Source organism: Gordionus sp. m RMFG-2023, chromosome 2 (genome assembly GCF_954871325.1).
Source record: "Gordionus sp. m RMFG-2023 chromosome 2, tfGorSpeb1-WG-v2, whole genome shotgun sequence".
In the NCBI taxonomy this organism is placed as follows: Eukaryota; Metazoa; Nematomorpha; class Gordioida; order Chordodea; family Parachordodidae; genus Gordionus; species Gordionus sp. m RMFG-2023.
Window position 1 is genome coordinate 46895746 of NC_088776.1, and position 101345 is coordinate 46997090.

Consider the following 101345-nt stretch of genomic DNA (forward strand, 5'->3'; position numbering starts at 1 on the left):
TGGTTGAATTGTATTATAATAATAAAAGTATTAATTTTTACAGCAATAAATTTTGTCCTATTTGATCTCAAAATTTAATAGACCCCCAAAAAATTTATTTTACCCCCATTAAAGCTGCCTTACACGTAACCCCCTCAAAAAAATAGGATGCAAGATGTTCCTACCCCCCCCCCCCCTCTCCGTTTATGTAGACTCTGAGAATAGAGCTAGAGAGATCGAAGTGATACGAAAATTAAAATTCACATGTTCAAAGAGAATTAATGACCACTATGCTTAAATGAATGACCAAAGAGTTATAGATAACGAAAAGCGAGAAAAATTATAGACAGGATTGTTGTAAATGGGTAATATACTGTATTAGGTTTGATTATTACTACTTTTCTAAAAAAAATTATTTAAAAAAAATATATATTTATAAATTGGGTAAAGTTAAACTATCGATCAATTTAGTATAAAATCACTTATTTTATTATATTAGAGATATCAAAAAATCAACTCATTTGTAGTCATTCATATCTTCTTTTCTTAATTATTTTAACATGGGAAGATGAGGTGATACGTATTCCTTAGTTGTAGCAATATTTTTAAAATGAAAAAAAAAACAAGTGGAAACTTTTCGGATATAAATTGATATTAAATTAGATTATATTAAAAGATCAAATAAAAAAAATTAAATTTCATTTTTTTTAGTTTAATTTTTTTTTGTTTTACCCCTTAATATGATATCATAATGTATTTTATATTAAATTTATCCTTTCAGGGTATTTAATTTAATTATGATTAATATCTTTTAAAAAAGCGTGTTAATAAGGGTCACATTGATCATTTAATTTTTTTTTGACTTATTCTGGGTATTATCTCTAAAAATGAGATTGAATATCAATATGATTATGAATAATACGCAGAGCTCTCTATTAAGTCAATGATGAGGCCTCTTTGACGACTAAAATTAAAATATTTCAATTTTTATATGAATACCAAGTGGGTATCTCTCTGAACCCACCCCCTCTCCGAGATTTAAATGACTTAATTGATTCATACTATCTCCGTGTCAGAGGGCTCAATAATACAAATATATAATTCCAAGGTCATTTTTCTGAAACTCATTTAAACATGATCTTATGTGAATACTTTAAAAAAATAGATTATACATTAACCAGCAAAAATACTTTGAAATGCCTTAGATGCTCTTTAATAATCTATTAATCATCAATTTAAATATTAATATAATTAAATATATTTAGCAATGTTTTTTAAATGTAGCACCTTATTCGAATGCCCTATTATTGAAAAAAATCATACCCAGGCACTTTGCACCCACTTAGGTTAGTGATGATATTTTCCTCTTCCCCAATTTCCCTACAACTTATTTCCTACTTACCTAGTTTATCCTTCCTTCTATTACCTATTACCTCCTCCGGTCTTACATCATACCTCTTCCCCCATGTTGTAAGTGCCCTAGCTACCATTTTAAATATGATTTTTTATTTAAAAAATGCCATTTTATTGAATATACCAAATACATGTTAATAAAATATAGAATCCCATTAAGAATTCGTACCCTATTTGTTTTTAATTTGAAACAACCAAACTATGTTTGGACTATATCATTCCCATCTATTTGGGTTTAAATTTTTAGGGAATGTCATTAGAAAAGACCACCCACAGTTTTTGGGGAGGCGACAGTTACCTGTACGTGCATTAAGACTAATTTCAGGCTATAAAACTCACACGGGAAATAATTAAATAGATGTAAAAATGCGTGTAACTTTTATCATTAAAAAGGGTTTTCAGGGATGGGTTTGGTTAAGTTAATTTTGATTTTATTTAAGAATATGATGTTGAGTACCTGGAAAATAAATATAAGAAATAAAAATAACAAACCAAAGCAGACATCCAATAAAAAATAGATGTTTTCTATCTAATTATGGATTTTATTTATAGAATTATTTTTCCATATCATAAAGTAGAGTTTTTAATAAAATTTGTGACCATTTGAAAGTTGTAATCTCTTGTTATTTCATCATCGGAATTGCTATTCAAAATGAATAGATTCCCTAGATTATAATAGTGTATTCTACGTTATCATCTCAAAGTAGTAGTTCGGCCATCAATCAGTCTACTTCCTTATTAAACCATATTCTCAACACTATAAGTGGGTTATTAATTTTTTAAATAAAGATAAATTAAATATATGGAAAATGTTTGAAAATATTCCATTTATTATTATATCATCAAATTAAGGGGCCTTTCTTATCGAATCAATTCTTTTTTAAAAACAGCATTGTTTATTTATATCGTAACCAGGCCTATGAAAATATTAATCAAAAATTTACTATGTAAGAAAAAAATTTTAGATTCGAAGAATTTAAGGTTTTCAAAATCGAAAAAATAATTTTTATTTTTTATTAAGTGATATAATATAAATATATGTGATAATATAATATGCCCAATTCAAGTAAAATAATTGAATTAGAGTTCGTATTCAAATGATAAGTTTATTGAATTAAAAATATTTTCTATAAAAGATTACAAAATTTGAAAATTATTGTTAAATTAGTTAAAAGTATTTTTTTTTAAAAACCATATCAACGCTCTTTCACCCTGTTTCAAAAAGCCTACGATTCGTTGGCATCGCCCAATGTGAACAATAAATTGTAGGTTGTTGTCGGGAACAAAAATACCTCACTTCATACCTTAAACAAAAATTAGAATTAGTTTTCCAAATTTATTAAGACGAATAATAAATGTAGGAAAAATTTTTTTTAGGGATTTTAAGAGGATTGAGTTAGACAAGAATTAAATATATTAATTTAAGTAGTAATAAAATAATAATGGTCATCACAATTTATCAGTATATATATATTTATATAAAGGTTGGTTAATTACATATAAAAAAACATTTGAATATAATTTAAACAAGAATAAATTTTATTAAACTAATTTTTATCTATTATTATTTAATAAAAAGAAAGTTAACATAAAAATTTTCCCTTATATTAATTTATAGTCGCAAAACAATAAACAAAAAGATAAATATATAATGTTAAGTTTTTAAGAACATTTTAAAAAAAATTTGGCTTAGGGCACACAATTGAACGCTGATATTAGTAACAAATTTAGCTTGTGGACAGCAAAATTAAATTGCGGTTGCAAATAGTCGCGAAAGATGGTATCACAATTACGCCATTGTAGGAATGCCACACACGTCCCTATTAAAAGGTTTTTATAAAAGTATATTTATTAGTTAAGATGAATTAGTATCACTTCACCTGAACTGTTTTCTTTGACATTAATGCAAATACAAATTTCCTCATATGAACTGATATCACAAGTATCACCACCATTAACTGCGTGTAAACAGGCGTTAATCAGTGAAGTTTTAAAATTAGAAATTATATTCTCATCTTTGATTATCATGTGATTTTATTGATAAATAACGAATATTGCCAGGGACACTTTATTAAAAAGGGTCACTTCTTTTAAACATGATAATATTTCTTAATAATCAATTTTTTTTTAAAGTTTTTAGGTAGGTATATCCGGTAAAATCTAACATTAATCAAATGAAAGAATCATGATTAATTATATTAGTGTAGGAATTATTCAGAAGATTCTGATTTGTAATTGCAATGGGATCTGGAAGCTTATATCATTATTTGCTGATTTAATTTGAAATATTTACAAATTAAAATTAACTCGTTTTAGTTTTTTTTTCCTTGAGGTAGTTTTGAATAATTGGCAGAGAAAACATTTATGTGTTAAATTATTTTCAAACTCACCTAATAGAATTCTTTTTTAAAATTTTATTTTGCAATTAAATTATTAATTGGATAAAAAAGATTCTAAAACCCTTTTTTTAGTTGGGTGGGGGTGGGTGGGTTCTAAAAAATCAGAAAGATTTATATTTTTCATATTTTTGAACGAAGTTCTCTCTATGACCCTTCCCTCCCCTAGTATCGCCATTGGAAAGGGTCGTATAATTTGTAAATTTTTTATAATAGTAAAAAAACGTTTTGCTACATCAAAAAAAAGAAAATATTTTATATATTTACTATAATATTAGTATAATAGGTACCTAAATTTCTAAATAACTACCATAATTTTTAATAGGATAGGAAGGCAAATTAATATCATGGGGTCAATTTAGTTCGTTGATAAATTCACTTTAATTTATATTTAATATTTTAATATTTCTTAAATAACAAAAATATTTCTAAAAAAATTAATCATATCACGAAAATTATTTTATTATTGATAGTATATCTTTTGAAAAAAATATTTTTCCAAAAATAAGCATTTTAATAAATTGAATATGGTCGTTTAATAATTATAACTTATTTTATTTGGTAAGTTTATTTCACGATATAAATTTCTCGGCTCCAATTCCCAAAATAACTACCCTCCCCCCCCCCCCCATTTCCGTTCGTCCCCAACAAAATTTGTGATTTAAAAAAATTATTTAATTTATCTAGATATTTACAAAAAAAGTAATAAATTATTTATCTAATCATCATATTGGTATAATGTTATCATATTATTTATCTAAGGATTATGAGGTGAAGTGAAAAAGTTGATTTTATTTCATTAATAATTTTAACACAAATATTATTCAAAAAAAACAAAATGATAATTTTGATATTATTTTAAAGTAAACTTGAGATATATTTTGCTATGGAACCTAATATATAATATATCGTGGAGATGGATTAAGAGAGATTAGTTTAAATTTATGGAATAAAAAATTAAAAAATTATTTGCTAAATAGAGAAAAGAATAACTAAATCTTTGAATAAAAAAATATAATTAACCAAATTCGGAATCTAAAAATCAATCACGAAATATCATCAGCTATTTTTACCATTTCTCGTAGTTTAAATTATATATTCTCTTTGCATTTATGCCAATTCAACATATAAATGTTTATATTCCTATGGATTACATGCTACCATTTTAGTTTCGATTCTTGCAGCCTTTCCTTTTCTCTGAATTAGGTATTTCCCAACCATTTTTTCAACGTAATCACTTCGTCTTGGACTATTTGTCAATATGTGGGTTCCTAATGGTAGAGTTGCACACGTTACTTAAGAAAGTTAACGGTTAAAGATACTTATAGAATAAAGATAACGGGTAAGTTACCACCGATGTCTCAAAAAAAAATTAATGATCAGGCTATTGATATTTGGAGCATGTAAAAATGCGATAAAAATTTTTATTGTTTGATTTCTCTGCAAAGTCTAAAAAAACAGCATATAAGGCAATTTCCAGACAGAACTAGTGTTGTTAAATTACCTAACTTTGACCATCTCTATTGTGGCTTAGTCAAGCTTTTAACCTAAAAAAATAAATTAAGCTTCTAAGTTGAGTCTCAACTTGAAGATTGATTGGAAGATTTTTGATTCAATACATGGTTTTATAGTTGACAAAAGTTAGGTAGTTTAACTACACTAGACAGAATGTTATTTCAAAGAGATTTTCTAGGCATGTTTCCAGCTAATTTACTTATTTCCAAACAAAGGATAATAATTTGTCAAATTAATCTTGTTGCATAATAAATTTTAAAAAAGTTGATCGAAATTCTCCCAGACACCATTTGATAAAAAAACTAATGATTTTGATTTTTTCTCCTGTTTGAAGGATAGTAAAAGTTGAAGGACGAGTTATAAGGGAAAAAACGTGATTTAAGCAATTTAAACAGGAGTTCACTTTGTTCTAAAATACTCCAAAGAGTACGGAGAATCTTCAGAAATAGCAAGATGCACTATATGTGTGTGAAAACTTCTCCGCCAAAATTGGATTTAAATTATCCTTTGAATCTTTAAATTTTATTGTTTATTTTGAAATGAAAAAAATAAATAATTTTTTAAAAAATTTTTAAATCTATTTAATATATTGAATCAAAACAATCACCTAATAAATGTGTGTAAATAAATTAAGCCATATTATTTTAATGAAAAAAGTAATAATATTAATAAATTTAAATAAAAGAAGAATAGCCGTTTTTATTTTAGGATATGAATCCATCAAATCTCAAAATCCCGAATCTTCAGAAACCCTATGATCTATAATATTGAGTTTATCTTCTTTCATGATATTGTCGTCTTCTTCTGTATGGTTACCATAATTTAAGAAAATAGTAAACAAAATCATTAAATCCTGGAATCCATGTTTCCCGTCAACCATTATAATCAGGCATTTTTATGTTAAAATATTATTTTTATTTTTAAAAAATTGTAAAAATGCTTAAAAAAGTAACGAAAAATAAACCTTACGTTACACAATTATAGCTGTTGTAGATGCTTCATTGTATTATTAAAATGGGAAAATTAATTACATAATGCTACATGTAACTTTACCCATCTATGCCTAATGAAATACAAGATTTTGAATACTCTAGCATCATAAACAAAATCCTCATTGTAGCTCACACTATCCACTTTATAATTGTCATAGTGAGACTCAAACTTTGTTTCTCTTTATTTCAGAACTCAGGTATTTGAATGTCTCTGATTTATAGAGACTAGTATATAATATTTGTTATTATACAAAACTATCAGTAAACATCTAAATTTTATATTTTAATTTGACTCTAACCATTAATTTTTTTAATAACCTAACCCTTACTTAAAATTAGCTTTAAAAAATTTTTCTTGAGAGATATTCTGTCGAACCATTCAAGTTATTAACGAACTTAAATTTAAAAATATTTATTATATCATATTTTTATATCATTTTAATCTTTTTTATATTAAAAAATTTTTTTATATATATATACTTGTAATTTTTTTATCGTTTTCAATTTAATTACCAATTCATACATATAAATTGATTTTGATAATATAATTAAAAAAAATTTGACAAAAATTATTTTTCCACACTTTATTTAAAAATAATTGCTTAAAAAATAATATTTTTTCAATTTTTTCGTAATAATATTTTCTTATAGCAAAAATATAACCATTCTCATAAAAAAAATTGTGAATGTGTTATATATTCCTGTTAATTCTTATATTATTAAATATTCAATTTTATTCATTCAATATTCCGTACAAGATTCCTATAGGTAACACATTAATAATCCATAAAAATCATTGTGCTGAATATATTCCTTGAATTTAACTTTTGAGAAAATGTTTCATCAAACATTCCTTAATGATATATATATCTTATCAATCTTAAAAAAACAGTCAATTTTGATTATTAAATCCCTATTACTTGCTTTTATAAATTATTTAAATAATGGATATTATAAAATGAACTATCAATACCTTTAAAAATAGACTTATAATATTTCCCAATTTACGATTTCAAAAAGTGTGCACTAGAACAGAAGACTTAAATTATAAAATAACTGTATGAATGAAATAAGAAATTCAGACTTTGTGGTAATATTTACTAAAATATTCAACATTGCATTTATTCATAGCTGCAGACTTATAGGTTTTTGAAAAAAAAACTTCCTGAGATCTAGTGTTAAGAAGTCCGATTCGGGTCGATTTTTAAAAACGACTCGATTAAGATTATTCCAAAATAATGTAGGCCTGGTAATTTTGCTTATAAGTAGCAGAAAGGTTTGGACTTTCTCTGCCAAATCTCGAGGTTTGCATAATATATTATTTTAACTGTAATCTGGTCGTTTTTAAAAATCAACCCGAATCGGGCTTTTTAACAACCCTTAGGGCAAGGTAATAATTCAAGGCAACTATGAGGTTGAACTATGTGGCAACTAAGTCTATTGCTTAGGGTAACTTTTAGTTGTTCATTAGTTAAGAAGTTTCCTAAGATTTTAATAGGCAAATCTTTCAACCAATCATGTCTGCCTATTTTATCATTATTTTGAGAGTTGGATGTCTTTAAGGGGAGAAGATGTGGATAAAATAAAAAGAATTTTGAAATTAAGAGTAAAAAAATATTTTATGATTTATTCTATAGGGAAATTTATCTGTTAAAATATTTTCCAACAATGCAATGGCCTGATCTAGCATGCTATCATTAGGGGAATTAAGCTGGATATTAACGAGTTGTTCAATAGTGGGGAAGAAACAAGATGAGAATGACAGGGTATAAGGAGATATTAGGTCTATTAGGAAGTTGGGCTAATCTTAAAATTAAAAAATTTCCCCAAAAAGACTTTAAAGAAGAACTCCAAACGTTCGATAAATTCTTTAATTAAAAAAAAGAAGATGCACGAAAGATGTAATATTTTAGGAACATGTAAGAATTTATGAATTATATAGATAATCTGATATGATCTAAGCTCAATATATTGTCAGTAATTTTTTTTTTATTTAAATATATTTTTTTTGCGATATCAATTTAAATTTATTTTTCATAAATTTTTTTTTAAAATACATGTTAAAACAAAAAAACGTAATTATATTTTATAGAGATTCTTCGAATAGAGAAATGTTAGATAAAGATGAGCCCAACAGTTTAGATTATTAAGTTCGACGATTTTGCTGCCAGATAAAGCCTTTTTATTATTATCTAGAAAACATATTTCTGTCATATATTGATTATGTGATAACTAACATTAACCGGCTTAAGATTCATATAGGAATTTAAAGCAATTTGCCAATTGAAAACAAAGCCTGATAGCTACATTCATAAATTATGCTAATTTTATAAAAAATTATTTCAATATTTTTTTTAAAGATTTCGCTCTTTAAAATTCATACGGTATACAACTATATAATACCAAACCAATACTCTTCTAATTCGGCAAACCTTCAAAAAACTTTCATATAATTAAATTATATTTTATTATATATTTTGTATATTATATTCCTAATCTTTTGATAATAGAGATAATAATTTTTAAATAACACTTATGATTATTAGAGAAGGAGGGGGGAGGTGGGTATTATCATTTTTTAGTACTATCATCAGATATCCAGATTATTTATATTATAATAGCAAGTTTTTTTAAAATGATAATATTAATAAAGCTAGGCTGTTGATGCCTCAAAAATCCTTAATCCTTCTTAACATTTTTTTTTCATTCTATAAAATTTCTAGAATTTTTTTTGTATTTTATCTATTATCTACTTTTGAGATAAGTTTTAAAACACATTTAATATTTTGACTTTTTTATCTAATAATTTCGTTAAAACAAAATAGCATGAAGAACAAACAATACATTAGATGTTTTAAAGCCGTATCAAAAATATTTGGTGTTATTTTTTTAATAATAAATAAAATATTATATTAACGATTATTCTTCTATAATCATATTAATGTCAACTAACAAAATAATGTTTTTTTTACATTTTAGCCAAAACAGGATTTATTGCTTTCCCCTATTATACTGATCAAATACGAATTTTGGGATAAATTATTATGTTTAGGTAGCTTTGTAGTTTTAGATTTAATTTGCTAAAAACATTATAAAATAAGTTATACTCATGGAGTCAAATTTGAATTAATGTTATTGAATTAATGTTATTGAATTAATGTTATTGAATCAATGCACGAAAAGTACCTACGATTTACGAAAGGAGCACACTATTACGCTATCCACCAAAAGAGGGAAAAATTTGGGACTAATAATATATATCACCTGAATCTTAAATTATCTCAAAAAAAAATAGGAATATTAATTTGGGCAAAAAATAGTTGAAAAACAATTTATTTAATTAAAATGGATCTCTACAATAAAAGATTAAATAAAGATATGAAATATTTGTCAAAGCTATTTTTCCTCACATATTTTGTAATAACTATTTTTTTAAAAATTTGTTGATGTTATCAGTTCTACGATAGGGAAGAATTCCACTGAATGAGAAGAGGTATCATTGTTAGACTTGAAATATATTTTAAAATATGTATTTCATATCAGTCATGATACGATTTTATTTAGATAAAGCTGTCCTTACTAAAATAAATTGTGGAAGTCTGCCTAGATATTTATTGTTAATCAATATGTTCCCATCTGTCATCTCACTTTATGAGAGATTGATATTGAGATTTAACCTGAAACAAAATCCTTTAATTTTTCCTAAATAAAGAATATGATAAAATAATAAAATAAATTAACAACCTATTAATCTTATCTTTCAATATATAAATACAAATCTTTGTCCCCCTAGCTTCCGGTGAAAGTTTTTTCAATATGGGCCAGATCGGACAACTTATGCAAAAACTCCTAAAGGGCCTAGGCTCGCCGAACTGGACTTTGCAAACTTCTAGTCTAGAATGCAGAATACGCCCTATATTAAAACCGTTGAACTCTTGAAATTGTTAAGAGACTCAATGTTTACAAATAGACAATTAAATTTTACAAGATAATGAGCAGTAGTAAAATAAATTTGTTTTTTATAAAAGGTTGGAGGATTAGATATTTATATATATATATAAATAAATTACCCCTTAAACATATTTTATAAATAATGAATAAAAGCATTATCATCAAATCAAATCTTTTAAAAATATCATTATCCTTTATTAAACTTTCGTTAATTCAAATCCAAAGGGTGTAAAGAAGATATGGCTTTTAGCAATATTTACATACAAGCGAATTTAATTAAAATCCGAAATATCTATGATGTATTAAATAATAAACTTATGTTTCTTTCTATAACAAAAAAAATATCAGAGCACAGGTTTCATTATAAAATGTGTGAAAAAAAAGCTTTTTTAGAGAAGTCACTTCAAAGAATATTTTATTGGCGTAATTTTGATAAATTATTAAATTTAATTTTCTATTCTTGTTCCATATAACACTAATGAATAGTGCTGTAAACGTATCTAAAAAATCGAAGGCGTTCACGTTCAAGTTCATCTTCAAAAAAAGGAATTATGTAATTTTTTTTTTAAATAAATTTAATTTGATATTTAATTTAGTATAAATAAATACCATTAATATATAAAAACTTTAATATATTATATAAAATTTAATTATTTATAAAATATATAAATTCATAATGTTTAAATCAGGGTTGGCAAATCGGTATTGATCGGGTCAAATACTCTAAGAAGAAAAAAATGAAAATATATTTGAAAAAGGAAAAAACGATATAAACACAAATGATCAAAATGCTTCTTATTTATTGGGTCCTTAATATCAAGGGTAAACATCTTACTAGTCATGAATTCAATTAAGTATGTGATATAATACAAGAATTAGGCATCTTACAAGGTGTTGTCAAAATATTTTAAGTGATATCATAAATTTCAGAACTAAAAGGGGAATGTTTAATAGCAAATTATGTGGAATGCATTAACTGCCATAAGAAATAATCAGATTCAGGCCTCAAGTTAATGGAATTGGAATGGGCTTGCCCACCTTGCTCTTTAAGAGAAATGACATTTTGCTAACAATTTCTAGTTTTAATTGTCGATTTGGGGTAATATTTTTACTTAAACAGAAATCGATTGAAGATCTCGAAATAGGAAAATTGATTAAAAATGATTAAAGAAAACGATATCGTATTTGAGCAGAAAAATACATATCTCTGCTATAAATTGTGTTCTATTAAAATATGAAACCCTTGATAAAAACTTTAAAATAATAGAGAAATTTCAAATAATTACACTAAATATAAATAAATTCTAATTCTTCCACTGAAAGAATTAAATTAATTTTTTTAACGAAATTAAGGTTAAATTTTATAAATTTTTATTTCAAGTTCGTCTAAGATCCAAGAGATAGACTATTATAAATTAAAGTCATTAATTTTCCCACACATGACAATCTAGGCACGGATTTTTTTAAATCGTGGGTAATTGGCAGACAAAATTTTTTATATGGATAAAGCCCTATAGCGTTGTCATGTATTAGGAGTATCTGTAATTGGCCAATAAGGGCAAATTAAGTGATTGATATAAACAACAGAATTTATTCCTTTGCGAATTAAAGAAAACATAATTTATCAGTATAAGATCTTCTTTTGATAACATTTTAATTAATAAAATTACTGTTTGATTTTGTTAGGTTTTAATTAAAAGATTTATGATCAGATTTGTTTAATAACCAAAATATTTTGTGTTATAATTTATTTAAGGTAAAATGTTGAAAACACGTCTAGACTGTTTTTTAAGAAAAATATTTAGGTCTCTTTTTAATTTTTGTCACATTTAGGATTTTTTATCTCAATTTTATAAAACACCACTTAAATTCACAAAAAAAATTGAGTATTTTAAAAGTTTCATATATTTTATAATATACCAAATTTTATTTTTAAAAAAAACTAGTGACGTTTTTAGTGTTATAAAGATTTCAAAACCCGACTTTTTGAGTTACCCGGAATAATGACAGATATATCTTGTATCATAAATTTAAACTAAAAATTATGGCTGATCTTGGGGCATCTTAATGAATTGATAAAAAAAAATATATATCATCGAAGGATTTCATTTGGATATGGAAATATGAGGTAAATCCATATATTCGGAAGGAACAAATTAGAAACCTTCATGGGCCGGACCAGCCCGCGGCTCATTTTATATTTCAGGCATGGGTTTATTTTAATGGGCTGGTTACCTAAATTTTTTTTATTTAAATTTAGTTTATTTAAAACAGTAGTTGTTAACTTAAAAATATATTGCAATTATTTTCTTCTTCTAATTTATGAATTTCAGCTTTGCAAAAATAGGATTGTTAAATGCACTGAAATGTTGTTTATTTTCATTGTATTTTCGGATATTGGCTTGGGCAAATCTTTTGGAATTTATTCTGGGCCGATCTTGGGGAATCTGTTTAAAAAATTCAATATAGGCCGGGCAGAGCCTTATTTACTGCAAGCCTGGCCCGGGCTTGATCAAAAACTCTACACATTATGATCTCTGGCCTTTTTCAGAGACATAGTGTTTTTGATAAAACCTACAATTCTTTTTCAAATATACGAGTAGAAGTGTCTTTAAAAGATTGGGAACCACAAGTCTAGGTACTTCCCATTCTTAAAGTATGTTTTTCCTTACTCCCCACTGAAAAATAATTAGGGTATGTGGCTTTAATCATGTAGACACTGGCTAGAAAATACAAAATTTTTACTATGCTCAAATTTGAAGGCTGATATAGTTTGGGATTATTTTACATCGGATGAAATTTTCAAATTTTAACCCTGTAACATATATAGGGTTGTATTAGAAATAGGCCAAAAAGATATTTATATAAATCAGGTGATTATAACGGCTTTTTCTAGTTTTGAATTTACAATATGGGGAAAATAATTATGTACTACCTATCAATTCAGAATCTCCTATAAAAATATGAGTGCCTGAACCCCATACTTAAAATCTTATTTATAATCTGCATATTTAACTAATCTAATATTTAATATAATATGGTCTAAAAGTATAGATACAAATAATATAATATATTTTATTTTACATAATATTAGTTTGCTTTATTATTTTTTTATTGTTCTCTCATAAAAACTATAAAAAATTAAGCCCTAACTTAAAATTCATTAAAAAACATATTTTATTTTATAGATTTCATTAAATAGTGTCCGTAAAGAATTAATTTTATCAATATATATGTTAATGCAATCACACACAAAAGAAAGGAAATCTTATCATAAAAGATTAACTATAAAACTATCATGATAAACATCATCTTTTAATTTAATATACATGTGGAATTATTTAGAGTTGGGGGTTTATCAACACAAATATCATGTGATCAAATATAAACATGTTTTTTAAGACAATATTAACTTTTTGATATTATAGATAGAGGTAATAATCATATTTATAATATTTGAAAAATCGTTTCTCTTTACATATTGTTGTGAATAGAGTTAGGAAATATCCTTTTCCTTGAATTTTTTTTATTAATATAATGTTATAGAAAACCGATATCCATTTTCATGCTGTTGAGATTTTCAATAGATTTTTAATTGTTCAACCACTATTTTAAAATGAGAATGGGTAAAACTTATTCATCAATTGCTGCCCGAATTTGATTAACCTTTATGAAATTAATACCGCGTATTTGTTAAATATATTCCCCTTACTTTGAATTTTATTCTATTAATTAAAATATAGTGTTGTGATGATTTAATGAAACATATTGACGATTAAATTAAAACCCATCCATATAAAATTATTTTCTTAGAAAAATAATTAAAATAATGACAAAGCATTATTGAAAATTCTTTTATTACTCCTTTTGTTATTTTAATTTTTTTGGCAAAGAGAATATATATGGATGAGTTTTAATTTAATCGTCAATATGTTTCATTAAATCATCACAACACTGTATAAGTTCCATTATCTTTTCTATACATTTAAAAAATTCTTATTTCTATAATATTATGTTTTAGATATCTTGTTATTCATAATTATTATTTATTATACTAAATATATATATTTTAATTCGTGTGCAAATTTTTTTTTATAAATAGCAATTATTTAAAATATATTATGTAATAAATAATTGGATTAAATGAAGAGTTATATTTATAATATATTATTGAGTAACTGTAAAGGTAATTAAATGCTCCTCAAACGGGTTGCAAGGAAGAAGAGAAAGATGACTTTAGAGCTATCCTTGATGAAGCTGTAATGGAAATACCTAAGGATGACCTAGTCATAATTGGTGGTGACTTAAATGCGCATGTGGGAAAAGCAAGAGATAGCTACAAAAGGCATCATGGTGGTTTTGGATATGGAGAAAGAAATGATGAAGGAGAGCACGTACTTCGACCTTGCCTTGACCAACCTACTATAGGAAAAAACACAGTCATTTAATAACATACGAAAGTGGTACAAGGAAAACACAGATAGATTGCATGCTAATCTCTCGCAGAAAATTAAAAGATGTAATAGACTGCAAAGTCATCCCAGGAGAAGATATTGCCGCGCAACACAAGCTACTAGTCATGGATTTACACATCTCAAATAAATCCACTCAAAATAAGATAAAACTTGAACCATGCATCAAATGGGGTAAATTAAAAACAATGACAGAGGCCTTTGCAATCAATACAAACATTGATACAATAGATTCCTCACAAGTCAGTGGAAAAATGTGGACAGACCTTTCATCCAGATTAATAGACACTGCCAAATCGACACTAGGCTTGACAAGGAGAGGCAACAAATCATAGAAAGAACTATGGTGGTGGAATGAAGAGGTACAAACCACTATAAAGGAGAAAAAAATTCCTATATAAAATATGGTACAAGTCCAAAAACCCAGATGACAAGACAAATTACAAAAAATTCAAGAGAATAGCTACAAAAGCGGTGGCTAGGGCCAAAGCTATGGCATACGATGACATGTATAAAGAACTACATACAAAAGAAGGGCAAAATAACATATACAGATTAGCCAAACAGCGAGAAAAGAATTCTAGATATAAACGGAGCTCCGAAAGTAATCAAAAATAAAGATGGGAAATTAATAATAAAGGAAAAAGAAATAATGAATAGATGTAAAGAATATTTTCAGCTTCTCAACTTTAATCCCCACATACTACATCTAGACGAACACTCCCCATGTCAAAACTTAATACAACCAATAACAGAACAAGAAAAAATCACATGCCTCAAGCATATGAAAAACAACAAAACTAGGGGTCCCGATGATATTTCAATAGAGAGCCTTAAAGCACTAGGAGATTATGGAATACATCTCACAAATCTGTACAATAAAATACTGGGAAATGAAGAGATCCCTCAAAAATGGAGGCAGAGCTATCTAGTCCCTATCTTCAAAACAACTGTCAAAATTACAGGGGCATAAAACTAATGTCACACTGTCTTAAACTCTACGAAAAAATAATAGAAATAAGGTTAAGAGACATAATCGAAATAGAAGAGACTCAGTTTGGCTTTATGCCTGGAAGATCAACAACTGATGCTATCCACGCAATTAGGCAAATGAGTAAAAAATACAGGAAAAAGAACAGAAAGCTACACATGGTCTTTCTCGATCTAGAAAAGGCCTTCGATAGAATCCCAAGAAAACTTATCTGGTGGGCGCTACGCCACAAAAAGGTTCCCGAAAAATATATAAGAATAATACAGGATATGCATATGGGCCATACAACAATACTTCAACAGGTTTCACAATAGCCAAGGGAGTTCATCAAGGGTCAACTCTCAGCCCACTTCTCTTCATAACAGTAATAGATGTATTAGCACAGTCTATACCACAAACAGTCCCGTAGAATATGATATTTACAGATGATATTGTGATACTTGCCGAATCCAAGGTTGAAATAAAAGAAAGATTAGTAAGCTGGATAAATATCCTAGAAAAGTACGGACTAAAAGTAAATAGAGAAAAGACGGAATATATGGTGATAGGAGGAGATGAAACAGAGAGCATTGATATGAATGGCAGATATCGGCAATGGAAAGCTGCAAATATTTGGGCTCCACTATACAAACAAACGGCACAATAGAGAAAGAGATAAAGAGTAAAATTAATCAAGGATGGTTAAAGTGGAAATCTTTATCTGGAGTGCTCTTTGACAAAAGAATCCCACACAAATTGAAGGGAAAAATTTACAGTTCCATAGTACAACCAACTATTCTATATAGTTCGGAAACATGGCCAACCAAAGAATCAGACAAAAGAAGTCTACAAACTATGGAGATGAGAATGCTGAGGATGATTGCTGGGGTAACAAGAAAGGATAAGGTGCGAAGTACAAGAATACTAGAAAGTTTAAAGGTAGTGCCCATTAAGACCAAGATAATGGTAAACAGACTTAGGTGGTATGGGCATACAATGAGAAGGCCTATGAACTACATAAAAAATAAGGTTGAGAGTTTGGAAGTGATGAGTAAACGTAAAAGAGGAAGGCCAAAACTTCAATGGGGCCATAAAGTTAGAGCCAATATGAAGAAGTATATATTAGATAAACGAGATAGTATGAATAACATAAAGTGGAGAGAGATATTGAAGGAGCTTACCACCAGAAAAGGTGAAAGCTAAAGAGAAAAAAAAATGGAATACTTTCTTTTTAATATGAATTCTTTAAAGGGTTATTAAAATATTCATAAATCACCTTCTATTTTTACTAGAGAATTTTGCTCTAGGTTAAAGCATGGTTTTAAACTTAGTCTTTACTCAAAATATTACTTATTTTAGTACTATTCCAATTCTCTAGAACAATTATAACATATACTCTTAAATAAGACTTTTCAAAAACGAATCAAATAGTATGTTATTTATATTCAACACGAATTGCATAATTTAATATTTGTATTCGTAAGAAAAATAAAAAGGATTATTTATAATCGATATATTCTAAAAATTGGATTTTTATAAATTTAAAAAAAATAAATATTATATTAATTAAATTATGGTTGAAAAATGTAAAATATAACAATGTTTTTTTTTATGATAATATAACGATATTCATAATAATTGACTATACACCAATCATTAAATATAATATATTTAAAATAAGCTTATTATATAATATCGGAATTGGGACTACAAGTTCCCAAAAAATAGGAATAATTAAAGAATATTAAAAAAATATATAGAATATAACTTAGACTAAAATAGTTTCTAGTTCTGGTAAATAAATATATTATTCCATTTATATTTATTTCTTGAATAGGCACTCTGTTAATAAGCTATAAAAATGTTTTCTGAAAATTTTAAACAATAAACCTTCATAGATGAATCACACAACATTTAACCATGGCATATAAATTAGTTACATTTTTGTTAGAATCAAGTCATTTCCAGAAAATATATTTAAAAAAAAAAATTATATAAAATATTTCAAATGCAGGAGCTATTTTGGATCAAGAGACCTACAGAAATGATGTGAACGCTTTGAAACATGGTTTGACCATACACAATATGAAAAAGATCCCTTATAAATTTGTGGCTAAAATACGCATCATAAACTCTCATGATCCCTATAATTTGACTGTATCAAGTTATCAAAGATAAATAATTATATATTTGAATTTAAACTTTAGAATAAAATTCTCATAATTAAAACCTTGGTTTAAATGAGCAAGACTGCAGATGAGGTAAGTGTATTTGATCAAAATCTCTTTCAAGGAAAGCAGGACTTTTACACCATCTCCCCCATGCCAAAGATATTAACCTCCCCCCCCCCCCTCCCTTCCCCCAAAATATAAAAAAATTCTAATCAAAATTAGCAAAAAGGGAAATTCAAACTCATATTATCCAAAAAGGGAAATCCATCAAAGTAGAAATTCCTAGATGAAGGTATTTGTTTTCGTCAGATGGATACCTATTATTAGTTATGAGATAAGAAAATATCTTCTTTCATATTTTATGCGAATAAAAGAAGATATAATATAATTTTTTTTTTTAAATAAATTTTATTTTAAGTAATCTTAAGTAAGAGAAGGAAAAAAATTAATCTTTGTTACAATTTTTTCACCAGATATTTTATGACAAAATAATACTTATTCAAAATAAATTAAAGTAAAAAATTCCCATTTATAAGCCGATTCTTGGATATAGTGCAGATTAGAGGTCTGCAATGGGCTGCTAAGATATTTTTTATTTTATTATTTCTTTAAATCTTAAGACACTTAAGATTACATTAAAAATTTAATTAAATATCTATACTAGAGGTTTGAACTGGACGGATTTTTAGCAACCCTTCCATTTTTAAAAATTTTTTTAAACATCGGGAGGATGGCGGGCAGGTTAAAAGATATTTTTAAAACAATGGGCGGGAGATAGACGGACGCATTTTGAATATTTTTCGGGCAAAATGAGTAGAACAGGCTCTTTTTTTTTATTTCATAATATATTGCATATTTTATATGATAGTTATAAATATACATTAAAATAAATAAAGAGCCAAACTAACCAATAAAATAATTTTTAACATTGGGTGGGCAGACGGGTTAAGCAAAATTATTAGATAAATGGGCGGGCGGGCAAATTTAAAAAAACTGGGTGGGGGAAGGTGGGTAAAAAAACTTAAAATTAAACGTTTTGAAATCAATACCTTAAAATGTAATATGATCATTTTACAAAAAAGTATGCCAATTACTCAAAGATGGAGTATTCAGTGTGCATATAGGTCTCCTGAAATCTCAAAACGCGCTCCAGATATTAAGATCGTTTCATTCTCATCTTCACATACCATCATTTGAATCCAAACTTGAAATTAGTGGGAGCGAAGACGATATTGTAGACAAAGAGGAAAAAACTACCATCGACAATACAAATAATTTTACCTTTTATTTGCACCCATTTTTGTTACCCGCGATAGCAGACTTGATTAGATATTACAGATGGGAGCGCTTCATATATTTTTATGATGATGATGAAGGTAAATATCTTAATAAAATTTTATATTAGTATAAGTATATTTCCTAATCTCATACATTATCTAAATCTTTGTAATTTAAGATCATATAAGACCATAAATGGTAAAATACATTTATAGTATGTTTATGAATTATGAATTTAGAGGCTGGTTAGTAAGTTGGACTAATGATATTCTTGACTGTCAACATTTTAAAATGTCGAGCACCATACTAGGTGATAAAGAGAGAAAAAAAAATCTGCGATATTATTAAATTATTCTTCTAATACTTTAACCTAAAATATTGTTGTTTAAAATAATATAACACCTTTTAACATTTTCAAAATGACCTTTTTAAAGGTATTTTTAAAATAATTCAAAATGTTCAGGGCGCTTTTAAAATTTTTTATGGGGCTAGAGCCCTTGTGCTTCCACCCACTAACGCTACCGGTCTATATTAGATTATAATTCAGATCAATTTTACCATAGATATGATTAATAAGATATTTTAATTTTTTCTAAATATACTTCGTTTATTATTTAACTAGCTAATATCCCATCAAGAATGACGGGTTTGAGGGTTAATTAGTTTGCTTGTGTATATGGTACTAAATAAACTTTATTAATATATTTTATAAAAATATTAAAATTTAAGAGAAAAAGAGGCATATTTGTTAATCAAACCTCATAAGATCGTCTTAATTTTTTATTCATATATCACAGAGAGAAAAATATGATGATCGATGGGCAAAAAAGGGAATTATTTATATTTTTAAGCGTCGTTATTAAAGGAATTTTAGAAGTAAAAGTGTGTTTAAACTTTTGACGAAAACGGTTGGTGCATGCACGAATCATACCAGTATTATTTGATAAATCAGTGGGAAAGGATTGATTTAAATTAGCATTTTGAGGTGTAGACAGGCGCGTACGCAGCGGAATGGGGGGGGGAGGTGTGGCGAAGGGACAAATTCCCCCCCCCCCAAGCCAAAAATGCAGATGCCTGATATATTTTTCAAAAATATTATTGTTTATATTAATTTATATGTGTTAATATTTATTCCTACCTCATATTAAATATATATTTAATTATACATTTATTTATCACATTCATTTATTAAGTTATTTTATCAATTAATTTTGATTTCAAGTTTTCCTTGGAGTAATATTTACCTATCATTTTCAAATTTCTAGTGGCGTAATATTTATCCTCCATTTTCAAATTTCTAGCAAATAATAATTATTTCTGATCTCCTTGTCCAACAGAGAGAAAGAAATCGCAAGCTTGTTCAACGAGATGGAGTCTCCACCATCAAGCAGTAACAGCTTCTATGGAGTTAGATGAGTCGATTATTAATGCTATTACTGAAATATCACAATGGCCTGAAAGAAATATTTTCTCAGAAGCAAGAAAATTATTGTCATACTTATTCTAAATTTTTTTTCTCATTAGAATGTATTATTTAATTATACAACTATTTTATGTAATACTTTTCAAAAACATGACATTGACTTGATTAGGAATGTGAGAATAGCGGAGAGCATTAGAATTCAAGGAAATTAGAGCTAATGTTGATGAAGAATTTCATATTTTATATGTTATTGTTGAGTCAAAAGCAGAGCTATACTTGTTTAATATTTGTCTCCCTCGACTTGCAGCAAAAGCTCATCGTCAAAACATTAATTTAGGATCAGCAGAAGAGTATTATAAAATAAATTTCCCCTCTCTTAGATACATTTATAACCCAAATAGATGAATGGTTTTTAATTCATCATGCCTTACCAATCTGCAGATATTACTTCCACAAAAGCCTTCCCAACCTTTTTTCCAGATGGTGATAGGAAAAAAAATATTTGATAGATTTTTATCATGAAAATGTTAAAGTATCTTATGATGCCTTATTAGCTGAATAACTATGTTTAAAAGATTAACTATAGTTGATATAGTCCCAAAAAATGCTATGGATGCTTTGCATTATTTCAAGCACATTTAGATTATATTCCCAGTGTATTAAAATGGTTATATACATATTAGCAACTCTTCCCATTAGTAAACTATTGAGAGAACTTTCTCTTTTTAAAAAAGAATAACAGCGCTCTGCAGAGGTACAATTTGCAGGGCACGGCCCGGATTTTTTTTAAATAAAATTTTCAGGCCCGGCCAGAACTTAAAATAAATTATATTTATTTTTGATTTTTATAGCAATAATGACAACTTCAAATATTTGTTTTAATATATAGCCCGGCCCGAATATTTTTTTTAAAATAAACCCGGCCCGGGTGTTTTTTAAAAAATTTAGGCCCGGCCAGGGTGTTTTTTAAAAAAATTTCGGGCCAGGCCCGGATATATTTAAAAATATTAAATACGGTTTGGCCAGGGGGCCGGGCATGCAGGTCTTTGAAAAACATACCAAAGAAGTACAACTTCTGAAAGTAGATTGAATGGTTTGGATCTTTTGAATATTCATAGGCATTTCCAAGCAAGGATGAGATAATTGGAAAATTGGCTCAATCCCAACGAAGATTGGATTTTACATTGTAAATATATAACAAATTTTATTTCCCCCCCCCCTCCCCCTTCCAGACTAAATTCCTTCGTACACGCCTTGGTATAGATAATGAAACTAATAGAAGTTTGATATTTTGGGATTTTACATGACTATGCAATTTACGAACATTTTCATTTTTATAAAACTTAATAAATAAATAAACTTTTGTTTGTTTGGAATTATATATTTCTATCTTTCGTGATAACGATTTAATATATAATTGGCATACAACCAAAATCGTATCGGTCAATTCAGCGAAACCTTTATCGCGAAACACTTTTTCGCGGACTTTTATTGCGAATGTCGTTTATCGCGAAAAGTTTTTATAGCGAAGATAAAATCGCGAAACCAATTCTTCGAATTTTTCTCCGCGAACCCTTAATCGCGAATTATTAGAGCGAATACATTTTAGCCAAACACTTTACAACGAATATTTTACCACGAATATGATTGCGCGAAGTCATTATCGCGAGCTCATTACCGCGAAACAATAAATATATTGCGAATGCATTTATTTAAAGTAAAACAAACATATTATTTATTATTTGATGTTTTTTTAATAAAAAATGATATGCTACTATTAATATTATTTTTGTTACAATTTATTAATGATTTTTACGCCCAAGATTTTAAGTAAAAAATATTTCTTGAAGTTCAAAAAGGATTTTGAACAAATTTTGATAAATAATTTATATCTTCTTTGTAAATATATCTTTTTTGAGGAATTCTTTTGTGAATTTTATTATAAATAAACAATCTTTTAGGTGAAATCTTTATAGTTTCTTTTATCATTTTTGAAAAATTATCTATTTTTTAAGTATATTAAAATAGGTGGGTTTTCTAAATAATTTTTTTTTTAAATATTTATATTTAAGTTATTTTATATGATCTTTTTAAGGAAAATAATTTAATCTGACAATTTTTATATTCTTTATTGAAAATATTCCTTGGAAAAATGACAATTATCATAATCGGTATTTTCAAACATATTAGATTTTTTTTACGGTAAAATATGTATTTTAACTTAAATTAAAATTCCAATTAAGATGCACCATAAAAGTGACATTAATAATAATCGTTATTTTTAAAGTTTTTTGACGTAAATGGGCTAAAATAAGTATTGTTAACATGTATTAATAGAACTTCAAGTGAAGATGTACCCTAGATAAGTGACAATTGTCATAATCTGTCATAATCTTTATTTTTAAAGTTATTTGAATTTTTTTGACGCAAATGGGGAAAAAATAGATTGTAAACATCTTAAATTAAAATTTCATGAAGATGTACCATTGAAAAGTGACAGTGACAATTGTCATAATCGTTATTTCTAAAGTTTTTTGAATTTTTACGCAAATGGGTAAAAATATAAATTGTAAACATGTTAAATTAAAATTTCATGAGGATGTACCATAGAAAAGTGACAATTGTTATAATCGTTATTTTTAAAGCATTTAAATTTTTTTGACGCAAACGGGCAAAAATATAAATTAAATTTCAGTGAAGATGCACTATAGATAAGTTACAATTGTCATAATCGTTGTTTATAAAGTTTTTTGTATTTTTTTGTTGTAAATGGGTACAATTATAGATTGTTAACATGCTAAATTAAAATGTCATGAAGATGTACCATTGAAAAGTGACAATTGTTATAATCGTTATTTTTAAAATTTTTTGAATTTTTTTGTGTAAATGAATTAAAATGTAGATTGTAATCTATTTTAACCATATATTTATAATAATAAACTCTTAACATTAAATTTATAGGATGTTGATTGTATCATATTACTAAATAATATTCATATGGTTTTAAAGTAATTTTTATAAAAATCCTACAATGAATTCACACTCAGCACTATTTTACCACGTGTATACAAATATTTTTGCTAACTGTGAATGCAGGATTCAGCGTCTACATGACAGGATTTTCACTGGATGCAAACCCCCTTCAAAAACCTTTGCCTACCCCCCTAAAAAATAGTCGCCTTCGGCGGCGGTGTCACTTTATCATTATTTTTACCTATTTATTTATTGATACTTTTTTCAAAGAATTTATAAAGGATAACCTAAATTAATCTATATCTACTACCAACTATCTATACTTTGTGATTATAAATAATTTATTTTTTAGATAATAAATTCAATTAAAACCTCCATTATTTACAATTAGTTATCATGGCATTATGAGCTTGCTAAAATATCTAAACCTTTTAAATTACATTAAAAATCATAGTTTATTGGAAAACAATGTGTATGATTGTTTGCAATATATAGATTTGGTCGATGAATTGTATTATAATAATACTATAATAAAAGTATAATTTTTACAGCAATAAATTTTGTCTTATTTCATCTCAAAATTTAATAGATAACCCTTAAAAAAATTTTATCCTATTCCCAATAAAGCAGCTTACCTCCTACCCTCTCAAAAAAATAGGATGCAAACTGTTCCTACCCCTCCCGCTCCTGTAGACGCTGGCAGGATTATACATTTTTATAATCTAGAGTTAAAACTTATTAATTTGTGAATCCATAACTTAAAAGTTTAGCACTCTGCAAATTTTTATCAAATTTTAAGCAGGATAAAAGGAACAACGACTATGAGCATGAAAATATCGGTTATTTTGTTACAATTGGAATTTTATTTTAACATGTTAGCAATTTATATTTTTGTCAAGTCAAAAATAATTCCAAAAACTTTAAAAATAACGATTATGACTATTATCACTTATCTAGGGTACATCTTCACTGAAATTTTATTTTAAAATGTTAGCAATTTATATTTTTACCTATTTGCGTCATAAAAATACAAAAAACTTTAAAAATAACGATTATGACAATTGTCACTTACCTAGGGTACATCTTCACTGAAATTTTATTTTAACATGTTAGCAATTTATATTTTTGCCCATTTGCGCATAAAAATACAAAAACTTTAAAAATAACGATTATGACAATTGTCACTTATCTATAGTACATCTTCACTGATATTTTATTTTAACATGTTTGCAATTTATATTTTTGCCCATTTGCGTCATAAAAATACAATAAACTTTAAAAATAACGATGATGACAATTGTCACTTATCTAGTGTACTTCTTCACTTAAGTTTTATTTAAACATGTTATCAATACTTATTTTGGCCCATTTACATCAAAAATAAATAATGATTATGATAATTGTCACTTATCTGAGGTACATCTTCACTGAAATTTTATTTAAACATGCTAGCAATACTTATTTTAACCCATTTTGGTCATAATTATTCATAAAACTTTAAAAATAACGATTATGACAATTGTCACTTATCTATGGTACATCTTCACCGATATATTATTTTAATATGTTGGCAATTTATATTTTTGCCCATTTGCGTCAAAAAAATTCAAAAAGCTTTAAAAATAAAGATTATGACAATTGTCACTTTTCTATGGTATATCTTCATGAAATTATTTAACAAGTTTTCAATTACCCATTTGCGTCAAAAAAATTTAAAAAACTTTAAAAATAAGGATTATGACAATTGTCATTTATCTTGGGTACATCTTCACTGAAGTTTTATTTAAACATGTTATCATTACTTATTTTGGCCCATTTACGTCAATAAAAGTTTAAAAATAACGATTATGACATTTGTCACTTTTCTATGGTATATCTTCATGAAATTATTTAACAAGTTTATAATCTATATTTTTACCCATTTGCGTCAAAAAAATTCAAAAAACTTTAAAAATAAAGATTATGACAATTGTCACTCTTGGGTACATCTTCACTGAAGTTTTATTAATACATATTAACAATACTTATTTTAGCCTATTTACGTCAAAAAACTTTAAAAATAACGATTATTATTAATGTCACTTTTATTGTGCATCTTAATTGGAATTTTAATTTAACATGTTAAAATACATGTTTTACCGTAAAAAAATCTAAAATGTTTAAAAATACCGATTATGATAATTGTCATTTTTCCAAGGAACATCTTCAATAAAGATGTCAGATTAAATTATTTTCCTTAAAAAGATCATATAAAATAACTTAAATAAGTTAAATATTTAAAAAAATTATTTAGAAAATCCACCTATTTTAATATACTTAAAAAATAGATAATTTTTCAAAAATGATAAAGGAAACTATAGAGATTTCACCTAAAAGATTGTTTATTTATAATAAAATTCACAAAATAATTCCTCAAAAAATGATTTATTTTTAAAAAAGATTTAAAATTTTTATCAAAATATGTTCAAAAATCTTTTTAAACTTCATAAAATATATTTTGTTTAAAATTTTGGTGGTGAAAATCACTAATAAATTGTAACAAAAATAATACTACAATATTTCTTTTATTTAAAAAAATCAAATAAAAGAAATCCATTTTCATATTATAATAATCATATTTCATTTCATTATAATATAAATGAAAAATATAAATAATATCATATGTTTATTTGTTGATAAATAAAATATTAACATTAACATTAAATATAAATAAAATAAATTATTTTAATAAAAATAAATATATAATAATAGGGCGCGATTTATTTCGCGAAATAGTTTTCGCTAATTGTTTTCGCGATTTAAGCTTCGCAATAATGACTTCGCTATAAAATTTTCGCGATTATTGATTGGCGATAAAAATTTCGCTCTAATGCATTAGCTTTAAATGTTTCGCTTTAAAGGTTTCACGATATGAGTTTCGCTATAAAAAATTCGCGATATTTGTTATACTATATTGTCTTCGCGGAAAAGTATTCGCTAATGTGGATTCGCGATGAAAGTTTCGCTATAAAATTTATTCGCGATTAACGACATTCGCGATAAAAGTTTCGCTGAATTGACATGGAACCGGCAAGTGGATAGAAGAAATTATAACATCAAGATGATAGGAAAGCTGATAGAAAAAATAAAATTTAACATTAAGATTATACGAAAACGTTCATTTCTTGATTACGGAGATTATATATATAGATTGTTAGTGTGGGATAAAATCACGCGTTAAAGAACGTCTTCTTTTTAATGTTTTATTCTAAAACAGCCTACTTACAACATTTGTTACAGAGAAAGACAAATCTTTGTATTTCTATTTATAAGATTATCTGAAATTAAAACGGAAAATTGGGGAAAACATTATTTGTATATATTATGAATAAGATTTTAATTTTCTAATAAAACAACTTCGAAAATATTATTTTAGTAATTTTTATCCAATTTTAATATTTTATCAATGTAATTATTTATAGGATTTGATCGTTTTCAAATTCTTACTGAACATTACCTGCCAAGCAAATATTTGGATCTATTTCCCGATCGAATTTTGGCCTTTAACAAATCAAATTTTATTCTCAAACGGTTATCGCCAAGCAATCAACAACAGATTAAGTTGATTTTAAGAGATATTATTATGGAAAGTTCAACTAAACAGTTTATAATTTTGGATTACCCGTACCATTCGTTAAAGATTATTCTGCACAAATTTATGCAAATGGGCATGACCAAAGGAAGATATCATTATATCCTGATGAACATGGTCTATATAATATATTTCACATTTATATAATAATTAATATTTTTTATAGTTGATGTATTTTTGGGGTTATTTCATATGATTTTGATATAAACACGATATAAGAATTGATAATTATTTCAGCCCTAACACCGAACTTATTAGATCACCAACATTTTATTTTGTTACAATAAGTATATATAACTTTCATAAATTTTAAGAAATAATTATTTATTAAACCCTTTTATAATTTTACAAATTGAAACCATAGGAGAAAAAAAACATGAATTAAGGAAAGAACAAGTTAAGTTTAATTAATTTTTAATTAAATAATTATTTCTATTTATCTTATAATAATTTTTTATAAAATTGTCCAAAGGAATTATAAAAAAACAAATATTATGAACCTATCCTTTCTCAATACTTGTTTGCAAATTAAGAAACTTTTCTACATCTAAATGGTAGATTAATGAATAATTAACAATAATTCCTATAGCTATTTTAAAAAGATTCCAATATAAATGAAAACAAGGACATCGAAGTGTTAGATTTGTCCGAATTTATAGGAGCGGGAGCAAACATTTCTGGCTTTACGTATTATGTTGACAATAAAAACGTAAAAAAAGACGATATCTCAACAAGTGCCGAAGTATTTAAAATATTGGACAAAAGGAAACCCAAAAATTATACGATGACCGTAAAAAATAATTTTTATAGATAAAAGCTTTACACTTTAATATAGGCATACTATTCCTCTCTAAATTTATTGATATAAAATAAAAAAAATTTATATATATTAATTTGTAAAAATATCAGGGACAAGCTGCTGCATTAATCGATGGGGTGTTCACATTATCGGGGGGTATCAAACGATTACTCCATAAGAGTCCCAATATTTTTGGAGATGTCTTTAAAAGAGGACAAATTTTCAACAATGGTTCAAGAGGGGTAGTATGTTTGGATGTCAATGACTGGAGCAATAGCCACATTCATAATATCATAAATCCTTGGTTGTACGGCTCAATGATATCCGAGGAAATCAAGAAAGTTTTTCTCTTAAATATGGCGGATTAAAAAAAATATGTATAATTTCATGCTTCCAGCCATTCATAACCACTAGTCAAGTCAGCATTTTGTAATAGTTCAGGGGTTAGATGAGAATATTTCAAAATTTTTTAATTAAAGGTTCGAAAATTGATTGATGGGTTAAAATTGTGGGTAAAACATCTTCAGGTAGAGCTAAAGATATCAATGTCAAGGCCGAATTTAAAGGTTATTCTTAGGAGTGATAAAAGAAGCTATCATAGCATTGTTCGTCAAACGCGATGCTAAAAATGAAGAAAGTGATATAAGATTTAATAGAAATAAGAAACCACCCATTTTCGAGGGTAATTGTGAGAAACCCCAGAGAATACTATGAGTTTGAAAAGAGTTAAAATTTGTGATTAAAGATATAATTCTAACTTTATTCAATATTCCCCTTCCTTTTACTTCTTAAAAAATATTTAATAAAAACGAACTGAACCACACTCTAAAGTAAAAAAGAATGAAATTAATCACTTTTTGAAAGTTTAATATTTGAACTGTACCAGTTTCCTGACTATTTATCCGTGTAAATGGAAACTTTTTAACCCTAATTAATATTTGATTATATTAACAAACAAGCTAAATATTCATGGTATCTCAGGAAATATATCTTTGGATCAAAACGGAAGAAGAAATAAATATCAACTGAGTCTTATCGAAATGACAATCAACAGAGGTCTAACAAAAGTTAAAATAGTCAATATTTTATTTACTCATATTATTTCAACATATTATATCTATAAAATAAAATATCATTATATAAGTATCTTAACCTAGTAAAAAGTATCATTTCAAACATAAGTCAATAATTAAAACCCTGTAAAGTATTGTATCATTTAAAACTTTAAACTTATTCTGTAAAACACATAAAGTTTAACTTGAAAACTTATAGATTAGTATTTTTAAAAAATATAAAAATTATAATTAGATATTACAAAATTAATGTTTTTTTTATTAAATAAAAGGTTGGAACTTGGAATGCCATAGATGGAATAAAATTTCAATATCCTAAATTTAATCGATACACTGGTAACGTCACATATAACAATCGCACTAGGATTATCACCTCTATATTTGTAAATAAAAATTATTCAGTGGAAGTTTATTTTTAACATTTGGTTTTATGTAGATTTATGCGCCGAAGTCTAAATTTTCGGTGGCTTATTTTTATTTTTTATTGGCCTTCATCAGCACGTCAAGGTAGCGGCGACGGCCTCAATAGCGCTACATATTTTTAAATGTTATTTTTTTAATAATTTACTTAGTTCCACCATTGTTAATAGTTTAATTCTTTAATTATTTCCCATCCCTACATAAATTTATTCTCATTTTCCAAAATTGACTAAAAAAATTTATTTTCCTGTTGCACAATTACATGAGTAATATCCTATCGATTTTTATTAAACCAATATATAAAAATTTGGAAATACAAACAAAATATAAAGAAATATAAATATTTTGTCAGGATTGTTGGAACATAAAGTTATGGAAATCTTGCCCCATGCTTAAATAATGCTCATAATCCCCAATCTGATGCTCTTTTGTCATTTTTCCCACCATTCGTTACCATCCATATTATTTTGTTTTTTAAATGAAATTTCTCTTCTATTCGATCGTTCTCAGATAATATCGTCTCACTAGTATGCTCTTGCGCCACGTTTCTAGTTTAAAGGGTAGAATGTTTTAAATCAAATTTTTCATCTAGTGAATGAAGACTAAATGTGATACAATTTCGTGGTTTTCAATGATCTGTCCATAAATCAAAAGTGATAGAACATAATTTTGATTTAAAATATATAGCCTCTATAGATGAATATCATCCAGCATCCCGATTAATATTTGTCCTATCTAGTAATTATGACGATTAATCAATTATGTGATATTTATATTTTTTTAAAATTAATTAATTTTTTCATGTTATTTATATGTTTATATAATCAAATGGCATTAAATTTAAACAGCATATTAAAATATAATTTCGTCCTATTAGATTTTATACTTATTTTATACATTAAAAAACATCAAATAAAATATAAATTATATATAAATATAATAGTTTAAAATTAAATAAATTATTAGGAAAATAAATAATGTTTATCCCAATTTTAAGCAAGGTCTACAATAATAATCATTTCTTATTTTTATTCTTCTAAATTAGATTTTTTAAGTAATTTCAGTCATAACTAGTTTTACTATTATTAGAGAAAGCGGTTATTTCATCCACTAAAAAAAAGATAATAATAAAATGTAATGTGTTTATATAATTGAAATATAAATTATAATAAATGAATGAATGATTTTGTGAATGATATGTATCTATTCAAAACTTCATATTTTAGTATTTAATTAATTTTGTTTTAATATTCAAATTAAAATATAATAATTTAATATATAAAAATGATTTAATTGCATTTTAACAATTTTACCGGGCCGCCGACATAAAAAAATTAACTGTGAGTCTGGCGGGGCGGCTCATCTCAATCTGCAGCTTTTCTGGTATGAAGAAAATTGTAGGCGGCCGCTGCGTGAGACAGCGGCGTTCTGGTCTAGTTTTATGATGGCCATTGTTTAAAAATAGAAATATTATGATCCATAATAATTTGACTAAGATGATTAACAAGATACAACATAGTACATCAAAAACTTTGATCATTTACTTTATTTTTAACTATGATGGATCCAATTGGATAGTTTATATATGCAATCCTAACAGAATAAATTCTTATTCCTTTAATATTTGTCATATTTTTTTAATATAGCCAAACTAGTTAGCTTAGCGGACAACAAAAAATTGAGTTCATTATTGTAACAAATTTTTCTATATCCATTATTTTGAGATTCTTTCCCAATTTGTAGTTAATTTGGACAGGCAGATTCTAATGGTTTTGACAATTTTTATTTAATGGTCAGAAATATATCATATTAAATATTCAAGAGTTACTTTATCTATTTTATAAAAAAATGTTCTGTTTATATAATTTACAAAAATGAAATAAAAAAAAAATTAGAATAAGTATTATATAAAAATAAAAAATGCTAGAGTTGAAAAAGGTAAAATTGAATAATAAATATATTAAGTTAAGTATTCAAATAAGTTAATTTATAAATTTTTTAAAATAATAAAATGTTTCTTCGTTAAGAATTGTTTAATGAAATTATTCATATATCATATCTAACACTATTTCTGCATATATTATTTAACTCTTATTCCAAATTTCTGCGAAATTTATAATTAAGATCGTTTTTTGATAAAAGTGCATTTTTCTATTTTATCCGTAAGTAAGAAATGAACTGGAATTTTAGAAAGAGATTGGATTATTTTTAAGCATGCATGTTGCATAGTATATTTGAGGGTGGGTATCTATTTAACTTTTTCAAACTATCATAATTTTGTCATAGATATAAAATCTTATATTGCATGCATTAAAGACTTATATTCTGTTTATTATATATACAGGAAGATCCATATTTTATGACAAAAGTTCCCAGGAAAGGAGAAATATTGAGAGGTAACGATAAATACGAAGGTTTCTGTTTGGAATTAGCAGATATGATCGCAAAAATGGTGGGCTTTGATTATATTATAAGACCGGTCAAAGACGGAAAATATGGGGCCATCGATGAAAACAATCAATGGAACGGAGTTGTCGGAGAATTAATTAGACAAGTAAATTGTCATAAGTATATCCACCTTTTTTAAATTTATAAATTTAAATTATTAATTTGGTATAAATTATTTAATAACCAGGAAGCCGACTTAGCAGTGGCACCCTTGACAATTACCTCCGCCAGAGAGAGGGTCATAGATTTTTCAAAACCCTTTATGGATTTGGGCATTAGTATAATGGTAAAAAAGCCAACTCAACATGTGACAGGAATATTTTCGTTTTTGAATCCTTTATCCAACTCGATATGGACTTGTATAATACTTGGTTATGTTAGTGTAAGCGTAGTCATGTATTTGGTAAGTCGATTTAATCCCGACGAATGGAAATTGCAAGACAATGTGTTTACAAACGATTTTACATTATCCAACTGTTTTTGGTTCGTGCTAGGTGCTTTCATGCAACAAGGTTGTGATATCAATCCAAGGTATGCACAATTTTATCTATACAGTGTTTAAATATTAACATTTTGACATTCATGCTACAATTTAAAATATTAGGAATTCATTAAAACAAATATTATCATTATTCAGAATATTTAAACCATCGAAAGATGGAAATTATATTTAGTAAATAAAAGAAAAATCAGAAAGAAAAATATTTAGGAGCAGCCTTAACATATAAATTTTTAACAGAATTTTGTTAAAAAAATATTAATCTAAGATCATTATCAGGAAGATCCACGGCCAGCGTGTGGTGGTTTTTTACCTTAATTATGATATCGAGTTACACCGCGAACCTAGCTGCGTTTTTAACAGTAGAAAGGATGAACTCACCCATCAATAACGTCGATGATTTATCTAAACAAACAGAAATAAAATATGGAACTTTGGATGCGGGATCGACTAAAGCTTTTTTCCATGTTTTACAGAATTCTTAAACAACAATAAAAAAATTTAAAACATAAATTTATTTTTATTCCAATATAAATAGTGGCCATCTTAAATTATCATTTTTTTGAAAAAATTAACTTTATACGAATATCAGACTTCTAAAGTTTCGGTATATGAAAAAATGTGGCAATTCATGAGTACCCAAAAACCTTCCGTATTTGTTAAAATTACTCAAGAAGGGATAGATAAAGTGAGAAAGTCCAAAGGTAAATATGCCTATCTATTGGAATCAACTACGAACGATTACACAAACAACAGAAAACCATGTGACACTATAAAAGTCGGAGATAACTTAGACTCCAAAGGTTATGGAGTTGCTACACCTTTGGATTCCGATTTGAGGTTTAATAGCAAAATATGATAAATGGGTAAAATAAGGAGGCATGTGACTATTAATAAAAACGCTTCCTTTCACGTTTAAGCAGCTCTTAATAGTAGTGTATTGCTTAAAAATTGGGCGGGGTGATACATTGAAAATCAATTTTTTTTTTTTTACAATTATGAATAAATATATTTATATTATATCCTATAAAATTTATTACCACCGATATCTATATAAATTAAAAAATATATATATATGAATTACAAATATTTCCATAAATCCTTCAATTTTTCTATTTCTTTGAGCTGTATTATTCTTTGAAAAGATTTCATTCGCCCGCGATGATTCCTTTTCCACATTTTGATACATGGACTGGAATCCGTCCGATATCGAAGGTCCGTTAATATATATGAGCAAATTTGATAAATTATTTACTCTTAAACTCATTCGTTTATCTGTCAGCTACCATGATCAAATTCATAAAATGAAAGTCCCTTTCACAGACGGAAGTATTGTAGTATAAAGTGTCCACACAATTAAGTAATTGTTTATATTTTTTATTTGGAGTATCTTCATCGATATAGAGTCCAACAATCGTTTCATATTCATTTAATCTCACTCTATGATTTAAATAATGCAGAAGCGGCGACTACTTATAAAATTTTCCATAAAAATAATGAATTCTAATTTTTATAATAATAATAAAAGTAAGGGATTCAAATTTAACATTTTAAAAAATATATTAATATTTGGTGCGAGCGGGGGGGGGGGGGCTACCATTCTCAAAATTTGGAAAGGGGGCTAATAATCAAAAAATTAACAAGGGAGTGTTGGAGCTTAGCCTCCCATAGCCCTCTCGCAATACACTCGCGCTCGTAAACATGTATGGTAAGGGGCGCCTAGCGACATTTTATCACACGACACTTTATCATGCGACACTTTATCACGACGACACTTTATCACGACGACACTTTATCACGACGACACTTTATCACGACGACACTTTATCACGACGACACTTTATCACGACGACACTTTATCACGACGACACTTTATCATGACGACACTTTATCACGACGACAATCACGACGACACTTTATCACTCAGTCATTTGATAACGCGACACTTTATCACGCGACATTTTATCATGATATACTTAAAACTTAATTTATTATAATTGAAAAGTTAAATTTTGATAATATCTCGTTTTTTGACTTTCATCATGATATACTTAAAACTTAATTTTATATATTTGAAAAGTTAAATTTTGATAATATCTCATTTTTTGACTTTTCCGTCTAAATTCCAATATTTAGAAAATATAAATTAATTTTTTATGTTAACGCGACACTTTATCATGATATACTTAAAACTTAATTTTTTATAATTGAAAAGTTAAATTTTGATAATATCTTATTTTTTGACTTTTCCGTCTAAATTTCAATATTTAAAAAATTTAAATTAATTTTTTTTTATTTTTTTTATTGAGAAAAACTCATATTTTAATTTACATAAATATAATTTTTTTTAACTTAATTATCATCTTATATAGGGAAACAGGAGATATAAGCAATAATTTTCTATTTATACTTTTTATTAATAAGTAACTATAAATCAATAAAACACCACACTTAAATTAATGTGTTTATCTATTGATATTATTTAAGCTAATCGTTTTTTCACAAAGATTTATAATTTTTACAAATTAAGGTTTTGTATTTACCCATAAATATAATAATTTAATTTTTTTCTATATATACCTCAATTTTCTATATTATTATATATTAAAGAATATTTTTTTTATTAATTATAATGTTTGAATTAGGATTTACATCGAAAAATAAACCTACTCTTTTATATCAAAATTACGAATATACTAAATTTAGGACAAATAAAAATGAATCAATATGCTGGAGATGCGCCAAATATAAATCTCTAAAATGCCATTCTTTTATTACAACAAAATTGAATGATATCTTAAAAGGTCCCCTTGATCATACTCATGAGGGTAACATTTCAAAATCTTATGCCCGAAAAGCAATATCAGAAATGAAATCCAAATTAAGTGAATATTCTAGTCCTTCTTTGGTCCATGCAACAACATTGTTAAATTATGATAATATGACCTTGATGGTTATGCCAAATAAGTCTGCCCTTTATCGATCCTTACAAAGGCATAAAAAATCGATCTCTACCATTATATTGCCTCTTATCCTTAAGGATCTCACTTTCTTATATCCGGAATGTTACAGGGATATGCTCAAATACGATTCTGGGCCAGATGATAATTTAAGATATATAATGTTGAGCACGGACGAACTACTCGAAGGATTATCAAGATCGGATATATGGATATGTGATGGTAACTTTAAAATTGTACCTGAAATATTCTTCCAACTTTATACCATCCACTTTCAAATTGCACCGGGCGCGAATCCTGTTGGTATATATTGCTTATTACCAAATAAAACGGCGCATACATATGCAAGGATGATAAAAGTAATCATATTATATATTTTAAGAGATGTCTATGGAATAAACACAATTGCACGTTAGAAGGTGTCGCCCGAACAACAAATTATGTTGAAGGGTGGCACTATGGAATTCAATCCTTATACCAATGTTCTCATCCAACACTATGGAAATTTTTAGATGGAATACAAAAAGATATGCAGAAACATAAAGCTCTATATCTTCAAGTCGTGATGGGAACAACACCGTACTTATCAAAGAAATATGAAGATATAAAAAGACGAATTCAGATTTGTGTTTCAAATTACGGATTGTCGGATTCTTTAATATTTTTAAAAGCTATTGCCCATATTTCGTGCAATTAAATATATTATAAATAATTTATATTTTTTACTCGTGATATATTGATTTATAGTTACTTATTAATAAAAAGTATAAATAGAAAATTATTGCTTGTCTCCTGTTTCCCTATATAAGATGATAATTAAGTTAAAAAAAATTATATTTATGTAAATTAAAATATGAGTATTTCTCAATAAAAAAAATTAAATTAAATTTTTTAAATATTGGAATTTAGACGGAAAAGTCAAAAAATGAGATATTATCAAAATTTAATTTTTTCAAATATATTAAATTAAGTTTTAAGTATATCATGATAAAGTGTGGCGTTAACAAAAAAAATTAATTTAAATTTTTTAAATATTGAAATTTAGACGGAAAAGTCAAAAAATGAGATATTATCAAAATTTTATTTTTTCAAATATATTCAATTAAGTTTTAAGTATATCATGATAAAATGTCGCGTTAACATAAAAAATTAATTTAAATTTTTTAAATATTGGAATTTAGACGGAAAAGTCAAAAAATGATATATTATCAAAATTTAATTTTTTCAAATATATAAAATTAAGTTTTAAGTATATCATGATGAAAGTCAAAAAATGAGATATTATCAAAATTTAACTTTTCAGTTATATTAAATTAAGTTTTAAGTATATCATGATAAAATGTCGCGTGATAAAGTGTCGCGTTATCAAATGACTAAGTGATAAAGTGTCGTCGTGATAAAGTGTCGTCGTGATAAAGTGTCGTCGTGATAAAGTGTCGTCGTGATAAAGTGTCGTCGTGATAAAGTGACGTCATGATAAAGTATCGTCGTGATAAAGTGTCGTCGTGATAAAGTGTCGTCGTGATATAGTGTCGTCGTGATAAAGTGTCGCATGATAAAGTGTCGCGTGATAAAGTGTCGCGTGATAAAGTGTCGCGTGATAAAGTGTCGCGTGATAAAGTGTCGCGTGATAAAGTGACTCCAAATCGGTAAGGGGCTAGAGATGGAATATGTTAAGTCTATATGAGGGGAAGATTAGGATTATATTATGTCGCCATTTTAATAATGATAGTCACAATTGCCATCTTATTTTACCCACTGACCGGAAATAATATAAGCATCGAAAAGTCAAATTAATCTGAAATTATCATAATAAAATTAGTATTCATTTCATAACATTATGGATTATATATAATGATACTTTGTTTTATTTTTACTGGAGAGGCTAATTTTTACTTATATTACTTTTAAGAGGTATTATAATTTTATATTAACATTGGAAAATAAAATTGTAACCCACACATGAGAGATGTAGTAAAATCTAAAATATTTTCCTAAGACTGTTTTAAAAGTTATTTTATATCTCACACGTGATTTTATAATTCGGCTGCTTAATATCTTATGTCGTTTTCCTTAACGTTGGTACGATGTAATTTATAAAACCGCCTAAATTTCTAACATTTTACCAATAAAGAATTAGAAAATTTATATTTAATTTTTTTGTCAAAAGATTATTTTACTCTTTTCGGTAAATTTGATTATAAAACAACTTAATGACTCTCATATTTATTAGTATTTTACTTTGATTCAAAAATTAACATATAAACATAATTTTTAAAAAATTGCTCTAAAAATAGGAGAATATAAGAATTCCAAATTTTACCTAATATTTAAACAGGGAGGCGATAACATTTGCAGTCCTGAAACTTAGGGAGGATGGTGACCTTCAAAAATTAAAAAATAAATGGTGGTATGACAAAGGAGAGTGCGGACCTAACACAGGAACATCAGTTTAAAAATATCAATTTATAATAATATTATTTATTTTTTAAAGGATATAGCTAAAAATGAATTGACTCTAAGTAATGTGGCAGGAATTTTTTACATATTAATAGGAGGATTATGCATATCTTTGATAATGGCAATTTTGGAATTTGTGTTCCGTTCCAGGTCCCTTATAAAACAAAACGAGGTATTTAATTATTATAATTTATATTATAATGCATGTTAGGCTAAAAGACCGATGATGAAAGATCTGGTGGGAAAAATGGATCCCTCATTTACTTCTACAGAAGCGAGCAGTACAAAAAGTAATAAAAAAAATTGGTTCAAGATCCAAGTTTAAATTGGTCATCCGTTAATAGAAATCTATGATGCAAAATTCAATTCTTTAGTTTTTATTATTATTAATATATTATTTGCAAGTCACTTTTTATATCTAAAAGATTTGACTTTTACTCCTTGTTTTAACTCTTGAGTAAGGATAAATATATCTAACGAGAGTGGTTGAATGAATCATAGCTCGCTCTCATTTTAAAAATATTATATCTCGCTCAAATTTTTATACTGCGCTTTGATATTATAGACATTTTTACTAATGTTAACCTTAAATTAATCATAAGTATAAAAATTTTGAAGATTTAATATTAAATAAAAAAAAATTATGAGAATTTTTGTAAAAAGTGTCGAAAATTTATTTATATTTCATATTTTTAAAATAAAAATCTATTTAAAATATGCAATAATATTTTTTTTTTAATAAATATTATTATTAAACTTGCTTTTATTTCAAATGATAAAGTATTATTTAAAAAAAAAAGAATTAATTTGTCGTTTAGACATCCAAAAAAAAAGTTTATTTCTTAAAAATCAATCCATATAAAAAAATATATGATACTTTGCTTAAAGATAGTTTAGCATAAAATTTAAACTATATTTAGCAGAAATTTTGATAGCAGGAATTTATTCGAAACAGATTTTCTAAAAAAGGTCCGTACCCGCGCTGGGTCTATTTTACCCCGAGTTTGACTTGTCCATAAATCGGTTTCTGTTTAGTCTATGATCTCAAAATGCCCAACCAAACAATTTTAAATTTCTGTACTTCGAGTTCACACTTCACAGTCCTGGTCATAAGATTAGATTTAAATTTATTAATTTATGGATTAAATAAAATGAAATTTAATTTTAAGGATTTTTAGAAATTTTTGTAAAAAAAATTAAAATAATTTATTAAATATTATATAATGTTGTAAATGAAGTTCAAGTTTGTTTTTTTTTAAAATGAATAAAGGCGTTCCTTTTATTTTTGACGAACTTTGGATATAACTCGTTACTTTTTTTGACGAAAGCGCTTTTCAATTTAAAATCTTATATTTTTATTCATTTGTAAATAAAAAATATTAATTTAATATTCCGAATTTTTTAAGAAAAAGGGTTTTTTTTATTACATATGAATTTTTTTTTAACCCGCTACACTTTCTGTCCTATAGTATAGGTTTAATTTGAATATTATTATTCATATTTTATAGATTAGCATAAGCATGGATTGTTATTTTATCATCTCATTCGGAATTTTCAGAATCAGATGAATTAACATTACCATAACACAAATATAATAGATACTTTACAATAACATTCTACCTTCAAAGGACTAATTCTATCCTAATCAAATGTAAAATGTGTCCAAAAAGTTAGCTTATTAATAAAGTATTTTAGATTGTTGCATTTCATAAGTTTATTAAATTATTAATAGATAAAGTAAATCATTAAATATTATATGCATAGATTTAAAATAGTTAATATCTTTTAGAATTTATTTATTTTTAGTGTAAATTCTATAAATTATAATCTAATCTCTATATTTTTAAATTTTTATCAAATTTTTTTTAAATATGCCCGGGCCGGGCCTAAGAAATATTTTTTAAAAATACCAGGGCCGGGCCAAATATTTTGAATTATTTGCTATAAAAATTAAAAATATATTTAAAAATTGTGTATCATAGAACAATATATTACATTCACTCACTTACCATATTTCCTATTTCCATTTTTTGATTCTTGGAAAATATTATAGTATGGTAATTCACTCATTCTTTTTACGATAAATGGGGAGATAAGATAATTTGAAAAGTTATTATATATGGATTTCATATTCGATGAAGTAAAATACCGAATAGGTGTTTTTTAATTTTTTAAGCCATGGAAAAAATTTATACATCCTGATCAGGGAGGAAATTTTTTTTTAAATATCCGAGCAGGGTTTGGAAATATAAAACCGGGCCCGGTCAAGCAAATGGTATATCTGCCGATCTCTGATAAAAATGTTAAGAATGAAAAATATTTTATAATTGTGTCTAGATTTGTTAGATATCTGATCTGCATAATTTTTTGATATTATAATAAAGACTAATGGCATAGATAGCCCTTATTATTTAGACCTGTTCACAGAGCATTTTGCTAATTTTATATTTCTGTTATATTTTTGATATATTTTACATAGTATATATATTATATATATATCCATTAAAATTTAGTGGAGCACAAAACAAAACTAATGATAGATTAATTATACATAATGACTACAATTATAAATAATTGTCATAATTGTTCAACGCACAAAATAAAAGAAACGATGCCTTTTTATCAATAAATTATTATGTTAAAAGTATATGTATTACTACTTATATTTACACACCATGATAATTTTTTGCATTTCGAAATTAAAATTAGATTGAAAACAATTATGTCCTTTTGGTTAAAAATAAAATTCTTTCTTGTTGATCCACATGTTCAAATATATGAGGGGCATCAATAATGATGCCTAAAGTACCCCCCAGAGTCACAATGATAAAGATATATAACAAAATTCGGTCAATAACGATGGCTATATATTTCCAATCTTCTCTTTCCTAAAAATTTTTTAAAATTATAATTGTTAGTGTTATAAAGAAAAAACATTTAATATTAATATGTACCTCTATCTCATTCTCCCCTCTCCCACTCCCCTTGATAAAAAACAATATATATTCGGGTTCTAAATCGAACCCGATATTTTGGTTTATGATCCTGGACCCAATTGTTTTTAAGTTTTAATTCTGATTGATTTCTTCAAAACTAAAGTTCAAAATAATGTTAGGATAGGGTAAACTTGATTTTTTTGTTTTTACTCTTAATACATTAAGAAACAGTTCTATCTTGATTATCGTTTTTCAAATTTTTTTTTTTACTAGTTAAATTTTTATATATAATAAAAATAGCTTTTTTTAAAAAAACTACTATTTTTGCAAATAAGTTTTACATACCTCATTCTATCAATTTCAATCAATAGTTTCGGTTATTTACTAGTAATTTTTATTTAAACTAAACCTGGGTTAGACCTGTCTGAATCGGGCTACCCGAATTCCATTTTTTTAAAATAACTTCGAGCCTGGATCTACGTCGAACCCGGCAATATTTTATGCTTATTTTATTGTATGGAGCTAATCAGATTTAAAAAAAATTATGATCATAAACTTACTATGTTATTTTCGTCTTGAATTTTTAAATGTTTAGCAATGAATATCACATCTTTGGCAGTTCCATTCATTATTCTGGGCGGAAAACTAGCATGCCTATTTGATTGTTTCGACTGGTAAAATTGGCTGAACTTGTTAGAATCTTTAAGTTGTTTTGTAACACTTTTGATATTGTTAGAATGCATATCATGATTTGATAGGCGACTAGTTGTTGGTTGATTTTGAGCTTTATTCGGATTTTTTTGAACATATAATTTTTTATCAGACTTATGAATTGTTGTATCCCCAAATTTACCATAATTGTTGGCATTCAATATTTTGCTGGGAGCGGCATTTTTATGTTTGGATTTGGTTAGGTATGATTGATATTCAGTTGGGGTTAGTTTTAAACGTTGTTGGTTGGATGAAAATGTAACAAATGTGTTATTCATATGAACATTGTTATCTATAGGAAAATGGTCATTTCTGTACCCCCATTCCTTATTTAATTCGTCATTTTTATTTTCTAAATCTTGATTGTTATTATTATTTTTGTTGGCTGAAAAATATATGTGATCGCCTGAACCATCTGAATTATTTTTATATTGATCACCCACGGATATATAACTTATATTAGGAAGAAGAATTTTATCGTTTTTAATTTTGTAATTTTCCTCATCTTCCGTTTCTATATCTATGCTATTCTGTCTTATAATAATACCTTTAGTTAATGATGAGTTACAATATTGTCTTCTTGGTGAAATATGTTTAATAACTTTAGTTCTACTATATGAGGAAGCATGCTTAGATGCTGGTTTCTGAAAACTATCAGACTTTGTAAATACATTGAGGTCAATAGACGAGGAATTCATTTGGTAATTGTGATTATTCGAATCCTTAAAAGTCATATTACTATCATTCTCCTCTTCCTCTATTTTGGCTATTTCTTCTATTTCTTTAAGGTCTCTATCGGTTAAAAAATGTTGCTGATTTTGGATTCTCAAATTTTCATAATTGAGATGTTTGGACACTCCTGTATCTATTTCTTGTTTAATAAGTTGTCCATTGGCTCCGGTTGCAAATCGGTAATTCAACACATTTTTATGGAAATCTGATAGTTCTAACGAAGAATCTCTTGATTTGAGCAAATTAATTTTGGCCATATTATTAAATTTTTTTTTTGAAGTTGGAAAATTTATTGATTTTAACGGATGCTTATGTTTATTAATTGAAGTTAATTTGCTGGACAAAGATTTATCAACATTTTGGGGAGATGATCGACCAGTTTTTTTTACGGTTGTATAGAGATGTTTATGAATATGGTCACATTCACTATTATTGTACATGTCTGCCTTTATCTGCGTTTTATAATAATCGGAAACCTTATATTTTAGATCAGGTGTGTGAACATGATATATAGGAAACTTTTTATCTATTACATTTGATTTAATTTGAAATTGGGATGTATCATCGATCGTATAATATTTATTTTCATGACTTTTCCCTTCTAAATTAGTTGTAACATATATATTAGATATGCTTTTGCAAGTTTGGTATCTTTTCCGTTTATCTTTATTCGAAATGTTTGAATCATTTTTGATTAGGTCACACTTATCGTAATTAGAAGATATATATGATCGATAATTAGAACTTGTGGGACTAAATTTTTCTTTATGTGAAGATATGTCAGAAGAATCGAAAGAGTAAGTGCCCGATTTCGATGGTCTTAAAAGTACTGGTCTTTTCATAAACACAAATTTAGGCAATACATCAACGAAAATAATTCGCAACCAGTTAGGTAGCTGATGAGTTTTAGCAGCTCTGAAATTCCAATTAACTATTATCACAGTCAATAAAACGCATATGAGATTCATAACGAATGTGAATAACAAGTATTTGGCTATCAAAGGGATAGTTAACGAAGTTGGTGGCAATAATCTCGAAACGACAAGTTGAAACAGCACTATAGCCAGTAGGATAGATATGCCTAACGTTATTTTTTCGTTACCGTCGGGTGGCAAATAAAACACTAATACGCTTAGCATAGACATCATAATACATGGCGCTAAGAGATTCATGGTGTAAAATAAGGTTTTCCTACGTATGTACAGATAGAAAGTTATATCGGTTACTGTAGGTTTAGTACGGTTATTAACATTCAAGTAGCCCGGAACGTTGATAACGTCCCAAGTACCGCTGATAGAAAAGTCAGTGAGATCTATGTAATCTTTTGAATCGAAAAATGAGATTCCTACCTCGTCCCCATTAAAGGTCCAAGATCCAAATTTCATTTTGCATTGCTGTTCGTCGAAAGGAAAATATTTGACGTCGATTATACATCCACTTTTGTAAATGGATGGAGGCACCCATAAAACTTCTCCTTCGTTGTTAAGGACTACATTGCATTTAGTGCTGACTTCATATTTGCCATCGGCGCTATTTTAAAAGTGTGAATTTTTAATATAATTACATGCTACATGCTGATATTATACCAAGCGAGAAATGGTAAGTAAGCACCGACCTTTAATATAATAACAATTGTAAATGTTGTTGATGAATAGAATTATTTGATCAAAAAAATACCGTAAGCTTTTAAATATAGACATGTATGTTTTAATTTATAGCTTTGTTGGATAACGCTAGAGATTTGCCAAAGCAATTAAAGGGAAAGGATTAATTAGTATCACATAATTTTTCTAGATTTATTTTTTGAATTTGAATAATTTATTAAAATTGATAAAGTTACATATACTTTAGCAATTTAAAAATGGCAAATTAATATAGTTATCAGAACCGCAAAGTTGTAATTTAGAAAATAATAAACTAATCTGATTATTATTTGAATAAAATTATTGGCTGTGAATCATAAATGACGAAGAATTAGATATTCCCCCCCCCCCTTTATCCATTAAAAAAAATAATTTAAAAAATATATAGTCGGTGTAAATAGGAAAATTAAAGAATTTAATAAAATAACAAATATATCGTTTTCTAGTCATTCAAAATCTTTGTAGCCTTTTTCATAAACAGAGTGCGCCATTTCTGCCTAAAAAAACTTATATTAAAATGAATTAATACATATCCATAATATTCCTTATGGATCCAAAAATATTTATAGGAGTTTGTGGGATGCTTCATTTTCCTAAACCACCTTTAGCGTTTTGCCTTATTTTTGGTCAAATTATGAAACTCGACCTTAGCTTTGCGGATTACCATTTTGTATGATTTAGCAATATGACATAATAAATAAAAGTACTAGAAGAGGGTAAGCAAAAACAGATTTTTTTAAGGTTAAATAAGATACTATGAGTCTTAATAAATTTAGATAGAACTGGAGGGATATTAGTTAAACAAAAAATATTTAGCTTAGAAGAATCTCTTATAAATAAAATAAAATATTGGGAATTCTATACTTTTATTTTAAAATCCTTTGTACTACAAAGTCGTGGAATAAATAGGATTAAAATATAGAAATTAAAAAGTAATTAATTTTAAAAAATTACAAAAATTACATTACCTAAAAAAAATATGTCTACCAAGATATTTTATTATTTGAGATTAAACAATTCAACATTTTCCTTAAATGGACATCTTTAAGTCAAATTGAGATATTTCTCAGCATCTCAAAGGCTAAATATATTTCAAACATAGTCCTTGAGAAAAGTGTAAAACTATAATAGAAAAAAATCAAGGATTTTAATATATATATTTTCTTTTAACAAAGTTAAAATTTTTTAAAATTATAAATACATTTCTTCGCAAAAGTGAAAGGAAAATATATCATTAATTCACTTGTTTAACAAAACGATATCCGGAGTCCATATCATAGAATACGGTATTTGAATATTCTTGATGTTACCATAATCTGTTGTCGACCATGCTAGTTGATAATCTTTCCATTTCTAATATAAGTAATGGGAGAGGATTTTACTTAGCTATAAAAAGAAATTATCAATTTAAAATTCATAAATAATTTTCGTTTAAAATAACTCATCTATTGCTTGAAATTTACTAAATTCGATTATAAAACTTACTTTTTTGCATTATAGTTAATCATAGTAAGCTTATTCAATTTTATATAAGAAAAAAAATAATTTTACAAGCTGAAGCCAAACATTGGTTTTCATAATTTGTTCACGTTCATTCTGAAAAAATAATAGTTTTAAATAATAAATAAAATTTTTAAAAACAACAATATAAAAATATGTAATATATAAGTAAGATCTCTTTATATATATTAGAGGCCTGCAGGCCCAGGCCCGACGTTTTTAATTTTTTAAATATATTATTTTTAAATCTGGGCCGGACCGGGCTGTGCAAATGGTATATTTCTGCAAGTCTCTGATGTATATATATAAGGCTTATCCCAAAATCTTTTTTAGAAAATTTGAAAAGGAAGTTTTAAAATTTTATAATTTTCTAGAATTATATTTTGGATAAGTTTTAATTTTTATATTATTAATAAAAATTATTTCTATTTTGGACAAAGCTAAATATAAAATTGTGTAAAATTCACATGATAACACTCCTTACATCTTTTAATACTGTTCCGGCAAAATTAAGTCTTTAAAAGTTAAAAAAAACACGGGCTATAAATGTTTTAAGTTTTAAAATTTTTTTATAAAACTAAATACTCAGATTTGATAAATCCCTTAGACAAGGCATAGTCTAAAAAAAATTTTTTGAAGATTTTTTTCGTCCAAAATTTTGAGCAAAAAATCTTTGAAGACCACAAAATTGAAATTTTTTTAAAGAAGATCAAGATATTCTTAAAAAAATTTGTGATTCCTGAAGGATTTTATTAGCATAGAAAATGTGTTTTATGAAGGATTTATTTACAACAAATATTTGTAATTTTAAAAATTTGATCAAAAATCCTACTGAGTATTCTTCTTTATATTTTTTTATCTTCAGAGACCAAATATTTTTCAAGATTTTTTTGTAAATTATAAACCATGTATGTACAACGGTTAAAGTCAGAGCGAGAAAAAAAACTTATACAGCCTTAATAAACTTTTTTCTGGAATTAGATCCTAAAAATAAATACTTGATGAATGGTTATTCATATAAAAACTCTGAAACGGCCTTAAAAATTGGAAAAATGGGATCCGAATTATTTAAAAAATCTAAAGGATCATGAGTAGGTTTAGCTTAGTAGACCTTAAAATTTGGATTTTTTTGATAGTTTAATCAAAAATGTCGAATCAATATTCGAGGTCAATCCCATATTTTGACTAAAACCTCGAGGAGTCAAAAAAGTCTTACATTACCTAATCCCTTTTGGAGTCAGCACATTGGTTATTTTTGGCAACATTACTCGAGATTAAGAGTAAAAACCAGATTAATATAGAGGCTAGGCGGCTTTCAAGTTAGTCGATTGAAAACAAAATTTACCGGAAAATAATCGATATTTTGTAAAAATATATTATTTAATTCAAGAAAACTTCTTTATAATGTCACAAAAGTTATTTTATGTTTAAGAATAATTTTTAATTAAAATTTAACGCCAACTAGCGGACATTTCTTTTTTTATTTTAAAAATTGTAAATTAATTTTTGCGACGTATAGTTTAATAAATATATTAACTTTCCTTATACATTAAATAAATAATATATATTTACATGATATTAATTAATTCTCATGATTTTTACTTTCAATTGCCTAACTCGAGCTCACAGGCGCGTACGCAGGAATTTGGTCTGGGGGGGATAATAAATTTTTTAAGAAATAATATTTTTAATTAAAAATACTAAGCATAAATTTATTAGAATTAATAACTTTTCTAATACACAATTTTAAACTAATGTGAATTAAAAAAATTATATATATAAACCGGCATTTAAATGTGAATCATAAAATATAAAGTGAATATAACCCACGATATGAATCACTTAAATGACCCAAAATTGAAATTTGAATTTTTTGAGCTTTTAAAATATATAAAGTATAAAAAATTTAAATGTTGTAAATATAAATTAATATACAAAAAGTTTCTTAGGAATAATTGTATTTTGTATGTTTTGAGCTAATTTTTCAATTATCAATCCTTGCTTGGCGTTAAATGTCTATGAATATTCAAAAGATCCAAATCATTCAATCTACTCAGATGTTGTATTTTTTTCACAGACTTGCAGGCCCGGCCCCCGAATTTTAATTTTTTTAAATATACCCGGGCCGGGCTCGTAATTTTTTTTTAAAAAAACACCCGGGCTGGGCCTGAAAATTTTTTAAGAAAAAATATCCGAGCCGAGTTGTATATTTTAAAACCAAATATTTGAAATCGCCATTATTAGCTATAAATATCAAAAATAAATATGATTTATTTTAAAAAATTCGGGGTGGGCTAGCCGAGCCGGGCCGGAAGAAATTTTTAAAAAAAATCTGGGCCTGGTCCTGCAAATGGTACCCCTGCAAGGCTCTGTTATTCTTCTTAAAAAAGTGAATGTTCTCTCATTAGTTTACTAAAGAGCTGCTAATATATATATAACCATTTTAATAATTGGGAGTATAATCTAAAATGTGTTTGAAATAAAAAGCATCCATAGCATTTTTTGGGACTGTATCAACCATAGTTAATCTTTTAATCATAGTTATTCAGCTAATAAGGCATCATAAGATATTTTAACATCTTCATGATAAAAATATAACAAATATTTATATTTTTTTTCTATCACCATATGAAAAAGGTTGGGAGAGGGGACATTTGTTTTATAATACTCTTCTACTGATCATATATTAATGTTTTGATGATGAGCTTGCTTGCTGCAAGTCGAGGGGGACAAATATTTAACACGTATAGCTCTGCTTTTGACTCAACAATAACATATAAAATATGAAATTCTTCAACAACACTAGCTCTATTTCCTTGAGTTCTAATAAAATGCTCTCCGCTATTCTCATCTTCTTAATCAAGTCAATGTTATGTTTTTGAAAAGTATTACATAAAATAGTTGTATAATTAAATAATACATTCTAATCAGAAAAAAAATTTGGAATAAGTATTGAATCCAATAATTTTCTTGCTTCTAAGGAAATACTTCTTTCAAGCCATTGTGATATTTCAGTAATAGCATTAATAATCAGCTCTTCTAACTCCAAAATAGCTGTTACTGTGGCGGAGACTCGATCTCGTTGGACAAGCTTGCAATTTTTTTCTCCCTGTTGGACAAGGAGTTTCAGAGATAATTATTATTTTATTAGAAATTTAGATAAATATTACGCCACTAAAATTTGAAAATAATAGGTAAATTACGCCAAGGAAAACTTGAAATCGAAATTGATTGATAAAATAACTTAGTAGATGAATGTGATAAATAAATGTAATTAAATATATATATATATATATATGTATATATGAGATAAGAATAAATATTAACAAATATAAATTAATATTAACAATAATATTTTTGAAAAATATAATCCGGCATCTGCATTTTTTGGCTTTGGGGGGGGGGGGGGATTTGTCCCCCTGTCCCCCCCCCACTGCGTACGCGCCTGCGAGCTCACCTCAAATAAGCCTAGACATGATCTTAAGACAATTTATTATAAATTAGTTAAAGGCACTGGATTGTTCACAACTTTATCCTAAATGCAACATTGGGGAAAACAAAAAATTATGACTGAATTCTTAGTGAACACGATTTAACATGATTTAACAGCTGATCGAGTTTATAAAATCTTTAAAAAATTTTCTTTACAAATATTAATTTAAATCTTAGTTTAAGTAATGATTATTTTAAGCTCGATCAGCTGTTAAATCGCAACGCGTTCACGAAGATTTCAAATAAAGCAAAATAAATCGGCCACATCTCGGCCAAGGTTCATTTTAAAAACACGCAACGGAAATTTTTTAAATATAAGATGTTTCTGATTTAATCTTTATTACCATTCCTTGACTTTTCCTTGGCCTTTCCTATCAAAAACAGTCCTATATATAAACTCTTCTAATTTTATAGTCCATGCATAAATTTAAGTTTAAAAATTTTAATTTTATTTCTCAACTTAATTATCAAATTTTTGAAATCTACCTTTACTTATAATGCACCATTACAAATAAATTATATGTTGTGATTGTTTTATTTAATGATTTGTTCCCTATAATGGACAAACGAATTTTGAATAATTCCCCTACTAGTAATATACAACTTTTAGAAACTATTATAATCGTAAACCTTCAAAAATATGTCCACATTGTCTTAAACATTTTACCTTCCGTGAATAGACAGCATTTTGCCTTCCGTGAAAGAATAGATCAATATTTTTCCATGAGTTCAAAAACAGAGGTGATCTGCCCGTCGTGCAATCTACCTAAATTATTAACCAAATATAATGAAATCCCTATCCATCGCCTAGTTAATATTCGATGTCCTTCTTCTGTAAACACAATACTCTCAAACATTAATATACCACCTAACAGTTTTTTTGTATTAAATAATCAAATTCCAACAAAATCAATCATAAATACAATCAAAAACTGATACAACAATCATAAAAACCAATTTTCAAGCAAACTCTAACATCTATCTAACACTAGAATAAGAACCCACCTTATTAAGGATTCCCAGGTTTGCCCGAGCTTCAGTAACTTAATGCATTCAACAAATGATTTAGACAAATGGTCAAATTTGTTCCTATTCAAATCTCATATACATAACTCACCCTCTGATGTTACTCAAACCTAACAAAAAAAAATAAAACAATCTATAGTATCTTTCAATATCATCTACCTAATTCCCATTTGTAAAAAATATACTCTTATCACACTCTCTTTTCTCTTCTCTTCTCTTCTCTTCTCTTCTCTTCTCTTCTCTTCTCTTCTCTTCTCTTCTCTTCTCTTCTCTTCTCTTCTCTTCTCTTCTCTTCTAGACATCATTAACAAAGGTCAAATTAATCACCAATAATAAACACTTGAAATTATAAGTTCAAATGAAGGCAGTTCCAATAAGTCTTAACATTTTAAATTTACTCCAATTATAACATTCCCCAGGTTCATATACAGTATCCCCAAACATGACTCTTCATAATCCATCTGATTCCACACTAATATAGGTATCATATGACATCAATTCATTTAAAAAAGATTCAGGGACTTGGTCTTCGACCAATCTACTTACAAGACCTCTGAAAAGCTAATATCCCATCAAGCAAATGCTTATTAACAAATTTGACCAGCTTTTCAAACAAAATTTTTAGGGCACGACTAATAGCTCTAAATAAAAAAAGATGGTGGCATATGACAAATTGCTGTTGGTTCCGTAATCCGTAGAATAGCAGCAAAAATAATACGCAACCGAATCAATGTCAGTCTCAGTGCATTATTACAACTCCATCAACTATGGGGCAAAGAATGGTTGTGCCATCGCTTGCCACTTCATTCGCATTACACTCGAAAATGCAGATAACAACCTTGAAACTCGATTTTAATAACCCCTTTAACAGTATCCATAAAAATCTATTCATACCAGCTTTCAATCAAGTTTATCCCCAATATACACAATTCATTTTAAACAACTATTCCTTCCTATCAGCTCTCAAATTTGACAAAGATATTATCCAAACACAACAGAGCATTGAACAAGGTAATTCCCTTGTATCTGTTTTATTCTGTTTAGGGTTACAAAAAATAATGGCTGACATAAATACTCAATGTAAACTTGATCTAAATAACTGGTACCTAGATGACAGCACCGTTGCTGGTTCATTATCCGAAATAATGAAGGTGCCCATTATAATAAAAAAAAATAGAACCAATAACAGACTATCACTTATTACCTACAAATGCCAACTTTTCTCTCCATCCATATCATCTCCCCAAAATTTCCTTATATACATATTAACAAATCCCAACTCACAAACTTAGGAGCCCCCATTGGTGGAACTGAAGTAGTTAGCACCTTCTTAAACAATTTATATCAACAATACAAGGCCTAAAGATCTTACTCCTATTCCTCCTATCTCATAATTCATTTTTCCTAGTAAAAAATTTTTTTATATACCTTAAAATTTATATACCTTAAATCCTTCATACATTCAGATGTACGGCATTCTTCAGACATCTTGATCAATTATTCCCTCTTGAAATACACAATCAAGGACTGTTTAGAAGAAGTTTTGAATATCAAATTATCCCCCTTATCATGAATGCAAGCTTCCCTTCCATCCAAAATCGTGTGGAATCCAATCAATTATTTATCACTTGCAGCTTTCATTTTTTTCTCGCCTCTCTTCCAATGAGTTAATAAACAAATTAACATTCTTACTAGTTCAAAATCTCTAAACACAACCATATGGGATAATAATATATTGCCCAACACACTTCGCCAATAAGCGTTCTTCAAAATGAATTTCCTTTGATTGCACGTTCCGTTAATTTTCTCCTTTTGAACCCGCAATCAGAAGAACTTACCAATTTTCATTTAATCAAAATTCACAATGGATACAAATGGCCCGAGGCCATCCCTAGTCAAAACTTAGATGCATACTTCTCTCTAACTCTGGATAATATTAGAACTCCGTCTTAATAGCAATATCATCACACCACACATATGCATCCTCTGCAATACTCAGGTTGACAGTAAAGGTCATCACTCCTTACATTGTAAATTTTCTAAAGTTCCCATCACCATACAATTAACTTAATCCACAAGGCGCTTCTATTAGTCAACATTCCTTCCACCTTAGAACCAGTCGAATAAATATCTTGAACAATAAAAGACTAAACAGCATCACGCTTACGCCTTGAAAGAATAGTCTTTTGTATTGGATTATACCTGTATAGATGCGTTTGCCAAATCGAACGCACAATACTCATTCATTGCGGCCGCCGAATCATCCAAACGTAACAAATATTCGCATTAAAAAATGTACTTTTTCTACCCTTTATTTCTGCCATATTAGAGAACTTCTGCGAAGATGCAATTCTATTTTTAAAAACTTTAGGTAAAATGTTAACAACAATCACTGGAAATCCTAAAGAAAATTTATATCTCCACAAAGAATATCTCTTGAGATATGTAGATCTAATTTTATCTTCATCCTCCCCGACAAAATAATGTTTTAATCCCCTTCCAATGCTTTCTTTGAAATATTTTAGTTTATATAATTTTAAATATATATTTTTTATATGATATCAGAGACCTGCAGGGCCGAGCCAATTTTAATTTTTTTAAAATATACCCGGAACGGGCCATATATTTCAAAACCAAATATTTTAAATAGCCCTTATTAGCTATAAAAATTAAAAATAAAATAAATCGGGACGGGGCCTGAAAATTTTATTTAAAAAAAATCCGGGCCGGCCCTGAAAATATAAAACACGGGTCGGGCCAGACCTAGAAAAATTTGGGCCGGATCGTGAAAATGATATCTCTGCAGGTCTCTGATTAATATTAAGCTGAAGACATAATTAATAATAAAGTTTAATATGATTAGGCGTTAATTATATTTTATATAATCTTAATCTGTATATAATTGAAAAGATAATAGCAAATTTTGATATTTTAAAGCGCCTATTTTTTTGACTAAACATATTTTGTTAAAACTCATAATTTAGTTCTGATTTTCTTATAAAGTTTTTATATATTTCATTTAAAAAATTACCATTTTTGTAAAATGGTTATTATAAAATGCGAATATTTTATTTGGTAAAATTTTCAGACGATTCTATAAATAAGAAGTTAGATGAGGGTGGGCAGGCAACCAATATGGCAACTTATCCCAGGCCTTCCCTACCTTTTTGGTATTATTAAAAGGAACCAACTCCAGAAATTACCATAGAACCCAAAAATATTTATAGAAACAAAATCTTTAGGGAAAAATATTTAGAATAATTAATAAATATTAATTAATGCTTTTTAAGTTTATTATCAAAATAAGTAGGCAAAACTTTATTTTATTCGAATGATCTTGTTGGAGGGCAATTCCTCTTCACTCAACTTACCCCCCAACAATTATATTTTTTATAACAAATCAATTATCAAATAAATTTATTTAAATACTTTAGTTTAAATTTTTGTCACCCCATTTCTGCCACCATCAACTTTCATAAATATGAATAAATATTTATAAAGCGAGCTAACCAGCTCTTAAAATAAATTAATGAATTGGTAATTTTTAGCTAGTTATTTCATAATCATAAAAATATATTACAAGTTTATAGATTATAAAGTCTTAAAAATATAGTTTATAGATTATAAAATCATAATAATATGGGTATATGACCAAAGCTTCAAATCTCCTGGGAACTGCTAAGATATTAATTTATCAATCAAAAAAAAATAAGAAACCTATCTCTTAGTCTTAGTAATATAAATAAAAACAATCGTATGTATACATAATATACTTAATCTTCTATCTAAATATACAATCAGGCACTTGTAATAATTATGCTCACAGATTTTAAATAAATTATAAAATTATTCCCTAGAAACCTGTTAATTATATATTATATATTTTTAAAATATTTGCAAGCCCAATTCTATCCACAAAATTCCATCCTTTGTAATTGGATTTAATGTTTTTTTCTCTTATGACAAATGTATATTAGGCAATAATAAGTTTAATTATATATTTTTTTAAATCTAGCACTGAATGGTTACTGATATTTAGGATTTGAATAAACAACAAAATTCATTAATCTAGGTTCACAAGGGTAATTGTTTCTAAACAGATTTATTTCCTTTTCGTTCACAGGAATAAATTAAAAATAATTTAATCAGAGACATGCGAATCTCAAAATTTTTGGGCTTGGTCCGAATTTGAAAAAAAAGATTTCATGTTCAAACCCGAGTAGGCCTGGATTTAATAAAAACTATTTTCACCCGGCCCGGATTTTTATTTTTGATCATTATTTCGACCAAGAATTTTTTAAATTTCTTTGTTTGTATAATTTTAATTGTATTTAGCAAATTGTTTAAACGGGAAAGTAAAAATATGAGCGGTAAATAAATATTAAGCGCTTTATCATTATAAGATTTTCCAACATTCCTCCATTGGCTAATTGATATTTAAAAAAATTTAAATTATAAATCGGCCTGGATTCTTACTTTTTTAAATTAACCCCAGCCTGGTTTTTTAATCTTTCAATTTGTGTTAGCCCAAAATTTTCAAAGTCATATAACTTTTTGGGTTCAGGTCGGTGTAGATCTCGGATATACACAAAATAAAGATCCTTAAATTTGTTTTAAAATTTTAAATAGTTAAATATTATTATAAACTATTTGCACAATTTTTTGTTTTATCAAATTTTCTATTCGAAATTGATGGTTACATGTCAATACCGCGAAAATGTTATCGCGCATGTATTATAGCGAATACATTACAGCGAATGAATTATCGCGAATGCATTATCGCGAATATATTACCGCGAATGCATTATAGCGAATGAATTATCGCGAATACATATAGCGAATGCATTATAGCGAATGCATTATAGCGAATTCATTATAGCGAATCCATTATAGCGAATGCATTATAGCGAATGAATTATCGCGAATGCATTATAGCGAATGCATTATCATATCGCGAATGGAGTTTCATGAAAGTTACAATTTTATATTTATCGACTTTTCGACTGACTTAGTTGAATCTGAAAATTAAGTTAAAATGGGGATTGGCTCTAAAAACATTTTTTTATTGAAATTAAGGCTAAGGCTTTTCTCTTTTTTGACTCAAAATATATAAAAAAGATTCTAAGTAATAAAATAGATTTCTCTTTTTCATCTAATCATTTTAAATATTAAACATCAAGTTTTTTCTTTTTAATTTATTGAAAACTTGTAGGGGAGAATGGGGTTATGGCGAACCCTAAAGGCAAACCTTAAGAAAATTATAAGTACTTTATCATTTTTAATAAAAAATATCTCATTTTGTTCAGCTCTATTAGTTTTATGATATGTTTAAATTTCAAAAATACATCTCTAATAATTTTTTCAAAATATCATTTTTCCTGGAATTTTTTTTGGTAACCGAGTGGTGAACCCTACCCGGGGACGAACAAGCCCTTGGTCGAGGCTATTATAAACTCTGTTTAATTTTCCATATATAAAAGTTATATATTTTTTTATTAGGATATATTTAATGATTTAAAACATAAAAGTGTTATATAAAATCATTTAAAACATTCACAATCTTTGCAAATAAAAAAACAATAAAATTGCAAAGCCATTTGAAAGCAGTCTTGATTGTTATGCTTGATATAATTTATTTGTATACCAAACAATTATTTATCATATAATAACATTTTTTGATTTTTTTTCTTTTAGTTGGTCTCTCATTGGCTTTTTTTGCATGTCAAATTTTTAAAAAATAGCAAAAAAAAAGGTTCGACCTAACCCCATAAAAATAGCCCCAGTAGCACCACTTTGATTAAGATCATATTTTGAAGTATTTATATTATCAATTTTGTTCGGGTAAATTGTTATTCTATAAAATAGGATTTTTTCTTTTATATAAGATGATTTTTGTGTGGTAAAATTGTATATTAATTTTTATTTTTGAAAAATAGTAAAAGTGTAAAAAGTTACTTTTGAAGGTTCGAATGATATAAAGCATTTGAATTTAAAAATAATAAGATTTTATGTTTTAAAGCTATAAAATTAATAATTTTGACGATTACAAAAGATTTAATAAGGTAGAGATATCAATCCAATGTTCTCCTTCAACTAATCTTATTTAAAAATTTTTAAAAATTATCAACATATTTTTTTAGCGCTGGAAAGGGTTAATCATATCAGTAACTAGGAGCTAGTAGAAATAGGTCGAATTAATTATATTATGCTTAAAAATATGATATAATAAGTATTCATTGGCTATTATAGCTTTAAATTCTATTTTTTTCCCTTTAACTTTCTCCTTTTCTAGTGGTTGATAATCAAAAGAATTAGAAAAAAAATTAAAAAATTCATTAAAACTTAAACATTTTTTAAAATAAAATATCACATTTTGAAATTTTTTATGAATTATTTATATACAAATGGTGTATTATTGATAATAACAATTATCCTCTAGGAGACTTAATAAACCAATATAATCTACAAGCCTGGGCTTTGGGGCTTGTTGGGGCAAAAATTAACTTTTACTAGAATCAATCTTAAAATATAAAATATTAAAATATTTATTAATAGGGTCTTTTGTAAAAAACGACTTAATCTAATCGTTAAAAAAATTGAGTATACCAAATTCCACATATTTTTAATAAAATACGAATTTCATAAGGTAAATAATTTTAAAACGCTACTTTAAATAAATATAGATAATTAAGCTGGTTCTCTGGTTTTTTGGAGCTTAATAAATGGGTTAAATATATTTTTGTCAAATATAAATCACTATTGCATTGTGATAATGTTAGTTGTAATGCATTCGCGATATTGCATTCGCTATGATGCATTCGCGATAATGCATTCGCTGTAATGTATTCGCTCTAATACATTCGCTATGATACATTCGCGATAATACATTCGCTGTAATGCATTCGCTATAATGTTTTCGCGGTAATGTATTCGCTATAATGCATTCGCGCTAATATATTCGCTATTATACATTCGCTATGATGCATTCGCGATAATGCATTCGCGGTATTACATTCGCGGTAATGCATTCGCTATAATGCATTCGCGCTAATATATTCGCTATAATACATTCGCTATGATGCATTCGCGATAATGCATTCGCGATAATGCATTCGCGGTATTACATTCGCTGTAATGCATTCGCTATAATATTTTCGCGGTAATGCATTCACTATAATGCATTCGCGCTAATATATTCGCTATTATACATTCGCTATAATGCATTCGCTATAATATCTTTTCGCGGTAATCGATATTCGCGATAATGCATTCGCGATAATACATTTCGCGGTAAAAGTTTCGCGGTATTGACGTGATACGGTTTTCTTTATATAATTAAAAATTGACAATTTAAAAAAAATAAATAAATAAATAAATTTAAATTATTCATAAATTTTTATAAATATTTGAATTATTAGTTAATTTCGAAATTATATCTGAAAAAATTAGGAAATTAATTTGTGCAATTAATTTTTTTTCCCCTAAATTAAGGCCATCAACAATCAAATACTTTATTGTTTGGCACTTGAGGTTGCAGAGATTATTTTTTGATTGTGATGGTGACTTTTTATCCTAAAATAAAATCAAAACAAATATATATTAGACTAATAAATATAATATTCGATTTGTTTTTATCTAGGGCTATACCGTATGAGTTCCTATTTTCCGTAGGAAGAAAACCAAAAATCACATGTCATTAAATATAAAGGAATAAACAATTAAGATTTTTTTATAGTACGAAGAATACATTATTCGATTAGTACGATTAACTAAATTGCTCGATTTTAAAACTCTGAATCAAATAAGAATATGATTATTCGATTCGATTTCTGCATGCATAGTATTTATTGATCAATGATCATGCTTTAAATATTTTTGTCGGCATAATCTGAATTATTATTAATATTTATTTTCTCTTCACGATAATTGATATTTTCTAGGTATAAAAATAGTACACAAGCATAGCCGAATCTTTTAAATCATAATAAATATAAATACATGGGCCGGGCCGGCCGCGGTACCTAATATTATATTTGCTAGCGAGCCTGGGCCGGGCCTGGATTAAAAAAATTTTTTTTAATGGGCTGGGCTTGGGCCTGAAATTATTAAATTTAAATTATTTAAAACAGTTGCTAATTTAAAGAAATATTGCCTTTTTTCCTTCTAATAATAACAAATTTCAGTAATTTAAAGAAATATTGCCTTTTTTCCTTCTAATATTAATAAATTTTAGTATTGTAAACAAAATGATTGCCTAAATATATTTAAATATTGTTTATTTTCATTAAATATAAAAAAATTAAATTTCTAAATATAGGCTTGGGCCGGGTTTGGGAAATTTTTTTGAAACTTATCATGGGCTTGGGCCGGACTTGGGAATTTTTTTAACATTAGATATGGGCCGGGCCGGGCAGGGCATGGGCCTAAAAAAATTTTTTACTGCGAGTCTGGGCAGGGCTTGGTCAAAAAATTAAGGCCCATGAAGGTCTCTGATAAATACCTCGCTTGTAAATAATTATAAAAGGAATATATGGAGCTTACTTAAAAAAGAAGCGAAAATATTATATTTTACAAATTTTAATATTGCAATATATATTAATATGCAAGGTAGTTTAAAAGCATTCCTAGAGACATGGATGGAAATGGGTGAATCAATCAAGTTGATTCACATGAGTGTAAGAATTTTGCACGGACTATAAAAAAATAAAGATGGGCACATGTATAAAATATTCTTTCGGATCGGGCCTGAAAATTTGTGCTCAATCATTTTCAGGCAAGAATTTTTTTTAAATCTTTGAATAAAGCAATTTTTTTTTTAATTCACAAAAAATAATTAATGAACCGGGCTGAAAACATCTTCAGGGTCGAGCAACCTCTATAAAATAATTTTCGGTCGGGTTAAATAAATATAAATATTATGGGCGGCCAAAAAATCTCTTAAACCCATAAAGGCATCGAGCAGTGGTAATGAGCATAGCATACAAATAATTTGACTTACGACATTGATCAATTGGATTAAGGAAAGTCCAAATTGTACGTTTAGATGTTCAGTTCTATTTCTAACCGGTCTGATTAATTTGTTGTAATTTCTAAACAAGTCTCGTATTAATCGGCCTTCTTCTTCTGACGCGAAAGCTATATTTTTTAAAAATATTTATTTATTTATATATAAGAAAGGTCATTTATCTATATTCGAAAAATGTATTTATTTACTAATAAAAAAAATTGCTTGCTTAATTTTTGTATAAGAATACTGCCAAATGCTAAGTCAAATCTTAGTATTATGTTTTTTTTTAAAAAAAATTATATTTAAATCTCATTAATATATTTTAAAGTTTCGAATAAATGTTTGCTAAAAAATATAACAATAGCTGCTGTTTTAAAAAAAATACTTTTCTATATTAGCAAAATCAAATAATATTTTATTATAATATTTATTTTTTTTAAATATGTGAGAAAACACTTCTTAGTCCTTCCTTCACGTCCTTATTAACAATTTAACATTTCAAGCCCATGAAACGATGAACAAATTGGAGCCCTGGCATAATCTATTTTTGGCCGGCTCGGAATATGTTGGTGTAACTTTGACAAAGCAAAAAGTGCTTCATCACTCCTAAATTTGATTCGAGCAAAATGTTGCATGCCACTTAATAAGAAATACTTAGCAAGTCTAAATGGTAAGAATTATAGCTAGTAAAATTACCGAATGTAGAGATTAATGAATAAGGAATCAATAAATGAAAAGGTAAAACAAAAACTAAATTTATTTTAATAAATAATAAAAACTGCAATAATAAACCGGAATGGTTATGTCGTATCAGGATATGGAAAGAAAACTATGAATTCGGAAACTCAAATTCAAATCATTTAGAGAGGAAAATATATTCAAATATGTATATAGATTATCCACCCCTGCTCTAAACTTCAAACAATTTTGGTGAAGACTTTTGTGTATCTTTGTAATTAGTGTTGTTAAATGGCTCGCTTTGAGTCAATTTTTAAAAACGGTTAACTAAATATTTTAATCAGAAAAATATTACTTAACTCGAGACGCTAATAGATGTCTAGACCTTTATATCGTCTATGAGCAAAATCTTCAGACTTGCGTAATATTTTGTTAACAACACTATTTGCAATTTACATTAAAAAATCTATCTAATTAATTATAAATTAGAGTAGTCCAAAAATTTCATGGCAAATTATCTGAAATTCCCATTATGGATATTCTATACAAGCTAAAGTACATTTCCAGTCAAATCAGATTTTTCGAATTTAAATAAAGTGCTCATCGCGAGATTACAAATTAAAATGGATTCTATATCACCTATAATATAATGTAGTTTTAGTAATTTTAAAAAGAGTAAAAATAGGGGCCCACTTCGACCAATATTTAGTATTTAAAATAAATAGTCCATATTTTTTAGACTATATTAAATTTTGAATTTAAAATATAGACCAAATTGTACCTTATTAATATTCGAGATTGGTTATATTATTTAATCTAAAATTTCAAAATATATATATAATATGAGATAAGAAAGGAATATTTTTTAGTGATTTCTTAACTTTTTCTAAATTATTTTTAATAGAGAATAAATATTATACAAATAGCCTTTTTAATAGTTGAAAAGGATTAGTTTAATACTCACCAAATATATTCTTGAATTATATATTAATATATCAGTAACTTAAACAAACTTAAGGATTAAATTTTCGCAAAAAAATTTTTTATAAGTTTAAAAAAATATTATATAAAATGGGAAAATTATCATTTTTCAATTCGTTTTTTAATGCTAATATGAAATATAGTTATGTTTTTGACTCTTTATTTATTCTGTTCGTTTATTTTTATATTAATATCACACCAGTCAATACTTCTTATTTTCTTTATAATATAACAAGTTGGCCTTGCATAGAGGCAGTACATTTTGTTTTACATTTTATTTATATGTTGGCTTTAGTGTTGTAAAAGTAATTAGTTACAAGTAACTAGTTTTGCGAAAAAATAAACTGTAGCTAGTTACTTATAAAATCTAACTAGCAACTTGTATTTCTTGGAATATAATGGCAAAAATAATTAGTTACTTTTCAAGTTATTTTTTAAAATATGTTAAATATTAATATGTTAAATATTCATATATATATTCATCATTCTTTACCTCTATATATGTTTAAAATGATTGTTTACTGAATAAAATGCCTCTGTTAGTTTAGTTTAGGGAAGCTCATTTTTGTAGAAAACGGGGTACCTTTAGACACCAATTTCACAAATAGTTTGACGCTACAATTCGCATAGAATCGATGTTTGACCTTTTCTATTTCTAGTGCCACTTATTAATTAGTATTACGTAATTAAACAATGGCTCAATCTCAGTGCATGAAGATAAAAAATTATCTATTATAATCTTTTTTTGTTTTACTCTGACCAATCCATCTTAGTTTTATATTACAGTCTAAAGTAGACATAAGTCTATTTGACAATTTTTTATGCGAGCGTAAATAAATTATATAAAAGTATTAAAGCTATAGAGACATTGAATTTCATATTTTAAAGTATAAGTTGATTTTTAATATAATAATATAATTTTATAATTCATTTCAATTAATTATTTTTATTATTGCTTTAATGCTTTAGTGCTTTAGTGCTTGTATCTTGAATCTTGATGCCAATTTTAAAAAAAAATTCTTATAACTTTTTTATTCATATTTATTTAGCAAACGGATTAAGCTTTGGAATTAATGCTTCAAACGCTTAGTAAACTTTATTGTAATTATTAATATATATAAAAATAAATAAATTTATATATATATTTTTATTAACTTTTGAAAAGAAATAAATACAGTAAAAAAAAAGGGTGTTAAAAGATCGCCAAATTATTCTTCTATTTATAAAATATTGAAATATAATCGATTATTCTTCTGCAAGATTTATAAATTATGAAATATATTATATGGAAATAAAATTTATTGGACTGAAAATTTGTAAATCAAAGTGAATTACTAAATAATAAAATAAGGTAAAAAAATTTTATCGAATTGAATAATATAAATAAACTTAGAGTCAATATTTTATTTCGTTAATAATTAGAGTTTTTTTGTAATACATATATATAAATAAGAATTTTTTTAAACTTTATATTTAGGAGGGCTAGATTTGAGCCGATTTTTTTAAAACGGCAACTCAGTATAGCCAGAAAATATCGTATAAACCTAGAGATTTCGCTAATATGTCCAAACCTATGTGCTATCTATGAGCAAAATCTTCAGGCTTGGGTATTCTATTTCAGGATAAAATATTGAGCAGCCGTTTTTAAAAATCGGCTTAAATCAAGCGATTTAACAATACTAATTCATAACAAATGTTTGAAAATATAAATTGATTTGTTTTTATTTCGCTTATAACTGGTTTCAGTTTATTGTCTGAACTGATTGGTGAATTAGTTAATGCTATTCAGACATTACATATTGGCGCCCTCTGATGTTTAATAATTTTCCTTCTTGCATGATGTTAATCTTGACAATCTTTTTTGCTAATAATTCGTTTTTCTTTAAACTATCTACCAAATGGGTCGAACCCCTAAAATGCACTGGTTATTTATATAAACTTCAGAATTAATGTGTTTGGCTGACTTCGTTGCTTAAAGCGTGGTATGTATCATAGTTTTATTTGGCTTATAATTTGGTTATTTTATTCAGCAAAATTGATTGAGGAATTGTACTAATCAGCCACTAAATATTAATGCAAACCAAATATTTATCTCTTCAATATTTTCCATTCTAGCATGATACCAATTAACAGTATTTGTTATTTTGAAAATAATTTTTCCCTTCTTGCTATCTACCAAACGGATTAAAATAATATATAGGCACTAATAAAGCACGAAGTATTGACATAGATTTTAGATTTAGTGCTTCCAATTGTCTATCCAACTTTAACAGAAATGTAAAGATATTACATATTTAAAAAAAGCAATAAATAAATAACTCAGGAAAATCAGAAATACCTAATCAGAATTTTACATAAACGGAACCCTGCCGAAGGCGGAGAAATAACTAAAACAATTCAGAACCATCCCTCCCCCTCCCCCTCTTCCGGGTGCATCCTGGCCATAAGACTGGAAAAATTAGGTTTACTTTACTTTTAAAAGTTATAATTATGAAAATAATGTGTCGATGGAAAAAATAATATAAGTAAATTTTATTGTTTAAAATAAATAAAGGATTAGGTGTTGTTAAATGGCTCGATTTTTAAAAAATAGCTAACCCAATTTTTTAGCCAAAAAATATTATGCAGGCCTCAAGATTTCCTTAATATAGGTTCAAACTTTTCTATCATCTATGAGCAAATTCTCAAGGCTTGCCTAATATTTTTTGGCTAAAATATTGGATCAGCGTTTTTAAAAATCGAATCGTCTAACAACACTATTAGTTTTGTTTTCGACTCACTTAATTTTTTGTACAACTGTTGTTAAATTTTTTTTTAAATTACGTTTTTCTTATTTTTGCATTAAATTGTTGCATATTTCATGTATACTCTAAAAGTAGGGCTCTGAAAATTATTCAAATTTCCGCCCAGCCCAGACCTGACAAATCTTTTATGTTCATGTCCGACCTATTTTTTTTTAAAGCCCAGCGACTAATTTAGTCGTGAGCGGCATCGCTGGGGAGGAGCAAGATCAGCATACTTAAAATAATTCCTGTTTGAGCATCTCCACAGCCATGAGAGGCATTGGGGAGGCTCCCTCGCCTAAACTATTTGACCTCTAAAAGTAGCATTTAGCCCTAGAAATGTATACGATTTTGGAAAAAATGTTATCAATATTATGTATGAAAAAAAAGTATCATATTGCCTTTAAAGAATTATTACTGAATAACGACTTCTTGCCAGGTTTCATTCTCTACACTCAAGAGGGTTTTAAAGAGCACTAGAGAATCAATGAATAATGAGCGAAAACAAAATTTAGTGCTAATGGATTATGAAAAAAGATCGAAGGAATATTGATAGCCTAAAATAAACTCACCCCCCCCCCTTCCCCCAACTGAAAATTTCTCAGGAGTATTTGGGTCAAATGTTTGATTAATTTTAAAACCAATATTTCAACATAAAATAATCTTATGTCTTTTTCAGAATAGATGTTTTAAATTCAAAATTAATGTCGACCAAAATAATAGTTTAGATTTTTTGAATTATATTTGAAATATTTTGATAAATGGGTATTTTATTTTTTTTAATTTCATATTTTTGAGTTTTTTATTTTTGAACTGTACAAATATTATTAAAAATTAAATATTATTATATAAATGAATATTTTTTTTTTTTTCTCACTATATCAACATCCGTCGATTTTTTTAAAATTATGTGGTCGATATAGTCTCTAAAACTTTAAACAACCTTTCTAATGATTATTAATAAAATGTAAAATTTCAAAACAAAAACTCTCCTAAATATCAGCATCGGTTTTCTATCTGGTGGTGCATAAAAGTTAAGTTTTTTTAATTTATGAGGCGCTCATAAAAATAATTTAAATAATGTTGTAAATAGTGACGTCTCTAAAATTCCCGCTCTTAGCATGAATTTCGATCTGTTCAAAAAACACAATAAAGAAAAGGCCTCTCAGGTTTAGACTTATAGCATGTTTCATATCATTCTGTCTAGTCTTCATTTCATATACGGATATAATTAAGATTTGTCTCTACTTGCCACTTTTTATATGGCCCTTAGGCGATACCTGTTTAAGGTAAGCCGCTGGAACAGCCCTGGTTTGAGGAATGCTTAAATATATAAATTTTTAAGGGTGCTAAATTTTATTTTAATTGTTCTGAGTAATAACCCCCCCCCCCTTACTCTCCACTTCATTGACGAAGATCCAAAAAATGAAGTTTCTTAGTGTTGTTAAAGTAACTAATTTACATTTTTGTAAAATATAATTAACTAATAAATTTTGATAATTGATCTATATTTTTTTAAAATATTATAAAAAATAACTCGTTACTTTTAAGTTACTAAAATATTTATTAATATAATGTCTCAATCGTTCTTGTAGAACGTTTTTTTATCCTAGGGAAGCTTATTTTTGAATAAAATATAGCCCAAATTTTGATGAAATTTATTAATGGCCAAATTTTTTTGGAAAAAAAATATTATATTATGTATTTACTACATTTTATTTTCCTGCAAATAAATGTAATATATCTTATTCAGTGCAAATTAATATTATATTCTGGTATATTTTTTTCAGTGCAATTATTTCTTTATTTAAATTTTATTTCATTCAAATTTCGTTGATTTCAATTTTAAAATGTCAAAATTATTTTGCTTTGTATAATAAAAAGATTATATTAAAAATGATGAGTTATATAAATATAAAATAACTTGCAAGTAACTAATTACTTTTGCAATGTAACAGTAACTATTTACTTTTTAAATGTAACTAGTAACCTTTTTAAGGATATAACTTGTAGCTGTAAGTAACTAGTCCATTTTGTAATTAGTTACTATTCAAAAGTAACTTTTAACAATATTATTTATATAAATTTAATTTATATCATATACTCACTGAACTGAAGGCAAAGAAATCCTATGACATAGCAATTCAATATTGGTAATTGTGTATCCAGCATAAACATGATGTTTTTCATAATGGAACATTTTTTTTCTTAAAACATCTTCAGTTCTATTTTTAATTAAGATTTAAATTATTTGTGGTATTTTTTCATAATTATTTTATTTATATTTGGAATCTTATAAATCACGATATTGTTGTATGAAATATAATTTATTGATTATATTATATAATTATTTTAAAAAATATAATAAAAATATCAGGAAAAAGTATTTTATAAAAACACATTATAAAATAACTATGTTGAAAAAAATATATAAATAAATAAGAATATAAAATTGAAATATGGGAAGAAAAGCAAATATTATGTAATTATTTGCCGTATATAAAAAGGAAATGTATAAAATAATCGATAATAAATAATTACTTACTACTGTTTGTTTCGTTTATAAAAAATAACTTGGTAAATTTTACCGGCCGTGGTTACTTTATTAGGCGGCAACACGAAACGTAGTGTAGACTATTTGAATTAATTCCGGCAGGCAATTCTTGCGAATAATAATTTGGATCCAATTTAATAGCTAAAATAATTATCAGAAAAGGGAAGAGAAAAAAAATAACCTTTGATATCTGTTTGATGTCAAACTTAAACTCTGAATTTAAAAATATATAAAGGAAACTGATATTTAGGCGCGGCGCGTACGCGGGAATTTGCTGTGGATAGGAGGAGGGAAATATAGTTTCTTTAATTTATTATACCTACTATAAAATATTGACAATTTCTAATACACAAATATAAATTAATTATAAATATTAAATGTATATAATCGCGAGGCATGAATCATTATAAAAAAGAAAAATATCAATTTTTTTAAGCATTTAAAATTTGACATATAAATTTAAATTAAATTTTTTAAGAAAATTTGGAAATTTAGAAATATTACAAATTCATTTTGAAATGTATAAACAAAAGAATTTTTCTCAATATTAATTTGATTGGATCTCAATAAATAAATATAATAATTTTGCTAAAGCATGGTGTGAGAAAATTACTTATTACCAATTTATATTACATTATGTACAATTATCCAAAAAAGATGGACCTCGTCAAATGTGAGGACGAATACAAATATGCAATAAAGCTCTGTTAGAAAGAAATTTCCAATAAGATAATAAATGAAGAAATATTTTAGCCAAAAAATTTAAAATTTTAAACTATTCTTTAAAATTTAGCTATCTTAACACCAATGGTAATGTATTATTTCCTTCTTTCTTCTTTTTTAGTATATATCTTGCTATGTTTGATTTGGAAATGCCTAAAAAAAAATATATAATAATATAAAATCTTACCTGTAAGCAGGGACGTAGCCACGAGAAAGGGAGGCAGGCCTCCCAAAATTATTAGCCCTCAGAAAAAATCTTTGGCCCCAAAATAATTTTCTGACATTGAAAAAAAAATTTAACTGATTATTTTTATATTTTTAAAAAAAATTTAAATATTTATTCAAAAAACATGTCTAGTTTGTAAACTCTTTCTATCCTGTTTTATTTTTACCCAATAATAAATCATCATTCATTCATATTTTATCATTTTTATGTGTGTTTGTGTATAACATTATATAGGCGCTTAATTATCACGTATCACGATTAAATTGTATTTATTTCAATGATTATTATTTTATTTATTTATTATTTTTTTTTTATGTATTATGTTAGTTTATTAAAAATATCATGTAAACTATTTGTAAATTAAAATCTATATAAAACACTGTATAATAAAAAAAATAATAATTAGTATAGTAAATTGTATGTTGGGTGGGAGGAGGTCAAGAAAGAGGGCCGTGGATGGCAAAGCAGTTAGATCTGCATATATCAATAGATATGCGCTGTCAGAGATAGAAGCCTTCCTGTGGGTCACCAGTGATGGCGCGGATTTTTTTACCAAGGGATTTGAAGAAGGTTAGGGCATGATTGCCAAAAAAACCGGTTGTGTCGGATACGATTGGTATGAGATTGCAATTGGTTAGGGAAGTGTATTTATTAATTTTAGAGTTTTCAGCTCGTATGAATGAGTTGTTATTAAAGGAGGGAGCAAATCGGTCGATGCAAGTATAGTCCCATGCTAATGGAATTCTAATGCTCCATGGTATTAATGTCAGCCCATCTGGCCGTATATTATTCTCTGTTGAGAGGCCACAGGGTTCGAGGGTTGCTGGAATTTGAGCTGAGCGTAGAGCATGGAGAAAATCACAATATTATTATTATTATAATATAACCAGTTATTTAAAACAGCGGTGAATATTTTAGAATTATGTAGAAACAATCATTTAGTTCCTATTTCAAATTCAACAAATGTCAAGCAACTTTACAACCTCTACAAACTACTAGTATTACTACATCAGAAATTTCTGAAATTGATTCTGCTCATAGTTAGTATAAATTTCTATTATGTTTTGTTACCTAGCGAGAAATTATTTGACCTGACTTATATGAGCAAAATCTAATTTCTTTAGGATTGGCATTACCTATATATTGTCAAAAAGGTCTTCTAATAATTCAAGTTCAATTCAAATCCCAGGTGACCTTTGCTAGAATAAACCAAAGCAAATCAAATTAAACAATTACGTGAAAATGGAAGGCTAAGATTATTACAAAAATCATGGTATAGAGATCGAGACTGGTTGGAGTACAGTGTAGAAGCTGATGCTGCTTTTTGTTTTCCATGCAGGAAATATTGTGTAGCCCAAGTGATGAATTTCAACAAAAGATTCAGAGATTGGAAAAATGCGTTAGCTGAAAATAAGGGATGGCTAAAACATGAAAGCTCAAATGCTCTTTTAAATTCAATAACAATTTGGCAGGATAAAAATCTAAATATAAATAAGGATACTGAAATAACAACAATTTTGATAAGCTATCCAATTAACCGTAATCGTTACTATAACGAATGACTGATGCGTTTGAGAGGTAATTATATATTTATTTTTAAGAAAAGATTTCTAATACTCTATTGACTGTTAGTTTTCTAATATGATATCTAATTTTCTAAATAAATGATGACTGCTAAGAGGAAAATATTTTTAAGAAAAAATATCTTATACTCTATTGAATGTTAATTTCTAAATGGAAACTATTTTAAGAAAAGATGTCTAATACTGACTGTTAGTTTCTAAATTAATGTTATCTAGTTTTCCAAATTAACTATATCTTACCGATAAAATTTTGTTGTTTATGATAATGATTTTCATTCGTAGTATAAAATTCACCATGACGAGAACTTTATAGACCCTATTAAAATAGATAAAGGAATATAAATTTGATTATTAGTTAGAAATAAACTATGAGATGGAAATAAAACTTTATAAATAATTTTTTCCGATTACAAAGTGAAATTAAAATACATAAGGATAATCTATTATGCCATTATATGTCTTTTACTGATTACATAATATTTACTAAATGTTTACAAAATACCTACAATGCCTAAACGAAAAATTTAACTAAATAAATAATAGTTATTTTGTATATGGAAGATAGTATTACTTTTTCCTTTCTTACCTTTTTCTCCTTCACACTCATAACTATACCTCACTCATACTACAAATTGGTTAGGGCGTAGTTCCACTCATTTTAATAAATATGCATCTGAGTTACAAGATTTGTTGGTATCAAGAAAAAAAATGGCAAAATTATATGAGTGAGCCTAGTTATAGTTCACGTTAGCTCACTTTAGGCAGGTCTATGAACAACGTGCTAGATAAGATAAGAAGAATATAAGGATTATCGTTAAATTTTACAAATTAGAAATTACAATGTTATGTATATTAGATTATCGTTAAATTATTTATTTTTGTAAATTGTATGATTGATTTTTATTTGTCAAGAGATGCTTTATGTTATTTATTACAAGTTACTTTTACATTAAATTTTCACTTTTATAATTTTAGGAAAATAAAATTTTATTTTACTTTAAAATTGGAATTTTATCGGGCTTAATTACTATACCTCTGTTTAATTACCTACCAAATATTTAATTCTGGTCTAATCCAACCCAAGCCAATGCCTACAAGGGAGAAATATTTTTTACACACTTGCGACCGGGTGAGAAAATGGGGCTTATTCGAATCCCTTTTCTTTATTCATATATACTACTCTATTATATTTTTCAAAATCAGTATCCTTTTATCTTTAAAAAGCTTCCAAATTTAGACGTTTTTTTGCGTTCTTTTTCAAATAATGTGTCAAACTCAAATGGTAAAATATATTTAAAATAGTGTATTTTTTATTGTATTTTTTTAGCGATATTTTTTCACATATTGAGCACTTTTTTTAAAAAGTTACCACTTCAATTTAGATAATGATGATGTATTTGTGTACCCTTTTTTAAAAACAATATAAAACACAAACACTCAATTCTTAACCACTAATTGTTATTTTATTATATTTTTCAGAATTGATAATCTTTATAGTTTTAATTTGCATTTTTTGTAATATTAGTAAATCCATTGATCTGATTATTGTTATCAAAAGAAATTATTTTCGCTAGACCAAATTTTATAAAATAAGAAATTAATTAAGAACATTAAAAGTCAGCTTATAAAATAAGATATTTCCTAAATTTATTTCTTAAACGACACTAAACGTAAGCAATATTGGGGAGATGTCTTCTTATCTTCTATATAAAATGTGCTAATTTTTTTAAAAATTAGTAATTGAATTCTCAAGATCTCTATAAAATAAAATAAAATTTAAATCCAGACAGGGCGTGAAAATAAAATATTTTTTATATCCTGACCGGGCCTAAAATTTAAGCCTCTTCTACGAGATAATAATCATATTTATTATATTGTTAAAAAGCCCGATTCAGATCAATTTTTAAAAAATGACCCGATTTCGATTTTACCAAAATAATATTATGTAGGTCTGGAGACTTTGTTTATAGGTGTTAGAAAAGTTTTGACATCTATTTGTCAAATCTTGAGTCTTTCATATTACTTTGGCTAAAAATAGGGCTGTTTTTTTAAAATCGAGATCCACCCAAATTGGGCTTTTTAAGAACATTAATCAAATTCGTTAAATAGGACAAGAACAAAGTATAAAGTAAATAAAAATTTAGTAAGATTTCAAGTATATAAAAAAAAATTCTTCTCCTTAATCTATAAATGCGTTTTCCTATGTTAATTTAATTTTATCTATCGACTTTCCTATCATCTTAATATTATAAAAAAAATTGAGAGAGACTATAACCTAATGTTAAATTAATTTATCCGCCCGGCTGATTAGGACCCCATCCGGCCCAACCAAATCGAGTTCCAAATCGGTTTTAGATTGAAATTTAACTTCTGAAAAGAATTTTTTAACAACGACAGATTTTCGATTTTTGAGCCTATATGATATCCAGAATATATTTATTTTATTTGCCTCATATATTCAACTTAATTAGATAAAATTCCTTTGTTTCGTGCTTTTTTATCTAAATTTTAATAATATGTTTAAAAATTCCAATTCTGATATGAGTGTGTAGGTTTAGACTAATTGTTTTTGGGATATTATTCAAGCCTCTTATATAGGTAAACATTTCACCATACCCTTAATGACTTCCGTTTCCTAGAAAAAGATTGAGGAAATCTCACATATCAAATAAGTTTGGAAGTTCAAGGCTTCCTATCTTCCAGTTAGATCGGGAAAGTGAAGTAGGTATGAAAATTGTTGCAGGATCATTCTGAATGGAAACGTGCACATGTGAAGCCACTCTTTGTCTTAATATTATAAAAAATCAAAACTCTTTATTATATTTAATATAAGGTAATATCACAAAGTTTACCCCCCCCCCTTAGGATTTAATTTATATTTTTTAAAAAAATAAATATTTTATGTCATATAATGTATATATATTATAGAATCGATGGGGATCCATAATTCTTCAATTTTAATACTAAGGGCCATCTTTAAATTTGATCTGCCGATAAATTTCTAGTACTTGTACTCTACAAGTACTAGGGATGTGTAACGGGTGTGGGGGGTAGGTTAAAACCCTGTCCATTGTATACCTTCATAAAGTACCTACTTTATAAATTTAAGACAATTTTGCCCTAAACTTTTTTGATTATCAATTACCCTTGGGTTAAAACTGCACTTAAAACTTACCATTATTTTTTTTCCAATAACCTTTTATAATTGATAAGAAAAAAAATATAGAATTCTCATTTTTATTTATTTATTAATTTTCATAAATTTGGTGGTCTATGTGTAATTTGGTTGGTATAATTTATTAATATAAAATTATAATATTAATTTTACGTGATTTTAAGATAACCCCCATATAGTAATAGGTTCTTAGAGTCGTGAAAATTTGTTAATAATCTTTTTGATTTATAAAATTTCCTTTTTAAGTATTTATTAGTTTTATTATTAAATATTCCCATTTTAAATTTTTTAAGAAGTTTTATTCTTTGATGTTATTAGTGAGAATGTTTCACAAAATCTTTTAAATAAAAAAAAATATTTTTATTAAATATTATTATAGAAAATAAATTTATGGTAAACATTCATACATACTAATTCTCTTTATATCATTTTATAAGTTGTTGGATGCCGAAACTTTCATATTTAAAACATTAACATTAAGATATACATTTCTAAAATTAATCATTCATAGTGCATTTCTTTAAATCATAAAAGAATTGCATAATATATTTTGCAAGCACCAGTTTTTATACAGTTTTTATTCAAATTATTTAGAATTTTACATTGTTTAAAATGCTTATTTATATACCAACTTTGATAGCACTTATTCATTTAGGAGTGCTAAAAATATTTTTTTTAATTTCTAAACTTGTCAAATATTTTAAATAGTTAATATTTTAGAAAGTCTCAAATTATACGAAGGCGCACTAAGTACGTTTTTACCACTCACCAGCGATGCCACACACTCGTGTAAAACAACTAGATTTTATTTTACCCTAATTTTATTTCTCATATTTCATTTATATATATGCATATATAATATAGGGATACGAACCCGGCAAAATTTTAGCCTGTGTTCGGTTCGGTTTAAAGTAAGAAATAAATAGGTGGGTTCGGTTTGGGTTTGGTTCAGGAAAATATTTTTAAACCCGGGTTTGGTTCCGGATTCAACTCGGGTTTAAGAATTTTTGAATTGATAAACAAAAAAATTTATATTTGAATCATAATTAAAAAACTAGATATAAATTTGGTATAAAATATATTTTTTTTATTTTATTTATTAACAAAATATAGTTAAAAATACAAAAGTTTACAAAAACTGCCCTACATTTTTTGTTAAACAATTTTTAAGTTAATTTGAATTCTTTAAATTAACAATATCTAATATTATAATTTTTACTTTGACTTGTTCACTTTCATTTTCCTCTAATTAATAATCTTTGAGAATAAGTTAAAAATTAAAAATAAATGGCGTAAATGAATTTAATTGTTTAAAATTTATAAACTCCAATAGGTTTGAGATTAAATTTAAAAAATTTTAAAAATGGCATAAATGAATTAAGTTGTTTAAAATTTATTAACACATCACTTTATTGGAAATTTAAAAATATTATAAAATCTCAATTAAATTATTAATATTTACATTTACAATTATACAAATATCTTAATATATGATTTTAAGCAATACATTGAACCCGGTTGAACCCAGGTTCAAATAAAATTCCCGGGTAAGGTTCGGGGTTTTGAAAATTTTATAAAAGGGGTTCAGGTTCGGCGGGTTCAGATTTTTTCAAAAACCCGGGTTTTCTTCTCCGGGTTCGGGTTTGGTTCGAATGTTTATATATCGTCCGCTTAATTCAAAATTGATTTTGCAGGAAAAAGAATTTTGGAAGAAATTTAAAAAACCATGCATTCGTTACACTAATTAGAATTATATTTTATTACATAAAAAACATTAAAATGAACTTTTGAGAGATGAGTTTAATTTATTTTTTTCAATGTAAAGAAGTGGAATGGACATTAATATTGCTTATAAATTGAGCACTAGAGTTTAGTATTGTACTTCTTTTGAAATAAATCTTTTAAATAAAGTGACATTTTCTAAATAAAAAAAATGGTTAACACACAAACTATTTTTTGGTTTTTAAGGACATTTAAAAAACATTATTTGAAATAAAACGGAAGCGAATCAATTTGTAAGCACTATGAAGAAATTTTTTTGATTTAATCATGAGAAAAAATTCCTAATATTATAATAAAGCGTTTTATCTTTTAAAACGTTTTAAGGGACTGGATCCCAGAAATCATATATTTTTTACTACTTATATTATTTCGCACAGAATAAAAACTAAAACACTCAGAATTTTATTTACTAAATTGCTCAGAATTAAAAAAATAAGTAAAGCTAAGGATTTATACTGAATTTCACAGATATTTTTATTAAAATCAAAGACGCTTTTAAAGTTAAAAATTTTTTTAACGAATTTCTCAGAAGAAATAATAAATCGCTTACAAATTTTTGTTATAAAGTATTTTAAGTTAATTAAATGAATGAATTTCTGAGTTTTATTAATCTATGCTTTTGTTATTTTTAGTATAATATAACAACATGGGTATCAAATAAAAGCTAATAAAAAGATTAATTAATTATATTGAAACTCATCTCTTCAGAGTGGGTATGGTAGGCTTTTATTATAAATATCCAAATATAATATATCGAAATGGGTATCTAATGAAAGGTAAAGGAGATCTATTAACATTGATACTCATCCCTCTACGTCTTCAGGGGCTAATGCAGTGGGTTAAAAATCTTACCATAATATATCGAAAAGTATGAATTGATTATATGATTAATTAGAGCTCTATTATTTAATGTGGAGAGAGACGGCCTTAGTTTTTTGATTACCTCCGGCCTAGGCCCACAGTAAAAAAATATTTTAAGCAGAGGAAAAAGTTCCCAAGCCCATGATAAGTTTCAAAAAATTTTCCTAAGTCTGGCCTAGGCCCATATCTAAAAATTTAATTTATTGTATTTAATGGAAATAAACAATATTTAAGTGAATTTAGGGAAACATTTGTTTATAATACTGAAATTTATTATTATAGAAGAGAAAAAAATTTACAATATTTTTTAAAGTTAGCAACTATTTTAAATAAATTTAATTAAAAATTTAACTCCCAAGCTGATTAAAAAAGATTAAAAACTCAGGCCCCAGGCCCGCTAGAAAATATAATATTAGGCCCATGTTCAGCCCATAGGGCACCGACCTTTCCATGAAGGTCTCTGGGTGTGGAGAAAATTTCTAACATAATATTTAAATATTAATATATTATAAAAGTACATATAAAGATCTACTGATAACATTGTAATTTTTATTCATCACTATAAATTTAGAGGCATTCTGACTTTCCTACATTTTGAACATGGGTATATGTGAAACATTTACTGATGTAAACAATAAATATCACTCCGGTTTTAGGGTGAATTAATCTGGGTTATTGGGATTTATAATATATTAACATGGTTCTCAAATTAAAGCGAATAAATTTGTCTTATATATTATTTATCATTCTAAGTCTTGCAGGGTTGCAATTTTTAATTTTTTACATAATTATAATATGAGTTTCAAAAGTATCACAAGCAATAAATTTATTTTAAATGTTCATAAACTTTTTATTATAGACATATATTTTTTTAATAATTTTAATTATATATCAGTAATTTTACAAAATAAAATATATAGTGATATTCGAAATAAGCAAGGCTTTTTAATCTTTTGTTACCTGAGGCAGTTTGCAATATTTTAATCTAATGGTTTCTCCCATTAGATATTATTCCATCTACCAATCTCAAACTCGAATTGGACAACAATGAGCTCAGCTATGCTCTATGTATCAGGCTCAACATTCCCTTTTTATTACCCTATAAATGCAGCAAATGTCATACGGATGATAACAATATGGCGCTGCATCCTTTACATTGCAATCGTAATCCCGGTCGGCAAACTTGACACTTGAAATGCAATCAAATCATATCACTTGCACTTAGGCCAGCTGGTTTTCCTACCTCAATGGAGCCTTCTGGCTTATTTTCCGATAGTAGGCATCCTGATGGGGTCACACGTATCCCATGGTCTCAAGGAAAGTTTCTAACATGGGATTTCTTTTGTCTGGACACTAACTCCCCCTCTAATTTTAACAAGGATGCTCTGAACAGATTTCAAAATTTTAAGATCGGCAAATACAGCGCTGATTTCTCAAATTACATATTCATACCCATCATTTGCTCCACCCTAACTACATATGGTGATTTAGCTAAAAACATTTTTAAAGATGTTGGCCGCCTAATCAGAAAAAATTCTGGGGAGCCTCGCTAAGGTTTTAATTTAGGCAGAGGATCGCAATAGCCATTCTTAAGGCTAATTATGTTTGTTTTATTAATTCGATCTCTCCTGATGATTAGGTGAAGGAGATTTTGAATAATTTTGCTGCTTTCGCTTTTATTTATTTTGTATTTTACATTATTTTATGATTTATGCCTCAATATTGTCCTTTTGTTATTATGATTTTTTTTTTCGTAATCGTTTACTATACATCATAACCATTTATTTATTATCAAAACTAACTATATTTAAATATTTATAAATGATGTTATAAAAAAAATGGAAATTTAATTTTTCATGGATTTAAAGTATTTTAATCACACTGTCTTAAACTCTACGAAAAAATAATAGAAATAAGGTTAAGAGACATAATCGAAATAGGAGAGACACAGTTTGGCTTTATGCCTGGAAGATCAACAACCGATGCTATCCATGCAATTAGGCAAATGAGTGAAAAATACAGGGAAAAGAACAAAAAGCTACACATGGTCTTTTTCGATCTAGAAAAGGCCTTCGATAGAATCCCAAGAATACTTATCTGGTGGGCGCTACGCCACAAAAAAGTTCCCGAAAAATATATAAGAATAATACAGGATATGTATATGGGACATACAACAATGGTCCGTAGCACAACAGGTACTTCAGCAGGCTTCACAATAGTCGAAGGAGTTCATCAAGGGTCGGCTCTCAGCCCACTTCTCTTCATTACAGTAATAGATGTATTAGCACAGTCTATACCTCAAACAGTCCCCTGGAATATGATATTTGCAGATGATATTGTGATACTTGCCGAATCCAAGGATGAAATGAGAGAAAGGTTAGTGAATTGGATAAATATCCTAGAAACGCACGGATTAAAAGTAAATAGAGAAAAGACGGAGTATATGGTGATAGGAGGAGATGAAACAGAGAGCATTGATATGAATGAATGGCAGATATCGGCAATGGAAAGCTGCAAATATTTGGGCTCCACTATACAAACAAACGGCACAATAGAGAAAGAGATAAAGAGTAAAATTAATCAAGGTTGGTTAAAGTGGAGATCTTTATCTGGAGTGCTCTTTGACAAAAGAATCCCACACAAATTGAAGGGAAAAATCTACAGTTCCATAGTACAACCAACTATTCTATATAGTTCGGAAACATGGCCAACCAAAGAATCAGACGAGAGAAGTCTACAAACTATGGAGATGAGAATGCTGAGGATGATTGCTGGGGTAACAAGAAAGGATAAGGTGCGCAGTACAAGAATACTAAATAGTTTAAAGGTAGTGCCCATTAAGACTAAGTTAATGGTAAACAGACTTAGGTGGTATGGGCACACAATGAGAAGGCCTATGAACTACATAGGAAATAAAGTTGAAAGTTTGGAAGTGATGGGCAAACGTAAAAGAGGAAGGCCAAAACTTCAATGGGGCCATAAAGTTAGAGCCAATATAAAGAAGTATAAAATAGATAAAAGAGATTGTATGAATAACATAAAGTGGAGAGAGATGTTGAAGGAGTTTACCACCAGAAAAGGTGAAAGCTAAAGAGAAAAAAAAAAAAAAATACGTTCAATTTTCATATCTTTTAAAAAAGGTTTTAGAAGTTATAAATATAAAATCCTGAATGTTTAATTCACCACATTTTTATTAAGCCAAAACCATCTTTACAATTCAAAAGATTCACTTTTTAAAATAGGCCTGTTTTAACCATTATAATTTTTATATAGACGAACTAGTAACGACTACGACAACGGGGGAGGAAGAGTTAGACGTAATACCGACATTGAAGTTAGATGGTGCACAAATCCATGTGAACAGGAAGGGGCTGATACTTTTTTGAAATTTTTAAATCGTATACAAATTCTTAAAATCTATAGTATACTAAGAAAAAATATTTCTGAACAATTAAGTGACTAGTCCTGAGCTTTTTATATATTTTTCTGAGCGATTCATAATCTGAGCGCTTCAGTTTAATATCTAAGAAATTTATGATTAATATATGTATTTGCCTTTCATAAGGTAGGACAATTTTTAAAATAATATTGAATGTTTTACCTAAAAATGTGTGAGAATTAGTGTTGTTAAACGGCTCGATTTGAGCCAATTTTTAAAAACGGCTCACTCATGATTTTATTCCAAAAAATATTACGCAAAGCATGAAGATTTTGGATATAGATGCCATATAGGTTTAAACATCTTTTCGCGAAATCTCGAGGTTTAAGCAATATTTTTCTGGCTAAAATATAGAGTAAGCCGTTTTTAAAAATGGGATCAAATCAAGCCGTTTAACAACACTTGTGAGCATATATATTCCCATATTGTGGCATAAAACTTAATATAGATCAAGTGTCAAATTAGTGTCAAAAAAATATATGCAGACAAAAAAATTTAATTAGATAAAACTTAAATTTGTAATTGCATTTAATTAAAGGAGAATTAGGTATATATTGGTGTTTATATTCAATTTCCTTTAAAATATAATGAATAAGGATACATGGATATTTGTCACAAGAGGATTTGAAGTGTTTTGCCGAAAACTATCACTTTGACCTCGGAGTTTTTCTTAAAAAGATAACAGCTCAAATTTTGAAAAAAATAATAAAATAAAAACGCCTTAATGTTAACGGATTTTCTCTTGTAAGCGTCTGAAGATTGAGCCAAATTAGCCGACATTTAGCCATTACCCAACTATAGTTGCGATTATACCTACAAAATTATGAATATAATGAAATAATTGAATTATTTATATTTCGAATCGGATAATGATTGGTTTTCGTACGAAATAAATAATTCCCTATATTTGTATTCATCTAATTCAATAATCATTTGCCGAATAATAATAATATAACCATTATTTGATTTAATTATCCGAATATTGATTCTATTCGAAAATCATTTTTTTTTATTTTCAAAAGTGAAAATATGGAAAAAATTGAATTAATAAATTATAAAAAATAATTCATAAATGTGGAAATAAATGAAAAGTTCTACAAGGAATATGTTAAATACTTACAGATTGATTTTCAAATATTTACCAATATTTATAAATAATACAAATAATTTTATCGAATAATTTGATCAAAAATATTTGTATCCGAATAAATTTTTAAAGAGAATAATTTTATTCTATTTCTTAAGAAACTAATCAAATAGCGAATAATTTAATTTATATATTGTTAAGATTATGATTTTACATAAGGATATTATTGATTTTAAACAGAGCTATGAATCCGAACCCTGAATCAGAACCCTACAAACCCTGATATTTTATTTCAGAACTTTTGAACCTTTTTTTACATTCATGGTTCAGGGTTTAAGAATTTTTTTAAAATTTTATTTTTTTTTTCTATATTTTTATTTTATTTTAAATATTTGGGATAAATCTCTAGTTGGCAACTCCGTTGCATTCCTTAAATCGTAGAGCCAACCAGAGGACCATTCTCTACTCTTTTCCATTTCCGAAGGTAGTGGATACGAATTTCTTGAGGCTTTCCCATCCCGAAACCTTGACCAGCTCCTAAGCAATGATGAGCTACATCACGCCATCGTTCTTAGACTGAATTGCGATATGGTAATACCTTATCACTGTATCCTCTGTCAAACTTCAGTCAACTACAAAGGTCGTCACTCTCTACACTGCAAGCGCTATAGAGGCAGATTCATTAGGCATTCAAATTGCAATGATACCATTGCCAGGGCCTTAAAATCCGCCGGCATCCCATCAACCCTCGAACCTACTGGCCTTTACAATTCCGATGGTAAGTGGCCCGATGGTTCGACTATGATCCCTTGGAAGAGGAGGGAATTCCTAACTTGGGATTTCTCATATCGATCCTCTTGCCCCTTCCAATATAAATAGAGATGCCATACTAGATGCAGAGGCGAATAAACTAGCTAAATATTCGCCATCTCTTCCCGCCAATTATACATTTCTACCATTAATCGCCACTACTCTAACGTCGTTCGGCTCTCATGCCCTAGACTTCTTTAAAAAGCTGGGAAAACGGATCTCTTCTAGGACCGAGGATCCCAACGAGGGATTCTACCTACGCCAACGATTAGCCATAAACATAGTAAAATATAATTATCTCAGTTTTATTTTTTCAATATCCGAAACCTCGTAATTGAACATCCTATGCATAGTATAGACTTTGGCCATTTTGTTGCCTATTATAATGTTCGCGCTAAAAGGGAACTTGAATCTCAATCAATAAAAAAATAGCAAGAATAAATGACTTTATATAATTGTGATTTACTAATATTATATTTTTTTACTATTATTATAACATACCTTGATATAAATTGTCGATATAACGAAATTATAATACTTTAATCATCTTGTAATTAAATGTAAAATAGGCCGAATTATTTAATTTAATAAAATGTTAAAAAATATATATTAAATATTTAAAACATAATTGTTTTATTATAGTGATAAATATTTTTATGGTTGAATTCAAAATATAAAAGAATTAATATAATTAGGTTTATCTAAAGATTTTCAAAATTTAAAAATATTCCTTACTTTTCTTTCTTCTTTTCTCTTTTTCTTTCTTTCTTTCTCTCTATCCAACGAATCTAGGAAAGAATATAAATTCACAACTGGTAGTTAACGGCGAAACAATAGTTAAAACTCAGGTGTAGGGAGAAATACAACTTCGATTGGTAGTAACAAAGTTTAACCATGGGTTTTCGCTGCTTTTATGATTGCACTTCCAATAATTATTAGGATAAAATTTGAGGAGAACATGACAAATAAACGGAAATATTTATTGATTAAACATAGCAACGTTTTTAATGGAAAGCGCAGTATGATCATAAATTTCAAAAAGCTTTTAGATAAGAAGAGTAACTTTGCCATTATGAAAACCTATTGAAATGGGGAGTTGAAGAGGTTAGTAAAAATGGGGGCGTTAGTCAAAGTAAACCCTAAAGAACCATTTTAAGTGCCAGTGGCCCCTACACTTTCTGAGTGATGGAAGCAGGATACCTCTCAGAAAGATACCCCCCCCCCTTCGAAAAAATGATTATTTATTTTTTTGTGACACCCATAAATTTCAAAAATAATTTTTATTGCATCAATCTTTAATATATAATATAAATAAAATTTAAAATAATATATACTTTAAAAATATTATTTTTTAATTAATAATTTAGACAAATTAGAGGAATAGAAAGCGAAGAATTTATAATTATCAATATTTAATTGTTTAAATAAATTTTCTTCCATTGATAAAATGGTTAAATTATTAAGAAATGGATCTTTCATGGTACTACGAAGGTCTTGTTTTAATTAATTTAATTTTACTCATGACCCTTTCGGTAATACATGAGGTAGTAGGAATGGTTAATTAATATTTATATATAATTGTTAAATTAGGGAAAGCAGAAAAATTTTAAAGTAGACGATATAGTTTTTCCAATCTGAATTATATATCTCAGAATTATCAACATCAGAAGAAGCTAAATAATGTATTAGTAAAAATATTTTAATTAAATAAATTTACGATTCTCAGAATCTGACAAATCTTTAGATTCTTTACTCTGGTCACGTGTAATAATTACATCCCCCGTTAGCCATCTTATTATAAGATAAGTATAAACAATTAGATATTTAATAAAAAATTACTTTGATATTCGTCTAATTTTAAGAAATATTCTTAAAAGCTAATATTTCAAAGCTTTTCTTTATATCGTTAAAATTGGGTCCATTATGTCTTATTCTAATGTGGTCTGTCATTTTATCCATCTCTTATATTATGCCATGTGCAATTATTAAGCATTTGTATTGGTTAATATCTTTTGGCATATTTTAAGATTGGGAAAAAATTTTTATGACAACAAATCTAGGAATACAACCTAATTTGCTAAACATCGACCAAAGTTTATTAAAATGTAATTATAAGACGCCCCACTTATCATTTAATATGTATTAACGGAATCGCGAGGTACTTATCAAATGTAAAATGTGCCCAAAAAGTATTACATCGAGTCCGATATCATAAACCTGAATTTTGTTATGGATGGGTGTAGTAAAACAAATAAAGAATTTTTTTTAAAGTACCCCCGCTCAAATTTTTAGAAGCAGTTGCTTCGGACCCCCACCGTTGTAGGGGCCACTGATAAGTGCATACTCTACTGTTAATGTGTGGAAGACTGGTGCTACCATTTGGATATGCGCTGATTTAAGCCATTAATGCATCACTGGTAAATGACCATCATATAATTCTAACGTTGGATAATTTGTTAGCAAAGATTTGTTGAGGGCAGAATTCAATATTGGATCTTAGGTATTCGAACTTCAAATAGGGATTCAGGAGGAATCACTAAGCCATTTTAATTACACTAGGATGTCTTTTAGATCATCTAGAATACCCACAAATTTTAAATTTGTATAAATAATAAATTATTAAAATTGATGTTAATGACAGGTGTGTATTTGGATGATAACATCATCAGGGGGAAGGACGATAATAATTATCTGCAAACGCAGATAGAGGATAACAAAAGGGGGAGCCATAGTTTAAGTAGACAAGCTAAACATATTGAAGGTTTTGTAAATATTTTATCCTTTAAAATTAAAAAATTGGCAATCTGCTCTTCCAATGAAAAAATAGGCTATCCGAGAAGCTCCTAGACCTCTCCATAAGAGATATCCATATACATTGATTTAGTTAACCAACCAAGATCTTTTCTATATAATTAACACGTAATTATCGCTTCGTTACACAGGATTACAAAATGGTTCATCGCTCCGTTTCACTGAATTACAAAATGGTTCTTAGGTCAACTAAAAGAGAAAATGCGACCTTTGTGGAATTTTAAAAAAAGATAACGTCAGCAAAATGCTTAGTCTCATATCTTTATTATAATTAATTTATGAATGTGATGCCTCGAATGTAATTCTTCCAGTATTACTGCATGAATTAAGAAATGTAACGACAAAACCAATAGCCTTCGCCTTATGCAGATTATTGAACTTGGCAAAGATTGATAAGGAAGCTCTTCTTTTGGAATGGAAGAGTTTCACAGATATTTGTAGGGAAGAAAGTTTATTTTAAAGATCACAAACCCTTGGAGTAGCTATTAGGAAGTAATCTATATCTGATTAAGATTGTTAATAATCGACTCTCAAGATGATCCTGGAAGATGACTAATTATATTTTTAAAATTACATAAAAAGAGAAGTGATAACTTTCCTAACAGATGCACTATCCAGTTTACTTATAAAGATAACCGAAACAAATAATAAGCAAGTCATGTTCCATAAATCTTAACATTGACGATAACTGAAAGATCTGACCCATAAAAATATGATAATAAATAAAGTCAGAAATTACATGAATTGATCTAGGTTGGGATTTGACAGTAATTCGGATTCAGTGCAACTTTTTGCAAGGAGCAAAATGTTAAGATAAGGCATATTAGAATGGAATGATAAACGATTCATCCCAAATTTTTTACAGAAATTGAAATATCTTCATACGGTATGGGTCATTGAAACAATGAAGTTGATATTCTAGTTTTATTGGTGGCAAAATTTCTATCGAGATGTGGAGAATCATGTTAATTAGTATCATATGTCAAACAACACACCCTCGGATTGCAGAAATGGCAATACTCTAAAGATATTCCAGACAATTTGTGAAATCGATTTTGAGGGACTCGTTGTTTTGTTTTATTGATTAGGGGTGGATTAACTAATAGTTTAACTACGTGAAAGCTGAGTTATCGAAATTAAGGCAGCTGAAAATTTAAATTAATTACATTTTTAAGAAGTTTATTTGGAATTTGGAATACATAGAGAGCTGGTTTCCGACAATGGAACACAATTGATCTCGCCGGATTTTCAAAATTTCTATAAACAAGAGTGTACAACTGTTTTAAGTAATGCCATACCATCCTTAATCTAATAAATGGGTTGAACGAACTATTCAAATACAGAAAGGGAAATATTGTTCATCTAAAGAGAGGATGAATGAGCAAAGAATAATGTATGAAATCTTGAGATCCTTAAGAATTAGAGCCCTGCAAACGACCGAGCATAACTTTTTGTTCCAGCCACAGTAGAGCCAACTAAAAATATTTAATAAATTTCACCCAGATTTATTTTTTCTTTAGTCTCAAATTCTTGCTAATCTTTCAGAAATTATTTTTAAATTTGTATCCATTCTATAAATAATTTTATAAATGTATAAATCTGAAGTTGTTTATTATATAGATTTTAGAGAAAACAGAAATTATCGACGGGAATATTTCATAACTAACAGATTAATATTCTAGATTTTATGTTGGCTAAATGTAGAATATACTATATTACCTGATAGATATTAATGTATGTAAATAATAGAGTTTTAAATTCAGATAATTTTAATTTGGGAAATGGAAATATGTACCTGAATAAGTGAAATGTGTTAGAAGAAAAATGACATTCGATGAAATAAAATGGATTATTGAGGATATTTCTAAAATTTAATTTTTGGACCTCTGGTCGGACTGCCTCTTATAGCTTAAGTTGAGCATAAACCTAAGAATATGGTTTTCAATGTCTGATCCTGACTCGAGTCTCAGGTCTGGTCGGGTTTTGGACAGCTCTATGGCCCTATATAGGATAAACGTTCACAGCACTACCGGGAGATCTTCGGGCCAAATTAATGTCAAGAAATTTTAAAACAAAATTCGATTGGCTGAGATCTAATTCCATACAATAGATAGAAGAGAGTAAGAACAAAGGTGAAGAGTAGGACGATAGAAATGCAAAACAAAAATTTCAAAAGGAACAACCCGTTTAGAAAAGAAATGAATTAAACCCAAAATGGAGGTAAGGGTCCATAAGCAGGGTTGCCAGGTCAAAATTATCAAGTTACTAGAGAAATTTAGTATTTGCGGGAGAAATATGAAAATTGCGGTAGAAATATAAAAATTGCTAAAATAAATTTTTTGCGGGCCTGCTGGAAATTATCCGCCTATTATTTTTTATAATTAGTTTATATAAATATAATATCGATAACTATTTTTCAAAATAAAATAACATCTTAATATATTAATTTATAAAAAAAATCAACGATCCTTTTTAAATATAAAAGGATGAAAACAAGATATTTTATAAAAAAACAAACGATTTTAATTTTACAATGGAAAAATATATTTTATGCGAATGTCCCGCAAAACATCCTCAATTGGAAATCTACCTTGTGTGTGTATAACATTATAGGGATAGGCGCTTAATTAACATATCACGTTTAAATACATAATAAGGTAATATTGTACTCATTTCAATGATAATTATTTTATTTATTATTGTTCAATCACATTATTATAATCAGTGCAGGAGAGTGTATCTACATCCATTGCAAAACAAAAATATTCTCCAAAAATAAGAAATAATACATATGCAACTACAGTTGTGACAATTGTAATCACTTATCTTGTAGTACAACATTCACAGAGCTATTTATCATTAATGTGCCTAGAATCTTTCCCCATAATATTCAACGACTCCAAGATAAATGAAAACTTTACTTGTAGAACAAAAATGAGCAAGGATATCATCACTGTTTTAGAACCTAAATTCAGGAGGTCAATTCTTGACAATTTGAAAGATGTGCAGTTCTAACAGATGCATCTAATAAGGGAAATATTAAAATATTTCCCTTGATCCTCCGCTATTTCAACAAAATTAAGAACGTTTCAAGAAAACTATTAAATTTTTTCCCCTTAAATAGTGAAAAATCTAAAGACATAGTTAACCATATAATGGTAAATATAGCAGATTCGGTATTATCAATAAATTGCATGTGAGCTTTCTGATCTGATAATGCCTCAGTGATTTGGAAAAAACCAGAGTGTATTTACAGAATTGAGTCAGCACAATTTTGGTTGCGATAATTACCCGCCATCGATAGAATCTTAAAATGTTATAAACCTTTAAAAATATATTTCTTAAATAAAGATTATAAAAGCTGTCCAAACATTTTGAAAATTTTTTTCAATAATGAATGGCAGAGGTATATATAGGATTGATTTCACATGTAGGAAATCTACTACATGCTGTTAATGTGCAATTGCAATCAGAAGAATCTAAAGTTTCACAAAATTATGCTGCAGATGTGTTTGACAATAAATTTTATGGCGCCGTTGATAAAACTATATTAAAATGTTCAAATATTTTAAAAATACCGATAGAAATTGATGTTTTGTTTGAGGATATTGTAATGCTCTCTAGTTTTGATTTACAATGTAAAAAATATATTTATTTTATGCAAATGTATAAATAAGATTTTATAAAATATAAAAAAAATTTGGAAAATTAAATAGTTATAATGCTAATTATATTTTATTTGAAATAATGGAACTAAACGTTTACCGTCGTTATTGAGATATTTATAAAATTCCTGGCATGACATATAATAAATTTATTTAACCATTAGCTCGGCCTCTAATGTTGTTAAAGCAATCCGATTTCTCTCCTTTTTCCAGGCAGTCCTCATCAGGCTAAAAATGCGTTCGGATGAGGCATTAGAATGAGGTAAGGAAAAGACATACTCGCATATTTTTTCCAAGCATGGGGATTTATTGTTATTACGAAAAAATTCAACCCATTTCTCCTCTACTTTTAGACCATCTAACTTTAAGTATTCTGGCTAATCATAAAAAATAGAGAGAATTACAATCTCCTCAAACAAGACATCAATGTTTTTCAGTATTTTTAATATATTTATTAAATTACAAAAACCATCAATTGAGGGTTTCTGTTCCAAGGTCATAATATTTATCCATTTGTAAATAGAGTTATTAAAATCAAATTTTAATTGTAAATATTCTAAAATTGTCTTAATAAAAATATCTACTTCATTTAAAAATGTATTATTTAGAGTATTATTTGAACATTTTAATATAATATTTTTAGCAATAGCGCCATAAAATTTATTATCAATTTTTAACTGTAGAGATGAACAGAGCTGTAGCATGATTTTATTAATAAAGAATATTCTCAACTGAATATTAACGGCATGAAGTAGATTTTTTACATGTGAAACTAATCCCAAATATACTTATGCCATTTCATAATCCAAAAAATTTGGGTTTGTAAAATTTTAAAATTCTATCGATGGCAGGTATTAATGATAACCACCTGATAGGTGCATGTTGTAATTGTGGTAACATGCAAATTTACGAACTTAATTATAATGTTTAATTTTAATTTTTGATTATTTTAATTTTTTTTAATTTAGTTGATTATATTTTTAACTTATTATTTAATAAAGATTTAGTATCATTTTAGTTCTAACTTTTCTGATTTGACGAATATTATAGAAAAATATATATAATCGAGGATATTAGTCTGATTTAGTATCATTTTAGTTCTAACGAGGATATTAGTCTGATTTAGTATCATTTTATTCTAACCTTTCTTATTTGACCGATGATATTTTGATTATTAATAATTTACAGACGATATTTTGATTATTATTTTGGATTTGATCGAAGTTGAATAAGAGTAAAATTTCATAGATATTCAGTCTCTCCCACTAGCCTCAGCAATATAAATATCAATCCCATATTGGTACAGTGCATATCGCAACAACTCACACCATTCCAAGTCAGACCACTCTACCAACTTTTTTAGTTGATGAACTAAATCGTTAAAACATTTCATCACAATTATTTTGACATCCACAGATAGTACATTAATTGCCTTCTTGCAAGAATCATGTTATATATGGCATATACAGCCAATTGGTATTAATTCAATGCCTCAATTAGGTAAACACACTTTGGTTTTTGCCAAAATTTACAGAGGCATTATCAGCGCAGATCATGCAATTCATTGACAACCCTGAATCAGCTATATTTACATTATGTGGTTAGCTACATCGTTAGATTTTTCACTATCCGAGTAAAATTTTTTTAACAGTTTTATTGAAATGTTCCTGGGAAATGTTTTAATATTTCCCTTATTAGATGCATTGTTAGAATTGCATATGGATGCCCATCTTTCAAATCGTCTATAATTGACCTCTAGGATTCAGGTACTAAAACCAAGTAAGGTTTGCACTTATATTGGAGTCATTAAATTTCATAGGAAAAAGATTCTACCAACATTGTGATGATATAGCTCTGTGAATGTTGAACTACATGATAGGTTTATACGATTTCCGCAGCTGTAGTTGAATCTATATTATTTATTATTTTTGGAGAATATTTTTGTATTGCAATCGATGTTGATATACGATATACGATATACTCTACTCCCCTGTATTGATTTATATGATTGAAATGATGTTGATTTATTATTGGATAAAAATAAAACAGGATAAAAAGAAATTTTCAAATTAGACATGTTTTTCGAAATATTTAAAATTTATTTTAAAAATATAAAAATAAACAATTACTGTCTCTCAAAATTATTATTTATATATTAAAAACGTTAAAATACTTTTTTTTTAAATTGCGGGAGAAATTAAAAAATTGCGGTAGATCTTTGCGAGAGATTTTCAATTACGGTAGTTTTGCAGAAAAGAGATGTCTGCGTGTAAACTAAAAAATTGCGGGAGTCTCCCGCTGATGGCTGATGGGGGGAGACATGGCAACCCTGGTCCACAGTAAAGGGGAATAGATGTGTTCTTACGAGGTAGAGACTGGATTAGGAATCATGAGAGAGCATGCCGAGCAGTTAAGACGTGAAATGGGAATAAATTAAGGGTTCATAAAGAGAAACTAAAATGGTGGCGCTGACATATAATCCTGATATGATAGAGGTAACCTATATAAATGATCATAACTGATTGAACTTAATCTACAATGGCCGAAATTCCATCATAAAGTGGATCAACAACCAGCCTGGACTTGACTAAGCGACCACAGAATTTATACTGAATAAATTTTATCAATGAATTGGTGAAAATGGCCGATGGTTTCCAATTATGTAATTTGTTCAAATGATAAGTGTTAATAATTTTGTAAGTGTGATATTATTGGAACATTGAAAATAATATATATTAAATTTTATTTATTTAGGATAAATCGATCAATGGATACTCAATATGGATAGTAATCATTTAAGATTTACAAAAAGGAATTTAAACTTAGAATTGACCATCCTTTCACCCTTAAAGTAATTAGATTATGCTAAAGTTATCGGGCATAGGCTTTTGATTTTCCCAACTCTTTTTTTCTTAGCCTATGGACGTTTAAATAGCAGATTTTGGACTGTTGTGCATGCAAGTACGTATGGCTTACCCACAAACGTATGAAGGGCTCTTCATTTTTTCCCTTTCCCTTAAATTAAATATCCAGTTTGATGGATATGACGAAAACTTAGCGTAGCTCTGTTGCTTGCCAAAGTTTGATGGCTTAACGCTGAAATCACGTATCACGTAAATTTATATTATGAACAACGAATCTTGCTACTCTCTAAACGCCTACGTCATCCGACCAAACGTTTGATCGAGGAATTATAACTTTAAGATCATTAAAGTGGACCAAAAGACCTCCAATAAAATTTGTGGGTAACCATTTAGTAGTCCATCCACCCCCTTAGCAAAAATGCTATCTATACTTAAGCAAGCTTTAAACTCTGCTCGGGTATCTTTTACCGAACTCTTGGAAATGTTCCCGGATAAGACTTACCGGAGTCACCTGATTACATTGGAAAGATTGCACTACCCCCCCCCCCCCCTCCCTCCCCCAATAACGAAAATTGATAATTAGCCGACTTATATAGTTTTTATTTAATATGACCCTCAATAATGACTTCTTTAATAATTATTTTAAAAAATAGTCATTTTATGCTGTCTATAACCTGATCTTAGTATTAAATTAAACATTCAACCACTAATAATATTAATAAAATTAGGAATTTTTATGTCATTACGCAAACTCTATTTTACAAAAAAATATAGTGCGCTATCGCTACCGCTATTATTTCAAAAAAGTAACATGCTATTAGCTACCTTTAAAAAAAGGTAGCTATCTGTGCAAAATAATGACTAATAATTTCATACAAACTCAATAGGTTACTTTTAATATTTTTTTCTGCTTTTAGAGTTCATATTCATTACAAAATAACCACAAAATACAATAACAAACTAACTAATCCCTCCTATAGAAATCTCTATAAAAAATAAACAGACAATACTTATTATGGTTACTTATTTCTTTATCCTTGTCTATATTGGAACTAATTAATCACAACTTTAATTACTTCTATCTTCTATCCATGTTCAATCTTTAAAGAGGTTCCTTCAACCCTCTATAATTAAATGGACCCTGACAGTAGGGTATTACTTCCAGACAACGTATACTAATTCACTGCACTGGATACGCTTTCCAAAGGGTGATTGTGTATATACTTCATTGTGGGTTTCCGTGAAAGATATATATCTATAGGAGTAATGCAAAGATATGGAAATCGGAGAAGTTCAAACTGTAAAACAAAAGAAATTTATGCCCAACTCGATGTCATTATATCTAATAAGGATATATTCTGAGATAAAATCAATATCTTATGAAAATTTTCAACCTAATCATAATGAAATTGAATTATTCGAAATATATACATATTTATCGTAATTAACTTATTCTCTATTTGAAGATAAATATTTTTCAATTTTATAGTTAAAAACCTAAACAAAATTCGCGCCTGTTCGGTTTGGTCTCATTCACTCTTTAAAAATCGGATCCAAGCAGAGCCGAATAGAGTAGAAATACTACATTTTAATTTATTTTTATGATTTCACTGAGTATTATTTTTTTTACTTTACAGGAGAGAAGAAAATCAAAATTAGAGGCAAGATTAAGTAGAAAGTTGGCATTAAGAACCATAAGAAAATATTTATTTCTCCTTGACCATAAATAAACTTCCAATTATAAGCTAAGCTATGAGAAAACATTGCAATATTGATGTCTATACAAAGAAAACATGATATAAATATAAAGTACAAGTTAATAGATATCATTGGTTTTTAAATTCTATAATTGAGTTACTTGAAGAATTAAAGTTAATAATTTAGACAGCATTAAATAAACTAATCTTGTTAATATTGATGAATTTAAGTTAATAAGCACTCATTTTAATAATGAAAAATTTTATTTTTGGGGTATATAGGTTTTAGCCAATTTCATAAATCGTGTGCAGGTTAGTGCTAAAAATATCATATTTATACATAAAAAAAATATTTATTACGTTAGGAAAGACTTATCGGGTTCCAGATTTGTCATGAAATTTAGAAGATCCGTCGTCCTTTCCAAAAATATAAAACCGAACTTTTCCTGATCACTATTAGAATCAAGGCCAATACTTTTTGTTATAAGGTTCAAGGGAGGGGTTGGCATGGAAGTTTCTAATGATCAATGTCCTTGTATATTAATGGCAAATAATGAAACAATATTAAAGAACATTTTAAAAACCAGAAGCTCAAAGCATCTGAAGAGTTTAGTTGTATACATCGAGCCCAACTTAACTCAAATAATTCATTGTTAGAGTCAGGTAAAGATTAGTTTTTATTAAAAAACCGTTAAAATTAACAATACTAGAGCAAAGAAAGCTGTTAATTATGCAAAATTAGAAGGAAAAAAGATTATGCTCAAATGGATGTGATACTTCATTGAAAGGATATAAATTGTGAGAAAAAATGTAGGGTTAATATCAGATGGTTTAACTTGTTTGACATGGAGAGAATAAGGTCTAGGGGAAGAGTATAATTTGTGGTCAATGAATTAAGGGTCTTCTGAAAAAACGTGGAAAATAAGACTAGTGAGTGTTTTTTAATAAATAAAATACTGGTTAGCAATAACATGATTATTTATTAATAATTATATTATCATTCCTTGGGTAAAAATACAATAAATATATATTTTAAAAAATAATATTATTTACATTTTCCGTTTTTTTTAAAAAAAGATAAACATTTTCACAAAATTTATAGAAGAATACTGGTTACAATTATATTCATTTGATTATTAGTTGTCAAAGTATTGTTCTGTAGCTCTAATTAGTATTGATGAGTTTGACTTTTTCGTTTAACAGCTTCTTTACAAGTTTGTATTTTTCGATAGTCGATGTTTATGCGATGATTGAATTGAAATGTCTTGTTTATAAAGAATTAAATTATATGAGCTAAAACTAACACAAGAAAGCTATGTATGATTAGAATTTTGTTTGATGGAAAAGGATAACTTTGGTCTTATAGATTTACCCTTATTTAATATTAATTTTTGTTCTTGTTTCTCCTTCTTTTTTAGTGCTTCTTCTAATTTAAGTTTATCCTCTAGTATAACCCGTTTCTCTTCAATTATCATAAGCCTTTCTTCAGCCTATAAGAATAAACAAATAAAATAAATATATAAGCCTTATATGTAATATAAACAATAATTTTGTTGATTTCAACTTATGATGTATACCCAGGGTTGCATCTCCCCACATGTGGGAAACTCCAGAAATTTGTAATCAATATATAGAGATCTCCCTACTTAAAATGGAAATCTCCCACAATTTAAAAATTTCTAACACAATAAAATTTTCAGCATTTTAATGTTTTTAATTTATAAATAATAATTCTGAAAAATTGGAAAATAATGATCATTTGTCTTTGTATAAATAAATAAATTTTATATAAATAAAGATGTTATTTAATAAAATTTTGTCTTGTTTATCGATCAAAGTATTTACTTTTATATAATAATTAAAATAACTCTACTCTACCACAAAGAAGTAGAAATTAAAACTTGAAAACGAAGAATAAAATATTATATAACGATGCTGACAAGATGATAAAGTAAAAATTATAAAAATAAATGTGGAGGACAAAATGATATTTTCATTAATTCAGCTGAAGTCTAGCACTTTGCAGGGCAAAAAAAATTCTCTTCCAAATTTCTCCCATAATTTAAAAATTTTGAGCTGGCAACCCTGTGTATACCTCTAATCTTTAAAATTAGTTAGCTAAAGATGTTTTTTACATGCAAAACTACTTATTTAAATCATATTAAAATTCTAAAGAGTGTGAATAATATATTTGATATATAAGTAGAAATTTGTTCTGAGGTTTTTCCCAATGTATAAAGCAGTCATCAGTCAGGTGATCCATATAGCTGTATAAAATATAAAATAAATGAAAGCTTTTAGAATTAATAGAAGATATTGTAGTTATATTATATATTATTTGTATTAAAAGTAAAGTTTTAATTTTAAAGTACAGCACAATTTTGTCATATTATAAATTTAATTTATTTGAACATAATATTTTCCAAGTAAAGGTTTAAGATTAATGAGTATAAAGAATATATATAATTTTGTTAATAAGATATAATATTACAAATAGAATAAAATAAATTTTTTCAGCTTACATTAATGTAAACAAGTGAACATTCTGATAACTAACGTATATTCATTTATATAATCAAGCCCTATCTCTAATCTCATATAGGCCAAGTTAAATGAATATTTATTATGATTTCTTTATAAGTGATATAAAATGAATAAAATGTATAAATTAAATTATTTATAAATGCCAGTAAAACAACATCCCCTTTATACACATATTTACCAAACTTAAAAGCAAAGACATTACAATAAATTTAAATAAAGTAAATAGTTAAAAATTTATATATATTTATAAAATATTTTTGAAATGAAGCAAAAGTTGCCCCAAAATTATTTAGTGTTCAAGGCAAAAATCAATTATCTTTGAAAATTCATAAAAACAACTAAATATTAATATATATATTTCATGGGTTTTTTGAGTCCTAATTTTATACATTTCTAAACTGAGACAAAAAAAAGCAATAAAGGCTTCAAGGATAATGGAATTTTTATATTAATTATAAAAATGTATAAACAAAGAAATGTTTGATCTTAAAATAAAATTTTTAGATTACAAAATAATGTTCTCTAAATTTAATAAAACTAGAAAAATGATTTATACAAAATAATATTTGTCATTATATTTCAAGACAAATAAAATAAGAAATATAAATGATTTACTTGGATCTACATCATCACCATCAATGTTTGCCATAGACTGAACCAGCTGTCATAGCTCCAAGCTGACAAATCATATGGGATCATTTGGATTAGAATTACCAAAATAATCCTTTCCATTATAGATATTTCCCCATATCTATGATGTTAAGGCTACAAAATTTCACAAAACTGCTATTATAGTTTACTAAAATATATATTTTTTAAAAAATACACATAGATCATATATCTAATACGATATTAATGAGCTTAAAATTAAATTACCAATTGCCTATGTAACTCCTCAATTTTTTTCTGATATTCTTTTATAGAAGTTTCCAATTCCTCCCGCTTTTTGTGATTTTCCTCCTAATATAACATAATTTGGAAATTAAAATAACCATTATATAGTTTTAAATTTAGTATTTAAAAAAAATTAACCTCTTTTTTCCTCCATTCCTCTCTTTCAATTCTTTGTTTTGACTCAAATTCTTTGTATATGTCATCTTGCAATCGTTTTTTAATAAATTCAATTCTTTTATTAATTTCAAGCTGTAAGTCAGTTTCTTTTTTTTCTATTTCCATATTAAGTCGTTTTTGCACTTCAGATTCAACCTTTTTATTTGTCTCATCATCCATCAGTCTTGATTCTACATCTTTTTGCCGTCTATTTAATAAAAAAAAATGAAAAGTAATTCAAGCTCAAATAAATTACAATCAAATGTGCATATTTTGGATGATATAACTTAAATAAAAGATTAAAAATTTATCTTAAAGTAAATAAATTTGGTTAAATTTAAAAAAATCATGTTAACATATTGTGTACGAGTTGGGCAGTACCGCGAATACTTGTATCTAAGATACAAGATCCTTTTGTATCTTGTACTCAGTATCTTATTGACATTTTTAATAAGATACTAGTATCTGTATCTAAGATCCTTTATTTTGAAAAGAATCTTGTATCTTTTTCATTTTCTTTAAAATATACAGATACAGATTCTTTTTAATATTCATTTTAAAACATTTACATTTACATATCACACAAGGTAACTTTATTTTCTTTGTGAAATCTTGTATTATTTTCTTTATTTTTTCCTGCTATATTTTAAATATAATGATAACCAAAATTAGTTGGAAATTTTACAGATCACAAAGATAGATAGATTAAAAATAGCAACACCAAAACTAAATAAGTAAAGGTTATATTTTATATTTAATATTTTTTAATTTGTAGACTGTTTAACATTTATAGTAGTGAAGATGAAATTATGGAGATAGGTTCTCCTGAGTCAAATCTTAATCTTGAAATTCTAGATGGAAAATTTTATATAGTAATTCATGTGAAAAAGGACAGGGTGCAAGCCGAATGTCAAAAATACACAAGTAAAAAAGTTATTGAACATACTCCTCACAAACCTTGTTAAACATATTAAAGTATAATATACATTTTTATTTTATAATTATTAACATAATAATACCTATAATACTTAAGTCCTTCTTAGATAATTGTTATTAAAATTTTTTATATAAGATAGTTGATTATCAAATTAAAATCATTTTGGATATATTTTTTTTAGGGGTATACCGATACTAGTTTTTAGAGATTGATCCAATCCGATATTCCGGATATTAAATTGATATTGGCCGATTACCCGATATCATATCTAATTTTGTATTCTGTAAAGATAACAATGGTTTTAAATATTTAAAATAATATTTAACATTAATATAGGGAAGATTTCTTATATTTCCGATTTATCAGAGGTCAGCTTGCGGCGATAGTAACTGTCAATATCACCAGCTTCACTAAAAACAGAATCTGTAGTGATTATCGCACACTTTTATAAACAGAATGCGCAAAAAAATAACAATATGATAGAATGTTTATTAATTAATTATTATTACTAAAAAAATATACATAAAAATGGATTTCGATTTTATTTATAAAAATAAATAATTTTAGATATAACTATTTTTTTTCATTTTATAACATTTTATTTTTGTTAAAGAAGCCATTTTTATATCGGATCAAATTTTATAATATTGACCTATAACCAATATTTTAAAATGGGTGAAATATCGGCCCAATCCGATCCGAGAAAAAATATCGGCACATCCCTAATGTATTTTATATTTAATTATTTTAGCAAGTTCTTATTAAAGGAAATATTTAAGCGACAATTGATATATAATATTAGATAATTTTAAAAGGCTCTTAATAAAATAATTTTAATAAGGTAGAATTTAACTTTATTAGTTACTTTTATTTATTTATGATATAAATAAAATTACATTTCAGTATTTTTTACAAAATTTAATTAATTTAAAATGCATTAAAGAAAATTGCTATGTAATTAACAATTAAATAATATAATGTTGTACATTATTTTCATATTTTTTATATATAATTTAATAATTTTGCAAGAAATATATAAAAAAAATATGAAAAAAAATTTAAATGATATTTATATACTATATATGATATTACAAATGCAAGAATTAATAAGTCATATTAGAAAATAAATAAAAAATACATAAATATCACAAACAAGTAATGATAAATACTTATTAAAGATAATGAATAAAATAAAACTAGTATATATTTTTTAGAGATGCCATTTATCCATATACTCCGAATATAAGCTATATTTAAAACACAGAAAATAACCTGCAAATTCTAATAAATCATTTGATTTAATTTTTTTTCTTATTTGCACTTTTTTAACTCCCATTAAATATACTACTCTCACTTCCCTGTTTAAGCTATAAATGGGCAAAAATTAATATTATTAGTACCTGGTTATTATAATTAATTCAACAATAAATATTTTATTATTGCAAATATTCATTCTTATATGTGTATGCTATGTTCTTCACAAATAAATAATAAAAACTGTATTTTATAAACTATTCTAATTTAATTGGTAATGATAATTTAAAAGTATCTTGTATTTAAGATACTCTAATTTAGTAAAAGATACAAGTATCTTTTATCTTTTTGATATTTTGAAAAAGATACTAGTATCTGTATCTAAGATTCATTTTTTTAAAAAGAATCTGTATCTAGATTCTTTTTCTGGAGGACCTGCCCAACTCTGTGTACATTGTACATTATAGGAAATAACAGTGTAAAGGTGAGTGTATGATTAACTTACAATAATCTAAATTTTTCCATTTCAACCTTTCTTTCTTCCTCATCTATTTTTTTTAATTTTTTCAGTGAGTCATATAAACGTTTGTCAATATGACGACCTGGCGACTTGGACCCACCTGAGCTAGTATGTGAACCATTTCTTTTTCTATACAATACTTCATTTTTAGTATAAAAATAAATAATTAACCTATCTCTATGTTTAGATATCCTGTTTTCAGATTGTGGTGTAGTATATTTAGATGTCCTAACATTGATATCAAGTCTGTTACGTGATTTTGATCTACTTCTATGTCTACTCTTTTTTTTAGAAGATTTATTAGGACTTCCATTTCTGCTTCGAGATCTAGGCATGTTTTTTAGGAAATTTTTAGGTATAACTTTCGATACGAAATTAGTTCGCTGACAAAATAAAGAAAAACAAATGAATATATATTTTATCGATTTTTTTGTTGAGAATATGGCAATTTCATCAATTATTATATTTAATCGTGTATATATTGTGGTGAAATTTATTTTGTAAACTTTTTCAATCAAATCATATTCGTATTTAGTAATTTAATTTTTGATTTATTTGTAGAACTTATTTTAAAATATGTTAAAATATTGAAACAACAATCCAACGAGCAGGTAACGTCAAGGGGGGGGGGGGCAGAGTCCGTGGAGTGGACTGAAATTTCTTCGGCCTTGTGGATAAATTTTTCTAGCAACCTTATTTTAAATTTATCCCTGTACTCCCTCTTGTAGTAATACAACTACTAATTTATAAACAATACGACTACTAATTTATATTTCAATTTATTTCAAACATCAAATTTATATTAATTAATTTTCGAATATTCTATTCTATTTTTATATAAAATATCTATAAATAATATTTTATTAATTTATTACATTTCCTTCAAACATTTTAAAGTTAGATTTCTTCAATAAACCTCTTTGTAGGTTTACGGTTTCTTGATGAACAACGTAATGTGGTATTTGCATTTGTGTTTGTATTTGCTTCATTTACTGGCACAACCATTTCTGTAACTTCCAAAGAACTTTCATGATTTGGGATAACTAAACGATTTCTTAACTGATCTGCATGCTTCCATAATGTTTTCCCGGAAGATTCAACAATATAAGAATAAAGTCCTATTCTTTCTTTAATTACTCCCTCTCTCCAAACATTGGTATTTTCATTATTTGTGAGATTTTAAATTCTCTTTCCTTTGAATGTAAATCATGATGAAGGCTTTGTCTACCTTTACTATTTCGTGTTTGGCATTTGGTCGGATCCAATCCAGACTTGTTTTCAATTGCCTCCCAAACATAATTTTAGCAGGAGATTTTCCTGTGGAACAATGCTCTCCCAATCGGTAGGTTGTTAAAAAAAATTCCCTTCATATACTACAACTCTTTTTCTTTTTTTTACCATTATATTTCATTATGATTATAATTATAACTCAACCTTAAACACAACCTACCAACTCCAACATTCTTTAAGTCCACTACCTTTTATAACTTTTTTTCCTGTTCTATCACATCTCCATTCAACATCAAATACAACAATTATATTGCTCAATATTTCTTATACATCCCTTATTTTTTTCCACACCTGAAAACATACTCAAAAGGTATTTTTTCCCCCCCTTTCATAAACATTCTCAAAAATAATTTTTTTTTCCCCTTTCATATATATTCCTCAGTTTTTTAATTTTTTATTTTCTCTAACCATTACATTTATTAAAACAAATAATCAACCTCTATCAAAAACCAACTAACCCCAACAATCTTTATGCTCATTCCCCTTTTTATATTAATAAACCTTATCTTTACAAGATCATTATTCTCTGTAGATTATTTCTTCTTACTCTCTGTCACATCCCCATTCACTATACAATTATTTTGACACTTCTTCCCTCTTTCATAAGTTTTTTCACTCAATTCACAACCTCTCCTTATCCACATAATGGTACACTGTCCCGTATGCTCTAAAACCATAAAAATTACCAAACCCGGCCTCTTTACCAAACACTAAACTAATGGTATCGTTTGTTCTGAGTCCAAAAAGCGTCCTTCTCTTCCCTTCCTAAATCCCCTTTCCATTTTTTCTACTCACAGCCATTCTTCCACCTCATCCAATAACGCCTACATACCAACCATTAGTGTTGTTAAACGGCTCGTTTTGAGCCGATTTTTTAAAATGGCTAACTCAATACCTCATCCAGAAAAATATTACCCAAGCCTGAAGATTTTTCTCATAGAAGGAACAAATGTCTAGACATATATTTTCGAAATCTTGAGCCTAGGCAATATTTTTCTAGCTAAAATATTGAGTTAGCCGTTTTTAAAAATCGGTTCAAAACGAGCCGTTTAACAACACTACCAACCATATTAGACACATTTATTCTCCTCCAACCTTTCACTCATGGCGACATCATCAACTTCCTAAAATCCGACAAACCTCCCATTATCTCTAGAATTCCTAAAGGTTCGAGAGTACAAGTAGCCAAAGTCCTCTCCACCTGCCTTCAATCATTATTAAATATCTTCTCCTCTCTCGATCATTGGCTCAAACTTATCACATTTTCCTTGACGACTCTCCAACCTCCCAATCCAGAGATTCGGAAATCTTTAATCCAACAAATCAAAGACGCAACTATATATCCCCTCACCCTCACAACCACAATATCTTCTCATGAACCCCAAAAACTTTCCAGCCTACAATTAAAGGCAAAGTTAATTTCCAACAAAATTAACAACCTAAACATATAATCCGCTCTTCGATTATTACTAGCATCTAATGATTCATTTGCTACTAGAAACGAAGAAAGTTTCAACAAACTCAAATTAAAGCACCCCTCCGGAGTTGATTTCATACCTCCCCCTCCTCCCAATATTTTTCCTACTGATTTCACCCCCGCCGAGGTGCGTAAATCTATTCTATCCTTCCATCATGACTCTTCTCCCAGTTACGATTGGCTTCGTCCCATCTTCCTCCAGGATCATACATCCCCCCTCATAGTTAGCCAGGTCCCAATTTTACAAAATTTAACAACATTTTGTAATAAAATAGCACAGGGACTCGTTCCTGAGTCCATCAGACCACTCATATTTGGTGCTAAACTAATCTCACTCGAAAAACCCAATAAGGATATCCGCCCAATAACAATCGGGACCGTACTAATATCTAAGGACAACGCAGTCTTAATTTTAGCACCTGACAAACTAGGTATCGGCATCAAAGGTGGCTGCGAAATAGCCACACATGCTACTCGTATCCATCTCCAAACTAACCCAAGTAACGAAATCCTCGTTAAAATTTTTTCTCCATTCGCCGCTCTCACTTTCTTCCACAAATGTACCACTCATTCCCCACCTTTTCTCAATTATTTCATGCCATCCTATCTTCAATTCAAGAACTATTTACTTTCATCATCAGAAGGGATCCAACAAGGCGATCCTCTGGGTTCAATACATTTCTGCATTGGAATCAACGAAATGGTCAAAAACATTTCTTTCAACTGCAATCTTTTACTGCATACTTGGTACATTGACGACGGAATACTCTGCGGTCCCCCTAGTGAGGTTGCTAAGGCATTCGCCATCATCAAAACACGTTCCCATGCTATCGGACTCTCACTCAACGAACAAAAAACCGAGATCTGCATATTTCATTGCTCCATCCCATTCCCCCACAACTTCCATACAACCGAACTCTTATCCCTCAGTCATCTCAGCTCTCCAGTTGGTGGTCATCCATCAATCACTTCTTCACTAACGCATCTTCCAGCTTACTTCATTTCAAAAACATCTTTAAGTTTCTCCCTCCTCATCAAGCTTTTTTTCTCCTCAAAAACTTTTATTACAATCCTAAAATTCTCTATGCCCTTAAATCCACCTCAATTTTCAAATTCCCCGACTCATTAAAATCTTTTGAAATTTCCGTCAAATCTCTCGCCGAAGAGATACTTAATCTCCGCTTTAACCATAATTCATGGTTACAAGCATCACTTCTATGCAAGCTCGGAGGTATCGGCTTACGCTCACCTCTAACTCTTTCTATCAGTGGTTTAATCGCCTCACGTCACAGAGAGACTGGGATATTCCACTCAACGAAGGCTCCGTGGCTTACCTAAAATCGAGCCTTCACGACGACGATCTCACAGTTTTTCACCAATTGAAGCAAAGATCCCGTTGCGAGTTTCTGGAATACCCTCCAACAACCTTGATTTGTTGCTCTCCGCTGATGAGCTAAGATCTGCTATTGGACTAAGGCTCAATTGCGAAATTGTTCTTCCCTACCAATGCACACATTGCTAAACCAGTGTAGACATCAAGGGTAGACATTGTCTCCATTGTCGCTTTTGTTATGGCCGTTTTTCACGGCACACCAAATGCAACGACATCATACTACGCGCTCTCAAATCAGGAGACATTCCATCCAGATTAGAAAAAACTGGAGTCAGCTCCTGGTTTGGGACT

The 101345-nt window shown here is 27.4% G+C and overlaps 3 protein-coding genes across 6 annotated transcripts; 1 reads left to right on the plus strand and 2 right to left on the minus strand.

The window, feature by feature from the left end:
- Positions 1-6915: 6915 nt before the first annotated feature.
- LOC135925443 (glutamate receptor 2-like) lies at positions 6916-38480 on the plus strand. Of its 2 annotated transcripts, none has more exons than XM_065460766.1 (15): positions 6916-7063; positions 17703-17852; positions 18942-19235; positions 26995-27281; positions 27790-27954; positions 28074-28304; positions 28923-29030; positions 29309-29419; positions 31801-32010; positions 32092-32435; positions 32672-32870; positions 32996-33243; positions 37702-37813; positions 37858-37995; positions 38035-38480. In XM_065460766.1, the coding sequence occupies exons 1-15, from the start codon at positions 6982-6984 to the stop codon at positions 38146-38148; spliced, it is 2793 nt and encodes a 930-aa protein (XP_065316838.1). In that variant the 5' UTR covers positions 6916-6981; the 3' UTR covers positions 38149-38480. The 2 variants fall into 2 exon arrangements, with proteins under 2 accessions (XP_065316838.1, XP_065316839.1); XM_065460767.1 differs by lacking the exon at positions 6916-7063 and adding an exon at positions 11011-11068.
- Positions 38481-40346: 1866 nt separating this feature from the next.
- On the minus strand, positions 40347-65692 carry LOC135925442 (probable serine/threonine-protein kinase ndrD). 2 transcript variants are annotated; one of them, XM_065460763.1, is made up of 6 exons: positions 65421-65692; positions 58862-58998; positions 45397-45441; positions 45089-45198; positions 41320-43732; positions 40347-40711 (listed from the first exon to the last, which is right to left on the minus strand). In XM_065460763.1, exons 1-6 carry the CDS (start codon positions 65500-65502, stop codon positions 40544-40546), a joined length of 2955 nt encoding a protein of 984 aa, XP_065316835.1. In that variant the 5' UTR covers positions 65503-65692; the 3' UTR covers positions 40347-40543. The 2 variants fall into 2 exon arrangements, with proteins under 2 accessions (XP_065316835.1, XP_065316836.1); XM_065460764.1 differs by having other exon boundaries at positions 65417-65491.
- Positions 65693-91623: 25931 nt separating this feature from the next.
- LOC135923509 (arginine and glutamate-rich protein 1-A-like) lies at positions 91624-97281 on the minus strand. 2 transcript variants are annotated; one of them, XM_065458304.1, is made up of 6 exons: positions 97066-97281; positions 96880-97023; positions 94166-94391; positions 94010-94093; positions 91962-92079; positions 91625-91853 (listed from the first exon to the last, which is right to left on the minus strand). In XM_065458304.1, the coding sequence occupies exons 1-6, from the start codon at positions 97227-97229 to the stop codon at positions 91798-91800; spliced, it is 792 nt and encodes a 263-aa protein (XP_065314376.1). In that variant the 5' UTR covers positions 97230-97281; the 3' UTR covers positions 91625-91797. The 2 variants fall into 2 exon arrangements, with proteins under 2 accessions (XP_065314375.1, XP_065314376.1); XM_065458303.1 differs by having other exon boundaries at positions 91624-92079.
- Positions 97282-101345: the final 4064 nt, after the last annotated feature.

Excerpts from the sequence above, each read along its gene's own strand:
- LOC135925443 (XM_065460766.1), top strand. The coding sequence starts at position 6,982 with ATGTGTTATATATTCCTGTTAATTCTTATATTATTAAATATTCAATTT. Across the intron at positions 19,236-26,994 it reads TTTTTATGATGATGATGAAG|GATTTGATCGTTTTCAAATT; the intron begins GTAAATATCTTA and ends AATTATTTATAG. Across the intron at positions 28,305-28,922 it reads TATCCGAGGAAATCAAGAAA|CTAAATATTCATGGTATCTC; the intron begins GTTTTTCTCTTA and ends TTAACAAACAAG.
- LOC135925442 (XM_065460763.1), bottom strand. The coding sequence starts at position 65,502 with ATGAAAAACATCATGTTTATGCTGGATACACAATTACCAATATTGAAT. Across the intron at positions 58,999-65,420 it reads ATTTCTTTGCCTTCAGTTCA|CTTTCGCGTCAGAAGAAGAA; the intron begins GTGAGTATATGA and ends TAAAAAATATAG. Across the intron at positions 43,733-45,088 it reads GATATCGTTTTGTTAAACAA|CGCCGATGGCAAATATGAAG; the intron begins GTGAATTAATGA and ends CTTTTAAAATAG.
- LOC135923509 (XM_065458303.1), bottom strand. The coding sequence starts at position 97,229 with ATGCCTAGATCTCGAAGCAGAAATGGAAGTCCTAATAAATCTTCTAAA. Across the intron at positions 97,024-97,065 it reads ATATCTAAACATAGAGATAG|AAAAAGAAATGGTTCACATA; the intron begins GTTAATTATTTA and ends AGTATTGTATAG. Across the intron at positions 94,392-96,879 it reads ATGGAAAAATTTAGATTATT|ACGGCAAAAAGATGTAGAAT; the intron begins GTAAGTTAATCA and ends TTTATTAAATAG.